The following is a 124,665-nucleotide window of genomic DNA, read 5'->3' on the forward strand; positions in this document are numbered from 1 at the left end:
TAGGCAGCAGGCTCTGAAAGAACAAAGCATTTCTGCAGTTTAGGCAGAACCATTTTGCAATATGTGAGCATTCGAAATGGGCTTGTACTCTGCCAGAACCATTAGCCCTCTGTCAGGCCACAACCAGTTCATTCCCTCTTCCCAGCTCAGAGTTTCTTCCAGTCAGGACTGAAGCACCTCTCAGGCCCAAGAGGAGGAACCTGGTGCTAAAATCATTACTAAACATTTTGTCAGGTGCTGGAGTTGAACATTGAATACGCTCAAGAGGGCTGAATGGCCTCCTCCCCTTCCTGTGTCTCAGACAGGCAATGAGGTAGGCATATCTATGGATCCCATTACTGCACACCAGTGACCAGAATCTATTGGCCCCTGTCCTTTGCACCTCCCTTTCTGCAAACCACACCACTCAGGCAGACAGACAAAGCTTCACGTTTGCCTGTTTCACAAGAAAGGAAACTGCGCATTTACATAGAGCCTTTTCACGAGGTGTTCCAAACTGCTTTCGTATCAATGAATCAGTTATGAAGAGGTGTCGCTGCTGTTATATCAGAAGTGATGTGTGCAGAGCAAGTCCCACATCAAGCCAAGTGATAACAATCATACCGTCCCGTTGACTTGCAATCACGTTTGGTGCTCTCGACATTGTCCAAGACGCAAGGGAAATCTCCCCGCTCCCTGTCAAATTGGAGTCATTGGATATTCAACAACCAAACGGTGCCTCAGATGAACATCTCATGCCAAAGGCACAGAATGTCTGAAAGTGCCCCAGGTCTGCAGTGATTTGAATGCCTCAAAAGCTCTCAGTGGGAATTGAACCAGGCAAACCAGACTTAGAGCCAAGAGTGTCACCTATTCAGCAAGAGCTCACACCAAGTCACTGTGTTTTAAACATTCCATCACAGGATGTGGGTACCACTGGCTGGGCCCACAATTTATTGGCCATCCCTAATTGCCCCTTGAGAGGGTGGGGGTGAGTTGCCTTCCAGAACCACTGCAATCCATGTGTTGTGGATGGCCCACAATGCCCTCAGGGAGGGATTTCCAGGATTTTGATCCAGAGACACTGAAGGAATGGTGATGTATTTCCAAGTCTGGCTTGGAGCAGACCATACAGGGGGTGGTGTTCCCATGTACCTCCTGCCCTTGTCCTTCCAGATGGAAGTGGTTGTGGGTTTGGAAAGTGATGTTGGAGGATCTTTGGTGATTTTCTGCAGTACATTAAGTAGATAGTACACACTGCTGCTACTGAGCTTCAGTGGTGGATGGAGTGGATGTTTGTGGATGTGTTGCCAGTCAAGCGGGCTGCTTTGTCCTGGATGGTGTTGAGCTTCTTAAGTGTTGTTGGAGCTGCCCCCAGCCAGGCAAGTGGGGAATATTCCATCACCCTCCTGACTTTTGCCTTGTAGATGGTGGACAGGCACTAAGGAGTCAGGAGGTGAGTTACTTGCTGCAGTATTCCTCATCTCTGACCTGCTCTTGTAGTCACTGTGTTTATATGGTGAGTCCAGTTGAATTTCTGGTCAATCGTCAACCCCACAATGTTGATTGTGGGGGATTCAGTGATGGTAACACCATTGAATGTCAAGGGGCGGCGATTAGGTTGTCCCTTACTGGACATTGTCATTGCTTGGCATTGCGTGATGCAAATGCTATTTGCAATATGTCAGCCCAGACCTGGATCTTGTTACATTTGAACATGGCCTGGTTCAGTATTTGAGGAGCCAAAATGGTGCTGAACATCGTGCAATCATTGGCAAAAATCCCCACTTCTGACCTTCTGATCGAGGGAAGGTCATTTATATTTGAACCAAGGCCTTAATGAGGTTAGGAGTGGAGTGGCCTTGGTGGAATCCAAACTGGGCATCACTGAGCACTGTTGATGACACCTTTCATTACTTTTCTGATGATCAAGTGTAGACTGATGGGGCAGTCGTTAGCCAGGTTGGATTTGTCCTGTTTTTTATTGTTAAGGACATACCTGGACAACATTCCTGATGAAGGGCTTTTGCCCGAAACGTCGATTTCAAAGCTCCTTGGATGCTGCCTGAACTGCTGTGCTCTTCCAGCACCACTAATGCAAAATTTTCCACCTTGTCAGGTATCAGCCAGTGTTGAACTGTACTGGACCAGAGGGAGTGGCAAGTTCTGGAGCACAGGTCTTCAGTACTATTGCTGGAACGTTGGCAGGGCCCATAGCCTGTGCAGTACCCAGTGCCTCCAACCACTTCTTGATATTATAGGGTGTGAATCAAATTGGCTGGAGGCTGGTATCTGTGATACTGGGGACCACTGCAGGAGGCTGAGATGGATCATCCACTCAGCACTTCTGGCTGAAGATTCCTGCGAACGATTCAGCCTTAACATGTGCACTTCTGTGCTGGGCTATTCCGTTGTTGAGGACGGGGATTTTTGTGAAGTGAGTTGTTTAATTGTCCACCACCAATTCATGAGTGGATGCGGCAGGACTGATCTGATCTGCTAAATGTAGGATAGCTTATCTCTGCCTATCACTTGCTGCATATAGTCATAGAGTCATAGAGATGTACAGCACGGAAACAGACCCTGTGGTCCAACCCATCCATGCCGACCAGATATCCCAACCCAATCTAGTCCCACCTGCCAGCACCAGGCCTATATCCCTCCAAACCCTTCCTATTCATATACCCATCCAAATGCCTCTTAAATGGTGCAATTGTACCAGCCTCCACCACTTCCTCTAGCAGCTCATTCCATACACGTACCACCCTCTGTGTGAAAAAGTTACCCCTGATGTCTCTTTTATATCTTTCCCCTCTCACCCTAAACCTATGCCCTCTAGTTCTGGACTTCCCCACCCCAGAGAAAAGACTTCATCTATTTACCCTATCCATGCCCCTCATAATTTTGTAAATCTCTGTAAGTTCACCCCTCAGCCTCCGACGCTCCAGGGAAAACAGCCCCAGCCTGTTCAGCCTCTCCCCGTGGCTCAAATCCTCCAACCCTAGCAACATCTTTGTAAATCTTTTCTGAACCCTTTCAAATTTCACAACATCTTCCTGATAGGAAGGAGACCAGAATTGCACGCAATATTCCAGCAGTGGCCTAACCCTATGAACAATCCTGTTTAGTAACCTCATCAGCTCATTTTTCGGTCTGTGTAAAAATTAGACTAAAATAGCACACTGTCTCATTGCAGTTTTCATGTTGGGAAAAGGATCGAAGTCTGCTTGCTGTCTAATTTATAGGTTAATATCCCTAAAGGTGCGAGGACCACACTTCCTCATGGGCAACTTGTCTGGGTTTTTACAAGCTCAGTGTGATTTAGCAGTGCTGTGGATGCAGATGAATTGTAAAACCAGTCCATCCTGGTAATATACAACCCCTGCAAAAGAAACTGCAATATGGGGCTGCTCACATCCTCTGCAATTTGAAAGCTCAGGAGCCTCATTCATAATTCACGCCTGCACATTACATGAAATCAATGAGAGGCTGATTTGAAGCAGACCAAAAAAAAAACCTCTGCAGCCGATCTATTTTACAACAGACATCAATAGTGCAAGAAGAAATCTGCCTTGTTGTGCAGGTTTTGCAGAATATTCGATGAGGCTGCAACCTTTCCAAAGTTACCAGTTGCAGAGGGGCTTCAGTCAGTGAAATGCAATGTGTTTAACTGATCTGATTGAAGAGGGTGGGCTTCAATCAGATGGAAGAGGAGTAGGACAGTGGGTGAGGGAGGGGGTGTGGAAGTGTCATAACCTCCCCCCCCCCCCTTTCCATTGAACCAGACCAAGAGCCAACTTTGTTCATCGATGTTTGCCAGAAGCAACATCCATCACGCGCAGAGACCCTCTCTCTGCAAACAAAAGGAATCAGTTCCAGCCTTGTGCCATTTCTGAACTCCCCACCGGCTTGCCCAGGATATTGTGCTTGTTTCCCCTCAGGTCCCTTTTAAATATTTCCCCCGTCACCTTAATGCCCTCTAGTTTTGGACTCCCCGACCCTGGGGAAAAGACCTCAGCTATTCACCCCGAGCATCCTTCAGAGTAACCACAGCCAGCGCAGGAACTGAACCCGCACTGCATCACAAACAGAGCCGCCCACTCACACAGAGCTAACTGCCTTCTGTGCGAGTGCACCCTTATATCAGCCTGCACCAAAACCAAGCTCTGCAGAGCAAGGCAACATCAGAATGTTTACTGAAGGACTCTTGGGAATGGGCATTAAATGCTGGCCCACATCTCTTGAAAGAACAAAAGGGAGGAGCAGGAGGAAGGAGACAGAGAGAGAGAGAGAGCGATAACTCAGTGCTGAAGACAGGTTAGAATGCTGGAAGCAGTTATGACGAGAAGATATAAAAAGTGAAGCTACAGCAGCAATAAAAAACCATCTCACCAGAGACAGAAAGCATTGCTTGTTACAGTTTTTGAAAGAAACTGCAGTGTGGACCATTGCACCCTCCTGGTTATGAAGTCATAAATAGTGTGCTGGAGCAGTTTATTGCAGCTCAGTCTCACCCATTTATCTTTCATTTCATTTCACTGGATTCACTCCAGAAAATGCTCTCAGGGTTTGTGACAAACTGCCTGCCTCCACAATCCAATCCAATCCTGAAACACCCCTTGTGAGTTTGTCACCGAGCAATAGAAATTAATGATTTGGTGACTATCGCTTTATTAATCCAAGGCTTTCTGTTAAATCGTTCTCTCAGTCCATTCTTTCTTCCTGGTGTCTCCCAATTTCCATTTCCATTTTTAAATCCAGAAGACATTTCCTGTCTTCAATGACCATTCAAAGGAAGGCCAGTGTTTGGAGCTGATTCCTAACTGCTCGAGTGAGGGTGACCACACCCATCCCCTGGGACCATTCTGATGAGGCCAGATTCTGTTTCCGTCGTGACTGAACAATGGTATAGACCCACTTGGAAGAGGACATGACTTGCAGGGGAGCTCTCATCTTTGCTTTCAAATCAGTCTCTGATCTCAGGCCTCCCCATCCACACCTGCAAGCCTAACCCTAACCCTGACACGAACCCAAACTTTAATCCTAATCCTAACTCTAACCCTAACAAGAACCCCAATTCTAATCTGAATTTAAAACCTGACCCTAACTCTAACCTTTAACCCTAACATGACCCCTAACTCTAACCCATACTCTAATCCCAACTCCAACCCTAACCCTAACCCTAATTCTAACCTAACCTGCCTTGTGAAAACGTTGCCTTAGCTTTCAGGGGGTGGCTCAGTGGTTAGCACTGCTGCCTCACAGCGCCAGGGACTCGGGTTCAATTCCAGCCTCGGGCGACTGTCTGTGTGGAGTTTGCACATTCTCCACGTGTCTGCGTGGGTTTCCTCACACAGTCCAAAGGTGTGCAGGTTAGGGTGAATTGGCCATGGGAAATTGCCCACAATGATAGGTGCATTAGTAGGGAGTAGGGGAATGGGTCTAGGTGGTTACTCTCTGGAGAGTCAGTGTGGACTTGTTGGGCCAAAGGGCCTGTTTGCACACTGTAACGAATCTAATCTAATCTTTACTGTAACTCTTACCCAAACTGTAATCTGAACTTTTAACCTAGCCCTAACTCTGACCCTTACTTTAACCCCAACCCTAATTCTAACCCTTATTTCAATCCTAACTCTCATGCTAACCCCAACTCTAACCCTAATGTGAACCCTAATTCTCACCCTTACTCTAATCCCAACTCCAACCTGAACCCTAATTCTCACCCTTACTTTAACCCTAACTCCAATCCTAACCTTAACTCGAACCCTTAGTTTAATCCTAACTCTCACCCTAACTCTAACCTCAACCCCTCTGAGATCTCTGTGTTTGTCTCATTCCCACACTGAACACTGTTGGCAGCTGTGCCCTGTGTTAGTTACCTGGGCATAGAGCCCTGGGATTTCCCAAAACAAACCTCTCTACCTTTCTGCCTGGAAAGAGCCAGGGTTAGCTACTCATTTAATTGCAGGATCTGGGTCAATTGCAATCACAGACTAAGTGCATCAGGAGCTAAAAAGGCTCAGGCTCATGACAAAACCACATGGCTAGGAGGGTTTCACAATCCTCACTGAAGTTTTCACAGCCAGTAAAGAATCATGATAGCAATCCCAATGACTACTAATCTTCACCTCCAGCTAACTGCAGCCCTTCATCTTTTGAGTGAAGTCTACCTCTGTCTTCTCACCTTCAAATGAAGGTCCAGTCTGGTCCCCATCTTGGCTCTGTACATGATCAGGTGATCCTCAGGTCAGTCAGGACTGACCCGGTTGGCCTTCCATGATGGTACCCAGAGTCTGGCCTGAATCCTTGTCATTGTTTGTCAGAGGCAGGCCGGAGAAGGATCATCACCAGGTTCATACCTCCTGGTTTTTGTACATTAACAGAGACCCCTTCAAGTGACTGACTTGCACTGAACCTACTTCACTGTTTCTTAACAGAACCAGCCTTTGCTGATTAAAAGTCTCCACAATCCAAGGACTTTAAACTTCACAGGAACTGAATTCGTCCTTTTCATTAGTTCTCAACATGCCATGGCTAATGTGGAATTTCAGCAAATATTCAACTCAGCTCATCCACTGTGATTCTTGCTTCAGTTCCATACTGAATGTACTGTCACTTATATAAATTAAGGATATTACAACTAAGTTCTCACTGTGCCACAACTAAATAATCTCAGAGAATCTCTCTCTTCCCCTTTCCAACAAACTGTACCTTTGACTTTGCTCATCCAGAATTACACCTGTTATGAAGATGTGGCTATACTGTACCTTTAAGAGAGTTAAAAGCTAGCAGAACTGCCTGACAGCACCAAGTGTTCTGTATAAGATAACAATGTAACAATTGGTCCAGCAGCCAGGGTAGCTGGTTGTCTGGAGACAAAAACAAATTTGAATTAGGCCAACCAGTTTAAATTATACCCCCCCCCCCAAAAAAACCCCAAACTTCAATCAAGTTTGAATTGATACATTGACAACATTAAAAGCCAATGACACATTTCGATGCTTTGGAGGTATAAGACCGGGAAAAAGTGAACACTTGGGAGGAGAACTGCCAAAAGACCAACAGGTGTAGGCTGCTAGTCAGAAGTATCTGAGAGGTACCCGTCGAGGGAAGGAGTTTGCACAGAGAACATCAACACAGACCAAGAGAGCAACTCGAGAGAGGAAAATATAAAAAGAAGATTCGACCACTGGCTGGATTTGAAATTTGAATTTTTCAGTAAACCTTAATCAGGGGTTTTATTGGACTCGTATTATCGAAGGGAAAGTAAAGGGTAGCTTAGATGAAAGTGTTGTTTTAGTTGTTAGTTAATCATTCTCTGCTATACTTTAAGAAATAGACTGTTCATTTTTACTTTAACTCGTTCTAGGCCTCTTGGATTTTCACAGATGAAAGCTTTTCTGTGTTGCTGGTTGAAATTAAGCAGGACAATTTACCCCATGTCATAATATACCCACCTGGACAAGAGCCTCTCTTGCAAAGTCAGCAAAAATCTCAATAAACTGCAGCATCTGCACAAGTACACGCTGACATGGAAATAAAAACCATCACTCCTTGCAGTCTGCTATCAATTAACTAAAGACTGTCCAAATCTGGGTGACTTGGCAGTGAGATGGTGCATTAAGGATGTGAATAAGACGGAGTATCCCTTTCAGTGGGAAAGGGATTGGAATTTGGAGCAAATGGGTATGAACGGGAAGAGTGTTAGACTTCTTTACAGTGGTATCGTATTGATGCTACTTTCACATCAATGATAATTGAGTTTGCTGAAAAGTATTGGAAACACAAGGGAGGAACATAATGAAACCTCCCAAATGTAGGATTGGGCAAAAATCCCCATCATCCAAAATACTGAACAAGATCCTGGACCTTTCCAACATCTAAAATACGGGACAAAAGCCTGAGTTCAGGCTGCCAGAAATAGCCACAATGATTTCTGTCTGGGACTATTGTTCAGTCTGGGATTCCAACATACACCTCCACGCTAAAACAACAACCAACCAGACTTAACACTCCAGACTGAAACTAACTTTTACATCTCAGGCTACCCGCCACAGACAGTGTGGGGCCTATACAAGTACTAGACATTCAAGTTCAATTAAAATCCATGCACACATGCTCTCAGCTATCGGGGAAACCAGTTGACTTCAGAGGGAAACACCAGAAACACAATGGACAACACAGATCTGAGAGGAGATAGTGGAGCGCCCAGTCTGTATACCTGCCGGGCCTGATCTCACCAGGAGAGAGAGAGAGAAGCCTTTTGAACGTCAAGCTTCTGCAGAAGCTCCAGCTCCAGCTCCAACAAGCAGTTTCAAAGCGAAGAACCACAGAGGCCAAACAGAGAGGCTGCATCAGGAAGACAAATCTCAGCAAAGGACATCTGAGATGGGGGAAGCCAACCAAGCACGATCCGAACAAGAGCTTCCAGACACGGGTCTGTTCCAAGCCAAGAGAACTGACAGCAAGGGCCTCAGCAAGCAAAAACAACTGTGGTTTCCTCAGTGATGAGCTGGAACTCCCGAGAGTTCAAACCTCTGACCTAGCTAGCAGGGAGAGGAAAGCGGGTGGTGACTATGTATGGGACCCTAAAGTTAGAAAGTCTCTGATTAAAGTCTCTGTGATTAAATACAACGATGAGCAGGTTACGGTGAATTGTCCATGTTAAATTGCCCATAGTGTTCAGAGATGTGTAGGTTAAGTGCATTAGTCAGGGGAATAGAGAATAAGGGAATGGGTCTGCGTGGGTTACTCCTCAGTGGGTCGGTGTGGACTTGTTGGGCCAAATGGCCTGTTTCCACATTGTAGGGATTCTATCATTGAAAACTGCTGTTTAGGTTCTAATTGTGTTTAATCTGTGTCAAATTTACCATGACTGGTGTTCGACTGGGGTGGACAAAGATAAAAATCACACAACCCCAGGTTATAGTCCAACAGGTTTATTTGGAAACACTAGCTTTAAATTTAATAGTATATTTAACTAATATCCCTTTCATAATTGATAGTATTAATTTCACTGTCCTTTTAAACTGCAGCCTTGTTTTGTACTTACCCTTCTATATTTTGAATAAATGCAGGGATTCTTTTGCCCAGAAACACCTGTCTCTTTCCTTCTTCATTCCACGTGCCCGAGGTCGGTCCAGTATCTTGAACTGGCAATCTCAGGGTGGTCTACAAACTGCTTTCATTCCTCTCCAACTTGTTCAATCACCAAGGTACGCTCACAGCTAAACATCTCTCGGCAATTGAACAAGATGGAGAGAAATGAAGACGGTTTTTTGCAGCTTCTGCATTGTTTTGCTGAGGAACAGGTGCTGACCAAATGAGGAAGACAAGGAATCAGGAAATGATTGGCAGGGGATTAAAACCCATTCAGTTCACACTCTGGGAGGAGTGAGTGCCACACCAGTCCCTCTTACTCGAGCTGTTTCGTTCATTTCTCCCAGCAGTGGACACTTCACCCCTGCACTGGTGAGCCCTTTACGGCTGAGTGTGGGAGTCATGCCTCAAGGAGGCTGTGGGTGGGGGAGAGGAATTGCTGATGTTTACAGCTATGACAGGGATCCTGAAGGCCCACCTATAATCAGGAGTGAGAATCTGAGTACAGTGGCGTTGTTCCCCACCCCTCTCCCAGTTCCACGCTGCAAGGTTGTGATGCTTCCACAGTCGACTTTACTGGCTCAAACAGCTGTCCTCCTGGCTGGCTGAGGTCACTCTGCTGCCACCCTCAGTTCCCTAGTGTCCTGGGACTCAGCTATGTCCACCTGGAGAGATGCTCAGTCTGTCATCGCATGGACAGTGCCCCTGACAGTGCAGCACTACCCTGCAACACAGCACTGCGAGTCTCAGGCAGCGGTCTTGGTGTGCCAAGACATGGGAGTGGGGAAGGTGCTTGAACGCATTTCTGATCTCCAGCTGAGAGCTCCCCTCATAGAGAGACGAACAAGCCTGGGACTCCAAGTAGGGCCCTGTCTCCTGGGGACACTTAACACTAATGGGTGGGCCAGAGCATTCAGCTCACTCCATGGCTTACTACAGTGGGTCAGACTGGGCAATTAGACAGGGGGCAAAGAGGGGGTGTGGTCAGGGGAGAGCTGAAGGGCAAGGAGAGGACGTGCAGGGATAGGGAGAGCGTATGGGCATGTGGGAGAAGGAGAGGGTCGTGGGTAGAGTGTGCGGGTTGAGGCAGGGAGAAGGTGGTGACAAGGGTAGGGGTAAGGGGCAGAGCAGGGGTGGGGGTGTAGAGGACAAGGTGAGGTTGATGCCTAAAGGAGAGAATGTGTAGGAGGACGGTGAGGGCCAAACATCAGGGGCTGGTATTCAAAAGCTGATGGGCATTATTGGGAACTTTCGCTTTGTTTCACTGTGCAATTCAGAGACCGTCCCTGAGAATGGTTGCTATGCCCCTAACAAGGGAGGTGGTAGCTACAGTCTGCTCACTCAGGCCAAGGAGCACTCATCATCCGCGGTGCCTTCCATTGTGTAAATGAGCTCAAAGGTCAGGTTTAAAGGCAGAGCAGGTCACTGCACAGGCACATTCTGACCCCTCGGATTAAAGTGTGTCTTTGGAGCTGTGCAATGAACACAGGGTAAACAGAGCACGTCACTGTCCCTTCAGCCCACCCCCATCCCCAACAATTGATGTGGTGATAAAAACATCAGACAGTTTGAGATGAAAGCCATCCCCTCCCAGTCTGAGAGTGATGGCTTTGACATAAGCAGCACATCGCAATATTGTAAGGCCAACAGAGATAAACTCACAGATGTATGTCGCCAATCAATCCCCTCCTGGAAATGAGGCAGCAGCCAGTTATCTGTTCACTTTTGTGTCTGCTTGCTCTCCCCTTCGAGACAGACACTCCCTGCTCAGTACTCAGTCAACTTTAAAACCCTCTTTGACAGTCACCTTGTGCTGTTAATAAAGACGAGTTGCTTTGAGGGCCCTTTTTGACACAAATCACCAGGAAACGCAGGAGCATTGTGTTTTTGCTCTATCATTGAATGTGATAGAGCCTGATCTGATCATCCTTAACTCCACTTGTCTGCCTTTCCCCATAACCCTTGCTTCCATCACTGATTCTATCTCAGCCTTGAAGAGACTGAATGACCCACAGCCCTCTGCACTGAAGAATCCCGGCAGATTCACTCCTCTCTGACAGAAGAAATTCCTCCTCATCCCTGGCTTCAGTGGGTGACCCCTTACTTTTAGATTACACCCTCTGAGCACAGATTCTCCCACAAGGGGAAATATTCTCCCTGCATCTACCCTGTCACAGTAAGGATCTTGCCCATTTCAATAAGGCCTCTCTCATTCCTCTGAACTCCAATCAGTACAAGCCCATCCTACCCAACATGTCCTCATAACACAGCCCCTCCATCCCTGGGATTAGCCTTTGGACTGCGTCCAATGGCCAGTCTATCTTTGCTTCAGTGAGGGGCCCGAAACCTTTCAGAGGATCCCAGCTGGGCTGTAACTAGTGCCTGGACAATCCTCCCTAGTTTTATTCTATGTTGCCTCTGAACTAAAGGCCAACACTGCAGGGGGCAAACGTATGGAAGATGAGGGGATTCTTGGTGCTCCACTTTCCTATCTAACAACTAACCCCTACATTGCAATGGTTCGGGGTGTGTTGTCATTGCCCACACCAGGTGTTTGGCTGGGATGGGTTTCGCCACCTGTGACTCTCCCCCCCCCCCTACCTGGCTTTACTGCTCCAGCCGAACACAAGGCACAATCACCTCATCTCCAAACATTGCTGGCCTTCCTACAGTTCACTGTTGTCCCTAGTGTGTTTCATTCTTGCAACTCAGCAATTGTACACCCATAAATCAACGCTGTGCACTGCGATCAATAACTCCCAACAGGAATCACCATTTCAATCCATTTTATGCTTGACCTGTCAATAAAAGCCTTCTGAATCCGATCAAATGTAAATTGCCTGTCAGGGCTGCAGGCTGTCAGGTTTCATGCCTGGGAGGTGGGGTGGGGGGGGGGGGGGGTTTGGCTGCACAGAGACGATGTTAAAGGAGATACTGGCACCATTTGACAGGTCATGGTCTTCTCATGTACCTGCTGCCCTTTCCCTTCTAAGTGGTAGAGATCACAGATTTGGAAGGTGGGTTGCTACAGTGCATCTTATACGTGGTAGACATCACTGTAACTGGGCCTCGGTGGGTATACGGAGTTGGTTAGATGGTTAGTGTGTTGCTCAAGAGATGGTTGCTTTGTCTTGGATGGTGTCGAGCTTTTTGAGAGTTGTTGGAGTTGCACCACCCAAGCAAGGGGGAGTATCCCGGTATCCCGGCAGGCTTTGGGGAGTCAGGAAGGGAGCTATCATGTATCAGAGAGTTGTCAACTCATAGCTCAGGGAAACAGACCCTTCGGTCCAACCAGAACATGCTGACCATAATCCCAAACTCAACTAGTCGCACTTGGCTGATATCCCTCCAAACAGTGTTTTATTCATGTATTTATCTCAACATCTGTTAAATGTTGTAACTGTACCCATAGCCCTCACTACCTCTGGAAGTTCATTCCAAGCACCAACCATTCTCTGTGGAAAAAAATTGACCATTATGTCCTTTTTAAATCTTTCTCCATTCACCTTAAATATATACCCCTTGTTTTGAACTCTCCTCCTATCTTGGGAAAAGACCTTGGCTGTTCACCCAATCTACACCCCTCATGATTTTATAAACCTCTGTAAGGTCACCCCTCAACCTCCTATTCTCCAGTGAAAAACGTCCCAGGCAATCCAGCCTCCTTATAACTCAAACCTTCCATTCCCAGCAACATCCGAGTAAATCTCTTCGGAACTCTCTCCAGCTTAATAATATCCTTCCTATAACCAGGCTATCAGAACTGGACACAGTATTCCAGAAGAGGCCTCACCAATGTCCTGTACAACTTCAACATGATGTCCCAACTCCTGTACTCAAAGGTCTGAGCAATGAGGGCAGGTGTGCTAAACACCATCTGAACCATCCTGTCTCTGTGTGATGCAAACTTCAAAGAATTCATGAGGGGTATGGATAGGGTAAAGAGCTAAGTTACTTTCTCTCAGTTGAGTGAGTCCAGAACTAGAGGCCATAGGTTTAAGGTGAGTTGGGAAAGATTTAAAAGGGACCTAAGGGGCAACTTTTTCATGCAGAGGGTGGTGCATGTCTGGAATGAGCTGCCAGAGGAAGTGGTGGAGGCTGGTACAATTGCAACATTAAAAAGCCATCTGCATGGGTATATGAATAGGAAGGGTTTGGAGGGATATGGACCAAGTGCTGGCAAATGGGACTAGATTAGGTTGGGATATCTGGTTGGCATGGATAAGTCGGACTGAAGGGTCTGTTTCAGTGCTGTACATCTCTATGACTGTATGACTCTAATTATGTACCTGAACCCTTCTTTCAAGTCACCTCTGGTTGCTTTGCCAATCACCTTCAAACTGTGTCCACTCGAAATAAACCCTTCAGATGTTGGAACCCATTGCCCTTGACCGTGTCTCAGTCTCCAGCTTTCTCAGTTTTTTGAAAGCCTTGATCACATCACCTCTTCCATCTTGTCTGTAAAAGACCAGAGACCCCTCCCCATCACTGTGATCCCTCATCACAGCAATTTTCTTCCAATCAATCCATCTGCATCTTCTTCAATATCTTCCCAACTGTTGAATGTCAGTACTTCAAAATTGGGCACATTCTTGCGACCGGAGACAAGATCCTCTTTTAATTGCTGTGATGATGCTGCACTTTTAACAAAGTTAGGTTCTCCTTGTCTTTTTCAGAGGGGTCATAAAGACACAGGTTCCAAGATGTCTGGGTTTATCTACTTGAAGAAGCTTTTAAGTTTAAAAAAGCCACTTGTACAATGAAAGGGGAGTGGCCAGTTCTCCCAGCTCAGCTTCACTCTGGTTTGGTTTGAGTTTTAGCCGTCTGGCCGTTCAGGACTGCTGGTCAGTTGTGAAGCTGTTGGACCCAAAGAAGCGGGTACAGCCTGGTCCACCCTCTCTCTGACATTCTTCTTGTTAGACCCTGGGTCAGATTTTTTCCTTTATTTTCACAATGGAGTGATAATGGAAATTGTTGCAAGAATTTGGAACAGCATCATTAAGTTGGGATAGTCTGTTGGGTTTTCGGAGAGGTCACGTTATTCTGTATTCTGTTCTCTTTTATTTCTGTTTCATTTCATAGTTTTAAACAAAACAGAATTTATTTACAAATTAAGTGGTTTGATCAACTGCATCTCTCCTGGAATATACACTTTACACCTACTCAAAACAACCAGCAAAGTTAGGGTCTGGGCTACTTTCTTGAAATGTTTTGAGGGGGTCTGGCCTGGTCCATAACAATTGGTCTCCTCTTTAATTTGTGGAATGGGGTCAAGGTCAGTAAATAGGTTGACACAGAATAGCTGTGGTCTTCAAGAAAGGACTTCATACCACACCTTTCACACCTGCCCTTGCTGAAGCCTTCTCACTGTTGTCATGTTGGAAATGTAGCACTCAATCCGAGCACAGCAACCTCCCACAGACAGCCAGGGAATCAGGAGCAGATCTGTTTTAGCCGTGGTGGCTGAAGGCTAAATAGTTTCTGGGCAATCAGAGAGAAATTCCTCCCTGTTGAATACACCGAGACATTTCTGTAATGGTCACTCAAGAGGCAGATGGAGATCTCCTATGAAAGATGAGACCTCAGGCAGTGCAGCACTCCCTCAGCCCTGCCTTGCAGTGTCTCCAAGGATTGTAATGCTCAGCGGAGGGTGGGATTTGAACACAGGAGTTCCTGAGGCAGGCCCAGAGAGTGGACACTGGACAGTCCTGGCTCAGGGATGGGTAGGGTCGGCGCAGCTGAGAGGTCCCCTCAAGCTCCTACATGACATCATGATGGGGGTCAGGCTTCAGGACACCCCTCCCCAGGCTGTGGGATGTGACCTCCAGGTGACTGTTGGGTCTCAGTGTGTGTGCTTTGTCTTGTGAATTGGAAACAGTGAGATGGAGGAGCTGGCCTGGATTGTGTATGTGTGGCGATGAGATGTTGCTGGGGGTCAGCATGCCTCAAAGGGAGGAGAGAGAGGGTGAGAAGTCAGGACCTTCATGGTAACCTCAGTGGGTGCAGGAACCGAACCCACGTTGTTGGCATCACCCTCCATTGCAGGGCCAGCTGTCCATCCAACTGAGCAAAACAAATAAACAAATCATTTCTTCACATAAAAGGCAGTGAGCTTGTGAAATTCTCCAGCACAGCAAAGCTGTGGAAGTCAAGTCAATACGTATGGTTATGGGGAGTAGGAATAGGAGCAGACTCGACAGGCTGATGGCCCTCTTCCATTCTCAGACTCGAGAAAGGAGAGATACTGTACTGGTTTTGAAGGCATCCAGGGGTGCTGAGGGAGACAGAGGAAATGGAGCATTGAGTTGGATGATCAGCTTGGAACTTGGCAAATGATCGAGCAGGCCCAAAGGGCAGGATGGTCTACTCCTGCTCCTACTTTCCAGGGACTCCTCAACTAGGTCACAAAGTGGCATCCTGGACGTGTGGTGGCTCTCATGAAACAAAACAACCCCCTTTAGCAGTCACAATATGGACAAAGCTGAGCCATTGGTGAGACTGAGTCCCCAGACTGAGAGGGCAGTCAGGAGGGCTCGATCCTGGTGCATCCTCAGCTGAGCTGATGGAAATCCCAGTGCACCCTCCAGGCGGTGAGCTCGAAACGCTGATGGCAAACAAACATCTCAACACTCCGTGTTTCTCTTTTGTGTGCGTTGTCAGGGAATTTAGATGAGAACAGACCGGGGAATTAACTGGACAAGGAAATGCAGATCACGTTTCTTGCTGTAATGATGCATCTCTGATACAGATGAATACATGCTCTGCTGTTATTGGGAGCTGGCTTATTGATCACATTGTGCAGGGGGAGGGGAGCAAATCAGTCAGGCTGCTGTTACTGCAAACACAAGCAGCCCCTTCAGTATCGATCGACACAGCCTGGAGAACGGAGGTGATTGTAGAACACTGGGAGGCCTGAGAGGGTTGTGCATGAGAAGCTGGTGGTTCATGCTGTGGACAACATTCAGGGCATTTCAGAGAAGCTCAGGAGTTTCAGGGCATAACCGAGAGGAACAGAGCCTTCAATAGGTTACTAATGTACACAGATGCATCGATAGATTCACACAGTCATATAAAAATAAACCATATACACAAACACATCTACAGATACAGATGTATACACAGACCCATCTATAGATCTTGATATATACACAGACCCACTTACAGATGCAGATGTATACACAGACCCATCTAAAGAGACCTAAGGGGCAACGTTTTCACACAGAGGGTGGTGCGTGTATGGAATGAGCTGTCAGAGGATGTGGTGGAGGTTGGTACAATTGCAACATTTAAAAGGCATCTGAATGGGTATATGAATAGGAAGGATTCAGAGGGATATGGGTCAAGTGCTGGCAAATGGGACTAGATTGGGTTGGGATATCTGGTCAGCATGAACAAGTTGGACCGAAGGGTCTGTTTCTGTGCTGTACATCTCTATGACTGTATGACTCTACAGATCCAGATATGTACACAATCTCATCTACAGATGTAGACACGTACCCAGGATGAGTCACATGCACAAACCCATTTATTAGTCAAGACCAACTCTCCCTGCATCAGTGCTTTCCTTCATCTGCAACCAATCTTTGCCCATTTGATACAGTATGGTTGTTGGAAAGAAACAGGGAGCACTTCAACAAGACCAAATTTTCTCTCTCTCTCTCTCTCTCTCTCACACACACATCTTCCATGAACTGGGGCAGAGGGCTGATTTCACTCAGATGTAGCTGGAATTGGAAGCGTGACTGTTGAAGAGAGCTGGACGTGTTGAGAAGTAAGGTACAGATCACCTCAGCTCGGGAGGCAGGGCGCTGGTTTGGGTGTCTGAGATGGAAGAACTGCCTATTTAATGTGGAGATGCAGGCACATCCTGTAAGATCCCACACTGGGCATTTTACGGTGAACTGTCCCACACCAGGGGATGACTGTCTCGTTGGGATGACAGAGTCATGGACTATAATCAGGTCACAGTAAAGGGACCGAAAGGCATCTTTTCTGCATTGAGGGTTGTGCTGCACTTCCACTGCAACAGGTACAGGCCACTCTGCCTGTCAGGACTCTCCCATCCAATTCAGTTCCATCATTGGCTGAATTGAGTCTCAGCACCCATTTTCCCACCATACACAGGGATCACAGATAGAAGAGACTGGCAACGGTGATATAATCCTAAACAGGAGGGTCATAGAGTTATAGAGATGTACAGCATGGAAACAGACTGTTATGTCCAACCTGTCCATGCCGACCAGATATCCCAACCCAATCTAGTCCCACCTGCCAGCACCCAGCCCATATCCCTCCAAACCCTTCCTTTTCATATACCCATCCAAATGCCTCTTAAATGTTGTCAATGTATCAACCTCCACCATTTCCATACATGTACCATCCTCTGCATGAAAAAGTTGCCCCTTAGATCTGTTTTATATTCCTCTCCTTTCACCCTAAAGCTCTGCCCTCTAGTTCTGGACTTCCCCACCCCAGGGAAAATACTTTGTCTATTTACCCTATCCTGCTCGTCCTGATTTTATAAACCTCTATAAGGTCAATTCTCAGCCTGTTTGCTGAGAATACACTTCAGAAAGACACATTGATGTATGAGACAAGCTTTTAATGCACCAGGTTCGATTGAGAGAAATTAATCTTTATTGCTGACCAAACTCCAGTGTATAGACTCCGCTAAGTGCAATCAAACTTGAAAGAGAGAAGAAATTAAAGGTGTTTAATTTGAAGGGAAGTAGTTACTCTTAAACAGAGTGACTGCAACACCACAAACACACACACTCATTGACCATGATGGACATTGCACTGGTCCATGTTTCACTTACCGACCTGCAAATCTCAAAGCCAGCTTCTCATTACCAGGCAGGAGTCCTGATGAAGGGCTTTTGCCTGAAACATCGATTTTCCTGCTCCTCGGATGCTGCCTGAACTGCTGTGTTTTTCCAGCACCACTCTAATCTAGAACCCAGACAGGAGTCACCCCCATTGCCATCCAGTTGTGGTTATACACAGAGGTGAGTTGACCAATCACCGCCCATGTCCAGGCTGTTGACACAGACTCCAGTGATATGGCTGGTTGTGGCTGACAATGAGAGAGAAGGAGTTGTGTGCTGGTAGGGAGGGGTGTGGAGACCCAGCAGCTCTCCCTGTCAGGTTAACTCTGAACATTTGGCCCACTGTCCCCTGCCCGTCTGCCTCATTAAAACTGAAAACCAAATGACAGGTCAAAAGGGTGGCACTCATTGACAGAAAGGTTACCCTGACCATGTCTCCCAATTCCTTCCAACTGTTGGGACCCAGGACCGCTGACTCCATTTGCCCCTCTCCTTGTGATGGGTCTTGGGTTTTATTCACTCAGGGGACATGGGCATTGCTGGCTAGACCCAGCATTTATTGCCCATTCTTATTTGCCCCTTGGTGAGCTACCTTCTTGAACCGCTACAGTTGTGCGTTGTAGACACATCCACATTGCCATTAGGGAGGGAATTCCAGGAATTTCACCCAGTGACATTAAAGAAACAGCGATATATTCCTAAGTCAGAGTGGTGAGGGGTTCAGAGGGGAACTTGCAGAGGGTGGTGTTCCCATGTATCTGCTGCCCTTGTCCTTCTGTTTGGAAGTGGTCATGGGTTTGGAAGGTGCTGTCTGAGGATCGTTGATGGGTTTCTGTATTGCTTCTTGTAGGTGGGACACATTGCTGCTACTAAACATCAATGGTAAAGGGAGTAGATAACTGTGGATACAGTGTCAATCAAGTGGGGTTACCATTGACCAGAAACTCAACTGCACTCACACACAAATCCAGTCTGGACAATGAATAATGCAAGTGATGCAATCTGGGGACTGGCTGTTGATCCCATTAAACTATGGGACCATCTGAAACCCTGGACCAATCAGCAGAAGACCACGTTCCCAATTCTCCCATGCCCAGCAGGAAATACAATCAATAAAATCTTTCAGCCTACCTTTCCCATCTTCACTGGGAAACCATTCTCATGATTGACTGTGGTTCCCATCTCCAACAAAAATGGTGCTGGGACCCCAGTGATGTCATCAGGCTCACCTTCGCTCACCACCAGGACTAAAAAGGACCCCACCAGTTTGAGGTGGCTGTCTTTTATGCCTGGAGAAAGTGAGGCTGATGCTGGAGATCTGAACTGAAAAAATGTGTTTCTGGAAAAGCGCAGCAGGTCAGGCAGCATCCAAGGAGCAGGAGAATCGACGTTTCGGGCATAAGCCCTTCTTCAGGAATGAGGAGAATGTGCCAAGCAGGCTAAGATAAAAGGTAGGGAGGAGGGACTTGGGGGAGGGGCATTGGAAATGCGATAGGTGGAAGGAAGTTAAGGTGAGGGTGATAGGCTGGAGAGGGAGTGGGGGCAGAGAGGTCGGGAAGAAGATTGCAGGTCAAGAAGGTGGTGCTGAGTCCGAGGGTTGGGACTGAGAAAAGGTGGGGGGAGGGGAAATGAGGAAGTTGGAGAAATCTGCATTCATCCCTTGTGGTTGGAGGGTTCCTAGATGGAAGATGAGGCGCTCTTCCTCCAGGCGTCGTGTTGCCATGGTCTGACGATGGAGGAGGCCAAGGACCTGCATGTCCTTGGTGGAGTGGGAGGGGGAGTTGAAGTGTACAATCACGGGACGGTTGGGTTGGTTGGTGCGGGTGTCCCAGAGGTGTACTCTGAAATGTTCCGCACATAGGCGGCCTGTCTCCCCAGGTGGGAATACGTCATCTGGGTGATTTGAGTTGTGTCAGTCACCATGTCTCCCAACATCAGCTTTGGCACATTCAGAAAAGGGTCACCATCTCTGCTGGCATTGGGTCGGGGACTGCCGAGCTTGCTAACTTCAGCCCACCTAGTTTCATGCTAGCCCTAGCACCTGCTGCTCGTGATGGAAGACACAGCCATTCCCAGCAAATAGAATGCGTCTCAAATATTAATCTTCCATTCTTGATGAAGATGAGCTGCAGGGGAATCCTGGAGTAATCCCGGAGTAACCTCTTCATCAGCCCTCACTTTAAATGGCAGATCAAAAAAATACAGCCTTACGGTGCAGGGAACAGTGGGAGACTTTGAGATCAGAATGAAGTTGGTCAGCTTTGAGATTGACCATAGCCGGTCTGATATCTGTCCCTGGACTCTTCCCCCAAACCAAACTTTCAGCCAACTACCCTTCCTGAAGCCTACAACAATCTGGGCCATCCTTTGGCTGGAGGTGGAGGTTGCTAGGGGTGAGGTCTCCTTCGAATCTGGAGCTGCAACTTTGGGAAGGGCTGTGGCTGGGGACTCAGGGTTACGGGATGGGTACAGTCCTGGCTCTGTGGCTGGGGTCAGAGATGCGTGAGAGCTCAAGGGGTGGTGACAAGTCTTCAGATGGCTCAGCCCGCACTGCAAGTGCTTTGACAAGTGCTGGGTAGGGGGGGAAGAAATGTTGAAAGCGCAGCCTGGAGCTTTCAAATCCTGGGGGGGAAACCGTTAGCAGGGTGATGGGGAGATGGTGGAGCTGTGGCTCTGAGTCGGTTTCCCTTGCAGGGGACTGGTATTGATGTGAGGGGCTGAATGGCCTATTTCAGTGCTGCAGCCGTTCAATGGCTCTCCCTCAATAAATTAGATTAGATTACTTACAGTGCGGAAACAGGCCCTTCGGCCCAACAAGTCCACACCGACCCTCCAAGGAGCAACCCACCCAGACCCATTCCCCAACAATTACCCCTTCACCTAACACTATGGGCAATTTAGCACGGCCAATTCACTCTGACCTGCACATTTTTGGACTGTGGGAGGAAACCGGAGCACCCGGAGGAAACCCACGCAGACACGGGGAGAATGTGCAAACTCCACACAGACAATCACCTGAGGCAGGAATTGAACCTGGGTCTCTGGCGCCGTGAGGCAGCAGTGCTAATCACTGTGCCACTGTGCCGCCCGCAGATCCTGGTGTGGTTCAGTTTGACTTTGCAATTTGAGCCTGGGTGCAGAGGGAGCCCCCTGCTTTGATTTCCAGTTCATCTGAGCCGTGGTTAAATTGATTTGTTCTTCCTGGAACACAGGCTCATCCATCAACAGCCAGCCTTGGTGGCGCGAAGCTCTGCAATATCTTCCTTACATCGGGAAAGACAGCTCCTGTGACTATCGGGAAATCTGTTGACCCGCTCCCCCTTACTCCCCAGTGCCTGTGCCCCTTGCTTCAATAAAAATTGGATCTTTCCCAAAAGCTTCCAGCTGATTGGCAGGAGGAAGCCTCCAGAGGAGGCAGGGTTGCAAAGACAATACAGAGGGAGGAGAGAGAAAGTGGCAACATTTGTTGGAGAGAGAGAAGCAGACATTTGAGTTCTGTTTAGCACTGAAAGATGTTGCAAAACTGTGTCTTGTGCTGTTGGCCGAGTTGGGCGGGGGGGGGGGGGGGTGGGGGGTGCTGAACTCACTGAAAGGATTGGTCTCCCTCTGTTTTTTCTCTCTCTCTGTAACAGCGACCACCAGAGCTGCTAAGTTTCTCCAGCACTTTCTGTTTTTAGTTCAGATCTCCAGCATTCGCAGTGTTTGCCTTTCATCCAGTAAACCTCTTGGACTCTCCCAGTCCAAAAGCTCTCCAGCTTGAACCGGGTGGACGGGAAAAGGCACTGGAGTGAGATGGAATTTTGAGGAGATGTGGGTGTACCTGGCTAGTCCAGTCTGGAGTCCCATGTTGGCTACACTGGGTAAGGGTGGCAGATTTCTTTCCCTGAAGGACATGAGTGACCCAGGTGGGGTTTTCCCAACAATCGACAATGATTTCATGATAGGTAAAAACACTGACTGCAGATGCTGGAAACCAAATTCTGGATTAGTGGTGCTGGAAAAGCGCAGCAGGTCAGGCAGCAAACAAGGAGCTGCTGCCTGAACTTCTGTGCTTTTTCAGCACCACTAATCCAGAAAATTATTTCATGATCCTCAGGGTTTTTTTTGCAAACATCAAATTCAGATTCCACTATCGACCAGGAAGGTTTATAAGCCAGGTCCCCAGGACATGATGTGGGTCTCTGGACTAGTCAGCGAGCCATGAAACCCTATCGCCATCGTCTTTGCTATCCAACAGTGAGAGGGATAAAGAGAGAAGGACAAATACATGTTGGTGTATGGGAAAGGCCATGACATGTAAGAAAATGTGTAAGAAATGGGTTGGAAGAGAGACAGATACAAAGAGAGTGAGAGTCACAGACAGGGGTAAGTCTGGATGATGGGCATGAGGAAGTGAGAGAGATTGCCACACACTGGTTTCGCTACAGACTACAAAACAGCAACAGGTCAGTAATACAGTGATTGTATTCCTTTGTGGAGTTACATTGGGAATGACTTCCCATGTCTATCAATGAAGAGAGGAGGTTGGTGGCCTTCTGCAACACTATCGAGTAGACAGGCCAAATAGGGGCATTTCAACCCAGACAGACAGAGTGCTGAAACAGACCGAGAGTGTACATTCCGAGTACAGACAGAGCTTATCACCATCTGGCACATTCTGATCAGAAAGGGAAACAGTTGATTTATAAGTCCCAATGTGTGTTTGAAGATTTTATTCTAGTCCTGCACTTCATCCTCAGGATAAAATTGTCACTAGTATTTAGCGTCTGAGCCAGATTGCCCTTGAGAAGGTGATGGTGAACTGCTTTCTCAAATCGTTGCAGTTCCTGAGATGTAGCTACACCCACAATGTCCTCAGGGAGGGACCCAGCGACAGTGAAGGAATGGCGGTGTATTTCCAAGTCAGGATGGTGATTGACTCAGAGGGGAACTTGCAGGGGGTGGTGTATCTCAGGCCCTGACCATTTAAATGGCAAAAGTTAATTTATACATAAATATCCCAATGTCAAATTTCACAGCAAAAGACTTTTGGAGAATTCCAAGGGTTTTACTGCAAATCCACAAACATCACCTTCCCTTTCTGGACCCTTTCTACATCCAGAAACCAACAGCCTAGTTGAGAATATTAAGAACATAAGAACTAGGAGCAGGAGTCGGCCACCTGGCCTATCCCGCCTGCTCTGCCATTCAATAAGATCATGGCTGGCCTTTTCATGGACTCAGCTCCACTTACCCACCCGCTCACCATGACCCTTAATTCCATGACTGTTCAAAAATCTGTCTATCTTTACCTTAAAAATATTCAATGGGGTGGCCTCAGCTGCTTCTCTGGTCAGGGAATTCCACAGATTCACAACCCTTTGGATGAAGAAGTTTCGTCTCAACTCAGTCCTAAATCTGCTCCCCCTTAGTTTGAGGCTCTGCCCCTCATTCTAGTTATACCCCCCAGTGGAAACAACCTCCCTCCTTCTATCTCCTCTATTCCCTTTATTATTTTGATATGTTTCTCCAAGATCCCCCCTCATTCCTCTAAATTCCAAAGAGTATTGTCCCAGTCTACTCAGTCTCTCCTCATTAGCCAATCCTCTCAACGCTGGAATCAATCTCGTGAACTTCCTCTGCTCCCCCCTTCCACAGAAGAAACCAACTCTCTTTTGTTGGTCAAATAGAGTCAGCGCCAAATTAACAGAGCACGCAGTTAACATGCACTGCTACACTGTCATTCCCCACTCCTGCCCCAGGCAGTATCACAACAACAATAAAATAAAGTACACGGGAGGAAATATGGTGGAAGACAAAATCAAAATGATGATCATGGAGGAGATAATGCTCCCCCAGCTCCTACGGTACCCACATGTCTCTAAAGGCAGCAAGCTATCCAGTGACCATTGCATGTTCCCTCTCCAAGAATGTGGGAGTAACCACAGGAGGGAGGCAGCTAATCAGAAACTGTGTCACCCACCAGGGCCCACAGACCGGACTTGTTGCCTACCTCTTCCTATGCCGGCTGGCCAAAGATCAGGAGCATGGGGCTGAACTGCGGCCTAGAGGACATCAACAGGACTTTTTAAATGAACAGTCAGGGACTGGAGAAAGTGAGGATTGCAGATGCTGGAGATCATACTGGAGCGTGTGGTGCTGGGAAAGCACAGCAGGTCAGGCAGCGTCCGAGGAGCAGGAGAGTCAACGTTTCAGGCAGAAGCCCTTCACCAGGAATCCTTCATCATTCCTGATGAAGGGCTTATCTCCTGGTCCGCAGGTGCTGCCTGACCTGCTGTGCTTTTCCAGCAGCACAATCAGGTAGTGGAAAACTGCCCCAAGTTTAAAGAACCCAACCCTCCTTTTTTTAATGGACCCACCACCAAATGAACAAGACATCCAATTATCCAGTGACACCGATCGACCCCAACAATAACAAAACCAAACAGTGAAGGAAGTAAGGGAGGAGCTAAGCTGAAGCAGTGATGGAGCTGCAGTATAATGCACTCAGATCCTACAGTGCCCACCTCTCTCTGAAATATTGGACAACACATGCTTCTTCTTAAGGGATATTGAGCTGGGCACAAACGTAGCTGTGGACAGTCAGGAATTACCATCTCGTACAGCAGCTGCAAGCATGACCCGGTGTTTGTAAGGTGCTGCCTGAGGGTTTTTGTTGAATTGCTGCGGTTTCATCTTGTTGATGGTACACACTGCTGCTACTGAGCGTCGGTGGTGGAGGGAGGGGATATTTGTGGATGTGAGCCAATCAAGCAGGGGCTGCACTGCCCAGGATGGTATTGAGCTTCTTGGGTGTTGTTGGAGCTGCCCCCATCCTGGGCAAGTGGGGAGTATTCCATCATAAATCTCAAAGACCTCAAACACATTTATTTCTGTCTGGTGTGGCAGGGGAGCTGTGAATGTAAGAAAGGCTGCTGCTTGCAAAAATGGCTGACAATGATGAGATGGTCTCTAAATATAACTCAAAGCATTCCACTCTTCCTTCAATACCAGGCTCGGGCACATTGCATGCTTGAGTCTCATTGCTGGCAGACAATGATGACACACACTCACTGAGCAGAAATATTCAACATTAATATCAGTGCAGGAAACCATTGCAGTGGGGGAGGGACTCCCTGAGATCCTTGTATCAGTGCAGCCCATTCAACTGACAGTGATGGGAAATGACTGAACAAGGAAACAACATCAAAAAATAAACAGGCAGCCAGGTTCCTGGAGGGAATTTGCAAACCTTCATTTTAACTGTGAGATGTTTCCCTGGAATTCTTACTTTCAGAGATCCTACGAATGTGATCTGTCACTTGAACATTGTAATGAAAAGTGGGAGTGTGCACTTTCACTTACAGTTTCACTCAGAGAGCTGTACTTTGCTTCTCATGATGTATTTATATGGCTGTCAGAGGGATTCTCTCGCTCTGGTTGTTGCAAGCTGGCTATACTAAATACTGGAGAAAACGATTAGTGCAAGCTGGAAAAACAGCAGTCTCTGGGAGTCAACACTGAGTTCAGCGATTTCCTTCCATGTCCATTCCCCAAGCCCACACCCCCAGGCTCTGTCAGGACAAGGGTGTGGGAGGCTCAAATGTCAAGGGGTCAGAAATAGAGAGATCTTGGAGGGTTGGGAAGCTGGAGTCGGGTACAGGGATAAGGGAGGGGTGAGTCATGGAGAGACTGGTTGTCAGGGTGAATTAGTGAGGGAGATGTGTTGCAAATCGATTGCTGTTATTTTAAGGCTCAGCAGCTAATATGTAAGTTTACGAGCTTCAGTAGTTTACTGCTGCAGACTGACTGACCTTCCTCCAGATCAATAAGTCAGTGATTATACTGACTGTCTGCAATCTCAATCCACCAGGGACAGGGTCGGGGGGAGTTAACCTCTGCACACCCAGAGTGGAGAAACCACCACGTTTTGCAGCCTCTGATTGTCGACACAGCATCAGAGTAGGCACAGGGTGCACTGCTCTGTGAAAGAGTTGTGATTAGAAATGTGGGCACTGTCGAAAACAATTCTTCAATGCATCAGTCAAACTACATCCACTCGAGCTAAACCCCAAGGTGTAAGCCCCTTTTGTTTTACTCTCCCGATCAATATTGGGCCAAACCAAAATAATTGGTAGACTGTACTTTGGCTCAGTTCCCACTGTTAACCATTAACTCTCCAATGAGCAGTTGGGATATGGATGGTTTTCAGGAAAATGGGAATTTACTTCCCCCCTCCCCCACCCCCCTTTTAGCTCAAAGACTGCAGGACCTGTCAGTGCTGACCAATGTCCCCTAGAAAAGTGATTTCCCGGCTGTAGTGTCTCAGAAAAAGATACTTGCTGCTCATTTCAGATCATCCAGCCATCCAGACAGATGAAGATAAGTACGTCAAGGTGTACTGAGATCAGGCGCTGGGTTAAAAGCATAGCACTGAACCAACGGGAATGCCGAGGGTTCGGCGGGGTGTGGGGACTGGAAGTGAGAAAGGAAATAGGAAGAAGCGAAGAGGGAATGTGAGAAAAGACTGCAAGACTGCAAGACGAGGTGGTGTTCTCTCAGCATCGAAATGGAAAAAGGGTGTTTGAATGGGAAGATTGCCAACCAAGCAAGGGTGATTGGAGGCTTGAGGCATGGCTGAATGTTAGTGAAAAGGTTGGACCCGTCCTTCCAAAAGAGGGAGATGTCACCCAGAGGAGGAAACTCAGTCACCAGAACTGTTCAAAATTGACAGGACTGAATTCTTGGATGGATTGTTGGTGCTGGAAGTTCCCAGGGCACCAGTAAGATCCAAGGAATGTTGAAGGAAGTGAGCGGGACAATTGCGGGGGCCCTGGCCACAATATTTCAGTCTCCCTTCAGGATTCCGGGTGGGAGAGGTGTCAAAGGACTGGAAAATCACCGCCATTGCCACTTTGTTCAATGAGTTTGTCAGGATAATCCCAGCAATGACATACCACCTCGTTTAACTTCGACAGTGGGGGAAAAGAAAAATCTGGGAGTAATTATTCAAGGTAGAGCCAGTGGTCACATGGAGAAACGGGAGTTGATTAGGAAGAGCCGACATTGATCTCCAAGTGGGACGTGGTGTTGAAGCAACTTGCTGGAGATTTTGAAGAGACCACAGCAAGGCAGGATGAGGGTGATGTGGTGCACATGAATGTCCAGAAAGCATTTGGATTCAGTGCCACATGACAGACTGTGAGAAGAAGATATCATTCACATATAAAACAAAACTGATTGAGAGGAAACACAGTGCAATGGTGAAAGGATATTCTAAGGGCTAGAGGATGGTTTGTATTTGAGATAGAGGTTGGGTGTAGGGGAGAGGGGGACAAAGGAGTTCCCCAGGGGTCAGTCCTAGGACCCTTATTTATCCTGATATATATATATATATATTAATGATCTGAATCTCAGTGCGCTGGGGACAGTGTCAAAATTTGCAGATGACACTGAACTTGGAAGAATTGTAAAGTGTGACCATAGAAAGGGCATGGACCAGTTGGTGGAGAGGGCAGAAATGCAGCAGGTCAGGTTCCACGCAGAGAGGTGTGAGGTGAGTCTCTTTGTAAGAACATGGGCAGATCATTTTAAAGAGGGGCTCCAGTTCTAAAGGGGACACAGGAGCCGATGGGCCTGGGTGGGGATGTGCATGGAACATACTTGAGTGGCAGGGCTGGTGGGGAGAGCAGGGAATACACTGTCCACTTGTTCTCAGCTTCATCCACAGGGGCCCAGAGTCCCAGAGCAGGGAAGTGATGGTGACCATGTACAAGATACCTGTCAGGTCTCAGCTGGAGTACTGGGTACTTTGGGAGTACCGCCATTATCAGGGTTGGGAATATGTTGGAGAGGGGGCGAAAACGACTCACACGGACCGTCTCAGGGATGAGAAACTCCAGCGACGAGGATAGACTGAAGAGGTTGGGAATGTTCTCCCGGGAGAGGGGAAGGCTGAGAGAGAGATCTGGTTGTGGTTTTCACAGTCAGGAGCGGGCTGGACAGAGTAAACAGGGAGAGACCGTTCCCACTTGGGAAAGGAACAAGAACGGGAGGGGAATGGATTTAAAGTGAGGTGGAACCGAAGTGAGGGTGATGGGGGATAGACCCTTTCCCACCCAGTGAGTAGTTCGGGTGTGGAGGGCACTGCCTGGTAATGGGCTGGAGGCAGCTTCAGTGCAGGCATTCAAGAGGGGCACAGGGTGGGTATTTGAGGTAGAGGTGGGCTGCAGGGGATTGGGGGACGAAGCAGGAAAATGACGGTGATGCTCCTTTGAACAGCCAGCACAGAGACGATGGGCTGAGGGCTGTAAAACCTCTGTGTTGCTGTGACCAAGGGAGGCATGGGGATTGGAGGGGGGGGGGGGGGGGGAATGCTGCACACTCTCCTACTCAAAGGCCTCTCCACAGTTGGACAAAGCCGACCTCATGCAGGCCCAGTTGTGGTGTGAGGCATCTCAAACATCAAAAACTGTAAGTACAACAAACTTTTATCTACCCACCTCCATAACCAGCGTTCCTCAAACATTCCAGAAGATTCCCCAGCCTCTGGAACTGCTCGGACACCATTAGCCATGCGGTTGGTGCAGCTGCCACCCCCACACTGATTGATGATGTCACTTCCGCCCCCATCATGGTCACTCCCACAGCCATGTCCACCCCTCACAATTCCTCATGCATCACACATGACATCATGTCCGCCCTTCACATCATCGCTGATGTCACACGCTCAGTGACTTCCGCCATCCCTACTGCCGTGTCTGCCACCACTTCCGCCCCCACCAGCGCCACTCACTTGCATTCTGCTGACACGCCCCCCCACATATCCCACTGTCACCATTCCCGGCCCCCAGAACCCTGAGGGGGACACTACCCCTGCTCATGACTCCACCCCCATTCCCCCCCCCATCACAGCCACTCCAGGTACTGGCTCCGCCCCCACTCCCAGCTCCACACCCACACCAGCTCCCAGCTCCCAGCCCTGCCAAGTTTTCACCATCCCCCCAGACCTCCCCCTCACTGTTGACAAACGATCAGTCCTCAGCAAAGGACTCACCTTCATCCCACTCCGTCCACGCATCAATGAATTTAATACACGCCGTGACATCGAACACTTCTTCCGTCGCCTCCGCCTCCGAGCTTACTTTCACAATCAGGACTCCCGCCGACCTTCCGAGGACCCCTTTTCCCACCTCTAACACACTGCATCCACCTGGACACCCTGCGCTGGCCTATTACCTGCCCTTGATCTCTTCATTTCCTCAACCTGTCTAACCCCCTCCCCCACTCCAACCTCTCACCCTCACAACGCGCAGCCCTCCAATCCCTCTGCTCCAATCCCAACCTCACCATCAAGCCAGCAGATAAAGGGAGCGCAGTGGTTGTCTGGCGCACTGACCTCTACACCGCTGAAGCCCAACGCCAACTCGATGACACCTCTTCCTACTGCCCCCTCGACCATGACCCCACCCCCCATCACCAAACCGTCATCTCCCAGACCATACAGAACCTCATCACCTCAGGAGATCTCCCACCCACAGCTTCCAACCTCATAGTCCGGGAACCCCGCACTGCCCGGTTCTACCTCCTTCCCAAGACCCACAAGCCTGACCACCCTGGCCGACCCATTGTCTCAGCATGCTCCTGCCCCACTGAACTCATCTCTACCTACCTCGACACTGTCCGATCCCCCCTAGTCCAGGAACGCCCCACATACATTCGAGACACCACCCACGCCCTCCACCTCCTTCAAGACTTCCGCTTCCCCGCCCCCAACGCCTCATCTTCACCATGGATATCCAATCCCTCTACACCTCCATCCGCCATGACCAGGACCTCCAAGCCCTCTGTTTTTTCCTCTCCCGACGTCCCCAACAGTACCCTTCCACCGACACTCTCATTCATTTGGCCGAACTGGTCCTCACCCTTAACAATTTCTCCTTTGAATCCTCCCACTTCCTCCAGACCAAAGGGGTAGCCATGGGCACACGTATGGGCCCCAGCTATGCCTGTCTCTTTGTTGGCTACGTAGAGCAGTTGATCTTCCGTAATTACGCCGGCACCACTCCCCACCTCTTCCTCCGCTACATTGATGACTGCATTGGCGCCACCTCGTGCTCCCGCGAGGAGGTTGAGCAATTCATCAACTTCACCAACACATTCCACCCTGACCTTAAATTTACCTGGACCATCTCTGACACCTCCCTCCTCTTCCTGGACCTCTCCATCTGCATTAATGATGACCGACTTGACACTGACATTTTTTACAAACTTACCGACTCCCACAGCTACCTGGATTACATCTCTTCTTACCCTACCTCCTGCAAATGCCATCTTGTATTCCCAAGTCCTCCGCCTCTGCCGTATCTGCTCCCAGGAGGACCAGTTCCACCACAGAACACACCAGATGGCCTCCTTCTTTAGAGACCGCAATTTCCCTTCCCACATGGATAAAGATGCCCTCCAATGCATCTCGTCCACATCCCGCACCTCTGCCCTCAGACCTCACCCCTCCAACCGTAACAAGGACAGAACGCCCCTGGTGCTCACCTTCCACCTACCAACCTTCGCATAAACCAAATCATCCGCCGACATTTCTGCCACCTCCAAAAAGACCCCACCACCAGGGATATATTTCCCTCCCCACCCCTTTCCGCCTTCCGCAAAGACCGTTCCCTCCGTGACTACCTGGTCAGGTCCACGCCCCTAACAACCCACCCTCCCATCCTGGCACCTTCCCCTGCCACCGCAGGAACTGTAAAACCTGCTCCCACACCTCCTCCCTCACCTCTATCCAAGGCCCTAAAGGAGCCTTCCACATCCATCAAAGTTTTACCTGCACATCCACCAATATCGTTCATTGTATCTGTTGCTCCCGATGCAGTCTCCTCTACATTGGGGAGAGTGGGCGCCTCCTAGCAGAGCACTTTAGGGAACATCTCCGGGACACCCGCACCAATCAACCACACCGCCCCATGGCCCAACATTTCAACTCCCCCTCCCACTCTGCCGAGGATATGGAGGTCCTGGGCCTCCTTCACCACCGCTTCCTCACCACCAGACGCCTGGAGGAAGAATGCCTCATCTTCCACCTCGGAACACTTCAACCCCAGGGCATCAATGTGGACTTCAACAGTTTCCTCATTTCCCCTTCCCCCACCTCACCCTAGTTCTAAACTTCCAGCTCAGCACTGTCCCCATGACTTGTCCGGACTTGTCCTATCTGCCTATCTCCTTTTCCACCTATCCACTCCACCCTCTCCTCCCTGACCTATCACCTTCATCCCCTCCCCCACTCACCCATTGTACTCTATGCTACTTTCTCCCCACCCCCACTCTCCTCTAGCTTATCTCTCCACCCTTCAGGCTCACTGCCTTTATTCCTGATGAAGGGCTTTTGCCTGAAACGTCGATTTTACTGCTCCTCGGATGCTGCCTGAACTGCTGTGCTTTTCCAGCACCACTCTAATCCAGAATCTGGTTTCCAGCATCTGCAGCCATTGTTTTTACCTATCTGTCCAGTTTGTCCAGTCACCCCCAGTCTGCTCATGTCTAGTGGGACACAGAGAAATGCTAAATGCCTCAGGGATGAGAGAGTGCTGGGGGACTCACTGTCCCTTGCAGTGGGGGAAAAGCCCACTTATCAGACTTATCAGGCCCAGCTTGTGCCTCAGTGCATGGTCTTCTCTGTGTAACAGCTGGTTTGTTTGGATCGAGTCAAACTCCAATGTTTGTTTCCCTGCTGTGCTGCTGTGCTGATCCCAACTGGATTTATGACTGTGTGTGTTTATATACAGAGTGTTTTTCAGGAATAAAGTATATTGTTGAAATTAAAAACAAGGCAGGGGAACAGCAATGAAATGGTCACAGCAGCAGACCAGAGAACGCAGAATGGAGACGAAGGGGAGAGAGGTCGCTGGTGAGTGAGGGCAGCTGCTGGAGCTCTGTGTAGGAGAGACGGGCTGCATTCAGCAAGCTGCCCTGTGCACAGGCAGTCGGACTGATCAATAAAACATGGGGCGACCAACTCTCAGTCCCAGCTCTGCCCCTGGGTGTGCTTCCACCCCCCATCCCCCTCACCATCCCCCAGCAATCCCTCCCTTTTCTCAGTTCCCAACCGCCTGGGGACAGGAGGGTGCTCTCTCCTGGACTGGGGTGCTCATCCCTTCGCATTGTCCCCAGCCTGACCTGAGGACACCCCCCCACACTTCAGACAGGCGCACAACAATTACCTGCATTGATATAGCGCCCTCGGCAGAATGCAGCATTCCGGCGGCCGTCACTGGGAATTTCCGGTGAACAATCTGACTCTGAGCCAGAGAAAGGGTTGACAATTGAGGACGGTTTTTAAAATATCTTTTAAAAACACATATTTTATTCATACAAGTGTCTTTATAAACGTACAGAGTCAACAGTGCATTTCAGTTCTGTACAGTAGCATAAGAGAACAAACAACATTGGTGTTTGACTGTATCTAATAAAGAGACCAAAGTCTTTAACTTGTACAAGATTATATTGCAGGCAGGTGATTGAAAAGCTCCAGGAGTTAGCTTCCTAGCATAGTCCTGAGGGAGGGTGCGTGTTCCCTGGGCCAGGCAGTTCAGATCGCACCAGATACAGCTACCAAGACAGGTCCAATGTAGAGCAGATAAACATTCCTTTCCCAAACATCAGCCGGACAGCAGGACGGCTGGAGGACCAGAGCTTGGGATACGAGCTGGTGAGGGCTCAGCCACCAATGGGGCAGTATGGAAGTCAGCGAGGGAATCAGAGGAACAGGGAGATCTGGGAAGTGGTGGGGCTGGAGGGGGTTACAGAGATGGAGTTGCAGGGGGTGAACATGGGAATGGTGGGCATGTGGGGTTGCTGGATTATAGTGGACACGGCGTAGGGGTGAAGATGTGGTGAGTTGAGAGGGTGGTTTGTGTGTTGCAGACTTTGAGCTGTGGGTGAGGTGCTCCTAGTGGTGAGGCTTTTGGATCTGTCCACTCTTGTGTGAAGGAAGAGGTGAGTGAGAATTTCTGTTCCATGGGCATGTATGTGTTGCAAAGACCTGAGAGCCTGTGTTAATTCAGCTTGAGGAGCTGGGAAGACAATTATTTTTTTAAAGTGCTGGACAATCTTGATTGATCCTTTCAGCATCAATCGGTCATTAACTTTAATGGAATGATTAGACAGGGAGCAGAGTTCCCAGTCAGCTCCCAGGGTGGAGGAGGGGGAAATGAGGAAAGGAATTGTGTCACAGAGACTGTGCTCAGGACCTGGAGTCAGCACAACCAGTCTGCTCTAGTCAGAGCCTGACAGTATTTGTGACCGAACCAAACTCACAGAGTGGCCCCCGCTCCACCTCGATTGGGGTAAAGAACAGCTAGGAGCAGCAGGAGGCCATTCGGCCCCTTGAGCCTGGTCTGCCATTCAACACGATGGCATCTCGGCCTCACAGCCACTTTCCTGCCTGTTCTCTAACAACATTTCCAACCCAGTGACTCATTAAAAAACCTCAACACAAAACCGAAAGAACTGTAGACGCTGGAAATCAGGAACAAAACAGAAACCACTGGAAAAGCTCAGTAGGCCTGGCAGGATCTGTGGAAAGAAAGCAGTTAATGCTCCGGGAACCTTCCCTCAGGACTTGAGTCTGTCTGTTTCATCTTTAAATTCCTCACTTTGGGGGGGGAGTTAATCCCACAGATCCACAATTGTTTGCCAGAGATCTTTCTGTTTGAAATCTGCTCCCCCTCATGCTGAGACCATAACCTCCCCAGATGAGGAAACATCCACTCCCCTTCAGTGTCTTATTGACCTCAATTAAACCTCCAGCTGTTCTTCAAAACTCCAGCAAGCTTAGGTCTCAACTATTCAATCCCTCTTCCACTCATCCCAGTCCAGCTCTCTCCTCTTACCCCCCTCAAATCTGTCCTCAAGAGGACATGACACTGAGTGGGTGAGGAGCAGAGTGGGGAGTCACACTGGTACTGAGCACTGGGGTCAGTTTCTCCGGGGATACCTTGTGGGACACGGCCTGGCCAACTCTGTTTGAGTCCACCTCCAAACTGAGGTGCAGCACTGACATTCTCCCCTTTCTTGGGCTTCAGCTCTGGCAGAAAGGCTGTGAGGCATGAGGGAGCCTGGGGATTGAGGGCGGCTTGTTGAGGAGGGAGAGACCCTCAGTAGCAGCAGTGCGTACTTTCTACAAGCAATTCACCTGGGCTCCTCAGACAACACCTTCCAAACCCATGACCACTTCCATCTAGAAGGACAAGGGCAGCAGATACATGGGAAGACCACCCCCTGCAAGTTCCCCTCTGAGTCACTCACCATCCTGACTTGGAAATATATCGCCGTTCCTTCACTGTCACTGGGTCAGAATTCTGGAATTCCCTCCCTAGGGGCATACAGCACATAGAGTGCAGCGATTCTAAAAGGCAGCTCACCCCCACCTTTTCAAGGGGCAACTAGGGATGTGCAGTAAAGGTGAGGAGGTTCCGAGGCTGGGCCAAGCTGTTGTTATTGGCTGCTGCACTATTTTTGGGTGTGGATGGAGAAGCTGCAGAGTTTTCAGTGTTCCTGTCTGTCCACAGACTGATAGAGGCCAGAGCAGACATGCTGAGGGTTGGTGTATGAATAAAGAGGCACTGTCTCATTCAGACTGCTGCACTGCGGACAACAGCTGCAGTGAAGGGGAAGACAAGGACAGTTCCATCTCCAGAGACACAGCACAGCACTCTGCTACTGCGTATAACAGGGAAAGCAGGCAGCTCAGAGAACCAGACACAGCCAGTGTGTCTGTGTCAGTGTCTCCCAGCTCTGCACAGGCACAAGCACACACAATTCTCATTCTCAGTGTTAGGCAGCTCAACGCTGGGGAAAGGAACACAATCAATTTTAACCAGACATCAGAGTGTGAATGAACTGGACAGCTGGGTCAGTATTAACCATGCCCTACGGTCAGAGTTAACCAGATACTAGGGCAGTGTAAACCAGTCAGCAGGATCTGTATTAACTAGACCCCAGGGTCAGGATTAACCAGTGCCCAGGGTTAGTATTTACCAGTACAAAGGTCAGTATTAACCAGATTCAGGGACAGTATTACTCTGGGCCCAGGGTCAGCATTACTCAGTGTCCAAGGTCAGTATTAACCGGACTCAGGGTCAGTATTAACCATGCCCAGGGTCAGTATTAACGAGACCCAGGTTCAGTATTAACCAGTACGCTAGACCAGTATTAACCATGCCTAGGGTCAGTATGAACCATGTCCAGGGTCAGCATTAGTCAGTGCCCAAGGCCAGTAATAAGCATGCCCAGGATCAGTACTAACCGTGCCCAGGGAGTGATGGAGAGTGGACGGATGAGGGGTGTCTGGGGTGAATGAGGGTCAGAGGGGGCATTGGTCGAAGCCCAGTCCTGACCTCCCACCCTCAGAGGAAGGGGAATCTGGGCTGCCCTCCATAATACCACCCCCCCATCCCTGAACGCAATGATCATCCAAACGTGCTCCCAGGCTGAGGAAGCAGTCTCAAAGACTACTTGGAATACTTCATGCAAATCTGATCTTCCAAGAGGAAAGATGTTGTGAAACCTGCAAGGGTTCACAATAGATTTACAAGGATTTTGCCAAAGTTGGAGGATTTGAGCTAAAGGGAAAGGCTGAATAGGCTGGTGCTGTATTCCCTGGAGCGTCGGAGGCTGAGGGGTGACCTTACAGTGGTTTATAAAATCATGAGGGGCATGGATAAGGTAAATAGACAAAGTCTTTTCCCTGGGGTGGGGGAGTCCAGAACTAGAGGGCATAGGTTTAGGGTGAGAGGGGAAAGATTTAAAAGGGACCTACACGGCAACTTATTCATGCAGAGGGTGGTACGTGTATGGAATGAGCTGCCAGAGGAAGTGGTGGAGGCTGGTACAATTACAACATTTAAAAGGCATCTGGATGGGTAAATGAATAGGAAGGGTTTAGAGGGATATGGGCCAAGTGCTGTCAAATGGGAGTAGATTAGGTTAGGAAACCTGGTCGGTATGGACCAGTTGAACCGAAGGCCCTGTTTCTGTGCTGTACATCACTATGTCTCCATGTGGTCAGGGGTTTGGAAGGTCCACTCCAATTCTTGCAGCCAGAACAATGCAATTCCAGCCTCAAGAACATTAGAGACCACAGGAGGCCATTCAGCCCCTCCAATCTGTTCCAAGCTCGACCCAGCTGTGACCTGAGCCCAGTTGACCGAAGCCTGGATCCAGACAAAGCCTAATCTACCTTGTCAGTTTTTCTATTGACCACCACTCCCCAGCCCAGACACGGTGAGGTGGGGGCAGGTTTATACATTTACACCAGAGCTGAGGTGAAGACGTGTTTTTCAGCATCGCCCTCATCCTCTATTCTCTCACACCAGAGGAAACTGTCTCTTTGTATCGACCTTAGCAACTCCATTAATCACCTTTAAAGAATTCTCATCTGCATCAGTCATTAATCTTATCCACTTTGCGTCTGTAGATATTGCTGTGCACTCGCTTCCCAGAAAGGGACTTCAGTTTGGCAGTGATCCTGCAGAAACTTTGGGACAGGCATGAATTTGCAGGGGTCCTCTGCTCTTGCAATTCGTCGACAGTTTCTTTTTTTTTAAAAAAAGTATTTCATTGAATTTTACTGAACACCCAGAATTGTGCAGGAGAGGGCTTGCTCACTGAGGCAACACCACCCTCTTGTGGACACAAATTGTCGGTGCGACCTTACACCCTTCTCTTTGCCCAGTTCCTGATGAAGGGGCAGCGCTCTGAAAGCTTGTGATTTCAAATCAACCTGTTGCACTATAACCTGGTGTCGCGTGACTTCTGACCTGATGAGATGGCGACAGCGATCGCTCTGCAGGAGGCTTCACTCGGGGAAGGCAGATGTGGGTCTCACTGTCTCCTCGTCTGTCCTGACTCAATGCCGAGCTCTCTGGCCCCCATGTCTCCGAAGGTCACGGCTTCAGGTCCCCCTCCTGCCCCTGGGTTTGGGCTGAGAAACGGAGGGCAGGGCTCAGGGAGTGCTGCACTGTCAGTGGGGACGGGTGCCCGCTTTCAGAGGAGATGCAGCAATTTGTGCCCCTGCCCTGTCAGGCCAATGTACAAGGTCCTACAATCATCAGTGGACCGAGAGCAGGGCAGTGCTGCCCAGTGGCAGGAGCTCAGTGGCTTGGGTAGCCAGTGTGCGAAAAATAAAATAGAGTTCAATCTTTCATCAAGTCCGAGAGGTCCAGAGCACTGGTCAAAAACATCCACGTCACTATTCCAATTCCATCTCCCAACAGTCTTTGCCTTGCAAGGACACACCTCCTCCATGTCTTTGAGTGGTTGCATCTCTACCATCCTCTGTGCTGCGAGTCCTTCAGCCTGATGAATGGGATACGGACATCATAGTAAAGCAAAGCCTGTCCCTGGGGCTGGCTGCTGTTGTGGAGGAAGGTACAGCCCACTAGATTCAGAAAAGGAGGGAAGGGTCTGCAGTCTTTGCAAAGTAACTGTTTGCTCACATCCTAATCACGGTTAACCCTCTACTGGCTCCCCACCCCGCCCCCCCCCTTCACAGTCAGCCACATTTGGTGTGGGTATGGAGTCACATGTAGGCCAGACCAGGTGAGGATGGCAGATTTCCTTCCCCTCAGGACGTTGGTGAACCCGTGAGCTGGTGTTTACAACAATCAATCAGTGACCAGGGGGGCTAGGAATCCGTTCACAGAACGGAAACACCAACTGACTCTGGTCTCCTCTGCACAGATGATGCCTCACTCAACCCTGTGGCCTTGCCCAGTCGTCTCTCGTTCATTCACATTTCCAACTGGGGCTGGCTGCATCTCCTCTGAAAGCGGGCACCCGTCCCCACTGACAGTGCAGCACTCCCTGAGCCCTGCCCTCCGTTTCTCAGCCCAAACCCAGGGGCAGGAGGGGGACCTGAAGCCGTGACCTTCGGAGACAGGGGGTCAGAGAGCTCGGCATTGAGTCAGGACAGACGAGGAGACAGTGAGACCCACATCTGCCTTCCCCGAGTGAAGCCTCCTGCAGAGCGATCGCTGTCGCCATCTCATCAGGTCAGAAGTCACGCGACACCAGGTTATAGTGCAACAGGTTGATTTGAAATCACAAGCTTTCAGAGCGCTGCCCCTTCATCAGGAACTGGGCAAAGAGAAGGGTGCAAGGTCGCACCGACAATTTGTGTCCACAAGAGGGTGGTGTTGCCTCAGTGAGCGAGCCCTCTCCTGCACAATTCCGGCAGTTCAGCAAAATGGACTGACAATTGGGGAGTACATTTTTGCAGGATTCTGTTTCCATGTTTGTGCTGTTGACTTATTCCTCAATTAAATTCACTAAAACGGACACGCTGGTCATTCTCAATGGGTGGTTGTGGGATCTTACTGTGCACAACTGGCTGCTCTGTTTCTTCAAAACAAGTGTGTCTACCCTTCCTACAGCACCACACTGGCTGCAAAACACCCATGGATTGTCTTGAGGATGTGACTGGAGCTGTAGAAATGTAAGCTCTGTCCTCAGTGACTTGTCCAGGAGCTGCAGGTGGAGATGTTTGGTTGCCGAAAATTTGGAACTTGATGGACCGCTTTCCAAACCCACAGCCATTTCCATCTAGAAGGACAAGGGGCAGCAGATACATGGGAACACCACTCCCTGCAAGTTCCCCTCTGAGCGTCTCACCATCCTGACTTGGAAATATATCCCATTCCTTCACTGTCACTGGGTTAGAATCCTGGAATTCCCTCCCTCAGGGCATTGTGGATCTCCCCACAGCACATGGACTGCAGCGGTTCTAGAAGGCAGCTCACCCCCACCTTCTCAAGGGGCAACTAGGGATGGGTAATAAATACTGACCCAGCCAGCGATGCCTATAGAATGGACTGGACTATACCGGAAAAACAGCTTTCCGCACTGATCCCAAAAATTCCACCTCAGCCAGAATCAAAAAGCCTTCACCCACTGCTCTCTGGATAATACAGTGAACAAACCGAGCTCCCCAGCACAGGGAGCAGTAACTGCTTTGAACTGTTTTGTAAAGCAATCTGCAACAGGCAGGAAATGAGGGTTAATAATCGATTGACATGTTTCCAATAACAGCTGTTGCTGGTCTCCCTTCAACATTAGGAGCATTCTCAGGAGCATCTGTGGCCATATGAGCTGCTAATGACATCCTCATGTTATTGATCAACACACTCAGTCTTCAAATCCTTCCTGATCCAAACCCTCCCAAAACAGCCTGGAGGGTAAAAAAACCCAAATGATTCACCAAAGGGGAGGTACCAATATGCAAACATGCTGACACCCACGCACACTCTGAAATTCATAGAGAGAGACACACACACAGACACAAACTCATACACACACCCAGCATCATACAGAAGAGACTCACACATAATGATGCACACAGACAGACACAATGGGACACAGACAAAAATCCTGCACCTCCCTCCACCCAGAGAAAGATGGCATGTGCAGAGACACAGGACCCTCCATTACAGCTTGAAACCTGTGATTGAAGGGGCTGCTGCTGGTTCAAGAGGGAGTGAGCTGGAGAGAAACTGTTGCAGTCACCCCCATTAACCACACGATAGTGGTAGTTTGCTGTCGAGACTAAGATTGCTAGTTCAGGATACACTGACACTGAGTGATAGATGCTTGGAATGTGTTGCCAACAGAGATGGTAGAGGCAGGCACGGTAGATTCATTTAAGAGGCGTCTGGACAGATGCATGAGTAAGTAGGGAGCAGAGGGACACAGATGCTTAGGAATTGGGCGACAGGTTTAGACAGTGGATTTGGATCAGCTCAGGCTTGGAGGGCTGAAGGGCCTGTTCCTGAGCTGTAAACTTTCTTTGTTCTTTGGCTGGGTCAGTATTTATTACCCATCCCTAGTTGCCCCTTGAGAAGGTGGGGGTGAGCTGCCTTCTAGAACCGCTGCAGTCCATGTGCTGTGGGGAGATCCACAATGCCCTGAGAGAGGGAATTCCAGCATCAGCGTTGGAGGAGTGGCTTACTCAAGATGTTTGAGATCAAAACAAATTGAGAACGTGAAATCTCCAAGGCAGAGGAACCCAGAACCAGACAAGGCTACCAGAGCTTTGATTCCACTTGGGGGATGTTTGGGATTGGGACTGATCCGATTTTGAAAGGGAATGGTTATCAAGAGATGATGAGGCAGAGCTGAGTAGAGCATGGTCTGACGAGATGGTGGAACAGTCTGGGGGTAGGTGCTGAATGGCCTCCTCCTGTAGCAGACTTGCCTCCGGCTCGGAGATACAGCATCACGCCAGAATCGCATTGCCACAGGCCCATATCAATGACCCTCCTTTCTCACTCACTTTCAGTCCAGCTGTTAACAGAGCTTGGCCTGGGAAGGGGAAACATTACCAAAAGAGAAAATGCTGGAAAATCTCAGCAGGTCCGGTAGCATCTGTAAGGAGAGAAAAGAGCTGACGTTTCGAGTCTAACTGACCCTTTGTCAAAGCTGATGATGTATACTGTGTCCCATTCACACAGCCCCTCGTTATGTCAGACAACTTGCGAATGCAGCCAGATCCAAATGAGTCATAATGAGAACTTGCATTTGCCTTCAATGCAGTGTGTCTCATTGTAACGGGTACGGTACGGGTTACATTTGTAAGATAAACCTTGTTTCTGATGTCATCTTCCATCGAGAAGGACAAGGGCAGCAGATACACAGGAACACCATCCCCTTCAAGTTCCTCTGTGAGTCACTCATCATCCTGACTTGGAAATATATCACTGTTTCTTCATTGTCACTGGGTCAGGATCCTGGAATTCCCTCCCTAATTATGGGTGCCATCACCTCACAGGGACTGAGATGGTTCTAGAAGACAGCCCACCGCTACCTTTTCAAGGGGCAGTGAGGGACAGATTATAAATGCCAGTGACCCCCACGTCCCCTGAGTGAATAACAGGGAAAATAAATCACTGGGGTCCTTCACTCTGCAAAGTCCTGACGCCAGTCAATCCTTACTGACCTGCTCAGTCTCCAGTATTAACCCTTCTGGTACAGCAGTGGCTACATTCACCATCAATGTTTCACACATGGAACCACTTTCAGTTTGAACTCTGGGTTGGTCTTGTCTTTGGCAGTGTTGTGTGTCTGCCCCATTGCAGAGACTGGCTCCCACCAGTGTCCTGTGTGTATCCCCTGCGTGTCAGAGACACACAGAGATAAGACATGTCACTAAGGTGCAACTTTAAACTGTCCCTGCAAACAGGAAACAGCTGTTTTGACAGCTCAGTTTCTTCCAGAGCTCTCTGTGCTTCCTGTAACATCCAGGCTGGAGCAGTCAAGCACAGCGAGCATGGATCAGTCACCAGACTCTCACAATCAAACACAGGTCAATCAAACCATTGAGCACTGCTCTTGGAGGGTGGGGTCTTCTGCTTTCATTGGTGAGGGGGAGGGGCTTGGAGGCAGGAAGTGGGGAGTTGGTGGTAACGACCAACTCAAACCCCAGTCGCTTCCTGGCGTCCCCCTGAATGACAGAGCTGACAGGAGAATCTTCCCACACTGCCCCTGGGAAGTGGCGAGTTGAAGACCATGGAAAGGCCCTTTCCCCGACTCTGAGGTTAACCCAGCTGAAGGCTGCCTGTTGCCCCTTGTCCAGGGGAAGAGGTGGGGGAGACCTTCTAAATCATATGGAGCAGCTCCATGCATCAAGCCGCCCAGTGGGATCTTGCTGTGCACACCCTGGTCCTCCACCTCAGCACCCCAAACGCCAAGTGTTGCCCCAGTGTTTGAAGGGACTGGTTGTCGGGTGACAGAGGGGTTTGAGTTGAGGAGAATGTGCGGGCACTTGGCAGGAGGGGGTGAATGGAACCACCGTTTCTGACTGGCGCTGTGCGGATAGAATATGACAGGAGAGCTCAGCTGAAAGAAGGTTACCCACGCCACAAACACTCACAAGGCCAGTGACACCCAGGGCTGATCGACTGTGATAGGAATCACATGAGGAGTGCTGCACTGGTTGGCCCTTAAGCTTGCACCCTGAGCAATGCTCTGCTGTGCTGCCTGTCCCCATTAAGGTGCAAAGTCCCATCACTCTGTTTCTTCACCGATCGGCACTGGCTCCCAATGCTTCCATTGCACTGCTCTCAGCTCTCTCTCGCTTTACAATCGGACCCTTGAATCCTGCCCCTCTTGATGGCTCTGATTTTTAATTATTTCACTCTTCAAACCAGTGCCATCTGCCCTGGAAGATGCCCCCCTCAGTCTCTGCACATCCCACCGCCCAATCCTTCAAGCTGTGCTGTCACCCTGACTGCTTTAGCCCAAGATTTATCCCTGATGTTTCCTTATTTATGGCTCAGTGTCGAATCAGCACAGAGAGATGAGTGGGTCACCAAGATTCAAGAGATCAACATGAGAGACATGGGTTTGAATTCATGGGACCTCAGCACCAGCTCTCTCCTTCCCTTGTATTGGTGCCAATGGGACAGACTCCACCTGAGTCATACTGGGACCAGACTCCTGATGAATTGCATACCTAGGGATGTGGTGAGGGCTTCCAACTAAATAGCACGAGGAGGTCATGGTGAACAGGTCTGTTTGAATTCTTTGAGGAGAGAGGGAGTAAGTTAGACAAAGGAGAGCCAGTGGGTGTGATCTACTTGGATTTCCAGAGGGCCTTTGATAAGATGCTGCACAGGAGGCTGCTGAGTAAGGTAAGAGCCCGTGGTGTTAGGGGCAAGGTACTGGCATGGATAGAGGATCGGCTGACTGGCAGAAGGCAGATAGTGGGGAGAAAGGGGTCTTTCTCAGGAATGGCAGCCGGTGACTAGTGGAGTTCCACAGGGGTTCAGTGTTGGGACCACAGCTATTCACGTTATACATCAACGATCTGGGAAAAGGAGCTGAAAACATTGATGCTGGGTTTGCAGGTGACACAAAGACAGGTAGAGGGACAGGTAGTGTCAAGGAAACAGGGAGGCTGTGGAAGGACTTGGACAGGCTGAGAGAGTGCACAAAGATGTGACAGATGATATACAATGTGGGAAAGTGTGAGGTTATTCAGTTTGGTAGGAAGGATAGAGGCATAGAGTCTTTTCAAACTGGGGAAAGGCTTCAGAAATCTGAAACACAAGGGGATTGAGGATTGCCTTAACATTAACTGACAGGGTCAGTGGGCAGTTGGGAAGGTAAATGCAATGTTAGCATTCATTTCAACTGGGCTGGAATACAAGAGCAGGGATTTACTGCTGGGGCTGTCTAAGGCTCTGGGCAGACCACATTTGGAATATTGAGAGTAGTTTTGGGTCCCTTGTCGAAGGAAGTTGGAGGAGATACAGAGGAGGGTCACAAGAATAATCCCCAGGATAAAGGGCGTGTCATGTGAGGAGAGGGTGAGGACTCTGGGTTTGTAATCGATGGGGTTTAGACAGATGAGGGGGAATGTGATGGAAACTGACACGATACTGAGAGATGTGGATAGGGTGGATATGGAGAAGATGTTTCCACCAGTGGGAGAGACTGGGACCCAATGGCACAGCCTCAGAGTGAAGGGACCACCCTCTAGAACTGAGACAAGGGAAATTTCTTCAGCCAGAGGGTGGGAAATCTGGAGGCCAAGTCACTGAGTGTTTTTAAAACAGAGATAGATAGGTTCCTGATGAGTCAGGGTGTCAAGGGTTATGGGGAGGAGACAGGAGAATGGGGTTCAGAAACATATGGGAGAACAAAACAACAAAGAAAATTACAGCACAGGAACAGGCCCTTCGGCCCTCCAAGCCTGTGCTGATCCATATTCTCTATCTAAATCTGCTGTCTATTTTCTAAGGATCTGTATCCATTTGCTCCCTGCCCATTAATGTATCTGTCTAAATACATCTTAAATGATGCTATTGTTCCTGCCCCGACCACTTCTGCTGGTAGCGCATTCCAGGCACCTACCACCCTCTGCGTGAAGAACTTGTATCTCCCCTAAACTTTTCCCCTCTCACTTTGAACTCATGACCCCGAGTAATCGAGTCCTCCACTCTGGGAAAACGTTTCTTGCTATCCACCCTGTCTTCCCCCTCATGATTTTGTAGGCCTCAATCAGGTCCCCCCTCATCCTCCTTCTTTCCAATGAATATAATCCTAACCTACTTAACCTCTCCTCATAGCTGGCACCCTCCGTATCATCCTGGTGAACCTCTTCTGCACCCTCTCCAAAGCATCCACATCCTTTTGGTAATGTAGCGACCAGAACTGCACTCAGTATTCCAAATGTGGCCGAACCAAGGTCTTATACAGCTGTAACTTGACCTACCAAATCTTGTACTCAATACTCCGTCCGATGAAGGAAAACATGCCGTATACCTTCTGGATCACTCTGCTAACCTGCGTTTCCACCTTCATGGAACAGTGGACCTGAAAACCCAGATCTCTCTCTATATCTGTACATTTTCTGTATAGTTTGGTTTGGAATTACATCTTCCAAAATGCATCACCTCGCATTTGTCTGCATTGAACTGCATCTGCTATTTCTCTGCCCAACTCTCCAATCTAACCATATTCTGCTATATTCTCTGAAAGTCCCCTGCACTATCTGCTACCCCACCAATCTTCGTGTCATCTCCAAGCTTGCTGATGAGGCAACCTTCACCTTCCTCCAAATCATTTATGATTGAATGGTGGAGCAGACTCAATGGCAGAATTGCCTAATTCCCCTCCTCTATCTTATTACACTGACAACAGTGCTCATGTAATGCAATGTGTTATTGGAATGAAATGAGTGTTGGTGTGCAGTTCATATTATGTCCACCAGGTGTCAGCTGGAACCACAATGTGACTGATAAAGAACATTCTCAATTCAAAAAACAGACATGACTGAGCTGCCTAAGAAACTGAAGAGAAATTGAAAGGTGTAAAATATAACTGGAGACTTCAGAAAACATCTCCAGAGCAAGACACAAAGGAAGTGTCACTGATGTAAAGACCGTATCTTTCTGTATTTTGGATTGTGGACTGAAATGAGAAGAGACATTTGTTTGAGACCAACTTACCTGATGTTCATTGTAAGTTTTGCTTTCACAGCTGTTTATTAGATTAGATTCCCTACAGTGTGGAAACAGGCCCTTCGGCCCAACCAGTCCACACCAACCCTCCGAAGAGTAACCCACCCAGACCCATTTCCCTCTGACTAATGCACCTCACTCTATGGGCAATTCAGCATGACCAATTCACCTGACCTGCACATCTTTGGACTGAGGGAGGAAACTCACGCAGACACGGGGAGAATGTGCAAACTCCACACAGACAGCCCCCTGACGCAGGAATCAAACCCGGGTCCCTGGTGCTGTGAGGCAGCAGTGCTAACCACTGAGCTGTCGTGCCGCCCCTATCAGTCAGTGGGATGTCTAGTTATGTCCAGCGGCAAGTGGCTGATTGGTCTGTGAAATGGTTACAGTTATCACTGCCTCCCGCCTACCAACAGCCATCTGATTGGCTCTCAGGGAGCTGCATCGTTGATAGTCACAGAGCTATACAGCACGGAAACAGACCCTTCGGTACAACCCGTCCATGCTGACCAGATATCCTATATTAATGTAGTCCCACTTGCCAGCACTTGGCCCATATCCCTCCAAATCCTTCCTATTCATATACCCATCCAGATGCCTCTTAAATGTTGCAATTGTACCAGCCTCCACCACTTCCTCTGGCAGCTCATTCCATACATGTACCACCCTCTGCGTGAAAAAGTTGCCCCTGAGGTCCCTTTTAAATCTTTCCCCTCTCACCCTAAGCCTATGCCCTCTAGTTCTGGACTCCTCTACACCGGGAAAAGACCTTGCCTATTTACCCTATCCAAGCCTCCCACGGTTTTGTAAACCTCTATAAGGTCACCCCTCACCTTCCCACACTCCAGGGGAAACAGGTTTGCTTCCAATTAAGTAGATGTCACCGTAACTTGAGAATAATTCCTTTTTAATGCTCTCCCACTTCAACAATTAATTTGCCTCATCTCTTTGCTGCTTCACTGCAGTTTTAATGTTACTCAACTGGACAGGAGCTCTCAATCTCCCAGGCTGATGAGATCTTGGTTTTCAGCTCCTCACAAGGGTTCTGAAATCCCACCCTTTCATCCCTGGCCTGATTTCCTGGACCTCTGTCAATTTGCTTGGACCACATCATCCGCTGAGATATCTGCTCATCCCTGCATCTAATTACTTCAGTATCAGTATAAGTGCCTTCATCCACGAGGGCACTTATGCAATGGAAATCCCTCCTCAACCTCCCCACCCCACGACTATGCACTTTGCCCCTGGAAGGTGCTCCTTATAACCCATTCCTTCAGCCCAGCCCTAACTAAGTCACAGTCAAATCTCAGTTTGCTTACGATCTGCTGAAGTGACTCTCTGATGTTAGAGGTGCTATGTGAATACAACTTGATTTTTTAAATTCACCGCTAATACTTCTTCTACAGGGAGGATCAGATAGCACATGGAATGCGTCAAAACATTTGTGCTGAATTGGCTGAACAACAGCAAAGTTGGTTACCGGAAACGAGTGATTAGTTCCAGTGAGATGCTGTAAGTTACAGGTGACAGTGGTTACAATGTGAGGTTTTCAGTTGATGGGATGGCATTGAGTCACTCACCATGAGTCATACCACATGATCACAATGTTCTGCTGAAATTGTTGTTTACCTACGTGAGTAGCTGCTGAACCTCTGTGTCATTGGTATCTGCTTATTGGATAGAAATTTCCAATGGAGCTCAGATTTACTGCCATTTGATGGACTTTGAGCTTGAACATCCTGGTTGATGGGCTTTGGTGTGTGTGTGTGTGTGTGTGTGGAGGGTGGGCAGCTGTCAGCAGATGTGATTGTCAAGCTGATTCAGAGTGCTTCCTTCTCTCCTGGTTATCACTGACAGGCCTGAGACTGTTTCCTGAGTCTTAGCTTGGAATATCCTTGTCGCCAGAGCCTGGTCACAGGATCGATGAGGGGAGCAAGACAGGGGGGTAAGGAAGACAGAAGCTCCATTTGTAATGAAACTAAGAGGATGGGGGGAGGGGCACAGTGTGAGACAGCACACTGGGACTGGGAAAAGAGAGTACAGACACTCCCTCTGCAGCTTTACCCTCCTCCTGCTCCTCTCTCTCTTTCATGGAACTGATAAAGATAACGACTGCACACTGCAGCGCCTTTTCAGGAACCAACTTCACTCTTGTTCAGCCAATTCAGCAATGAAGTTTAATTCCATCACATTCCCAACAAACGGATCTCTTCCCTCCCCTCTCCTCAATCTCTCCAGCTACTCCTGCTTTCCATTGCGTCCCTGTACCCACCTCACTGTGTCTTGGTGTCTGCCCATGTAATTGCCGATTTCAAAATCACGGCTGCTTTGTAAACACTCCTTTTGAGCCGAGCTTTTGTCACTGCAGTGGAATTCCATTCATTTGAGGGAGAAACCCGCAGGTTCTCAGACAGAAACCAGTGAAGGTGTTTGATCTGCTCCTGCAGGTAACCCACTCCCTGTGAAACGAGCTCCACATCCCCCTCGCTCTGTGGGGACAGGAGGTTCCTCTGCTGCATTTCTTTGTGATACTGACGACTGACAGATTCTCATTCTGGCCTTAATCCCGATTGGTGACCATCATCTCCCTGTGTCTCTGACCAAACTCTCCCCTCATCTTCAATACCTCCATCTGGTTCATCATTCAGCATTCTGCTCTTCAGAGAGGCAGAGATGGAGAGCGATAGAGAGAAAGAGTGTGTGTGTGAGAGAGAGAGAGATAGAGAGAGAGAAAGGTGAAGGGAGATACTGAGAGAGAGAGAGAGAGAGAGAGGAAGAATGTGAGAGAGAGATAGAGAGATAAAGGGAGAGGGAAAGGTGGAGATTGATAGTGAGTGTGTGTGTCTGTGAGACACAGAGAGAGAGAGAGAGAGGAAAGCCCCAGGAGTGTGCAGTCTTTGCTGACAGGTATTTAAAGTGACGGATCGCCTCCTATTATGTTTAAAAATCACACAATAGCAGGTTATAGTCAAAACGTGTGATGGAAAAGCACAGCAGATTTATTTAGTACACTAGCTTTCGGAGTGCTGCTCCTTTGTCAGGTAGCTAGTGGGATGGGATTATAGGACACAGAATTTGGAGTAAAAGATCAGAGTATGATACAAGTGATGTGATAGATTAAACAAATCTAGATTGCTGGGAAGTCTTTAATCATTTGGAATGGGTATGCGGGTTTCCATTGATTAAGATGTAAATCCCAGAACTTCTGTCAAGTCACATTCTCGAGATAACTTACGGTTTTATCAGTATGAGAAAAAGGAGACATTTCAGCCCAGACAATGTGTTAAAGGTGTGAGGTTAGAGTCTGTCTGTATCCCAACCTCAGGTCAGACTGTTTCTGTTTCCAAATTCGGAATTTATTATGTTGCAAATCTGTGGAATCCCCTGCCCAGTGAAGTAGTTGAGGCTGCCTCAATGAATGTTTTTCAGGTAAAAATAGATGTTTGAACAGTAAAGGAATTAAGGGTTCTGGTGAATGGGCGGGTAAAAGGAGCTGAATTCACAAAAAGACCAGTCACGATCTTATTGAATGGTGGATTAGGCTCGAGGGGCCAGATGACCTACTCCTGCTCCTAGTTCTTATGTTCTCATGTTGTAAATCAACTTCCACTTTCCACATTTGTCCAAACAAAGGTGGGTAAGGGTCAAGTCATCAAACTCCAGCTGGAGACACTGGGCTGCTCTCCCATTACAGAGACAAAGAGAGACAGACAACTGGGAGGGAAGGGGGGGGAGAGGTGGTTTCACCTGAGGGTCACCAGGTGAGGGGAGAGGCTGAGAAGGGGAGTCCTTCGATGGGGATCTCAGCCTGGGCAGGAATTGAACCCCCAGTGTTGGCATAACGCTGCATTGCAAAGCAGCCGCCCAGCCAGGTGAGCTCAGCTGAGGGAGGTGGTTCTCTGGTCCGGATTAGCACAGCAGGTCAGGCAGCATCTGAGGAGCTGGAAAATCAACGTTTTAGGCGAAAGCCCTTCATCAGGAATGAGGCTGGGAGCCTCGGCGGGTAGGGGGGGGGGGGGGGGGGAGCTGGAGAGATAGATAGGGTGCCATCTGCTGTGTCAGGGCATTGGGACCTTGGAGCGGCCTGACGACAATATCCTGGAGTTGCACATGGCTGGTGTTTGAAAATGGGGTGCCTCGAGAAGGGAGTTTTATTTTGAGTGTTTCTGATATAGTACAGGACCTGGTAATCATGACTGTTACTGCAGCCCTGGGCCATCCAGCTGTGCAGGACATAGGGATGATTTGGACGAGCCGATGTTGGACTGGGGTGGACCAACAGGTAGGACAGTACTGGTAGGAAGCACTCGCTTTCAGAGCGCTCTCCTTCATCAGGTGGTTCTCGCGACATCTGTCATCAGGACCATTGGGAGAAATTGCTGGTGGAAGAAAGGATACAAGGATCACTGCTTTATGGAGTGAGAATCAAACAATTAGCATTGCCTCTTTCTGATGCACCACTGGGGAAGATGGGAAGGTGTGCTTTTACAAGGAAGAACAAGTGTCCAGGATGAGGCTGGGGAAAGGGGACAAAGATCTTTCCAATTTGCCTGGGGTTATTCTGTCTCTGCTCAGGCAAGTGATTGGCACATCAGGGATTGGCAGATCCAAGAGTGAGATTTAATAATGGGACTTAGCTGCAGAGGATCCGGGTTACGTGCCTCTGTCTTTCTCGAAGAAGATCAGGAGTTCCTCTCCATCAGCCTGAGCAGGAAACAGAGTCTGTTCCCGTGGTTAAAGAGACCACCACTCCTCACTGTTAGGGGCTCCACTACTTCCTTCAGCACAGTCTCAGGATCAGCAACACATCCTCAGCTCTCACAGGTTGCACGTTTCCTGTCTGCATTCATTAAAGACAGCATTGCCTCAAAAAGAAACTGCTGTCTCTCAATTAACTTCACCATCAATGTGAAAATTCCTCACAAATGATCAAGTGTCCCCATCTGAGTTACTGTGGTCACAACGTCCTGAGAATCACACACTGGGGTGTAAATACCACAGACTGGATGGAGTTTGAATGGTCTGGAAGAATCAGACCAGAAGACACACTGGAATCTGAGACTGTCAAGGAACATGTTAATGAAGTCCTGATCCCAGACTGAAATCTGGCTTGAAAGGTCATGTGGTTTTGGCTGACGCAAATTCAGGCTTGCATTGCTTTCAACAATAAAGCAGAAGTTAATTATGCAAAAGACCAAGACAGCAAACAGGATAAACTAAAGTCATCACATCTTACACCATTTGAGAGATTTGGAAACATGTGGTGCAATGCAATCCTTTCTCTTCCTCACTCCATCACATTCCAATTCTCAAACACAAGAAGAGCTCCTTTCTCTGTCACATTGGTTCCAACGACCTGTTTCTCTCCAACGTTTACAATCCCTGTAAATTGCAATCCCCAATTACAAACAAATTCCCATTATCACTCCGCACACACTTGCCCTCATGGCGATGAAAAAAATATCACGGCTGCAGAAATACTGACAAGTTAATCGTTGAACACCCTCATAAACATGGAGCAAAACACACATACCACTTATTCAAAACCCAACTCAAACATGAAGGATATTATTATATAAAAGTCACATGCCTGATATTTCATGAAGAAGAAATGAGTTTTTACCTCGTGTCATGTCAAGAACCAAGCCTTGTCTAGCAATGATGACCATGTCAAGTTATATGTATTCAGTATTTATGGAGAATAAACCATGGCAGTTTGAAGTCTGAAGACCAGTCTGTCTTCTTTGGCAGTTACTTTGCCATCTCTTTGACCAGTCTGTCTCTCAGTGTAGCATCAAACCCCTTGAGAAATTACTTCTGTTGTGAAAGTGTAGGTGTGTACTGTACTTTGAAGAGGGAGTGAAACCTGGCACAGACCTTGGAAAGCACAGAGTGTGCTGAACAATTTAAAAATGTAACATTTGGCTGTGAAACAAATAGCTAAAACTGAGATGCTATATCGCACAACAAATTCAAATTTGGTCAATCCATTTACATTATGTCCCAAGATACCAAAATCCAATTGAATATGAATTTTACTGTTTTGACGACATCAAATCAATTAGACAATCCAATGTTTTTGGGTATAAACATTGGGTATTTTGAACAGTTAGCCAGAGCATTAAGAGTACCAACCAACAGACTGCTCACAGAGACACTCTCTGAAAGATACCTTTTCATATGAAGTCTGTGAAGAAAAGACAACCCAGAAAAATCTACAGAGGTAAATACAAAGAGAAGACAGGAAGATACAGAGGAGAATCAACACAACTCAATGGTTTGGAATTTTGAATTTTTTGTAAATTTTAATTGGAGAGTTCTATCGGATCAGTCTATTGTTGTAGAGTGGGTGGGAGGTCGATAAATTAATCAAAGGAGGATCACAGTGCTGAAAGTTATTTTTTTTGGATTTAATGAATAAAATGTTATTTTTTTCTTTCAATAGTGGGATTTGGTAGTTCCTTGTAACTCATGCTTTTACGGATTATGAGGTGAGGTGAGTTTCTCTGTGGGTCTGATTTAAATTAACGCGTTTACCCCATATCATAACACTTCCTCAAGCTGCGAATTGTCACTTTTGAGAAGGAAGGGTCAAACAAGTAGCAATTTAAAATAATGAAGTGTCAGAAAATGGGAGCAACTACAGCCAGCTTCAGGCCTGTCCAACCCCTGGGGGAAATGTTGTAAACTGTGATCCCTCTCACTGCTCCTGTTATCAGGGGATGGGCAGAGGGCTGCTCTCCCACTCATACAGAGATTTCTGTTTAACATGCATACTGTCTGCTCTGAGACTGAATGGGAAGCCTCCCTATCACTGTAAAAACACAGAGCACTGGAGAGAGAAAGTCAACAACATGTGTGGTGAGGGAAATCAGGTTAACATTTCCAGTCTAGTATGACCCATTCTCAGAGGGAGGATCACCTCGGTGCACTCAGTGACTCCAGGCCAGCTGTGTGGTTTCAGAGGGACTTTGTTGGACCATGGAGAATTCTAAGGGGTTAACTGCACCACATCATTGTCATGTTGACCCATCCGTCCCCCCTTCCACAAAGCAGGTCATTGGGTCATCTCTCAGGCTGTGATTCTAACCTGCACAGTCATGGCTGCTGGGCTGTTTTCCTTTGACCTGACCTCCAATCAGCAATGGGCATCTTGGTGTTCTGATAGGTGCTTTGGTGAATTGGTGAATGCGCCCCCCCCCCCACCTCCCCATCCAGTTCTTGCACCACCTGTACACCCTGTGTCAGAGGCAGCTCCAGGTAACTCCCTAACCAAGCCTCCAAGTTGCACCACCCTCGAGGGACAGGAGGATTCGATGGCCCTTGGGTTGTGTCACTGTTTGGGGGAGGGGGGTGCTGATTGTGATCTGGGGGTCAGTTCTGCACATTGCAGGAAGTGCACTGAGCTCCTGTCTCTGCTGGTGCTTTGTGGGCGAGACTGACCATCCTTCTGGATAGTGACTGCTGTCTTCCTCTGACAGCTCACTGCAAGCCCATTCAATTTCAAAAATATACTTCATTCATATCAGGAGATCAGTTCAATTTGCACGCAGTCTTTATACACGTCAAGCAAACCAAACCAAAGGCATTTCTTACTTGTACAAAACTATATTTATACACGTTGGAGAAAGTGGGACGGTGCAATAACTGAACAGACCCCTATTTAATTTCAGCAGAAAGGCCTCAGACAGCGGTCTTCCCCCACTGCACTTAGCTGCCCTGAGCTTTAGTACATTCCTCAGCACGTAGCCCTGGACCTTGGGATGTTTCAGTCTGTAATACTCAGTCAGGGTCATCTCCTGGCTCTGGAAGACCAACAAATCTTGGGCAGACCAAAGAGAGTCTTTCACTGAGTTAACAATCCTGTTCCATAATCATGTTCTCGATGAGTACATTTCTCTCTCTCTCTCAGACAGATGATTCCATCCCCCTGTTCACAGTCACTGCAAATGCAGACATCACTGCTACACCATGTTCCACATCACCTTCTCATTCTCCTGTCTCCTTCTCACACAGCCTCACATTCCAAGAATGAATGCAGACGGACATTCTTTCTCACATTCTTGAATCTCAAGGGTGTGGTGGTGCGTGATCAAAGAATGGCAAACAACAGACTGACACAGTTTAATGGAGAGAGTGAGAGAGAGAGATACATCTGGAAAAAAAACCACTGCGGACATTAACAACATTTAAAAGGTATTTGGATAAATACAGGGATAGGAGTGGATTAGAAGGGTATGGGCCAAGTGCAGGGAAATGGGGTTGGTGTGGATGGACATTTCAGTTGGCATGGACCAGTTTGGGTCAAAGGGCCTATCTCTGTGCTGTAGGACTCTATGACTCCATGACAAGAACATACTCAGAAAGCATTGGCGCTCAAGAGAATGAAGACTCAATGGTGAAAGGTTGAGAGGGAGGGCTGAGAAATTAATAAGATAAATGGGATTGTGATCCCTCTGGAAAGTCTGGCAATACAGCTGAAGTTTTGCACTCATTGGGAGAAGGAATGCCAAATGCCAACATGTTAAACCATCAAACAGCAAACCACCAGGTGCTTGTGGCCTCGGGTTTCTTCCTACCTCACCAGCCCTCAAACAGCAAGCTCCTTAACAGGCACTGTCCTTCCTTCTGCCTGCTCTTGGACTCAGAAGTCACCTCTTCTCCTGGGCCTTGGCTTTCACAAAACTGTGCAAGACATGGCTGAGGTAGTAACCTGGAGGAAGGACCAATTCCAGCCAGCACCCAACAAGCTCAGAGGGACAGAAAGGTATGGGGGGGCAGCAGAGGGGAGAATGAGAGAGAGAGAGAGAAAGAGAGAGAGGGAAAGAGAGAGGGAAAGAGAGAGAGCAAGAGAAAATCCACACGAGGACTTCAGGAGCAGAGTCACACATATGGAGAAAACCAGAAAAGGACAAACATCACTTTGTGCATTAATTTAATCACAAGTCTGTTTGACAGCTTCAGAATAATGAGGGAGTGTTGGAGAGGGTACCCAAACGGGGGAATGCTTGATGAGGGCTAGCACCAGGAAATTGCCCTTCCAGGTGACAAGCAAAGCAGACATGGAGAGGATGTGGGTGATTGAGATTGAGAGGTCATAGTTTTAGGATAAGTGGGTAGCAAATTTTGAACAGATGAGGCTAAATTACTTCTCACAATGGATCATGATTTGGTGCAATTCACCACATCAAAGTGTGGTGGATGCCAGGTCATTGAATAAGTTTAAGGAGGAGATTTTTAATTAATAATAGGTTGAAGGGTTATGGGGAGCGAGTATGGTAAATTTGAATATATTACTACAAAGTAATCCATGTTGTGCAAGTGTAAGGTCTGGGTTGCGTGCTCGAGTCAGCCTTGCGTGACTGCAGCCTGTCAAGTGACAAAAAGGTGAAGAAAGATGACCATGGCACAACGTAAGGGTCTGCACCAATCCAGAAGACAGCTGTGGCAGAGTCTGATTGGTTAAGAGGATATAATGTAGGCTTAGTGCGGTTGGTTATGCTAATGTAATGTGGCCAACAGAGCAGTCAACCCTGAAAAGCCCATTAACGGTGAGAGTACTCTAATGTTTTACTATAGGAAAGATACAGAGGCTTTGGAGAGGGTGCAAATAAGGTTTACCAGGATGCTGCCTGGACTGGAGGGCTTGTCTTATGAAGAAAGGTTGAATAAGCTCAGACTTTTCTCTCTGGAGAGAAGGAGGAAGAGAGGAGACCTGATCGAGGTGTACAAAATAATGAGAGTCAATAGCCAGAGACTTTTCCCAAGGCAGGATTGACTGGTACAAGGAGTCATAGTTTGAAATTATCAGGAGGAAGGTATAAAGGAGACGTCAGAGGTAGGTTTTTTTACGCAGAGAGTTGTGAATGTATGGAATGTGTTGCCAGCTGTGGTGGTGGAAGCAGAGTCTTTGGGGACATTTAAGCGACTGCTGGACATGCACATGGATAGCAGTGAGTTGAGGGGTGCGTAGGTTAAATTCCTATATTTGACATTAGGATTAAACCTCAGCACAACATTGTGGGCCAAAGGGCCTGTTCTGTGCTGTACTTTTCTATGTTCTATGTTTACGTTGTTCTAAAGGTCACGCCCTACCCCTGTTACAACCCAGACCTTACACTTGCACAACATGGATTACTTTGTAGTAATATATTCAAATTTACTATACCCGCTCCCCATAACCCTTCAACCTATTGTTGGTTTGCAAAGAAAGACTTATGATTTTGAGGAATTCTCTGCATCTCCTGGTCATTCCTCAAAGGTGCTATCAACCACAACACGGGCAGGAAAGTGGGGTTGAAGCCGAGATGAGATCAGCCATGATGGTATTGATTGGCGGAGCAGCTTCAAGGGGACGAATGGTCTCCTCCTGCTCTGGATCTTACATTATTTTGAAAACAAAAGGGGAACTTCCACTAATAGGCAATTGATGCCCTGAATTTTGTCTGTGTTTCCAATGAGACAGAGATTGTCACATTTGGAAAGGGAAGTGGCTAGAAAAGGACACAGGCAGATGAAAGCAGCAGCGCTGGTTAATGGTGAAGAGACTCTGGTTTATACAGTGACATGGGTAAGCACAGATTCAGCTCCCCACCACAACTCCCTTGAAGCATCCATTCCCTTGTCTACCCTATGACACAAAAGCTTTCTCAAGCCATTGAAATGATCTATCGCTCGGTAAAAGCGAGAATCCATGATTCAAGAATTAGTCCCAGGAACATCTCAGAAATCACCATACCATCAGGCAGACCTTCTTAAGAAAGGGAATTTGTGTCTGACAAGATGTTTGGAGTCAAGAACAAAGGCAGAAATTGCTGGGAAAACTCAGCAGGTCTGTCAGCATTCTGTGGAGAGAAAGCAGAGTTAACATTTCGGGTCCAGTGACCCTTCCTCACAACACTTTGGAGATCTTTGGGGTTTTTTGAACATAAAATCAGGAGGGTGGATAAAGGGGAATTTCTGGATGTGGTGCATTGTGACTTCTGAAGGATCATGTACCGTATGCAAGATCACGGCCCAACTCCAGAACTCTGAGCATTGAGAGAGACACATTTGGACTGTTGGCCAGTGAACAGGAAAGGGAGAATCAGAGCCAAAGGGGCATTTTCAGGTTGGGAGACTGTAAACAGCAGAGTTTCACAGGGATCAGTGCTCAGACAATGTGTACGAGGGATAAGGATGTGGGGAAAGCCAGTAGTGTAGGCTGTTTCATTCATGCTCCAACACTAGGTGGCAAAGCTAATTGTGAGGCAGTCGCAAAGAGTCTGTGAATGGAAGGGAGTGGGTGAGAATGTGGCACGGGCCATAACATGGGAAAATGTGAGAGTGTCCAAGTTGATGTGATGAACAGAAAAGCGGAATAGTAATGAAAGTGAATGAGGCGACAGAAGAATTTGAAAATCCTTGTGCATGAACCACAAAAAGGTCAGTCTGCAGGGTTAAGGAGAGATTAGGATCGAAACACAACATTGTTAAGGCATGAGGTTATGAATGCAATGAAGGCTTCCAACAACTGTTTGGGTCATTGGTGAGACTGCACGGATCTGATAAAGTGGTCTTTCGACCTCCTTTCTGAAGGATGGATGGATTTGCAGTGGGAGCCTTTCAGGGAAGACTCTCCCAAATGGTTCCTGGAGTGGAGGGATTTGACTTGTGGGGAAATGTTGAGCAGCCTGGGTCACACTCCCTGGGGTTGAGAAGATGCAAGGTGACCTTATTGAAATGATGTTCAGATTCAAAGGTGGGGCTTGGCAGGGTAGACGCTGAGAGACACTTGACCTTTGGGAGGGAATCTGGAACGGGGGAATCATGGTTCAAAGGTAACAGACTGCCCATTGAAGAGAGAAATGAGGAGTAATTCCGTCTCCCATAGGGTCACTGGTCTGCCAGATTCTCTACCCTAGAGGTTGGCTATTGAAGATATTCAAGGCTGAGCCAGCCAGATCTTTGATGAACGAGTATTTTAAGGTGAATGAGGTTTGGTGAAGGGACACAGTCACAATTATGTTGAATGGTGGAGCAGGCATGAGGGGCTGAATAGCCGACTGCTCCTAACCTGCATGACCTTCAGGAGCCAGGCCCAACAGAAATAAGAAGCAAAGTCACCTTGGGTGTAAAGGAGCCATTGTGTCTTGTTATTCCCCAAGGAATTCCCAGTGTTGGGAACGGAAGTGTTGTTGGTGTGATCATTATCCTTGCCTGTCTCTACATTTCTCCTGAGCTGCAGGCACTGTCTACCTTCAATACCACTTTGTCAAAATAAAATTGTCTTCTACTTGTTTTCAGTTTCCTGGTCAAAGGTGAGTGAGGGCAGGCAATGAAGCACTCAGAACCACCAAGAGTTGGGCTCCAATGCTGAGATTAAGGGCTGCTTGTTGGAGATCGGGAAAATCCCCGAACACTTTGTTGTGGGGCAGACATGTCAACTTGTGTAATGTTGTGCTTCTGTCTCTGTATGGTGAAGAGTCCAATCACATAATGACAGTGCCACTTTCTCTAACCATGCTGCTTGCACAGTGAACACCTCTACCATAAAGCTCCTGCTGCTTAAAGCTACATCCTGCTGGTTGTTAACGTGCTGGAATCCTGAAAATCTGGAAATGAGGACCAAGCAATTCCAATTCATGATGAATAATTCCTGAACAGGAATTCAGGAGAAACCTCTTCAGCCAGAGTGTGTGTAGAATCCATAAGCAATGAGAAAGTGGTTATGGTGAACAGTAATTGAAAGTGAGGGACGTGCTGGCGAGCTGAAAGGGTTTGTGGATAGCATTGGTGCCAGCACATGGGCCAAAGAGATGGCAGCTGTATCGTTCACTCAGACCCTCTCAGGGATAGGAATGCACAATCAATGCATCAGCATGGCACAGTCAGGGAAGCCACTGCACCAGCCTCAGTGACTCACTCATTGGCATGGTTACACTACACTGCTGGCCATCTCACAGAATGTGCAAGTGGGACAAAGCACTTCAGCTTTCTCCTCCCTGAGCAACCACTTCCCCACGACTTTCTAGGGAGTTTTATTACAGCTTAAATAAAGAAATACTCTTTTTTCTGGTGAACTGGGGATGAGGACAGCACAGAGGTGGCTGGCACTTTCCTGTTCCTCCCTCCAGTTTATTGTTACAAAAATGCACAAACGTACAGGAAACCGTAAGACAGAGTTTCTTATTTTTATTCAGGAACAAGTGGACTTTTGACAGGTACCTTTAAATACAAGTATTCCCAAGACCAAAGAAACAGCAGAGAATCCTGTGGATAGTTCCAATGATTCACAACAACAATGCCCTCCCGATACTCTGCCACCTTCCCTCCTGGACAGGCAGGCTGATCATTCCTGCCACTTTAGCTCTCTCTTTAATGAGAGCTCCATGGAGTGAACACAGGTCCTGTGCAAACAGATAGTCTGCCTTCCACTTAGCTTTGATATGTTGCAGCGCCTTCTAGCCTGTCCAAGGGGCAGGAGATACAGGATAACCCCTGAGGGCTTCGTGTTGCTCACTTTCCTCCCCGGTATCACTCAGTTCCTTGGTCTTGTTGGAGGCATCAGCACCTAAATACCCAGATAACAAGAATGGTCAATGCACTCTTACCTACATTGATCCTGCTGTCTTTTATCCCTTCAGTGTCGCTCTCTGCCTCATTCTCCCCTTCTTGCCAGTCAGATTTTAGTGACATCCTGGGTCTCATTGCGATAGGGCTTTGTGGAATGTTCCAATGACCCTCTCAGCCGAGAGGCCCAACAGCCTGAGTTTGAACAAGTGGCTCATTTTTGCAAACCACATTGGATGTGCAATATTTGGACCAAGGAGGAACATTTTCAAAACTGCTTTCAATCCTTTGATCACCAATTTCGGTTTGAGATTGATGTCTGAGGGGAGGTGACGGTCTAGTGGCATTTCAGCAGACTGTGACTCAGAGACCCTGGTCACGTACTGGTGATGTGGGTTCAAATCCTGTCGTGGCAGGTGGTTGAATGCAAATCTCAAACTGAGAGTCTAATGATGACCATGAATCCATTGTCAACTGTTGGGAAAATCCCCATTGGGTTCACTAATGACCTTTATGGAAGGATCTGCCATCCTTACCTGGGTCTGGCCTACATGTGACCCACAGAAATATGGCTGACTTTTAACTGTTCTCTGGGCAGTTAGGGATGGGCAATAAATGTTGGCCCTCATCCCGTGAATGAATAAAAAAATATCAACTTTGTGCACATTCTAAAGTCATTCTTCATTGTACAAAGTCCGAAAATCCAGAAATGAATTGGGGCTGATCGTCAATATGGTCTCTTTATCCTCACGTTAGAGGCTTCATTCCCATCAGTCACTCTCCCTTACTCATGCAGCGAAAGATGATGGCTTTTCCCCTGAGAGAGAAGGGGGATTCCTGCAGTGAGGGGTGGATTGGGGATTGTGTGGCAATTTCCTCCTGTTTACAGGGACAGGAGCAATGGTCCAGCCCAGCCTGGTGGGGATTAACATTAACTCATTGCTGGATTACAAACACCAACCTTCACCAAGGCCTGGGAGAGACCAATGCACTGAAGGACTAAGACTTGCAATGACTCTCCTGACCTCAGGTTTCTGGAGCTGCACTTGAACCCACAACCTCCTGGGGAGCAGCCAGCACTGAGGTAGAGTAAGGATTGAGCCAGACAGGCAGTGAGTCTGCTAGCCCTTTGCTGGAAGCTTCTTCCCAGGTCCTGTGATGGAGCGGTGCCCTGGAAACCATGGTCTGACATGGTCCAGCAAGTTAATCAGCTGATCCAAACTGCTACAGAAATGATCCAAACACAGACTGCAGGAGCTGGAAGAGGCCATTTGGCCATTCAAGCCTGCTGTGCTGTTCAATATGATCATGGCTGATCCTCGATCTCAACCCATTCTCAATCCCATGCCCTTCAAACCCTTTGGCCCAATGAACTACATCTAACTCCTTCTTGATAACATTCAATGTTTCAGCCTCAAACTCTTTCAGTGACAGTGAATCCCACAGGCTCCCCACTCTCTGGGTGAAGACATTTCTCCACAGCTCAGTCCTACGCTGTGTCCTCAGACTGTGAGCCCTGGATCTGGACCCCCTGCTCAGCAGGAACATCCATCCCATGTTTACCTTGTTACAGGACATTAGTATTTGATCGGTTGTTTTGTATGAGATTCCACCCCCCCACCTCCATTCTTCTCAACACCAGTGAATATGGTCCTAACTGATCCAGTCTCCCTTCATACATGAGTCCTGCCATCCCAGGACTCAGTCTGGTAAACCTTCACTGCAGTCCTGACATCCCCTGAACATCCTCCCTCAGGTAAGCAGACCAAAACAAGGAGACATGATGTGTAGACTGTACACACACACCAGTTTGGTTTCAGAAAGGTGGTTCATCAAATGCTGGTGTTGCAGGCAATGCCCAAGCCCCCTAAAACAAGAATGTTACACATGACCACGACAGTGTGCCCTGACCTTGGAGCTGGGGGGCTGCGGAGGTTTCATTCCTGGTGGCTTTGGGGGTGCTCTCGCAACATGGGGCTGCAAAGACAAAACAATTAAAAAAAACACAAGTGTTAATGTGGGCTGATTAGGGTCAGAGGGAAAATGCACAGACTCAAGTCCATTCATTTCCTCATGAATGCAAACCTAATAAATTACAGCTTGTGTGGGGATGGATTAGATGGAGGAATCTTTCCTACTTTATAAATCGCCTATTACCAAATGACAGGCTGTGATGAGCAGTCTGGAATCCAGATCCTGGATTAGTGGTGCTGGAAAAGCACAGCAGTTCAGGCAGCATCTGAGGAGCAGTAAAATCGATGTTTCAGGCAAAATACTGTATTCCTGATGAAGGGCTTGGCCTGAAACATCGATTTTCCTGCTCCTCGGATGCGGCCTGAACTGCTGTGCTTTTCCAGCACCACTAATCCAGAATCTGGTGTCCAGCATCCGCAGTCATTGATTTTACCTAATCTGGAATCCAGCCCAACCTTTTATGTCCGTTTGTGTTAGTTCTCTCAGACACTTGGAACCAGTAATTGGAAATGGCCCCCACCTGCTTGAACTGAATTCTCGCTGTTCGCTCAGATCCTTTCACCTCCACCGGTCATCCAAGCAGTCATTTAGAACTGAGGTTTGACCTCTCCCCACCATCACCAGCCACACATGGCCAGGGAAGATTCTGCTCCAATGCCTTATAATTCCTCGCCAGTCCCTATGTAAGAAAGCACCCTATCTTTCTTTCCATCTCTTCATTTGCCAATGACTGCAGCTCTGCCTCTCCCCCACCTTACACCCTATGGGAACAGTTTTGCCTCCCCCTCCCCACCTCCACCATCTGCTCTGTGCAGATTTTGAACACCTTGGTTGAATCTCCTCAGGACTATCTCCTGTCCAAGCAGGCCCCCAGCTCCAATCTCTCCAAATCTTACAACTCGCTGAGTGCAAGTCAAGGCCACAGTGAACATACCTTGTTTGACGATACAAGTGGACGAGGAGGTGGTGCCTATAAGAATAAAGACCAGTGGGTTGAGTGTCTGCGTGATGTGAGGACAGAACTGTGCTAACTGAGCTGTGCTAACGGAGGACTTACCTGTCGAGGGGGGAATGGTGCAGACGGGACTGCGTTGTATGCTGGAGGGGGTGCAGTGACCATTGCTGGGCCCTGAAACACAACACAACAGAACACAACTCAAGAATGAGCAAGGAGTCAGAAACAGGTCTGCAAGGCCCCACTTCCTATCAAATATGGGGGAGGCAATGTTCAGGTGGTATTATCACGCGATTGTTCATCCAGTGATGCAGGTAATGCTAGGTTCAAATCCCTCCATGGCTGAGGATGGAATTTGAATTCAATCAAAATAAAATCTGGAATTAGGAGTTTAATGGTGACCATTGATTGCTGGAAAAACCCATCTGGTTCGTTAATGTCTTTTAGATGTCTGGCTCACATGTGACTCAGATGGTTGACTCTTATGCATTTGGTCTTAGTGATGTCGTCATCCCGTGAATGAATAAACAAAAACTTTCCCCATCCCACTGGACAGACCATTCCCACTTGACTGGCTCATACCATCTGGAAGTCAACGAAAGGGCAATTGCTTTGTGACTGGAAACATGTGAATCAGACTGAGCTAGTATGGAGCTAATGGGACAAATAGCCTCTTTTTTTGACCATCGCTCAGCAACTTTGCAGTCGCTTGTCAGCTCCTGATCAGGTCTAGTCCCACCAATTTCTTTCTTGCTTTGACAAGTAAGGATCTCAGAATGCCCTGAATGATGGGGATTTGAACCCATATTCTCTATGAGGATAAGCACAGCCAGGCAGCAAAACACCGTGAGCAAAATGACTTGCCTGAGGTCTCATCACACGCGGTGTCACCGGGGCACTGTCAGTAAAGGCTGGGTTCGAGAGTCCTGATGTTTGCGTTTGTGGTGTCCTGGAGACAGAATCCAGAGGTTACAAGTGGGAAGCAACAACAGTTCACAGCTCAGAGAGTGCCATCAGCAGGCACACCTGCCAGCTCACAAGGCCAAAAAGTGTCCCCAAAAGGAAGCAACCAAGACAGAGGGAACCTAGCACTCATTGACACTGAAACACAACACTCATCAGAATAAAGTGACCAGAAACACCATCCATGAATAAAATCACAGGGGTGTCCCAGAGAAACAAGCAGAGAATTTTCCCTGTGCAGGGAAGAGACAGTATGTCTATCTGTGTGACTGTGTCTCTGTATGTGTCTGTGTGTATGTGTGTGTATGTAATGATGTGACTCTGTGTGTGTGCCGATGTATCTATGTGAGTGTGTGTGTGTCTGTCTATGTGTGTGTATGTATGTGAGTATCTGTATGTGTGCATGCATGTGTGTGTGTGTTTAAAAATCACAAAACAAATCCATGTTCAGGGAAAAGAACCAGTGAGGTTCTCTCAACCAATGAGGAAGAGTCACAAGGTGATAGAGCGGCACCTGTATCTGGTACAGTCATGCACAGGGCAGTAGGCCAATCCCACACCAGGCCTGGGGAATGGCAATGTGAGATCTGTCTTTGCATGAGTCTCCATATCATTCTCATATTGCTGCTGTATCAGGCACACTTCAAAACTCTGGCCCTGGTGCACTGTATCGTGCTCAGGTGGTTCACAAGTCTCCTTGGGTGTAGCTACACTCCCTGAGAGGTACATGCACACCACACAACAGAACCATCAAGCAAATGGCATCCCTCCCTTCCTCACACTCTCAGCACCAAGTACCATGGGAAGCTTGCTGGTGCCCTGTTTGTCCAGGGTTACACTCAGGTTTTGGACGATAGTTTTGGACTGTGTTTGGCGGACACTGCAGGTTCTGAGTTGGCGCATGTTCTGTGATCCAGGTGCCAGTCCAGTCCAACTGTGGGTGAAACCAATTGAGTGTAGCTTCCTGGGAACCAATGTCACCCTATACCGTTTGACACCTCCCAGTGCAGAGTAAATCCAAGGATATGCTAAGCAAGCTCTGTATGGTCCTGGGGGTAAGCATCAAGGGCAATGGGAACCTCTCTGAAGGGTCATTTTCTTACATTGTGGAGCACAGCAGGCAACTTGCACAAAACAAGACTCCCAGAAGCCCCCCTACCCTCCAATACTGGACAGGGCACCACTACCTTGCCTTTCCTGATCTGAGAGTGAGGCATGTTCCTGTCTATCAGTGAGTTTAGAGCAGGGTCAACTTTGGTTTCCACATCTCATCGGAGAAATGGCATTGTTGGGAATGCAGCACTGATAGTGGAGAGAGTCCCACACACTGTGTCAGGCCAGAGTGAGCTCTGCAGCCTGCTGTGTTGAAAGGATAGCCAAGATACACAGACCTCTGAAGGTGTAGCTGTGGAGATTAGCTGAACCTCGTTTACCTTGCAGTGACTGTGGGTTTCCTTGTATGTTTCCTGTATGCAAACGCAGCAGCTCCGAAACCAATGGTGATCAGTAAGATGATAGCCAGCACAATAATAACGATGGCTGCAAGGTGGAAGATGAGAAACGATTACTCTGATGAGATATACCGGGGAGAGGTTAATCATCATTCCTCATTGTTTATTTTCTCTGATCCTGTCAGGGTGAGTGGGAGGTCACAGCCCTATCAGTGTTCCGCATTCCCAATCCAATTACTCAGGCAGATTGGGAAGCAATGTCAACAGCACTGAAGCAAACTCAGACAGAACAGAAGGAGGAGGCCATTCAGCCCCTCCAGCCTGTCCCACCATTCAATACCGCCCTAGCTGATACCAGCTTCACGTTCCTGCCTGATCTACATACCCCTTCAACCTTTCAACAAATTAAAAATCTGTCTGTCTCCTCCTGAAATTTATTCTGTGTCCCAGAGTCCAAGGCATACTCCAGGGCAAGTGAATTCCACACATTCACAACCGCACATTTGAAGGACGTAATGCCTCCTGTATTGAAATCTTCACCTAAAACTGTGAGAATTCGCCAAATCAAAAACTTTCAGATTTTCCAGACAAGACCTAAGTCTGCATTGTGTGTTCCCCTGGCATCTCCAGCTGCCAATGCTGCAGGCTAAAAGTGAAAGGAAACTCCTTGTCTCACCCGAGCACAGAATACCATGGCTGGGAGCCAGCTGGCTCCTGAAGACAGCAATGACACACAACGGCAGTTTCCTCCGAAGTTCTTCCTTGTGAAGAACAGACAGCCCCCCCCCCCCACCCTCTCAGCTCAGTGTCCAGCATTAGGTGCCTCAGGAGGTCCCACATAACCACTGTCACACTACACCACCCCCCCAACCCATAGCAGGGAGAGAAACCACCAGAGTGGGGGGAGGGGTGTGCCTCGCAAATCCAACGTGATGCAGAGTTGTTGCCTGGTTGCTGGCTGCTTCACAGGGTAAGATGCCAACGCCAAGGTCATACCGTATGTAGGAAGACCACTGTCGGGTGATGAAGGGAAGCCGCCTTTAAGCTGACACTGCAGTAAATGGTTACACACCTGCAGAGTGGAGACAAAGATAGGGTCAGAAGTTGGGCTGGAACATCTGGGGGGCAGGGGAGCTGGGGAGGCCTGTTTGTCTGCGCAACAGAGACATATCTCACACACACACGCACACCAGCACCCAGAGCACCACCGAGCATGCAGCATTAACCCTTTCAGCCCAACTGTTGCACCATGACAAAGTGCAGATGAACTTGTTTCATGGTCCAAGGTGGAACAGAGTGCAGATTCATTGGCCTCTCCAAAAGGCATTCCTGACAGCACCTTCACATCTCAGATGCAGGAACACGAATCCAGCAGATTCCACCCTGAGCTGCAGCACTCAGAGACTTGCTGCCTGACCTGGTATAGTTAGTAAGTTTACAGATGACATCAAAATTGGAGTTGTCGTGGGCAGCGAAGATTACCTCAGATTACAATGGGACTTTGATCAGATGGGCCAATGGACTGAGGAGTAGCAGAGGGAGTTTAATTTAGATAAATGCGAGTGCTGCATTTTAGGAAAGCAAATCTTAGCAGGACTTATACACTTAATGGTAAGGTCCTGGGGAGTGTTGCTGAACAAAGAGACCTTGGAGTGCAGGTTCATAGCTCCTTGAAAGTAGAGTTGCAGCCAGACAGGGTAGTGAAGAAGGTGTTTGGTATACTTGCCTTTAATGGTCAGAGTATTGAGTACAGGAGTTGGGAGGTCATGTTGCAGCTGTACAGGACATTGGTTAGGCCACTGTTGGAATATTGTGTGCAATTCTGGTCTCCTGCTACAGAAAAGATGTTGTGAAACTTGAAAGGGTTCAGAAAAGATTTACAAGGATGTTACCAGGGTTGGAGGATTTGAGCTATAGGGAGTCACAGAGATGTATAGCACGGAAACAGACTCTTTGGTCCAACTCATCGATGCCAACTAGAAATCCTAAACTAATCTAGTCCCATTTGCCAGCACTTGGCCCATATTCCTCCAAACCCTTCCTATTCATATAGCCATCCGGATGCCTTTTAAATGTTGGAATTGTACCAGCCTCCACCACTTCCTCTGGCAGCTCATTCCAAACATGTACCACCCTCTGTGTGAAAAAGTTGCCTCGGAGGTCTCTTTTATATCTTTCCCCTCTTATCCTAAACCTATACCCTCTAGTTCTGGGCTCCCCGATCCCAGGGAAAAGATTTTGTCTGTTTACCCTATCCATGCCCCTCATGATTTTATAAACTTCTATAAGGTCACCCCGCAACCTCCGACACTCCAGGGATAACAGCCCCAGCCTGTTCAGCCTCTCCGTTTTGCTCAAATCCTCCAACCCTGGCAACATCCTTGTAAATCTTTTCTGAACCCTTTCAGGTTTCACAACATCCTTCCGATAGGAGGGAAACCAGAATTGCACGCAATATTCCAACAGTGGCCTAACCAATGTCCTGCTCAGCCTCAACATGACCTCTCAACTCCTGTACTCAATACTCTGACCAAAACAAGACAGTATACCAAACACCATCTTCACTATCCCACCTACCTGTGACTCCACTGTCAAGGTGCTATGAACCTGCACTCCAAGGTCTCTTTGTTCAGCAAACTCTTTTGGACCTTACGTTATCCGCCCCTACGACCAACCCCGCCCCCACTCCCAGCTCCAGCCCCACACCAGGTCCTAGCTCCCAGCCCTGCTGTATTTTCACCATCCCTCCAGGCCTCCCCCTCTCTAAGGATGAACGATCAGTCCTCAGCAGAGGCCTCACCTTCATCCCCCTACGCTCCCGGATCAATGAGTTCGACACGCAGCTAGATATTGAGCATTTCTTCCGCTGCCTTTGCCTCCGCGCCTACCTCTTCAACCAGGACTCTCGCCCACCCTCTGACGACCTCTTCTCCCGCCTCCAACACACCCCATCCACCTGCACACCCCGTCTGGCCTCTTACCCGCCCTCGATCTCTTCATATCCAACTGCCGCCGCGACATTGACCGCCTCAACCTGTCCACCCCTCTCACCCACTCCAACCTCTCACCCTCACAACACGCAGCCCTCCACTCCCTCCACTCCAACCCCAACCTCACCATCAAACCTGCAGACAAGGGAGGTGCGGTGGTAGTTTGGCGCACCAATCTTTACACCGTTGAAGCGAGACGCCAAATCGTGGACACCTCTTCCTACTGCCCCCTTGACCATGACCCCACCTCCCACCACCAAACCATCATCTCCCAGATCATCCATAACCTCATCAGCTCAGGTGATCTCCCATCCACCGCCTCCAACCTCATAGTCCCACAACCCCGCACCACCCATTTCTACCTCCTGACCAAAATCCACAAACCTGACTGCCCCGGCCGACCCATTGTCTCAGCCTGCTCCTGCCCCACCGAACTCATCTCTGCATACCTCAACACTGTCCTGTCCCTTTTTGGCCAAGAACTCCCCAACTATGTTCGGGACACCACCCACGCCCTCCACCTCCTCCATGATTTTTGCTTCCCCGGCCCCCAACACCTTATCTTCACGATGGACATCCAGTCCCTATACACTTCCATCTGCCATCACAAAGGCCTCCAAGCCCTCCGCTTCCTTCTCTCCTGCCAACCCAACCAGTACCCTTCCATTGACACCCTCCTTTGAGCCAAAGTACAAAGGGATCTGGGAGTGCTAGTCGAGGATTCTCTAAAGGTAAACATGCAGGTTGAGTCCGTGATTAAGAAAGCGAATGCAATGTTGTCATTTATCTTAAGAGGGTTGGAATATAAAAGCACCATTGTGCTACTGAGACTTTATAAAGCTCTGGTAAGGCCCCATTTGGAGTACTGTGTCCAGTTTTGGTCCCCACACCTCAGGAAGGACATTCTGGCACTGGAGCATGTCCAGCGGAGATTCACACGGATGATCCCTGGAATGGTAGGTCTAACATACGAGGGACGGCTGAGGATCCTCGGATTGTATTCATTGGAATTTAGAAGATTAAGGGGAGATCTATTAGAAACTTACAAGATAATACATGGCTTGGAAAGGGTGGACGCTAGGAAATTGTTTCCCTTAGGCGAGGAGACTAGGACCCATGGACACAGCCTTAGAGTTAGAGGGGGTAAATTCAGAACAGAAATGCGGAGACATTTCTTCAGCCAGAGAGTGGTGGGCCTGTGGAATTCATTGCTGCAGAGTGCAGTGGAGGCCGGGACGCTAAATGTCTTCAAGGCAGAAATTGATAAATTCTTGATGTCACAAGGAATTAAGGGCTACAGGGAGAATGTGGGTAAGTGGAGTTGAAATGCCCACCAGCCATGATTGAATGGCGAAGTGGACTCGATGGGCCGAATGGCCTTACTTCCACTCCTATGTCTTATGGACTGACTGAACTGGTCCTCACTCTTAACAACTTCTCCTTCCAATCCTCCCACTTCCTCCAAACCAAAGGAGTAGCCATGGGCACGCGCATGGGCCCCAGCTATGCCTGCCTCTTTGTCGGATATGTGGAACAGTCCATCTTCCGCAGCTACACTGGTGACCACCCCCCACCGTTTCCTCCGCTACATCGATTATTGTATTGGCGCTACCTCGTGCTCCCACGAGGAGGTTGAACAGTTCATCCACTTTACTAACACCTTCCACCCCAACCTCAAATTTACCTGGACCGTCTTGGACTCCTCCCTCCCCTTCCTAGACCTCTCCATTTCTATCTCAGACAACCGACTCAACACAGACATTTACTACAAACCAACCAACTCCCACAGCTACCTAGATTACACCTCCTCCCACCCTGCCCCCTGTAAAAACGCCATTCCATATTCCCAATTCCTTCGCCTCTGCCATGTCTGCTCCCAGGAGGACCAATTCCAACACCGAACAACCCAGGTGGCCTCCTTCTTCAAAGACTGCAATTTCCCCTCAGACGTGGTTGACGATGCTCTCCAATGCATCTCCTCCACTTCCCGCTCCTCCGCCCTTGAACCCCGCCCCTCCAATCGCCACCAGGACAGAACCCCACTGGTCCTCACCTACCACCCCACCAACCTCCAGATACATCGAATCATCTTTCGTCATTTCCGTCACCTCCAAACAGACCCCACCACCAGGGATATATTTCCCTCCCCTCCCCTATCAGGGTTCCGGAAAGACCACTCTCTCTGTGACTCCCTCGTCAGGTCCACACCCCCCACCAACCCAACCTCCACTCCCGGCACCTTCCCCTGCAACCGCGAGAAGTGCAAAACTTGCACCCACACCTCCCCCCTCACCTCCCTCCAAGCCCCCAATGGATACTTCCATATCCGTCACAAATTCACCTGCACCTCCACACACATCATTTACTGTATCCGCTGCACCCGGTGTGGCCTCCTCTACATTGGGGAGACAGGCCGCCTACTTGCGTAACGTTTCAGGGAACACCTCTGGGACACCCGCACCAACCAACCCAACCGCCCTGTGGCTGAACACTTTAACTCCCCCTGCCACTCCACCAAGGACATGCAGGTCCTTGGCTTCCACCATCGCCAGACCCTGACCACACGACGCCTGGAGGAAGAGCACCTCATCTTCCGCCTTGGAACCCTCCAACCACACGGGATGAATGTAGATTTCTCCAGCTTCCTCATTTCCCCTCCCCCCACCTTATCTCAGTCCCAACCCCCGGATTCAGCACTGCCCTCTTGACCTGCAATCTTCTTCCCGACCTCCCCACCCCCACCCCCTCTCCGGCCTATCACCTTTACTCTCACCTCCTTCCAACTATCGCATTCCCAATACCCCTCCCCCTTACCCTTCATCTCAGCCCACTTGGCACACCAGCCTCATTCCTGAAGAAGGGCTTATGCCCGAAACGTTGATTCTCCTGCTCCTCGGATGCTGCCTGACCTGCTGTGTTTTTCCAGCACCACATTTTTCAACAGGAAGTGTGTAAGTCCTGTCCTGATCTGCCTGGATATTCTGGGGCTGTTTTCCCTGGAGCTTTGGAGACTGACAGGTGACCTTATAGATGTTTATAAAGTCATGCGGGGAGAGGGTAAATAAACAAGGTCTTTTCCCAGGCTAGGGGAGTCCAGAAATGGAGGACATAGGTTTAGTGTGAGAGGGGAAAGATTTAAAAGGGATCAAAGAGGCAATTTTTCACTCAGGGGGTAGTGTGTATATGGAATGAGCTGCCAGAGGAAGTGGTGGAGGCTGGTTCAATTCCAACATTTAAAAGGCATCTGGATGTGTATATGAATAGGAAGGGTTTAGCGGGATATGGGCCAAATGCTGGCAAATGGGACGAGATTAAGTGAGGATATTTGGTCGGCATGGAGGAGTTGCATCCAAGGGTCAATTTCCATGTCGGAAGACTCTCTGACTCAATGTCTGCACTCTCTGACTGTCACATCCTTAAATCTATTCTTCTCAAGGACTGGTCAAGCCAAACTCAGTCAGCAGGTGGCTGGAGGCAGAGTACCCCGTCCCTGAGCGGGGAGTGGTGGCACAGTCAATTCGAGACTTGGGGAGGGTTTCGCGTGTGTTGGTGGCGGGGGGGGGGGGGACAGCTTCCGTTTCACCACAGATCAGCCTTGGGATTGGCAGAACATCGAAGCAAACGGGCACGTGAGCCAGTTGCCTTACCCCGTCTGCTGGGCACTTCCTGGAACACTCATCGACAAGTGGCACCTTGGTACACCTGGAGTTGACACACATCTGTGGAGAGGGCAGAAAGGCTGAGGATATATTCATTACTGAAGTTCACATGGTCAGAGGAACTCATCACGTGGAGATAGATTTCTGGATGTCAAGCAGGTCAGAGAAGGAGAGGGAGAGAGAGAGAAAAAAACAAACCTCATTCAGACTGGCAAGTCCCATTTGCAAAACTCGAATCACAAAGTGGAAAAAGCAATCACTGATTTGCTTTGAGGTTTATCGGTGAACAGCCACCAACCTGATGTCCCTCAGTGATGTAACTGGATTGGCAACACTTTCCCCGATAGCCTGTCTTGCTGAGAGAGGACAAGGAAGGATGGAGAGATAGCACAGAAGTTCAGGCAGCCCACCACAGTCCAGTGGAGCTGCGGAGGAAGTGACCTCATGGATAGATTTTCAAGAGAGGGGATTTCCATGGCGAGTTCCTGATCACTCTGGCACTCAGAAGCTTCAGGACACTGAGGGGAGATTTCGAAGGGAAGCTGGGCAGAAATTATTGTGGCACAGCCTGCTGGGAGGATCCAGAAAGCTTCACGAGGCTGAACCAGCACCACATGTTGATGGAACAACCAAACAGAGGAGGCTGTCGCTTTGTGGTCACGTCACTGGACTAACTATGCAGAACCCCTTGTGAATGCCCTGAGGAGAGGAGTTCAAAACCCACAACAACAGGTGGTGACTTTCAACTTCAATAAAAAGCTGGAACATGGATTCTGGAAGATGAAACAACGTAATCGCTGTCGATTGTCAGACTAAACAATCCTGTTCACCAATGTCTTTCAGGGAAGGAAATCTGCCCTCCTTACCCAGGCTGGCCTGTGAGTGATTCCAGACCCATGGCAATGTGGTTGATTCTTAAACATTTCGGGATGGGCAATAACTGCTGGCCTACTCAGTGACGCTAACATGCCATGAATGGGTGGCAAGTGGCTCAGTGGTTAGCACTGCTGCTTCACTATGCCAGGGACCTGGGTTCAGTTCCAGCTTCGGGCGACTGTCTGTGTGGAGTTTGCACGTTCTCCCCGTGTCTGTATGGGTTTCCTTCGGGTGCTCCGGTTTCCTCCCACAATCAAAAGATGTGCAGGTCAGGTGGAATGGCCATGGGAAATGCAGGGTAACAGGGAGGGGATGGAGAGGGGGTAGATCTGGGTTGGAGGCTCTTCGGAGGGTAAGTGTGGACTTGATGGACTGAACAGCCTGCTTCCAGACTGTAGGGATTCTATGACTGAACAAATGAATTAAAGTTATGCCAAAAATGTCAACACAATGTCTGTCCCACCAGGAAGAGTTCAGGTGTAGACCAATTAGGACAGATTTGACATATTCCAAGGGCTTTCCCTGTCTTAGTCAATGAGCCCATTCATTCCCATTACCTTGTTATCTCCGCACTTTGTTCCATTTTGCACCAAGCTGACTGGATCCAGTACCACTTGGCAAACCGTGCTTCCGATTCTGATTGAGCCAGTGACATAACTTGGCTGCTTGTTCCCACCAGTGCAGCTCAGTTGTCCACACATGATGTCCCTGTCAATTGAGGTGGGAGAATGGTACAAGTGATGGGAAGTCATGCCACAGACCCCCTCCACACGGCTATTTCACCTCTCTCTCTCTCTCCCTCCCCACTCACATATCCTCCCGCACCTCAAATCAAACAAAATGGCTGTGGTTGGTTCAAATGAGCAGACTGAGAGGTTCCTGTTGAGTGAGGGGATGAAGGGACATGGTTCCATGGCTGGGATATGAAGTCAAGAGGCAGAAACACTCACAGGATGAGAACTGATTGATCTGACAAGTTTGAGAAGCTGACTGGGATCTTTGCGTCCTCCTCTCTCCCTCTTGTGAAATTGTTTCATGTAGGGGGACAGGAGGCAAGGTCGTGTCAATGAGATAACACATCATTGCCTCACTCAATGGGCTCTTCAACACCAGATGCGTCCCTTGCGACTTGAACCTTGATTTGAAATCCCAGCAGAGAGCCCATGAAGGTGCAAAGAAAATACACAGTTCTTTGGGCACCATTTCATCAAGAGCAGGGTGAGTCATCACCAATACTTCCACATCAACCAGCATACAAGATTCAACCTTTTGTTAAAGGATGCAGGGTACACCATCCCTGCAAGGTCCCCTCCGTGCCACTCACCATCCTGACGTGGAACTATATCGCCGCTCCTTCACTGTCACCGGGTTATGATCCTGGAATTCCCTCCCCAAAGGAATTATGGTCAACCTACAGCACATGGACTGTGGTGGTTGAAGAAGACAGCTCACCCCCACCTTCTCAAGGGGCAACTGGGGACTCTCTGTGTAAAAAAGTTGCCCCTCGTGTCTTTTTTAAACCTTTCTCCTCCCACCTTAAACATATCTGACCCTAATATTGAAATACCCCACCGACCCTAGGGAAAAGAGCCTTCTCATTCACCTAATCCATGCCCTTCATGATTTTATAAACCTCTGTAAGGTCACCCCTCAACCTCCTATGGTCCAGGGGAAAAAGTCCCATCTTATCCAGCCTCTCCCTATCTGTCAAACCCTCCATTCCCAGCAACTTCCTGGTAAACCTCTTCTGAACCTCTGATCAAAGTTGTGCTTTTGACATTGACTAAGGGCACACTTGTCATCATCATGCTTGTCCCATTCCCTTCTCAAGGCTACCTTTCAGGATTAGTGCTGAGGCGAGATAGCTTTGTAGACCAGGATTCTGATAAATGGTCAGGCACTGTTTAAACTGACAGACAGCCCACTGCTCTAACAGGGGAGTGAGCAATTGCTGGAGAATCTCGACAGGTCTGGCAATATCGTGGGTGAGAGAGAAAAACAATGTGAACATTTCAAATCCTTTCTGACAGAAGTTAGCTCTGATTTTTTCTCCACAGAGGCTGCCAAACGGTAATGTCTGCTTTTACTTCCAATTTCCAGCATCCACGGTTTGTGGCTTTGTATTAGCTGGAGTGTGGGATTTCATTTATCCAATTGCTTTTTTAATGTTCTGTACTCAAGCTTTCAGGAAGTATAATTTCCCCAAGTGTTCGGGGCCTGGAGACAGTTTTCTGAAGGATTTGCCTGGGCCTGCATAATAACTGCAGATTGTCAACTAAAATTCCAGAGTGTTGGATTATATGATCACAGTCTGCCAAACAGAAGTGCAAAGCTCTTGTCAATAACACACAAAGGAATTTGTCTATCTCATCTTACAAAGCTGGAGGCAATCAACAAGTGTACCTGTTGAGCAACTTCTAAATAGGAACATTTTGTGATTTACTGCAAAGGAACATACTCAGACAAGGGATCAAAACGGTGGGGTTTTAGAAACACGTTCCTGGAGGAGGAGGTGGAACAGTGGAGGCCAGGCTCAGGGAGGGGACAGTATAGAACTCAGGAGTTCATTTGTTTTTGAGAAAGTGATTTTCACTGGCTAAGCCCAAATTTATTACCCGTCCCCAGTTGCCCCTTGAGAAGATGGGGGTGAGCTGCTTTCTTCAACCACCACAATCCATGTGCTGTAGGTTGACCATAATTCCTTTGGGGAGGGAATTCTAGGATTTTGACCCAGCAACGGTGAAGACAGGATGGTGAGTGGTTTGGACCGAACTTGCAAGGGGTGATGTTCCCATGTATCCACTGCCCTTATCCTTCTAGATAGACAAAGTTGAAAATCACACAATACCAGGTTATCGACCAACAGGTTTATTTAGAAGCGCTAGCTTTCAGAGTGTCATACAACTCATGCAATGTATTGAACAAACCTAGATTGCTGTTAAGTCTTTCATCTTTTAGAATGGGTTGAGGGTTTTGATTTATTAATATGCAAATCCCAGAACTTCTTTCAAGTCACATTCACAAGATAACTTAAGGTTTTATAAAAAATGGTGACATTTCAGCACAGGCAATGCATTAAAGGTGTGAGGTTAGACTCTGTCTGTATTCCAATCTTGAGTCAGACTGGTTCATATTCCAAAGTAGGAATTGATAAAATGTCACATGGACTGATTGCCTACAGATTGTGTGCTATTTGAACAAAATAGAATGTAGTTGCAAATGCAAATTCACCCTATGGACACACGCCACATACACACAGACACACACACTAACACACACACACAGACACACACACTAACACACACACACAGACACACATACTAACACACACACAGACACATACACACAAACTAACACACACAGACACACACACACATTAACACACACACAGACTAACACACACACAGACACACACACATATACAGACACACACATGCATACACACACATAGACACACTCACACAGCCACAAACACACACAGACACAGACACACACACTAACACATACACACACAGACACACATACTAACACACACACACACACACACTAACACACACACACAGACACACACACTAACACACACACAGACACATACACACAAACTAACACACACAGACACACACACACATTAACACACACACAGACTAACACACACACAGACACACACACATATACAGACAAACACATGCACACACACACACAGACACACTCACACAGCCACAAACACACACAGACACACACACTAACACACACACACAGACACACACACTAACACACACACACAGACACATACACACAAACTAACACACACAGACACACACACACATTAACACACACACAGACACACACACATATACAGACACACACATGCATACACACACATAGACACACTCACACAGCCACAAACACACACAGACACAGACACACACACTAACACATACACACACAGACACACATACTAACACACACAGACACACACACTAATGCGCACACAAACACAGATACATACACACACAAACACACACAGACTCATACATACACACACACACAGACACACAGACAGACACAAACACTCTCACACACACTAACACACAAACATGCACGCACATATACACACACACAAACACACACTCACACACACAGTCAGACACATACACACACAGATAAACACACTCAAACATACACATGCACATACGCACACACACATGCACACACACAGACACATACACATTCACACACACATGCACACATACACACTCACACACACAGACACATACACACTCATACACACATGCACACACACACTCACACATGCATGCACACACACACACATGCACACACACAGACACACACACAGACACACACACACAATCACACACACACACACACACATACAGACACACACGCATACACACATACACACATACACACACACACCGACAAACACACTCACACACAGACTCACACACACATACAGACACACACACGCATACACACACACATTCTCACACACATATACACACACAGACACATACAAACTCATACACACACACATAGACACACTCACACAGCCACACACACACACAAACACACACAGATACAAACACACAAACACACACTCGCACACTCACACACATAGACACACACACGCACGTACACATATGCACACACACACACACACACAAGTCTACGGGGTGAATTTGCATTTGCAGAATTGTATTTGCAACTACATTCTATTTTGTTCAAAAAGAACACAATCTGTAGACAGCCCTGTGTCCTAGCATCCTGCCCGACTAGCTACCAGATACAGAGGCAGCACCTCACAAGCTAGTCCTTCCAAATAAACCTGTTGGACCATAACCTGGTGTTGTGTGATTTTTAACTTTGTCTATGCCAGTCCAACACTGGCACCTCCTCTTCGAGGGAGAAGTGGTTGTTGGTTTGGAAAGTGCAGTCTAAGGAGCTGCAACGAGCAAAGGGAACAGATTGCGTGGCTGCTGAGTCGGGGTCAAGGAAGTCAAAGATAGGCTGAAAGGCCTGAACTGGTCGGAGTGCTGTGATCTTGGAGGATTGTGGGACTGGACACAGACGCTGGCAGAGTTGAGGAGGGGCTGAGGTACAAAGGGACTTGACTGTGAGGATGTGGACTTTGAGGCTGGACTTGGGGGCAGGGGGTTATGGGTAGGATAACCTGGGAATGAGGGTGATGTTTCTGCTGAGCTGCACAATGCAGATAAACTATACTCCAAAGAAATAGTGAGAAAAGAAATAAATCTGAGGTGGGTACAGTTCAGCAGAGGAGCAGATGAGTCAAAGGCAGGCAACAGCAAGGCAGAGACAGAGGTAAACCAGATCAATTAACCTGCAATTATTCCAATGCAAGAGGACTGACAGGGAAAGCAAATGAATTCAGGGCATTTTTGGGAACATGGGACTGGGATATCATAGCTATTACAGAAATGTGGCTCAGGGAAGGGTAGGACTGGTACCTTAATGTTCCAGGGCATAGGTACTATCAGGAGGATAGAAAGGGGGTGCAAGAAACAGGTTGAGTGGCATTTTTGGTGAGGGATAGCATTTCAGCTGAATATAGGGATGATATTCCTGGCAACACATCCAGCCAAGTTATTTGGGTGGAACTGAGAAATAAGAGAGGGATGATCACCTTTTTGGGATTGTACTCTTGACCCACCCAATAGTCAGTGGGAAATTGAGAAGCAAATTGCAAGGAGATCTCAGTTATCTGTCAGAATAACAGGGTGGTAATGGGAGAGGATTTCAACTTTTCAAATATTGACTGGGACTGCTATGGTGTTCAGGGTTTAGATGGAGAGGAATCTGTTAAGTGTGAACAAGAACATTTTCTTCTGCAGTATGTGGATGTCCTCACGATAGAAGGAACAAACCTTGACTTACTCTTGGGAAATAAGGCAGGTCACTGGGGGAGCACTTTGGGGCCAGTGATCATAATTCCTATTTGTTTTAAAATAGTGATGGAAAAGGACAGACAGGACCTAAAAGTTAACATTCACAACTGGAGGAAGGCCAATTTTGACAGTATTAGGCAGGATCTTTCAAAGTTGAGTGGGAGAGGCTATTTGCAGGTAAAGGGATGGTTGGGAAGTGGGAAGCCTTCAAACATGAGATGCTGAGAGTCCAGAGACAGTATGTTCCTGTTAGAGAGAAACAGTAAGGCTGGTAGATGTAGGGAATGCTGGATGATGAGAGAAATTGAGGCTCCGGTCAAGAAAAAGAAGGAAGCATAGGTCAGGTATAGACAAAATAAAAACTGAAAGAATTGCAGATGCTATAAATCAGAAACAAAAGCAGAAGTTGCTGGAAAAGCTCAGCAGGTCTGGCAACATCTGTGGAGAGAAAGCAGAGTTAACATTTTGGGTTTGGTGACCCTTCCTCAGAAGTGAGAGCAGTTCTGAGGAAGGGTCACCGGACCTGAAATATTAACTCTGATTTCTCTTCACACATGCTGCCAGACTTGCTGAGCTTTTCCAGCAACTTCTGATTTTGTGGCAGGTTTTGACAGCCAGGATCGAGTGAATCCCTTAAATGGCATAAGGTCAGTAGTAATCTGCTCAAGGGGAAATCAGGAGGGTAAAAAAGGAGAAATGAGATAGCTTTGGCAAACAGGGTTAAGGAGAACCCAAAGGGACACTACAAGTACATGAAGGGCACAAGGGTAACCAGGGAGAGAAGAAGAACACCATCTATGTGTGGAACTGCAGGAGATGGGCGAGATACTAAACAAGTTTTTACTGTGGAGAAGGTTTTGGAAGCTAGAGAACTTGGAGAAATAAACTGAAATTTTGAAAAGTGTCCATATTACAGAGGAGGAGATGCTGGACGTCTTAAAGTGCATCAAAGTGGATAGATCCCCGGGGTCAGATCTGGTGTATCCCAGAACGTTTTGGGCAAACTAGGGACATGATTGCTGAGTCCCTTGCTGAGATATTTGGTTCATCGATAGCCATGGGTGAGATGTCTGAAGACTGAAGGTTGGCTAATGTGTTTGCCATTATTGAAGAAAATTGGTAAGGAAAAGCCAGGGAACTGTAGGCCAGCGAGCTTGACACTGGTGGTGAGCAAGTTGTTGGAGGGAATCCTGAGGGACAGGATTTACATGCATTTGGCAAGGCAAGGACTGATTAGGGATACTCACCATGGCTTTGTACGTGGGAAATCATGTCTCACAAACTTAGAGTCATAGAGATGTACAGCATGGAAACAGACCCTTTGGTCCAACCCATCCATGCCAACCAGATATCCCAACCCTTTTGAAGAAGTGACATAGATTGATGAGGGCAGAGCAGTAGACAATGTGACTTCAGTAAGGCGTTCGACAAGGTTCCCGATGGGAGACTGGTTAGCAAGGTTAGATCTCATGGAATACAGAGAGAACTAGCCATTTGGATACAGAACTGGCTTGAAGGTAGAAGACAGAGAGTGGTGGTAGAGGGTTGTTTTTCAGACTGGAGGCCTGTGACCAGTGGTGTGCCACAAGGATTGGTGCTGAGTCTACTGGTTTTTGTCATTTATATAAATGATTTGGATGTGAACATAGGAGGTACAGTTAGCAAGAGAAGGTTAACTCAGAGTACAATGAGATCTTGATCAGATGTGCTGAAGAGTGGCAGATGGAGTTTAATTTAGATAAATGTGAGGCTCTGCATTTTGGAAAGGCAAATCAGGGCAGGACTTGTACACTTAATGGTAAGGTCCTGGGGAGTGTTGCTGAACAAAGGGATCTTGGAGTGCAGGTTCATAGCTCCTTGAAAGTGGAGTTACAGCCAGACAGGGTAGTGAAGAAGGTGTTTGGTATACTTGCCTTTAATGGTCAGTGTATTGAGTACAGGAGTTGGGAGGTCATGTTGTGGCTGTACAGGACACTGGCTAGACCACTTTTGGAATATTGTGTGCCATTCTGGTCTTCCTGCTACAGGAAAGATGTTGTGAAACTTGAGAAGGTTCAGGAAAGGTTGGCAGGGATGTGGTCAGGGTTGGGGGGTTTGAGATATAGGGAGAGGCTGAACAGGGTGGGGCTGTTTTCCCTGGAGCGTCGGAGGCTGAGGGGTGACCTTATAGAGGTTTATAAAATTAGGAGGAGCGAGGATAAGTTGAATAGACAAGATCTTTCTGCCCAGGGCAGGGGATTTCCAAGCTAGAGGGCAAATGTGAAAGGTGAGAGGGGAAAGATTTACAAAGGGACCTGAGATGCATCTTTCTCACGCAAAGGGTATGGAATGAGCTGCCAGAGGAAGTGGTGGAGGCTGGTACAATGACAACATTTAAAAGGCATCTGGGCGGGTACATGAATAGGAAGGGTTTAGAGGGATAGGAGCCAGGTGCTGGCAAATGGGACTAGATTAGGTTAGGATATCTGGTTAGAATGGACAAGTCGGACTGAAGGGTCTGTTTTTGTGCTGTACAGCTCTATGATTCTAAAAGAAAAGGCAAAATCAGCAGGGCATTTTTAAGAGAAAACATGGAATGAAGTTGTCAGGAGTGCACTGGCGGTGACTGGGCGTGTGGGAATCCTGATATTAATGGCAGGGGAACTGAGGCCCATGGATAGCACTGAGCTTACATCCACAAGTGGGCTGCAGACAAGGGGTCCTGCTGTCACCTGGTGAGTTAAACAGGGGGTCATGGGTTCGAATCCCTGGGCAGAAAGTCAAATCCAGAAAAAAAAGAATCTGGTATTAAACATAATCGATAGCTGTAAAAGTCCACCCGGTTCACTCATGTCCACTGATGATAGAAGGTTAGCCTCTGGGCAATAAACGTTGGCCTGGCCAGCAGTTCTCATGCAAATGGTTCATAAAAAGATTGAGCCAGTTATGGTATGGCCTACTTGTTCTGTTTACTTACTCAGAAGCACATCCTTGAAAACCAGACGCTGTCTTCTGACAGTAACCAAACTTGTCGCCCTGCTTATTGACTTCAAAGCAACGCCTCGGCGCTGCCTTGGCACCTATTAAAACAGAAACATTGACGTTCATCAGAATGAGGTGGCTCAACAAAGCCAATAGAAAACTTGATGCAAAGTGACTGCGATGATGAGAAAATATAACAGGACTCTATTACTTGCAGCAAGTCAGAGATGGGAGCCATTTGAGCCTGCAGCAGGAGGCCATTTGGCCCTTCAAGCCTGTCCTGTCCTTCAACATGGCGATGGTTGATGTTTGAACCCAACTCAACCCAACCTGGCCACAGTCTCTTTTATTCCCTGAGCTTTCTGGAACCTTCCACAGCACAGTTTGCACATTCTCCTTGTGTCTGCGTGGGTTTCCTCCGGGTGCTCCGGTTTCCTCCCACAGTCCAAAAATGTGCAGGTTAGATGAATTGGCCATGCTAAATTGCCCGTAGTGTTAGGTGAAGGGATAATTGTAGGGGAATGGGTCTGGGTGGGTTGCTCTTCGGAGGGTCGGTGTGGACTTGTTGGGCCGAAGGGCCTGTTTCCACACTGTAAGGAATCTAATCTAATCTAACCTGAAACACAGCACTGAATGAACCAACGTTGGAACAGTTGCAATGGCAGTTTCTCCACTCAGTCCTAGCTGTGTTCCACAGGTTCCTGCTTATCCTTTTGGGAATCCATCCTCATGAAATCCTTTAGTCTCTAAGAAGCAGGGACCATCTGACCCTGACCTGAGGGTTGTGAAATTCCTGTAATTGCACGATAACCATAAAACTTATGCAAAATGATCACTGAAACGTTCTGTAATTCCTGTCAGTCTTCACTTCCTTCCTTGTTGAGCATTGACTTCCTTCCCCATTTATTACAACTATAAAATAATCAGCACAGTCTCATTATTCTTTTGAAACCATTTTTAGTGAATATGACTTGAATCCTTCTTGTAACACTTGGTTTCCATGGTGGTGCTGTCACCAGAGGAGATGAGTAGAGAATTGTTTCCTGGAATTGTGCTCTCTGAAAGGGGAAGTGCAAGGTGAGTCAGGGGCAAATCCGTCAGAAGGCAATGTTTGCAGAGCTGCAGAGAACAAGTGGGCGTCATTTGGTTTGCTCTCACAAAGTGCTGGCACAGGCAGGATGGACAGAAAGGCCTTTCTCGCTGCTGCATAACTCAAGGCCTACTCATCTCCTGTGAAGGAATTCACAGACAGGTCTGACAGATGGTTGCTCAGAGTCATTGTCTTCATAGTTCTTGGGGAGCGGGCAGAGAAATGGGGCCAAGGCCACAATTGTGCAGAGCTGGGTGGATGGGCAAATGGCTTCCTGCTGCTCATTGTCCTTGTGACCAGCCCACACTCAAACACATATGCATTTGGGATACAAGGGTCAGAGGTCATGGAGGGATTGTCCACAGGTCCCTGAAGGTGGCAGGGACAGGTGGAGAAAGGGGAAGGAGACGTTTGGGATGCTTCCCTTCAGTGGGTTAGCTATTGAGTTCCACAGCAGGGATGGGATGCTGGAACGATAGAAGACACTGGTTCAGCCAGAGCACAGTTCTGGTCACCACATGACGGGAAGGACACCATTGCTATCGAGAGAGTATGGAGGAGAATGTTTCCATGGATTGAAAACTGCAGTGCCCAGGAAAGATCAGATAGGTTGCTCTTGTTGACCTCTCAACACATGAGGCTGAGGTGAGTCTTTACAGAAGTGGATAAAGTAATGAGGGACTTGGACAGGGAAGACCTATCAGCCGACTCGGTCAGGGATTTAAAGCAATTGGTCAAAGGAACAGAGGGGACCATAAGATAGCTGAGCAGAATGAGGCCATTTGGCCCATCGATTCAGCTCCACCATTCTATCTTGGCTGATATGATTCTTGACCCCATTCGACCAAAAGACCATAAGAAATAGCAGCAGAAATTAGGCTATTCGGCCCATTGAGCCTGATCCACCAAACAATTATAGCTAATTTTCTCAACCCCATTCTCCTCCTTTCTCCCCATAACCTTTGGTCCCCTTGATACTCAAGAATCTATCTATCTCAGTTTTAAATTTACTCAATGACCTGGCCCCCACAGCCTTCTGTGGCAATGAATACCATAGATTCCCCACTCTCTGGCTGAAGAAGTTTCTCCTTATCTCTGTTCTGAAAGGTCTTCCCTTTCCTCTAAGACTGTGCCCTCAGGTCCTAGTCTCTCCCACCAATGGAAACACCTTCCCAACATCCACTCTGTCCAGGCCATTCAGTATTCTGTAAGTTTCAATCAGATCTCCCCCTCATCCTTCTAAACACCATTGAGTAGAAACCCAGGGTCCTCAAACATTTCTCATATGTTAAGCCTTTCACTCCTGGGACCATTCTAGTGAAGCTCCTCTGAACAGACTCCAGGGCCTGAGATATGGGGCCGAAAACTGCGCACAATCCTCCAAATGTGGTCTGACCGGAGCCTTATTGAGCCTCAGAAGTACATTCCTTCTTTTATATTCAAGTCCTCTCAAAATAAATGCCAGCATTACATTTGCCTTCCTAACTACTGACTCAACCTGCAAGTTTACCTTGAGAGAATCCTGGGCTAGAACTCCCAAGTCTCTTTGCACCTCAGACTTCTGAATTTTCTTCCCATTTAGAAAATAGTCCATGTCTCTATCCTTCCTAACAAAGTGTATGACCTCACACTTTCCCACGTTTTACTCCATCTGCCACATTTTTGCCCCACTCCTAACCTGTCCAAATCCTTCTGCAGCCTCCCTCCCTCCTCAATGTCACCTGCCCCTCTACCTATCTTTGTATCATCTGCAAACTCAGCCAGATTGCCCTCAGTTCCTTCACATAGATTATTAATTTATAAAGTGAAAAGGTATGGTCCCAATACTGAGCCTTGCGGAACACCACTTGTCACTGACTGCCATCCTGAAAAAGATCCTTGTGTCCCCACTCACTGCTTTCTGAGAGACAGCCAATCTTCTATGCATGCTAGCACCTTGCCTCTGACACCAGGGGCCCTTATCTTACTCAGTAGCCTCCAGTGCAGCATCTTGTCAAAGGCCTTCTTGAAGTCCAGGTAGACAACACCCATTGGCTTTCCTTGGTCTAACTTGCTCGTTACTTCCTCAAAGCATTCTAACAGATTTGTCAGGCATGACCTCCCCTTGATGAAACCATGCTGACTTTGCCGTATCTTACTGGACACTTTCAAGTGCTCAGAAATCTCACCCTTCACAGGGGATTGCAGGATCTTACCCACAACTGAGTTTAGACTAATCAGTCTGTAATATTCAGCCTTTTGCCTTACTCCCTTTTTAAATAGGGATGTCATGTTAGCGATTTTCCAGTCCTCTGAAAGATTCCTGAAAGATCACCACTAATCTCTCCACGATCTCTTCAGCTCTCTCCCTTAGCACTCTGCCCTGTCACTCTTCATCCCCTTATGAGTTAAGAACCTGATGGTCTCGGTCTTAAAGATACTCCATGACTTGGCCTCAACAGCAATGAGTTCCACACATTCACTGTCCACTAGGTGGGTTAGTCTTCCTCACTCTGAGGACATGAGGGAAGATATTTTCACCAAGACGGTGGTGGGTTTCTGGAGTCCAGTTCGCTGATCCAGGTAGAAACTCTCCACTGAGGCACTGGAACCCAGCAAGGCTATGGAGCAAGGGGCTGGTCATGGGTAATGGGAGACGATGGCCGGAATTGCCTCTTCCTGTGCAAGAACCTGTTTCCACTTTGAAGGTTTGAAGGTTTAAACCTACCTGATCCCCAGAAAGAGACGCATTGCTCCTGATGGGTTGGGCACTTGCCAATGTAACAGAAGCTTGTATTTCGCTTACAGGGAGTCCCATTGAGACGGAAAGTATCTTCTGGGCACTGGCCTGATCTGCCGTCACAGGTCTCCTCGAGGTCGCAGTCATCCTTGGCTCTCCGGCACAACAAGCCTGCTGCCATGAACTAACACCCAGGGAGGAAAGGAGACTTGGTCAGCTCTTTGTGATCCACATTTCAGAGGAGACAGTGACTTTGTGGCAGGGAATTGATATCAGAATGTGTGGACTGCTTTCTGAAAGAGGATCTCAGTCTGGCCAACAGGGCAAAACGGACACTGATAGGGAACCCAGCATACAAAGGTAGGAATGGGATTTTGTGCAGATAGATTGACAGATTAGGAAAGAGAGCGCAGTTGGAGGAACATTCGCACAGTGCAGAAGATTTATATCAGGAATGAGGGATATTGAAAAAGAGAGATACTGTAAGGTCAGGAGTGTATTCAACTCAAAAAGGATAGATAGGTACATGCCCAAATGGGGCAGGACAGCTGGAGGGGGCGGAATGGCCACAGACACTGTGTGTTCTGCATTAGTTATCTCTGTTTGAGAAAGGGAGCCGGGGGGAGAGGAAAGGAAGAGGGATGGGATGGGATGGGATTTGTTTGCCATCCTTTGTGAAGTTAATGGATGTACCTTACAATCCTGGCAGCAGGTTCCATCAGCACACTGCACTCCCTCTCGTAGCCTGCAGGTCTGAGCATCGCAGCATGGGTTCAGACACTCCTGAGGATAGCAAAACACCAAGAAAGTCAAACACCATCACCACAGGCTGGCTATAAGACCAGGGAGAAAGACCAACTCTGAGAAACATCTATTCTCCAGTTCCTTCTCAATCCCCAAGAGTCTAACAATCTACACATCTCACACTCATATCCACAAAGTACATTGGGGCAACTCTCTCACTGGCTGCCTAATCCTTGCCCCATTTTACCAGCTGGTGCCAGTCTGACAAATCTCACAGACAACTGCTCACAAACTGGATATTGCTTGGAGATCAACAAAGAAAAAGCAGATCGAGGAGTCAAGAGGGAGTGAAAAAGCAAGAGCATTGACGTCAGTTGCACAGAGTTCACAGGCGATTAAATGTGTCAGACCAAAAAAAAAACTCCCAGATCATTTTAGAAACATAGAAACACAGAAAATAGGAGCAGAATAGGCCATTTGGCCCGTCGAGCCTGCTCTACTATTCAATCTGATCGTGCTTGATCATCCAACTCAGTCCCCTGTTTTCTCCCCGTGCCCTCTGATCTCTTTAGCCCCATGTTCCTTCTTGACCATCTGCAACCTTTTGGCTTCAGCCACCTTCCGTGGGAGAGAATTCCACAGGCTCCCCACTGTCTGGGTGACCGGTCCGAGACGGCCTACCCTGTATCCTTCGACTGTGCCCCCTGGTTCTGGACTCCCCAGCCATGGCGAAGATCCTTCCTGTGGTGACTGTGTCCAGTCCTGATTTCATCAAAGGATTGAAAGGCTTTGAGCGTGATAAATCTGGTGCCTACCTCTGGAATTCCACAGTCACACTCCTCCCCTTTCTCAAGGAAGCGATTCCCGCAGACCGGCCTCGAAACGATCTCGTCCTGGTTGGGTACATCACGGAGACACGATGCTGTGCGGGTCAGCACAAAGTTCTGGAAGTGCTGGTGGCTGCAGCTGCTGAACTCTGTCGGCAAAACCGAGCTGTCAGGAGGAAACGAGGGACTCGGGTTTAATGCACCATCCTCCGGCATTCCCAGCCTGACTGCGAGATTGCCTTACAGCCAACTGACTGTCCCTTGGATGTTGAGTCACTGCTGTGACAGAGTTCAGGAAACAGTGGGCAGGCTGGCCACGAACCACGAACCACACCCCTCCACCCCACAGATTCATTCATCTAACCCCTATCTCTGACCAGACCCTGCCACTTGTGCCTGTCTCAAATGGCCTTCCACCTCCTCTGAAAACTGCAGGCAGGACAGAACTCTGGCGAGCGACAAAGGAATTGGGGGCATTTTGCATTGTCAGGATTTTGAAGCCGGACTAGATCCGGGGATAGCAACTTTCGGAAGGAGAATGGGAAAAGTTCAAAAGGCAGGAGGGTCCACTGATGGACTGGATGGTGAGTCAGACTCACACTCAGTGGCATTTTATTGTCTCTTTAGTCTGGTAGATTCTACAGAGGAATCCCCGAGCAAAGTGACGGTTGTGTTGCAAAGGAAACAAGACCGAGCTGTCTGGGTGTGGTAGAGTTTGAACAATAGATCACCAAACCAGCTCTTGGTAAGGGCAATGTTCATACCCATTGAACCCAATCACTGTGTTCCTTGGCTTTCCTTTCCCAGTTTCTGACAAACAGGGCTTCTCAGTGACAAAGAAATACAAACAAGGAACGAGAGTAGGCCATTCGGCCCTTTGAGCCTGCCCTGTCATTCAATGAAGGTCATGGCTGATCTGATTTAAGCCTCGACTCTCCATTCCTGCATATCCCCAATAATCCTTCATCTAGCTCAGCCTTCAGAATGTTTCATGACCCCACTGCCTTGGTTTTGTTTTTGTAATAATGTCAAAGTAAACATGTCGGTACGGCACGGCAGGTGTCTGCGAGCCTTCATAGCGAGAGGACCCGAGGACAGGAGCAGTGATGCCTTGCTGTCATTGTACAGGGCCTTGGTGAGACCACCCTTAGAGTATTGGGTGCAGTTTTGGTCTCCTTTTCTGAGGATGATATTCTGATGAGGGAGAGAGTGCAAAGAATATTTACCAGACAGATTCCTATGATGGCAGGACTCACATATGTGGATAGATCAGTCAGGGTTTTTTTCACTGGAGTTAAGAAGGATGAGGGGCATTCTCACAGAACATAAACAATTCTAACTGGACTGGACTGGTATAAACACAAGAAGGATGTTCTTGATAAGCGGGAGTCCAGATCCAAGGGTCACAGTCTAAAGAGGTGGGGTAGACCATTTCGGACTGGCACTAGGAGAAATGTCTTCACCCAGAGAGTACGGAACATGTGGAATTCTCTGCCACAGAAAATGGTTGAGACCAAATCATTTTCAAGAAGGAGTTTACATAGTTCCGAGTGCTAAAGGGATTGAAGGATGGGGGGGGGAAATGGGAACAGGGTATGGAGTTGGCCGATCAGCCATTGTCATTCTGAGTGGCAAAGCAGGCTTGAATGGCTAGAAGTTTGCGACCTCAATCGATATTCAGCCCCACAGGGGAGTGAATCAGACTCACCTCAGAACTGGAGACATGATACAAGACCTAGAATCACAGTTGCAATTGTCATCATCATGGTTCATGCCCAGATTGTGGCCCATCTCGTGTGCTATCGTCGATGCCACTCCGTGGACGTTGTTGGTGTGATCCTGTGGGAGGAGGATCACACTTCAGCAATCCCATCACAAACACAACCCAGACAGGTCAGTCACTGTCTGTTGATCGCACTTTCTCACCCTGGCTCCTACTGGGCCTTAGGAAACCCCTGGACATCAGTAAGCCCCCTCACCCCATCTACTGTCCCTTGACACCAGATAATATTGCCCAGCTTCACCCTTGCCCCTGATGAAGGGCTCTAGCCCAAAACGTCAATTTTCCTGCTCCTCGGATGCTGCCTGACCTGCTGTGCTTTTCCAGCACCACACTCTCAACTCGTGCCACTTTCTATTTGCCTCTGGAGCTGATAGCTTCCACATTCTCTTGGGCTGACTTCTGACCTTCCAGCTTTGGGCAACTTCAGATCATCTGGGCATTGAGTTGTCAGGTCTCCTGCTTACCTGTTGCACCGATTCTCACTGGCCTGCATTGGCCCCTGTCCAGCGATGGCTCAGTTTTAAAATCCTCACTCCAGCTTTGAAAGCAATCTACAGCCACGCCTGATCTCGGAAACCTGCTCCTGCCTGACCACCCCTGGAGATGTCCTCACTCCTCTGACTCTGAACTTGCACACTTTCCTCGTCACTCTGTGAGTGGCAGCCATTTCTTCAGCAAGTCTCTCCTCTCGAATTGTTGCCTAAAACCTTTCCCAAAATAGTCTCTGACCTCTCTGATCACACTTTGACCAGTTTTCTGAATAATTCCTCAGGTGGACTGGTTTCAGATTTTGCCTGAAATACACTCACATTGCACTGTTGTGTTATGATACGATGTGCATATACCTTTGTCAGGGCAAATCCTTCACTGTGCTGTCAATCACTAACATGTTGACACGATGTGATGTAACCACTGATGACTATTGTAAACCTACTAGGTTCACCAATGCCCTTCAGGGAAGGAGATCTGCTGTCCTTACCCAGTCTGGGTCTAGTTGTGACTCCAGGCCTTCAACCTTAACTCTTTTGGACAACGAGAGATCGACAACAAATACTGTTCAAGTCAGCAATGCTCTCAACCTGTGCAGAAATATTTTACAAAGTTCTCCAAGCACGACATTACTTTTCCACTCAACCTTGTCAACTATTCAGCGATGCTGCTGGTGACTGGCAGGATATTGGTAACAGTTGCAAACCCAACCTAACACGTCTAGCCAAAACATCAGCATCATTGGAGGAGTCTCGAGGACGGGGTGACTCCATACACAAACATCCTCCGGTCAAACAATTCCTCAAGTATTCTCAGTGACTTTGGATGGTGGTAGCATCATTGGGCCATTCAGCCCTGGCTATACAGCAAGTTTAGTTAAACACGGGGCTCTTTTTAAATTCTTCATTCACAGCATGTGGGACTCACTGCTTGGACCAGCATTTATTGTCCACATTGCTGTGGGTCTGGAGTCACATACAAGCCAGATCCTTATTGTAAGCACCTTAGAGTTGCAGATGGTTTTTCCCCAGACAATTAATAATCATTTCATGGTCATCATTGCTTTCGTAATTCCAAACTTTTATGGAATTCAAATTCCACCACTCCTCCCCTTCTCAGAACCTGGACCTGGGATCTCTGGATTGGAAGTCTATTTAGAATATCACTGACCCAATGCCTCCCTTACCTGGTTGATAGCCCCAGAGCCTTGTGTACACATGGCACTCACTTGGGCCAAGCCGATGGTATCGCCAGTGAAGTCCACATGCCTACAACAGGAAGGACAAAAAGACAATCTGAGTCTTCTCTTCACTGCAACACCAATGGACCTCCTCAGGAATAACCTCTCACAGTCTGGGCTAAGGTGAGATGTCAGCCTCCATAGCCATCTAAGCACTGGCAGCCCAACCCCCAAGCCGAGGTTCCCCTAGTCAGACTCAAATGTCCAAAGGCAATACTTACTGATTGGCGTGAGTTTAAAGGGGTGGAGAGATGGTAGGTATTGTCCATTCCAGTGTCCGTGGTGCCCCCTAACGCAGCTGGCCTCAAATGTACCCACAGACATCATGTTCCCCTCCCTCTTCAAGACCAAGGATGTATCCAGAGCAGACAGGCAGGATATTGGTAACAGTTGCAAACCCAATCTAACATGTCTAGCCAAAACATTAGCATCATTGGAGGAGTCTCGAGGACGGGGTGACTCCATACACAAACATCCTCCTTACAAGTGCTCCAAGTATTTAAGTAAACATCGAAGAACAGAAGACATAGGCCATTCAGCCCATCAAGTCTACACTACCATGAAATGAGATAATGGCTGATCTGATCTGATCATCCTCAACTCCACTTTCCTGCCTTTTGCCCATAACCCTTGATCTTCCTCCTGATTAAAGAAAAATTGAGTGTATACCCATCGATCTTAACAATAGAATGGAAGACCATTATATAGAGCCGTCCGCCATGATTTCCTTTGTGTGCATGCACGGACCACTAAAGGATGAGCAGGACTGTTTTGTTGGACAGCAATGCTATCACCTAACCCTCCACAATCATGTTGCCATGTACAACAACAAAAATAAAACAGGAGCTGGAGGCAGCACCGATACTTACGTGATAAATTGGATGTTGTCATGTCCCTTTCTTGGTAGCAACTTGTTTCTGCGCCACTCCAACATGTTCGTCAGAGTACGACCAGCATCTTTTTCAACAAAGAACTGATCTCCACTGGACCAGATCTCCAGACCAATCAAGGCTACGTGTGTCCTCAGGGGTTGGTAAAGCTGTCGGGGAGTGGAGACAGAGAGAGAGATGATTGGACAAAGGGACTTTGAATGAGGATTGGTGTCTTTGGCCAGGAAGGATGGTGTGGCTAACAGCAGAAATGGTAACAATACTGGTTAAGAGCTACAACCAAGAATGCTGGGAATGTTGATCAAGCTGGTTTGTACTCTGACCTCATTTAAAACTGCAGCCAGGACACGTCGTGAGCTGTCCTGAAGTCTGTGACCTGCAGTTTCATGTCTTGACCAAATAAGGGCGGTATCTGCAACACAGACTGGCACTGCTATTACCATATATGGAGCGTGCAATGTGGCTGTTCATGACTTGGCGTAAACATCTGGGAGCTCTTTACCAGTAAACCCCATTGGCTGGGATCAAACACTGTGACCAGGGGTTCGTTCAGTTCATTGGCTGAGTGCCAGAGAAGATTCTGGAAGGACGAGCATGTTTTGGGACACGAGATAGCAGAAGAAAGGATTTTGCAGGAGTGCCCATTGAGGCCAACATCTAAGAAGCACTTGCACCGAAGTTGTTTCAGAGAGGGCATCAAAACCACGAGGCAAGATCTACACCGAGAGCAAATCTTGGCCAACACCCTCGGAGTAGTATTTGTTTCCAGCCAAACTTCTCCAGTTAAAGATGGAGTTCGGGTTAAAGGTGAATTAAGTTAAAGTCAGGTAAAGTGAAGTGAAATGAAGTGAGTTAAAGTTGAAGGTTAGATGAAGTTAAAAGTGAATGTTGCAGTGAATGCATGTTTTATATTGAGTATTGGTACTTAAAGGGTTAAACAATGGAAGTCGTGAGGGGAATGCCTGCAGTTCAAAATGGCCACCCAGTGAGGGAAATGTCCCCAAGGTGTCCAAGTCACTCCACATGCAAATCTGTTCCTCTTTCTCAGTGACTCCAGGAAATCGCCAAGTGACAGTGACTTTCTGCCCATTCAGCGTGCCACCCTTTCAGCCCCAGTGTCAGTAAGACTTTCATATTGGGCTTCCATCTGGTGGTGGAGGTTGTCCTCCTTGCTACCAAGGATGGCCCCTCGGTCACATGTCAGAGGTGGCACTGCTGAACTCTTCGGCAGGCAGTGGACTTACCAAGATTTAACTTCTCATGGGAACATTTTGATAACAACTGCACCCTCCCCCAAAGCACCAATAATCATCAAAGAAAGCAGAAGGAATGCCTCCACCTATCACCATGAGAGAATTGGGCTCCTTTAAGGGTTAGGGCAAAATGAGGACTGCAGATGTTGGAGATCAGAGCTGAAAGTGTGTTGCTGGAAAAGCGCAGCAGGTCAGGCAGCATCCAAGGAGCAGGAGAATCGACGTTTTGGGCATGAGCCCTTCTTCAGGATGTTCCTGAAGGGCTCATGACCGAAATGTCGATTCTCCTGCTCCTTGGATGCTGCCTGACCTGCTGCGCTTTTCCAGCAACACATTTTCAGCTCATTTAAGGGTTAACCAGAGTAGGCGTGAGTGTGAACACTTTTCACTGGCGTGTGTATTGAAGAGCTGAGTTCTCCTACACTAGGCAGTTGGTTCTACAGGGCAAAAGCAGAAACTGCTCGATGTGCTAAACTGTCAATTTACAATAAAACCAGTGTCCATCTCTGACTTTTTATTCCCTGCTGGATTCCACATATGGCGATCAGTTTATTGAATACGCAGAGCTGAACTTCATCGGGTGAATGGTTGAACTTGAATAGATAAATTCAATAATTTTGGATGTTTGCGCTTTGCATGAATGGCCAAGAAAAAAAAAGATCACATTGAAAACAAAGAAGAAGCAACAGTTTCACCACTGAAATGATCAAGTGCTGCAGGCTATTGAGTCATTGAGTCATAGAGTACAGAAATAGGCACTTCGGTCCAACCAGTCCATGTTAACCTTAATCCCAAACTAACCACGCCCCACCTGCCTGCACTTGGGCCATATCTCCCCAAACCTTTTCGAGTCACGTACCTTTTAAACATGAGAACTGTGCCCACTCCACCAAACACTCTCTGTGTAAACAATTTGCCCCTTGTGTCTTTTTAAAATCTTTCTCCTTTCATCTTAAAAATATGCCTTCTCGTCTTGAAATCTCCCACCCTCAAGACCCCTGTCATTCACCTCATCTGTACCCGTCATGATTTTATAAACCTCTACAAGGTCACCTCCCAACCACCGACACAACAGTGAAAGAAGTCCCAGCCTTTCCAACCTCTCCTCAAAGCTCAAACCCTCCATTCCCAGCAACCCCCTGGTAAATCTCTCCTGAGCCCTCTCCAGCTTAACATTATGAATCCTGTAAAAGGGCGACCACAGCTGACACAGTATTGCAGAAGAGGCCTCACCAACTTCCTGTACAACCTGCAATCAAAGGTCTGTGCAGTGAAGGCAAGCATGCTAAACACCTTGTTAACCAGAGCTTAAAAATGTGTTGCTGGAAAAGCGCAGCAGGTCAGGCATCATCAAAGGAACAGGAGAATTGACGTTTCGGGCGACGTCAATTCTCCTGCTCCTTTGATGCTGCCTGAGCTGCTGCGCTTTTCCAGCGACACATTTTTAAGCTCTGATCTCCAGCATCTGCAGTCCTCACTTCCACCTTGTTAACCACCCTATGGATTTGTGATGCAAACTTCAAACTGTCACTGGGTCAAAATCCTTGAACTCCCTCCCTCAGGGTACTGTGGGTTTGCCAATACCAAATGGATTGCATTGGTTCAAGAAGGCAGCTCACCCCACCTTCTCAAGGGGACAGTAATCAATGTGTCTTACGAGTGCTACCCATACATCTCAAGGTCAGCTATAAAATTTCAAGCAATTGTTTTGGTCAAGAAGCAGTCTTAACTGCAAAAAAATGCAAAGCACCATGACATTTGGTACAGCACTGAAACATCATTTGTCACTCTGCAGAGAGTCTTTACGTAGAAATCTCTACAAAATGACACAATGAACTTTATTGCTCAAGCAGCACTGTCTCAGAGTGATAGCTATAAATCTGATGCTTTTTCCCAGGGAGGATGCTCCCAGTCTTCAAGGTGAAGCAGAGCTTTATAATAAATGGAGGATGGATTAGTCGACGGAAAGGCTCAAATAGAAAGTATTCATACGTTTCTGAGAAAAATGATGAGCTCAATCCTTCAGCATAAATTGAAGAAAGGAGGGGAGAAAAGCAATGAAAAATAAATGCAAAAATTAAGGAAGGCTAAACATCTATTGGAAGGGGAGCAGGAGCTGTCACATCAATCAGGAAGCAGTAGCGGTGTCTCATGTTGTTTCACTGTGACTTACCAGATTAATGTGATTGACTGCCTCAAACACCCTGCTCCTCAGTGCTTCCAAGCTGCCAAAGTGTCGATACTGAAAAACAAATCGACAGTCATGGCCATTAAACACAGAACACATGTCCATCATACCCATCGCTGGACAGGGCAGAGTGTAGGAAACTGAATAGCGAGTGCTCCATATTACTTCCTCAGTCTGGAACTGCTCTGTCAGAGTTAGAACAGCAAAGAACAATACAGCGTAGGAACAGGCCTTTCAACCCTCCAAGCCTGCGTCGACACATTTTGCCTTTCCATACTAGAACTGCCTTCACTTACAGGATCCACATCCATCTATCCCCTTCCGATTCATGTATTCGTCCAGGTGCTCCTCTAGATGCTGCTATTGTGTCTGCTTCCACCATTCCCTCTGGCAGCGCGTTCCAGGATGCAACTCCTTCATGCCGACCAGATATCCTCACTAAATGTAGTCCCATTTGCCAGCATTTGGCCTATATCCCTCTAAACCCTTTCTATTCATCTGCCCATCCAGATGCCTTTTAAATGTTGCAATTGTACCAGCCTCCACCACATCCTCTGGCAGCTCATTCCATACACATACCACCCTCTGAGTGAAAAAGTTGCTCCTTAGGTCCTTTTTATATCTTTCCCCTCTCACCCTAAACCTATACCCTCTAGTTCTCACTACCCTACATCTGGGAAAAGACTTTATTTATTTATTTAAGATGTTTATTTATCCTATCCATGGCCCACATAATTTTATAAACCTCTATAAGGTCACCCCTCAGTCTCCGACACTCCAGGGAAAACAGCCCCAGCCTGTTCAGCCTCTCCCTGTAGCTCAAATCCTCCAACCCTGGCAACAAATCTTTTCTGAACCCTTTCAAGTTTCACAACATCTTTGCTATAGGAAGGAGACCAGAATTGCATGAAATATTCCAACAGTGGCCTAACCAATGTCCTGTACATCTGCAACATGACCTCCCAACTCCTGCACTCAATACTCAATAAAGGAAAGCATACCGAACGCTGCCTTCACTATCCTATCTACCTGCAACTCCACCTTCAAGGAGCCATGAACATGCTCTCCAAGGTCTCTTTGTTCAGCAACATTCTCTAGGACCTTACCATTAAGTGTATAAGTCCTGCTAAGATTTGTTTTCCCAAAATGCAGCACCTCGCATTTATCTGAATTAAACTCCATCTGCCACTTCTCAGCCCATTAGCCCAACTGGTCAAGATCTCGTTGTAATCTGAGGTAACCTTCTTTGCTGTCCACTACACCTCCAATTTTGGTGTCATCTTCAAACTTACTAACTGTACCTCTTATGCTCACATCCAAATCATTTATATAAATGATGAAAAGTAGTGACCCAGCACTGATTCTTGTGGCACTCCAGTCTGAGCATCTCCCCCATCTCCTCGGCTCCACATAAAGGCTGCTTTGCTGATCTTTGAGGGGTTCTATTCTCTCCCTAGTTTCCCTTGTGTCCTTAATGTATTTGTAAAAACCCTTTGGAATCTCATTAACCCTATTTGCCAAAGCTACCTCATGTCCCCTTTTTGCCCTCCTGATTTGGCAGGTGGGACTAGATTGGGTTGGGATATCTGGTCGGCATGGACAGGTTGGACTGAAGTGTCTGTTTCCATGCTGCACATCTCTATGACTCTATTTCCTTTATACCCTTCTAAGAATTCACTCGATCCATCCTGTCTATACCTAATGTATGCTTCCTTCTTTTTCTTAACTGAACCCTCAATTTCTCTAATTATCCAACATTCCCTCCACCTCCCAGCCTTTCCTTTCACCTTAACTGGAATATACTGTCTCTGGCCGCCCTCTGTGTGAAAAATGTGCCGAGCACATCTCTTTTAAACATCTCCCCCACCCCCCCGCACCTTGAACTTGTGTCTTTGAGTAACTGACCCCTCCACGCTGGAAAAAAGCCTCATACATTACACTCTATCCATACCATTCACAACCTTTTAAACTTCGACCAGGTCGCCCCTCAACCTATTACATTCCAGTGAAAACAAACCCAGTCTTTCTAACCTTTCCTCCGAGCTAAGATCCCCCATACCAGGCAACATCCTGTTGATTAAATTGTGGTCCAGTCCGCCTTCTCAGAAAGACACAGAAAAATCCCACCACACTCGAACCCAGAAACCCAGATGAAATGTTCTGGACACATCGGTTCAAATCACACTACGGCACATGGTGCAATTTGAATCCGACAAAATATAAAATCTGGAATTAAAAGCTAACTTGTTGATAACTGTCACTTGTCGGGAAAACCCCACCTGGTATACAAATACCCTTTGGAGGGGGGAAATCTGCAATCCTTACCTTGTCTGGCCTTTAGGTGACTCTCGACCCTCAGCAAGGTACAATAACTGGTGCTTCAATGCCCGCTGGGCAATGAGGGATGAGCAACAAAAGCTAGACCAACCAACAATGCCACCTCCCATGAACAAATAAAACAAAACCCCAATGTGTGCTCACAAAGCTGTTGCTGCCTATAGGAGATTATAGAAAAACAAACTGACTTTTTTGTGAATTGTTCATTCCTGGGATGAGGAGAGCACTCTGAATGCCAGAATTTACAACTTATCCTTCTCGCGTTTCCCAGTCAACCACAGAGACCACACTTAAAGACAGCTTCATTCACACACTGAGCACTTGACAAGTCCTGAGGCCATGGAAGGTGGCCAGGAAACTGGAACACAATTGGAAATTGAATACAAAGACAGGCACTGACAGATCTGCAGCATAAGCATGTTGTTGGACAAGAATCTCATGAAGTGTGAGTGGTGGCACTGTCACCTGGGTAATGATGCATCAGCTGTCTTGTACTCCCATTGACTTGTTGACATTTATAGCAAAGAAGGATGCCATTTGGCCCATACTGCCTGTACTGGTCAACGAAGATCTGGCTACACTAATCCCATTTTCCAGCTCTTGATGCATATATGTGGAGGCTCTGGCAATGGAAGTCAATACCACAATGCTGCTTAAATGTTACGAGGGGTTCTGACTCAGCCAGTTTCAGGCAGTGAGTCCCACCACCCTCCGGGTGAAAAGCTTTCTCCTCAGCTTTCCTTCTTGCCTTCCAGCTCTTAGCTTCAATCTATGCCCCCTGGGTTAGTAACCCCTTTACTCATAGAAAAAGTGCCATACTATGCATTTCACCTGTGCCATTCATAATCTTCTACTCCTTTGTTAGGCCCCCCCTCTCAATCTTCGTCCAAACATCTCTGAGGAGAAAGATGGAATGGTCTGAATGACAGAGGGAAAGATATATTGACTGAGAAGTACATACTGTTGTGTTCAACAAAGAAGCTTTGAAGAAAGTTACTGAATTGTGGTCTCAGTCACTCACAGTGACAGGAAAACTGTGCAGTCCAGAAGCGTTCACCATTTACAAACTGTACAAAGTGGAACTGAACTGAAAATGTGTTGCTGGAAAAGCGCAGCAGGTCAGGCAGCATCGAAGGAACAGGAGAATCGACGTTTCGGGCATAAGCCCTTCTTCAGGAATGAGGAAAGTGTGTCCAGCAGGCTAAGATAAAAGGTAGGGAGGAGGGACTTGGGGGAGGGGCGTTGGAAATGTGATAGGTGGAAGGAAGTCAAGGTGAGGGTGATAGGCCGGAGTGGGGTAGGGGCGGAGAGGTCAGGAAGAAGATTGCAGGTTAGGAAGGCGGTGCTGAGTTCGAGGGATTTGACTGAGACAAGGTGGGGGGAGGGGAAATGAGGAAACTGGAGAAATCTGAGTTCATCCCTTGTGGTTGGAGGGTTCCTAGGCGGAAGATGAGGCGCTCTTCCTCCAACCGTTGTGTTGTTATGGTCTGGCAATGGAGGAGCCCAAGGACCTGTATGTCCTTGGTGGAGTGGGAGGGGGAGTTGAAGTGTTGAGCCATGGGGTGGTTGGGTTGGTTGGTCCGGGTGTCCCAGAGGTGTTCTCTGAAACGTTCCGCAAGTGTGCGGCCTGTCTCCCCAATATAGAGGCCACAACGGGTGCAGCAGATGCAATAGATGATGTGTGTGGAGGTGCAGGTGAATTTGTGGCGGATATGGAAGTATCCCTTGGGGCCTTGGAGGGAAGTAAGGGGGGAGGTGTGGGCGCAAGTTTTGCATTTCTTGCGGTTGCAGGGGAAGGTGCCGGGAGTGGAACTGAACCATGAACCAGTTCAGCTGGGGAAGGGAGCTGCAGCCGACACTTTGAAAGGAATAGAACTGAAGAACAGAGGCTGTGTGAATTATTACATCGAGCCCCACACTCAGAGGACTGGGCTTACTTCTACTCTCTGTATTGTGAAAGGATATAGCCGAGTCCATCATAAAAGCCAACCTGCCATCTCTTGACTGCATCTAAATGGAAAGGCAGCCAACATCATCAAAGTCCCCTCCCAACCTGGGTATAATCTCTTCCAAACCTTCCATCAGGCAAAAGATACAAAAGCTTAAACACACACACCAACAGGTTCAAGAACACCTGCTTCCCTGATGTTTAAGTTAGAGGGCTGAATGGACCTATCAAATGTGACATCGAATGTTGATCTTGTATTTGTACACCTCCTGTGCAGCTGTAACTTAGTATGCCTTGTTCTGTCTAAAACACCCGATGATCTTGTATGTCCTTGTGTATTATGATCTGCCTGCACTGCTCTCAAAACAAAATTTTTCAGGATACTCAGGTACTTTTGACAACAATAAATCAAATACTCTGAAGGAGGTTACATTCACACCAGAAAGAGGAGATGCCCTTTGCAGGTGGGGTAAAGAGTAAAGCGGGACAGTGTTGGGACATCTGGGTCTGCCTGCATGTGAGTGACAGCCAACAGATTTCACCAAACTCTTCACACTCTGCACATCAGAGGGTGTCTCTCAAACCTTTCAGTTCCCTGGGAGCTGCCATCCCCAATGGAGCAACCTCACAGTAAACATAGAGTGGGCCATCCCATGAGAGAGGTGAGGCGGGCGGGCGGGCGGGGGGGGGGGGGTAATGTCACTGGATAAGGAATCCAAAACAGAGCCCTGAAGAAGGGCTCATGCCCGACACGTCGATTCCCCTGCTCCTTGGATGCTGCCTGACCTGCTGCACTTTTCCAGCAATACATTTTCATCAAGGAATCCAAAACCCCAGGCTCTTATTTGTGGGAGGCAGAGGCTTCAAATCCCAGCCCGACAGATGGTGAAATTTGACTACAATAAGAATCTGGAATTATAGCTACTCTAATAGCAACCATGTCTGTTATACAAGGTCATTGGGTTCACACATGTCCTTCCGGGAAGGAAATCTACCCGAATGTGACTCGAGACAGCGTGCAGTTCTGGTCACCACATTATAAGAAGGATGTGGAAGCTTTGGAAAGGGTGCAGAGGAGATTTACTAGGATGTTGCCTGATATGGAAGGAATGTCTTACGAGGAAAGGCTGAGGGCCTTGAGGCTGTTCTCGTTAGAGAGAAGAAGGTTGAGAGGTGACTTAATAGAGACATACAAGATAATCAGAGGGTTAGATAGGGTGGACAGGGAGAGCCTTTTTCTAGGTATGGGAATGGCAAACACAAGGGGACACAACTTTAAAGTGAGGAGAGACAGGTATAAGACAGATGCCAGAGGTAGTTTCTTTACTCAGAGAGTAGTAAGGATATGGAATGCTTTGCCTGCAATGGTAGTAGATTCGCCAAGTTTAAGTGCATTTAAGTCGTCATTGGACAGGCATATGGACATACATGGAATAGTGTAGGTGGGATGGGCTTCAGATTAGTATGACAGGGCAGCGCAACATCGAGGGCCGAAGGGCCTGCACTGCGCTATAATGTTCTATGTTCTATGAGACTCATTCTTAACTTCCCTCTGAATTGGCCAAGAAAATCTGCACAGGTCAAGGGCAATAAATGCTGGTGTTACCTCTGCCCCTCAAGTCCCACGAGTCTATAAAAGAAACTTGACAAGGAGAAGTTGAAGATTGGTGTTTTATTGGCCTCTAAGATTGGAAAAGGGTTGGGTAGAGTAGATTCTGGAAGGAGGTGATGACAGAGGGTCATGGGGGTCACTGCCACAACTCAATCCAATGGGGAACTGAAGAGAACTACTTACCCAGAGAGTGGTGAGAATGTGGAACTTGCTCCCACACTGAGACATTACCACAAGACCTGTGGATACACCAACAGGAAGCTGAACAAACATACAAGGTAGGGGATGGTATACTCTCAGGCTGAAGTGAAACACAGTGGGCAGAAGTGGCTAGTACAAGCATTGATTGGTCAGGCCAAATGGCCTATTTCTGTGCACTACATTCAATATCAATCATCAGGTTGCTGTCACCATTCTCCTCAGATTACAGCTCAGGATTCTTGTCAGGACATGAATAACAATTGGTATGAAGACTCCCACACAGCTCTGCCTAGCTCTACTTGGAACTGACAGGCAGGGATAGCACTGCAAGCAGTAGACAGCAGACACCCAGTCTACAGCATCCCTTAATGCAGGGAAAGAAGGATGCACTCACCTCAGAGTTATCTGCCACCACGTACACTTCAATATATTTCTTCTCTCGAAGAAAATTGTTCCTCTGGAAGGAAAAACAGAGAGAATGAAAGACAGCAGAATCCACTCTCACTACTGTCAGGGAAATACCTGACAACCCGTACCTGGAAGCAAATAAACCAAGGACAGAGTTCAGAACGCAAACTCAAAACATTGCTTGTTTGATGTTGCATATGAGAGACTCGGTGACAGTCTGGAATCTAATCAAGGGGTTTGGGATGGTTCATATGTAAAATAACAGATGCCCAGGAGGGAGTTACAGACTGGAATCATATGAACAGGTTTTTCTAGTTGTGTAATCGGTTGTGGTTGTGGGTAATGACAAGCAGTGGCTGCATTTGACTGATTTAAACACTGAACGGTTGATAGCAAGCTGCCCCATTGTTCCAGTTTGCTGAATCAAGGAATGGTCAGTGCTGTTTGTGAAACAGTGTCAGGCATTGAGCTGTCCCACCTACACAGGTCATCGTCTGAATAAAACATTCATTCATCTCCCACTCTGAGCTCTTACACTGTGCAAAGCCGCACTCAGTCACACTGCAGGAACTCAAATATAAACTCAGCTTTCAGCACAGCACAGAGACAGCAGTGTCCTGTCTGCTTTCAGGTCTATCATCAAATCGAGTTCTCATCTCCATCTTTAGCAGAGCTTACAATATCCTTCCAGCACTGTTTAGAAGAACAGTAGGGTGTCATTGCCAATACTTATCCTTCAACCGATGTCATAATTTAATTATTATCTCATTGATTTTGTGGGAGTTTGCAATTCTTTAATTGCTCATCTGATATGATGACAATAATTGGACTTCAAAAGACCTTTCCTGGCAATGGTCCATCTCGGGTGATATAACATGTTGCAGGTACAATGTGGATAGGTTTTGGGGTGAGAGGAGATGTGTTAGTCTGTGAAGAGTAACTCACTTCCTGACTCCCTAAAGCCTATCCACCATCGACAAGGCATGAGTCGGGGCGTGATAGAATACTCCTCACCTGCCTGGATGTGTACAGCACCAACAACAAGGTTGACACCATTCAGGACAAAGCAGCCCATGTGACTGGCACCACATCCACAAATACCCACTCCCTCCACCACTGATGCTTAATATAGCAGCCAAGTGTGTGATCGATAGAACGCATCACAGACATTCTTCAAGGATCCTCAAGCAGCACCTTCCAAACCCGTGATCACTTCCATCTGGAAGGAGAAGGTTAGCAGATACCAGGAATACCACCCCCTGCAGGTACCTCTCTCAGCCACTCTCCATCCTGACTTGGAAATATGTCACCGTTCCTTCATTGTCACTGGGTCACAATCCTGGAATTCCCTCCCTAAGGGCATTGTGGGTCTATGTACAGGGCATAGACTGCAGCGGTTCAAGAAGGCAGCTCACCCCCACCTTCTCATGAGGGGAACTCGGGGCGGGCAGTAAATGTTGGGCCCAGGCAGAGTTGCTCACGTCACATACAACGGCAAACATTCAAAGGAAGTGTTTCTTTTTCCCCTACTTTCCTTTTGTGTTCACACATTATGTATTTACAGACAAAAAGTCAACTTGATGTGAGTACCTCACGAGGGGAGTTGAAAGTCTCTTCCACTCTTGGCTCTAAGCTGTCCTCTGAAGTGTTGACGACCCCACACGTTTTGAGGGGGAGTCTGAGCTCCTCATACAGGTACAGTGCATGCTCATCCTTGTCTGAACCCTTCAGAGGCTCCAGCACATACCTTTGGCCATTTGTGTGGAGGTAGCCGCTGGGAAAAACAAGAGACCATGGTCAACCAGGATGGCTCCAGTTGGATCCAAAACGCTGAAGTACCAGAAGGAAAATGTGCAAGAAATCAGAAGTGGTCAGTGAGGCTGTGGAGCTCAGTCCTCCCACCCAGCAGACACGAGCTGTACTGGGGTGAGGTCGCTGTTGTTGGCAAGACCACGTGTCAGGCTTATCTTACCTGAAACCCTCACAAGTACTGAAGCTTGCTGAAGATCCTCCTTCTCCCTTGATGTAACCATGGTAATAGCAATGATCCTGGCCATTAGCAGGAGTGAGGGGAATGGGTGAGAAACAAAGAAAAAGGAAATGTGTCAACTGCAACTGGTAACCAGATAGGAGACATTAAAAAGCACAGGCAACTGGGAGGCAAAGATAACCATGTGATCAACACTATCTGTGAGAAATCTCTAGTTCTCAGCCCCAACGTTCTCTGGACAGGGTGGGCCAGAGGCTGTCCACGTGTTACATGCATTCGAATAAAATTAGAACATGGAACGTAGATGCAGCACAGTGCCCCTGACTGTTCCAGAATCAGCCCAGCCCTCAGCCATTCAGTCCAGAATGAGTAGGAAGGCTGGACTGTGAGTCCCACATTCAACTGTCTCCATTACCCCACCCCGGCCCCTGCAAGAAACCCAGGTCCCCTCTGCTTTTTGCCTTTTTATCCCAGTGATCATCCATCTCCTAACCAGCACCCGGTACAGCTGCTGTCTGAATTGGTATTGCTGATGTTGGTGGGAGCTTGCATCTGTAAACTCATTCGTGTACAAGCCCAATGCTACAACTGTTTCTCCGCATTATTAGTGGTAAGGCATGCCAGAAGATTCATAATCGGTTACAACTACGTAGGAGTTGCCATGTTCAAGGGTGCAATGAGCTGTCTGTGGAGTATTTACAAAACACTGCGGGACTTGTTTAACCCGAGTGTGGTTAATGGGAAAGAGATACTGAACTGAAGCAAAAGGCCTGGGAGCAGATTGTTAAACAGCATTGCAAAGGAAGATCCCTGCACACTCAGACATCGGGTGGACTCTTGTGGTAATGTCCTTTGCTCTGACCAAGCAGGCAAAGTTCCAGCCTATTCAGAGGGGTGTAATGACCTATTGGAACAGGTAGATCAGGGAGAATATCCACTCATAAACAGAGATCTTGCTCTGTCATAGAGAGTCACACACCACAGAAACAGACCCTTTTGTTCAACTCGTACAGACATCCCCATCTGACCTCGTCCCATTTGCCAGCACCCGGCCCATATCCCCCCAAACCCTTCCTATTCATATACCCATCCAAATGCCTTTTAAATGCTGTAATTGTACCAACCTCCACCACTTCCTCTGGCAGCTCATTCCGTACACGTACCACCCTCTGTGTGAAAAAGTTGCCCCGTAGGTCTCTTTTATGTCTTTCCCCTCTCATCCTAAATCTATACCCTCTAGTTTTGGACTCCCCCATCCCAGGGAAAAGATTTTGTCTATTTATCCTATCCATGTTCCTCATGATTATATAAACCTCTATAAGGTCACCCTTCAGCCTCCGACGCTTCAGGGAAAACAGCCCCAGCCTATTGAGACTGTCCCTACAGGTCATATCCTCCAACCCTGGCAACATCCTTGTAAACCTTTTCTGAACTATTTCAAGTTCTATAACACCTGCCTATCTCCAAAAAGTGAATACCAAGTTATTTTCTTGTCCTTTGCTTGAATGAAGCAGGTGAACATATTTAAAGGTGACCGAGGGGTTGTATTCAATGTAATCTGGGATCACACTTACTGATCCATTCTGACAAGGGACTACCAAAGCCTTGCACAAACACAAGCTTCCCCATCTGACACACATTTCTCCCAATTCTTTTCCTGCCTTCATGGGATGTGGACATTACTGGCTCAGCCAGCGTCTGTTACCCATCCCGAACTGTCCAGAGGGCATTCAAAAATAAGCCACATTGCTGTGGGTCTGCTGTCACATAAGAGTCACCGTTTCCTTCCTGAAAAGATATGAGTGAGGCGGATGGGTTTTTCCCTGACAGAGAGAGAGAGAGAGAGAGAAAAACCGTAAATATCTGGTACTGATGTGTGCATATGTGAGTGTTTTTGTCTGTGCATTGTGAGACTGTGTATATATGCAGAGCTGGAAATGTGTTGCTGGAAAAGCGCAGCAGTTCAGGCAGCATCCAGGGAACAGGAGAATCGACGTTTCGGGCATAAGCCCTTCTTCAGGAATGAAGAAGGGCTTATGCCCGAAACGTCGATTCTCCTGTTCCCTGGATGCTGCCTGACCTGCTGCGCTTTTCCAGCAACACATTTCCAGCTCTGATCTCCAGCATCTGCAGACCTCACTTTCTCCTGTGTATATATGCATGACTGTATAATATATGCGTGACTGTATATGCATGCATGTGTATCTGTGTTTCTATGTGCAATTTTATGTGTGTGTGGGTCTGTGTATCTCTGCATGTTTTTATGTGGGAGCCAGTGAATGAGCCTGATAGTGTGGGCGGCCTCTCAGTCCTAGGGAGTGTTGCTGAACAAAGAGACCTTGGAGCGCGTGCTCATAGCTCCTTGAAAGTGGAGTCGCAGGTAGATAGGACAGTGAAGAAGGTGTTTGGTATGCTTTCCTTTCTTGGTCAGAGTATTGAGTACAGGAGTTGGGAGGTCATGTTGCGGCTGTACAGGACATTGGTTAGGCCACTATTGGAATATTGTGTGCAATTCTGGTCTCCTTCCTATAGCAAAGATGTTGTGAAACTTGAAAAGGTTCAGAAAAGATCTACAAGGATGTTGCCAGGGTTGGAGGATTTGAGCTATAGGGAGAGGCTGAACAGGCTGGGACTGTTTTCCCTGGAGCGTCGGAGGCTGAGGGGTGACCTTATAGAGGTTTACAAAATTATGAGAGGCACAGATAGGATAAATAGACAAAGTCTTTTCCCTGGGGTCGGGGATTCCAGAATGAGAGGACATAGGTTTAGGATGAGAGGGGAAAAATTTAAAAAGGATGAAAGGGGCAATTTTTTCATGCAGAGGGTGGTGTGTGTATGGAATGAGCTGCCAGAGAAAGTAATGGAGGCTTGTACAATTACAATATTTAAAAGGCATCTTTTAAATTGGAATTGGAAGAGTTCAGAGAGATATGGGCCAAGTGGTGGCAAATGGGACGAGATTAATTGAGGATATCTGGTCAGCATGGAGGAGTTGGACTGAAGGGTCTGTTTGCGTGCCGTACAGCTCTATGACTTGATGACTCAGTCCTGACAGAACATACTGCTTGTGAGCTGACTGCCACGGGGTACAGATTCCTGGCATCTGAATGATCCCATTCCAGATAAGTTCTACCGGCATGTTCGAACAAGTCATGGAGTGGAGCTGTATTCATCCAGCCACAAGCAGAAACTCCCCCAGCTCCCTTCGAGGGAAACCGATACCTCCTCCATTATCATAAGCAGAAGGTAAATACAGCAAAAGACCTTTCTGCAAGTTGTGGGGGATTGGGTCTGGAGCAAGACTCACAGCTGGATGCTGGGAGCTTGCTATAATCACTGAATGTCTCATCTTGACCTCACTGTGTGTGGATCAATTCCACTTGCCTTTCGATCACAGACCGTATCCCACTCAGACCCATATCCCACCGTGCGTATTGATCACGGACCATATCCCACTCAGACCCATACCCCACTGTGCCTATCGATCACAGAGCATATCCCGCTCAGACCCATATCCCACTGTGCCTATTGATCACAGAGAATATCCCACTCACACCCATATACCACCCTGCGTATTGATCACGGACCATATCCCACTCAGACCCATATCCCACTGTGCCTATTGGTCACAGAGCGTATCCTGCTCAGACACATATCCCACTGTGCCTATTGATCACAGAGAATATCCCACTCACACCCATATACCACCGTACGTATTGATCACGGACCATATCCCACTCAGACCAATATCCCACCGTGCCTATCGATCACAGACAGAATCCTACTCAGACCCAAATCCCACAGTGCCTATCGATCACAGAGCATTTCCCACTCAGACCCATATCCCACCGTGCCTATCGATCACAGAGCATATCCCACTCAGACCCATATCCCACTGTGCCTCTTGATCACAGAGCGTATCCAACTTAGACCCATATCCCACTGTGCCTATCAGTCACAGAGCATATCCCGCTCAGACCCATATCGCACTGTGCCTATTGATCACAGAGAATATCACACTCACACCCATATCCCACCGTGCGTATTGATCACGGACCATATCCCACTCAGTCCAATATCCCACCGTGCCTATCGATCACAGACAGAATCCCACTCAGACCCATATCCCACTCAGACCCATATCCCACTGTGCCTATCGATCACAGACCATAAACCACTCAGACCCAAGTCCCACTGTTCCTATTGATCACAGACCATATCCCACTCAGACACATATCCCACTGTGCCTATCGATCACAGACCGTATCCCACTCAGACCCATATCCCATTGTGCCTATCGATCGCAGACAGAATCCCACTCAGACCCATATCCCACTGTGCCTATCGATCACAGACAGAATCCCATTCAGACCCATATCCCACTGTGCCTATCGATCACAGACCGTATCCCACACAGACCCTATCCCACCGTGCCTATCGATCACAGAGCATATCCCGCTCAGACCCATATCCCACCGCGCGTACTGATTACAGACAGTATCCTACTCAGACCCTTATCCCACTGTGCCTATCGATCACAGATCAAATCCTACACAGACCCATACCCCATTGTGCCTATCGATCACAGACCGTATCCCACTCAGACCCATACCCCACCGTGCCTATCGATCACAGACCGTTTCCCACTCAGACCCATATCCCACTGTGCCTATTGATCACAGACCGTATCCCACTCACACCCATATCCCACCGTGCGTATTGATCACGGACCATATCCCACTCAGTCCAATATCCCACCGTGCCTATCGATCACAGACAGAATCCCACTCAGACCCATATCCCACTCAGACCCATATCCCACTGTGCCTATCGATCACAGACCATAAACCACTCAGACCCAAGTCCCACTGTTCCTATTGATCACAGACCATATCCCACTCAGACACATATCCCACTGTGCCTATCGAACACAGACCATATCCCACTCAGACACATATCCCACTGTTCCTATTGATCGCAGACCGTATCCCGCTCAGATCCATATCCCACTATGCCTATCGATTACAGACCGTATCCCACTCAGACCCATATCCCATTGTGCCTACCGATCACAGACCATATCCCACTCAGACCCTTATCCCACTGTTCCTATCGATCACAGACAATATCCCACTCAGACACATATCTCACTGTTCCTATTGATCACAGACCATATCCCACTCAGACCCATATCCCACTGTACCTCTGAACACAGAGCGTATCCCACTTAGACCCATATTCCACTGTGCCTCCGGTCACAGAGCGTATCCCACTCAGACCCATATCCCACTGTGCCTATCGATCACAGACCGTATCCCGCTCAGATCCATATCCCACTATGCCTATCGATTACAGACCGTATCCCACTCAGACCCATATCCCATTGTGCCTACCGATCACAGACCATATCCCACTCAGACCCATATCCCACTGCGCCTATCGATCACAGACAGAATCCCACTCAGACCCATACCCCACTGTGCCTATCGATCACAGACCGTATCCCACTCAGACCCATATCCCACCGTGCCTATCAATCACAGAGCATATCCCGCTCAGACCCATATCCCACCGTGCGTACTGATTACAGATAGTATCCTACTCAGACCCTTATCCCACTGTGCCTATCGATCACAGATCAAATCCTACACAGACCCATACCCCATTGTGCCTATCGATCACAGACCGTATCCCACTCAGACCCATATCCCATTGTGCCTATCGATCGCAGACAGAATCCCACTCAGACCCATATCCCACTGTGCCTATCGATCACAGACAGAATCCCATTCAGACCCATATCCCACTGTGCCTATCGATCACAGACCGTATCCCACACAGACCCTATCCCACCGTGCCTATCGATCACAGAGCATATCCCGCTCAGACCCATATCCCACCGCGCGTACTGATTACAGACAGTATCCTACTCAGACCCTTATCCCACTGTGCCTATCGATCACAGATCAAATCCTACACAGACCCATACCCCATTGTGCCTATCGATCACAGACCGTATCCCACTCAGACCCATACCCCACCGTGCCTATCGATCACAGACCGTTTCCCACTCAGACCCATATCCCACTGTGCCTATTGATCACAGACCGTATCCCACTCACACCCATATCCCACCGTGCGTATTGATCACGGACCATATCCCACTCAGTCCAATATCCCACCGTGCCTATCGATCACAGACAGAATCCCACTCAGACCCATATCCCACTCAGACCCATATCCCACTGTGCCTATCGATCACAGACCATAAACCACTCAGACCCAAGTCCCACTGTTCCTATTGATCACAGACCATATCCCACTCAGACACATATCCCACTGTGCCTATCGAACACAGACCATATCCCACTCAGACACATATCCCACTGTTCCTATTGATCGCAGACCGTATCCCGCTCAGATCCATATCCCACTATGCCTATCGATTACAGACCGTATCCCACTCAGACCCATATCCCATTGTGCCTACCGATCACAGACCATATCCCACTCAGACCCTTATCCCACTGTTCCTATCGATCACAGACAATATCCCACTCAGACACATATCTCACTGTTCCTATTGATCACAGACCATATCCCACTCAGACCCATATCCCACTGTACCTCTGAACACAGAGCGTATCCCACTTAGACCCATATTCCACTGTGCCTCCGGTCACAGAGCGTATCCCACTCAGACCCATATCCCACTGTGCCTATCGATCACAGACCGTATCCCGCTCAGATCCATATCCCACTATGCCTATCGATTACAGACCGTATCCCACTCAGACCCATATCCCATTGTGCCTACCGATCACAGACCATATCCCACTCAGACCCATATCCCACTGCGCCTATCGATCACAGACAGAATCCCACTCAGACCCATACCCCACTGTGCCTATCGATCACAGACCGTATCCCACTCAGACCCATATCCCACCGTGCCTATCAATCACAGAGCATATCCCGCTCAGACCCATATCCCACCGTGCGTACTGATTACAGATAGTATCCTACTCAGACCCTTATCCCACTGTGCCTATCGATCACAGATCAAATCCTACACAGACCCATACCCCATTGTGCCTATCGATCACAGACCGTATCCCACTCAGACCCATATCCCACCGTGCCTATCGATCACAGACCGTTTCCCACTCAGACCCATATCCCACTGTGCCTATTGATCACAGACCGTATCCCACTCACACCCATATCCCACCGTGCGTATTGATCACGGACCATATCCCACTCAGTCCAATATCCCACCGTGCCTATCGATCACAGACAGAATCCCACTCAGACCCATATCCCACTCAGACCCATATCCCACTGTGCCTATCGATCACAGACCATAAACCACTCAGACCCAAGTCCCACTGTTCCTATTGATCACAGACCATATCCCACTCAGACACATATCCCACTGTTCCTATTGATCGCAGAGCGTATCCCGATCAGACACATATCCCACCGTGCCTATCGATCACAGACCGTATCCCACTCAGACCCATATACCACCATGCCTATCGATCACAGACAGAATCCCACTCAGTCCCATATCCCACCATGCCTATCGATCACAGACCGTATCCCACACAGACCCATATCCCACCATTCCTATCGATCACAGACCGTATATCCCACTCAGACCCATATCCCACCGTGCCTATTGATCACAGACCGTTTCCCACTCAGACCCATATCCCACTGTGCCTATCGATCACAGACCGTATCCCACACAGACCCATATCCCACTGTGCCTATCGATCACAGACCGTATCCCACACAGACCCATATCCCACTGTGCCTATCGATCACAGACTGTATCCCACACAGACCTATATCCCACTGTGCCTACCCATCACAGACCATATCCCACTCAGACCAATATCCCACCATGCCTATCGATCACAGACCGTATCCCACACAGACCCATATCCCACCATTCCTATCGATCACAGACCGTATCCCACACAGACCCTATCCCACCGTGCCTATCGATCACAGAGCATATCCCGCTCAGACCCATATCCCACCGCGCGTACTGATTACAGACAGTATCCTACTCAGACCCTTATCCCACTGTGCCTATCGATCACAGATCAAATCCTACACAGACCCATACCCCATTGTGCCTATCGATCACAGACCGTATCCCACTCAGACCCATACCCCACCGTGCCTATCGATCACAGACCGTTTCCCACTCAGACCCATATCCCACTGTGCCTATTGATCACAGACCGTATCCCACTCACACCCATATCCCACCGTGCGTATTGATCACGGACCATATCCCACTCAGTCCAATATCCCACCGTGCCTATCGATCACAGACAGAATCCCACTCAGACCCATATCCCACTCAGACCCATATCCCACTGTGCCTATCGATCACAGACCATAAACCACTCAGACCCAAGTCCCACTGTTCCTATTGATCACAGACCATATCCCACTCAGACACATATCCCACTGTGCCTATCGAACACAGACCATATCCCACTCAGACACATATCCCACTGTTCCTATTGATCGCAGACCGTATCCCGCTCAGATCCATATCCCACTATGCCTATCGATTACAGACCGTATCCCACTCAGACCCATATCCCATTGTGCCTACCGATCACAGACCATATCCCACTCAGACCCTTATCCCACTGTTCCTATCGATCACAGACAATATCCCACTCAGACACATATCTCACTGTTCCTATTGATCACAGACAATATCCCACTCAGACCCATATCCCACTGTACCTCTGAACACAGAGCGTATCCCACTTAGACCCATATTCCACTGTGCCTCCGGTCACAGAGCGTATCCCACTCAGACCCATATCCCACTGTGCCTATCGATCACAGACCGTATCCCGCTCAGATCCATATCCCACTATGCCTATCGATTACAGACCGTATCCCACTCAGACCCATATCCCATTGTGCCTACCGATCACAGACCATATCCCACTCAGACCCATATCCCACTGCGCCTATCGATCACAGACAGAATCCCACTCAGACCCATACCCCACTGTGCCTATCGATCACAGACCGTATCCCACTCAGACCCATATCCCACCGTGCCTATCAATCACAGAGCATATCCCGCTCAGACCCATATCCCACCGTGCGTACTGATTACAGATAGTATCCTACTCAGACCCTTATCCCACTGTGCCTATCGATCACAGATCAAATCCTACACAGACCCATACCCCATTGTGCCTATCGATCACAGACCGTATCCCACTCAGACCCATATCCCATTGTGCCTATCGATCGCAGACAGAATCCCACTCAGACCCATATCCCACTGTGCCTATCGATCACAGACAGAATCCCATTCAGACCCATATCCCACTGTGCCTATCGATCACAGACCGTATCCCACACAGACCCTATCCCACCGTGCCTATCGATCACAGAGCATATCCCGCTCAGACCCATATCCCACCGCGCGTACTGATTACAGACAGTATCCTACTCAGACCCTTATCCCACTGTGCCTATCGATCACAGATCAAATCCTACACAGACCCATACCCCATTGTGCCTATCGATCACAGACCGTATCCCACTCAGACCCATACCCCACCGTGCCTATCGATCACAGACCGTTTCCCACTCAGACCCATATCCCACTGTGCCTATTGATCACAGACCGTATCCCACTCACACCCATATCCCACCGTGCGTATTGATCACGGACCATATCCCACTCAGTCCAATATCCCACCGTGCCTATCGATCACAGACAGAATCCCACTCAGACCCATATCCCACTCAGACCCATATCCCACTGTGCCTATCGATCACAGACCATAAACCACTCAGACCCAAGTCCCACTGTTCCTATTGATCACAGACCATATCCCACTCAGACACATATCCCACTGTGCCTATCGAACACAGACCATATCCCACTCAGACACATATCCCACTGTTCCTATTGATCGCAGACCGTATCCCGCTCAGATCCATATCCCACTATGCCTATCGATTACAGACCGTATCCCACTCAGACCCATATCCCATTGTGCCTACCGATCACAGACCATATCCCACTCAGACCCTTATCCCACTGTTCCTATCGATCACAGACAATATCCCACTCAGACACATATCTCACTGTTCCTATTGATCACAGACCATATCCCACTCAGACCCATATCCCACTGTACCTCTGAACACAGAGCGTATCCCACTTAGACCCATATTCCACTGTGCCTCCGGTCACAGAGCGTATCCCACTCAGACCCATATCCCACTGTGCCTATCGATCACAGACCGTATCCCGCTCAGATCCATATCCCACTATGCCTATCGATTACAGACCGTATCCCACTCAGACCCATATCCCATTGTGCCTACCGATCACAGACCATATCCCACTCAGACCCATATCCCACTGCGCCTATCGATCACAGACAGAATCCCACTCAGACCCATACCCCACTGTGCCTATCGATCACAGACCGTATCCCACTCAGACCCATATCCCACCGTGCCTATCAATCACAGAGCATATCCCGCTCAGACCCATATCCCACCGTGCGTACTGATTACAGATAGTATCCTACTCAGACCCTTATCCCACTGTGCCTATCGATCACAGATCAAATCCTACACAGACCCATACCCCATTGTGCCTATCGATCACAGACCGTATCCCACTCAGACCCATATCCCACCGTGCCTATCGATCACAGACCGTTTCCCACTCAGACCCATATCCCACTGTGCCTATTGATCACAGACCGTATCCCACTCACACCCATATCCCACCGTGCGTATTGATCACGGACCATATCCCACTCAGTCCAATATCCCACCGTGCCTATCGATCACAGACAGAATCCCACTCAGACCCATATCCCACTCAGACCCATATCCCACTGTGCCTATCGATCACAGACCATAAACCACTCAGACCCAAGTCCCACTGTTCCTATTGATCACAGACCATATCCCACTCAGACACATATCCCACTGTTCCTATTGATCGCAGAGCGTATCCCGATCAGACACATATCCCACCGTGCCTATCGATCACAGACCGTATCCCACTCAGACCCATATACCACCATGCCTATCGATCACAGACAGAATCCCACTCAGTCCCATATCCCACCATGCCTATCGATCACAGACCGTATCCCACACAGACCCATATCCCACCATTCCTATCGATCACAGACCGTATATCCCACTCAGACCCATATCCCACCGTGCCTATTGATCACAGACCGTTTCCCACTCAGACCCATATCCCACTGTGCCTATCGATCACAGACCGTATCCCACACAGACCCATATCCCACTGTGCCTATCGATCACAGACCGTATCCCACACAGACCCATATCCCACTGTGCCTATCGATCACAGACTGTATCCCACACAGACCTATATCCCACTGTGCCTACCCATCACAGACCATATCCCACTCAGACCAATATCCCACCATGCCTATCGATCACAGACCGTATCCCACACAGACCCATATCCCACCATTCCTATCGATCACAGACCGTATATCCCACACAGACCCATATCCCACCATTCCTATCGATCACAGACAGTATATCCCACTCAGACCCACATTCCACTGTTCCTATTGATCACAGACCGTATCCCGCTCAGACACATATCCCACTGTGCCTATTGATCACAGAAAATATTCCACTCAGACCCATATCCCACCGTGCCTATCAATCACAGACCGTATCCCGCAGAGACCCATATCACACTGTGCCTATCGATCACAGACCGGATCCCACTCAGACACATAAACACTATGCCTATCGATCACAGACTGTATCCCACACAGACCTATATCCCACTGTGCCTACCCATCACAGACCATATCCCACTCAGACCCATATACCACCATGCCTATCGATCACAGACAGAATCCCACACAGACCCATATCCCACTGTGCCTATCGATCACAGACCATATCCTACTCAAACCCATATCCCACCGTGCCTATTGATCACAGACAGTATCCCACTCAGACCCATATCCCACTGTGCCTATTGATCACAGACCGTATCCCACTCAGACCCATATCCCACTGTGCCTATTGATCACAGTGCATATCCCACTCAGATCCATCTCCACAGAAATGGAGTGAAGAAGTGCTTGTACTGTGCTTGTACGGTTAACTCTGCCTCTGCACAGATGCTGCCTGAGCTGCTGAGTTTCTGATTCTGCATCATACTCACTGGATAGAGAGGATTGCTTGTCACCTCAGTCCCATCTTTCAAGTAGTATGTCTCGGAGTAGTTATTCGCAATGAGCTGCCTGTGAAAGGGAAGGGAGAATGAAAGTGGACACCTTTCATGGCTTTGGAATAATGCAGCAATGCTGCGATATGACGTGCATGTACTTGCTAGCGGACATGTTTAAAACTACTGACTATCACCATCCACATCAACAAGGTGGAAGATTTAACCTCACGATCCATCAGATGAACTGAACACTTACTCATTCTTCTCAAGGTGCACCACTTGCTCCTTGCCGTCCACCGGAACCTCAAACTGAATAACCGATGGATGAAGCCCCTGCCAGAGGAGAGATGGCAAAATTCAACTCAATGTCAACTTTCCCCACCTGCCTATTGTCACTTCTCTTGTTCAAACCTGTCTCTCATCTGCTCATGGTTTCTGATTCTGGACCAGTCGCCTTACAGAGCATTCTTGCCTCCAGTCCCACTTCCTCTGTTGTAATAGAAGCCCAGTCCCAACGCTGTCATTACATCTGGCTCAGTGCTCATAACCAGAACTACCCTGTCTGCTCTTGCAGTTCCCCCTCTGTCACTGTACCCCTGTGTTTCTGTCTCATTGTAAATCCTGCTCACTGTTACTCTGCTGTCAGTTTATCCCAACGTTCTTGTCTAAGGAGAAACCCCTCAGACCGTCCACCTTTCAGACATTCTGTTGGAACCATCAATCCCGTGCCTACCGATGGTACTGATTAAAGTCAGTTTTATACAATAACCCGTGTTGTTGGTGAGAAACGTGCTGTTCCTGGGTGTCACACAGTACCTCACTCGTTCGTCTGTGCTTTGTGTGGAGCCTCCTGGGGATCACCACTTGGTAATTCTGGACGTCAGGTAGTTTGGAAGCCGCTAAAATTGCTGTGAACACACAACCGAACATTGGTCAGACCGTGGGGTGACCCAAAGACACTGACTGAAGTTACAGGCTGATGGTGGGGATGGGTTGAGCCTTCAGTGATTGGGGCTGTTAATCTGGTGTAATCAGGGAGCCCAGGCTGACATGAAAGGTTGAAGGTCAGTGACACTGGGCGCTGCTAAATATCCAACTCATGAAGAGGCAGTGCTATAGTCAAAGGCTGTGTATTTGTAAATACAAGGTGATTGGGGATGGGATACCGGTCTCTGAAGAGCCTTTTCAGGATGTGCCCATGGCACGTGGGTAAAAGGAAACTTTGGTCAAATGAAGAGCAGGTTTGAGCTTGACCTGTGCAGCTTCAGAGCAGAATAGGCAATGAGTGTTGCTCCAGCCAAATGATCACAGCAGAGCCCAGCACAGCACAGCACAGTACAATCCGGCACAGCATAGCACAGTAGAGTCCAGCTTAGCATAGTATAGCACAGCACAGCACAGCAGAGCCCAGCACAGCACAGTACAACCCAGCACAGTGCAGCACAGTAGAGTCCAGCTTAGCATAGTATGGCACAGCACAGCACAGCAGAGCCCAGCACAGCACAGTTCAACTCAGCACAGCACAGCACAGCACAGCAGAGTCCAGCTTAGCATAGTATGGCACAGCACAGCACAGCAGAGGCCAGCACAGCACAGTACAACCCAGCACAGTGCAGCACAGTAGAGTCCAGCTTAGCATAGTATGGCATAGCACAGCACAGCAGAGCCCAGCACAGCAGAGCAGAACCCAGTGCAGCACTGCGCAGCACAGCACAGCACAGTCCAGCCCGGCACAGCACAGCATGGCACATCACAGCACAGCATAGCACAGCAGAACCCAGCACAGCACAGCCCGGCACAGTGCAACACAGCAGAACTCAGCACAGCACAGCGCAGCATGGCACAGCACAGCACAGCAGAACCCAGTGCAGCAAAGCTCAGCCAGTACAGCATGGCATGGCACAGCACAGCGCAGCCCAGCACAGCCCAGCCCAACACAGCACAGCATGGCACAGCAGAGCAGAGCCCAACATAGTACAGCACAGCACAGCACAGCACAGCAGAGCCCAGCACAGCTTGGCACAGCGCAGCAGGGCCCAGCATAGCACAGCAGAACTCAGCACAGCACAGCACAACCCACCACAGCATGGCACAGCAGAGCAGAGGGATCAAGGATAATGGCATGAGTCACCAAGCTGATCCCCATTCCCTCTCCCAAAGTGAGTGCCCAGGTCCCTTTGAACCAGTGAAGGACTCACAAGCAGGAGAGATAGAAGGAGTGAAGTCCATTCGGCCCCTTGAGCATGCTCTCCACCACTCAATAGCCATCACTGCTAATCTTCAACTCCACTTTGCTGCATCGTCCCCAGGTACCATGCATTCCCCCACAGACTGAGGAATTCTCGACCCTGGCCTTTAATCTTTGCAATGTTTGGGGACTCCAGAGCACTGAAGGCCCACAAGCCTGGGGTGAAGACTGTTCTCCTCATTGTAGTTCCAAATGTGGTGGTGGTGGGGGGACGCCCTAGCTGTGAGAGGGCACTCCCACCTTCTCCAGTCCCAGTGACTACCCCACCATGCCACCTCCTGAGCCACCAACCATCCTCCCATTCTCCCAAACTCCAGAGGGAACTGACCCATTTACACAGCCTTTCATCAGAGAACAGCCCCCCTCTTCCCAGGCTCCTAGCCAAATGAACAATATCGGAAAGGGCACACCAAATTCATCACTGATTTTTACAAATACACTCCTCAGAGAATCTGAACAGTCACAAACATCAATTGAATTGAATTTATTTATTGTCACATATTCCAAGACACAGTGAAAAGCTTTGTCTTGTGAACAAACCTCTAATAGTCTGGTGTCACATTACACCACGCACACAAGGTACACCCTGGAGATATGGATTGCCTTTGTCTCCTGTTTGCTGATGATTAACCTAATAAGGATCAGTCCTCAACTCTCTGTCCCCCCTCCCTCTCTCTCCCCGACTTTCCTAACTTCATAAGATATTGGAGCAGAAATAGGCCATTCGGCCCATCGAATTTGATCTGCCATTCTGTCATGGCTGATAGGTTCCTCGCCCACATTTTCCTACCTGCCCTCCATATGCATTCAACCCATTACCCATTAAAAATCTATCTAACTCCTCCTTACATTTCCTCATTGTCCTAGCTTCCACCACACTTCATCGTAGCAAATTTCACAGACTCACACCCTTTGGGAGAAGTAGTTTCTCCTCAACTCTGTGATTAGATGAAATTCCCTACAGTGTGGAAACAGGCCCTTCGGCCCAATAAGTCCACACTGACCCACCCAGACCCATTTCCCTCTGACTAATACACCTAACAATATGGGTAATTTAGCATGGCCAATCCACCCCAACTTGCACACCTTTGGATTGTAGGAGGAAACCAGAGCACCCGGAGGAAACCCACACAGAGACAGGGAGAATGTGTAAACTCTACACAGACAGTTCCCTGAGGCTGGAATTGAACCCAGGTCCCTGGTGCTGTGAGGCAGCAGTGCCAACCACTGAGACACCATGCTGCCCCAAAACTCACTCAAACTAGGTAGGAGTCAAACCTACAATCTTCCAATCCGTAGTCAGATGTCTTATCCATGTGCGCCACAAGCCCACACATTTTAAAATCTATTTATCTCCTACATTTGCTACCGTTATCCTCTCATCCTAGAATGTGCCACAAGTGGAGCATTGTTGAGGAGCAAGATGCTCCACGTATATTTTATCTACACCTTTCTGTTCCCATCGCCCTCATTCCCCCACTCTCTGACCCCAGCCCCCTCAATCCTCCCCTCTCTATCCCCATCCCTCAACGTTTTCAAGGATTTCTCCTGCTAGAAGTCTGGCTCACTTGCTGCCCCTCTGTCACACTGCAATTGAAATCCTAAACGTTCACCGTGCAGGAGTGTTTCTGCTCCATGTTTATTCTGTGTTCACTATCCACATTCCCTGAGTGGGTCGACCCATCTAGCACAGTTCCCACATGAACCCAATCCATCTTCGAGCTGCTAAGCCTTGATCCAACCTCCTATCCACCGTCTCTGTTCACAGGATGGTACTGCTCAGGCACACAGGGCTATGTTCGTATTGTACACAACGACCCAAGGTTAGAAACTCAGCAGCGCACCAGTCAGTGTTGACAGATCTGGATTTGACAGGGGTTTGGCAAAACTCCACAAAGTCAGAAGCTGAAGTCAAGCTGCAACACCACAGGAAATTACTGCTTTGGCCAGAGCTGACAGTGAGCCAGCAATGCTGCTGCAGGTACTATGGTCATCGAAACCAGAGGCTCCCTCCACATCACTCTGACTGACTGACTGTAAGAGTGCTCTCAAAGCTCTGAGGGTGGCAAGCAAGACTGCAAGAGTCCACACTCACAAACTCTGAGATGTGGGGAAGACAGGTTCACGCTTGGCTATGATGCTGGTGCAGCCAAATAGCCCACTGTTCGTCCTCACTACTTCAGCTGGTAGTTACTTGCTCAAAGGACCAGAGGGAGATTCATGTTTCCCACAATCAAGCTTCAGCCCGCTCACCCTAAAAGGTACTCAGCAAATTCACTTCAAATGAGCAGCTGAGTATCACTCAGCCAGGGGTGAAGAAACTTACCAAACTCTGCAGCAACGGAACACAGGAGCAGAAAACGCACCAAACAGCTGGGGTCAACCATGCTTCACCTGTCCGAGGCAACACACAGTACCTCCTGCTGCCTCTGCTGTGTTGTTTTGGCTGGACTATACTCCCTTCCTGTCAGCGCTTCCTCATTCTGCAGACTGGCTGTTTGTTTCAACATGCAAACCCAAAGAGGAGGAGGAGGAGGAGGAGGAGCAGTATCATTGCGCAAGGAGAGAATTTGTGTTTAATTACAGAGCTGGAGTTGAAAGTTACTAACCCTGGCAAATATAAACTTTGCTGGAAATTCAGAAGGCAGAATTCGATGGAGGGGGCACAATCCAATCTGTTTAGCCCTGATTTTCAACAATGACTTTTCAACCTGTCTGTCAAAGTCATCCCAGCAACCCCCTCAGCTGGGTCCCATCTCATAGAGTCAGACCAGGCTAACCAGAATCCCAAACCTAATCTAGCCCAACCTGCCTGCTCCTGGCCCCTATCCCTCCAAACCTGTTATTCACGTACATATCCAAAAGTCTTTTAAACATTGTAATTTCATAGAATCCCCAGAGCATGGAAACAGGCCATTCAGCCCCAAATGGACCAGCATCAACCACTTCCTCAGGAAGCTCATTTCACACATGAACCATCCACAGTTTCAAAATTTTCCCCACATGTCTTTTTAAAACCACACTCCTCTCACCTTAAAAAACTGCATCGCAGTCTTGAAATCCTTCATTCTAGGAAAAAGACAACTACCGTTAACTCAATCTGCACCCCTCATTATTTTATAAACTTCCATTAGTTCGCCTATTGACCTTCTACAATCCAGTGAAAAAGGTCCCAGCCTATCTTCATAACTCAAACCTTCCATACCGGGCAACATGAGAATCATAGAATCCTTGCAGTGCAGAAACAGGCCACTCAGCCCATCAAGTCTGCACTGGTTGTCCAAAAAGCATCCCACCCAGTTCTACCACGACCACCCTGTCCCTGAGAGGTCATCCGATCATCTGCAATTGCCTCAGCAGAAGGCAGGGCACTGTTGATGGGTCATTGAGTCATATAGCACAGAAGCAGACCTTTTGGTCTAACTCATCCATCCTGACCCAGTTTTCCAAACTGAGCTGGGCCCATTTGCCTGCATTTGGTCCATATCCCTCCAAACCTTTCCTACAAGTGTCCCTGCCCAGATGTCTGCATCCACCATTTCCTCTGGCAGCTTGTTCTACCAGAGATACCGTGCCATTTGAACAGGTCTCACTTTTCAAAATCCCTGAGCTGCAGTAACAATGCATAGATAGAGGGACACGGCAGGGCCCGGTGCTTAGTGAGGCCTGGCCTCAAGCAAATATTGCCCATGCACACAACACTGATAAATCCGCCTCATCTATGGAACAAACCCGTTCTACAACATGGCTGTACACTCAATGTGCCCTCCTCCCTGGCCCCAGGTCAATGTGTCAGCTCATGCACTCACACTTTCTGACAATGACCTGAATAGAGAGGGAGTAATATACCAATTCCTGAGACATGTAATGACCTTACTGGCAACATCATAATAGACCAGGAACAGCTTATGAAACATTTTCTGCCACAGTTAATGATCTTGATTTTGCTCTTCAACAGCCTGAGGGGTTTATCATTCATACTTTCCACAATATCATTGATAATTGATGGGCAAATTCAACACAATGTGAGTAATCAGCAAAACGCCAGAACATAATTGCGTTGACAATACAACAAAGATGGTCCCATTATAAACAACTGGAATCATCGAATCCCAAGCAGACTCTTTGGCCCATCAGGTCCACACCGACCCTTGGAAAAGCATCTCACCTAGATCCACTTCCTTATCCCTGTAGCCCTGCATTTCCCATGGTGAACGCACCTAACCTTCATATCCCTGGACACTATGGGCAATTTAGCACAGCCAATCCACCTAACCTGCACATCTTTGGACTGTGGGAGGAAACCAGAGCACCCAGAGAAAACCCACACAGACATGGGGAGAATGTGCAAACTCCACAGAACCTGGGTCTGTGGTGCTGTGACGCAGCAGCACTAAAACTAAACCACTGTGGCACCCTGAAAGTGAGGCTATAACCTTGATGATGTGTGTGAACACACCACACGGTTCATTAACTTTCTCAGTTCCTTTTCCCTGGTAAATATTCAGCTGACAAAGGCAGATACGACTGCTGCTCTGTGTGTCACACAGCTTCGTTGACAAATCTCAATATGGACTCTTCCTCTGAATGGCAATGAATCCCATCGTTGCTGGCAAGACAGTATTTGTTGCCCATCCCTAATTGAACAGAGGGCAATTCAAAGTCAGCCACCTTGCTATGGGTGTGGAGTGACATGGAGGCCAGACTGTTGAAGGATGACAGTTTCCTTCCCTACAGGACCTTAGTGAACCAGATGGGCTTTTCCTGATAATCCACAACAGTTTCACGGTCATCATTAGACTCTTAATTCCAGATTATTTAATTAAATTGAAATTCCACCATCTTCCACGGCGGAATTTGATCTGGAATTCATGGGTACTCAACTTTTAACAAGTTCAAATTCCACCACAATTCGATTTGAACCAGGTCCGCACAGCATGAGCTGGGTCTCCAGGTTTGTAGTCAAAGGACAATACCACTGGGCCATCAGCACCACTGGGCCATCAGCACCACTGGGCCATCAGCACTCTTCCAGTGATATTCAGGACCCCTTGAGTTGATCACCCACACATATCAGCAATGCACCAATATTCTTTCCTAAGCTTTCTAAGTCCTCATCTGCTGCTCAGGCCAGTCCATGAGAGTCAGATAAGAGAAGAAGCCAACAAAAGCAACAGCTCAAATTGCCTCAGTGCCTGGCCTGATACACTCCCATGATTCTTTACTGAGACAGAAACCTTCTGCTGCTGTCCATGTCCTGTGCAAGAAGAGTGAAGAGCTGTGAAGGGCAACTTCCACTATCTTGTTTCTCACTGCCCACAAATGCAAAAAGCTGGTCTTGTGCAGGATGAGTGAACTAGTCAGGAGACTGCAAGGTCAGCCAGTCACGTGTAGCTGATTTTCCTGGCTTTGATCCAGCACCCTGTGCTGAACAGCAGGAAAGAATAGCCACAGGTGGGACCAGAAGTGAACAGGATGTCTGCAGGTACTCACAGCCCGAGATAACACAGACCAGCATCTCAAAGACAATAAGGACGGCAGATGTTGTAAGTCAGAGTCAATAGATGTGAAGCTGGAAAAGCACAGCAGGTCAGACTGCACCCAAGGAGCAGGAAAGTCAACATTTCAGGCCGAGCCCCTATGTCCTGATGAAGGGTTTCAATCCAAAACGTTGATTTTCCAGCTCCTCAGACGCTGCCTGACCTGCTGCTTCTCAACGTGCAGGGAGCAGCAATGGCTTAAAGCACAAGATAAAGCACTGACCACAATACCACGAAATAAAACCAAGCACTGCAGATACTGGAAATCGGAAACAAAAATACAGACTGCCGCAGAAACTCATCAAGCCTGGCAACATCCACAGACAGAAAGTAGACAAAGGGTCACTGGACTTCAAGTGTTAATGCTGTTTTTCTCTCTACAGATACTGCCAGACCTGTTGAGTTTTTCCAGCAATTTTTGGATGACACAACCCTCTTCCCAAGTTCAGCGTTGGGGGCTCAGCAATGAGGACAGACCACGTGGACAAGGCATGTTACGGTAAGACATGGGAACATGCACACGTGAGCCTGTGTGTGTGTATTTGTGTGTGTGAGAGAGAGAGAGGGGTACAGAAACATACAGAGAGGTAGAGATGCAACATGCACGTGTGAGCTTGACTATGCCTGTCACATATTTAGTGAGCTGATGACACCATCAGTCAGAGCTACACAGACAGAGAAAAGTTGGATGACCACTCCGATGATGTTTAAGTCTGGGAAGGCAGTGCAAGAGTCCCCTGTGGCCATTCTCCCCTCAAATAGGAAAACTGTTTTGGATATTGTTGGGGGTCTGGTCTCTCAAGGGAAAGCAGTAGCAGCAGCCAAATTAGTGGCATCCTGAGTGTACAGCACAAAGGATCAAAGTGTAGATGATCTGTAGTGATAGAGGACTCTATAGTCAGGGGCACACATGCATGTTTCGGTGACCGCGGGCAAAACTCCAGAATATGTGTTGCCTCCACGGTGTCAGAGTCAAGGATGTCTCTGAGCATGTACAGGATATTCTGAAAGCGGAGGGTGAGCAGCCAGATGTTGTAGTATATATTGGTACTAACGATACAGGTAGTATCAGAGAGACAAAGTCCTCCAAAGAGAGTTCAGGGAGTCAGGCAGCAAGTTGGAAAGCAGAGCCTCTAGGTTTGTAATCTCTGGATTACTCCCTGTGCCACGTGCCAGTGATGCCAGGAATAGGAAGATAGTATGATTAAATATGTGGCTAAAGAGCTGTGATCAGAGGGAGGGTTTCAGGAATATAGATCACTGGCGTGTCTTTGGGAGCAGGAGGGTCCTATACGAGAAGGAAGAGTTGCACCTAAACTATCCTGCCAGGGAGGTTTGCTAGTGCCACTCAGGAGAGTTTAAACTAGAGTGGAAGGGTGCGGGAACCAGAGCAGGAGGCCAGCAAGTGAACTGACTGAGGAGGAGTCAGACAGTAAGGCCAGTAAGGTTGAGAGAGGAAGAACAGATAGGAAGATGTTAGTGAACATGATCAGAGTGGTGGTCTGAGTTGTATTTGTTTTAATGTGAGGAGTTAGAACAGGTAAGACAGATGAACTTAGGGCTTGGATTAGTACGTATAACCACAATGTTGTAGCTATTACAGAGACTTGGTTAAGAGAGTGACAAGAGTGGCTTCAGGAGTGATAGAGAAGGCTGGAAAAGGGGTGGGTGAGCCCGGACAAACTTGGTTTGTTTTCATTGGACATTGAAGGATGAGGGAGAAGAAAGAGGTTTATAAAATTATGAGTGGCGTGGACAGTCAGAGTCTTTTTCCCAGGTAGAAATGTCAATTAGGAGAAGACATAGCTTTAAGGTAAAAAAGGGGATAAGTTTTGAAAGGAGATGTGAGAGGTATGTTTTTCACACAGAGGGTGGAATGTGTTGCCAGACGATGTGATGGAAGCAGACACACCAGTAACACTAAAGAGGCATGGCTTCAGAAACACCAACAGGCAGAGAATGGAAGGCTACAGTCTATGGAGAGGCAAAAGGGTTTTACATTAGAAAGCCTCGATGTCTTGGTACAGGAGAAATAAGGAGAACATGCATGTGTGAGCCTCTCTGTGTTTGTATAACAGTCTGGAGAAATGTGTGTGCGTAGATGATATAAAGAGAGATAGAGAGCAAGAACAGGCATGTGTGAGCCTGTCTTTCTTTGTATAGCAATGTGGATAGATGAGAGAAATTGTGTGTATGTCTGTCTGTGTGTATGCTGTGTGCATGTGAGAATACTTATCTGTGTGAGTGTGTGTGAGCATGTGATGGTGTGTGGTGTGTGAGATCTGTGTGTCAGAGTGGACATGTAAGTAAATGTGTGAAGTATGTGTGAGGGTGTGTGAGTGTGAGAGACAGAGAGTGTGTGTGTACGTGTGTGAGCACAGCCTGGTACGTGATGCCTATCCACAGGTACATGTACAAGGGGAGAGGCCAACAGGACTGAGCCACAGAGCAATGTTATGACCCTGCTGCAGCTGACTGCCTGAAATGTGACGTTTGACAGTCAAAGTCCTCCATGATTTAATCACTGATAGTCTGACCACATAGCTCAGCTCAGCAGCAGGAAATGTAAACCACCAGAAAAATACAACCAAAGCTTCCTTCTGCTATGACACACTGTGACTGCAGAGTTCCAATTCTCAATCTGCTTTGTCATCTGAGATGAATCATGGGCTTTATATCTTGTA

General features: G+C 48.1%; 1 protein-coding gene across 2 annotated transcripts; it reads right to left on the reverse strand.

Moving 5' to 3' along the window:
• Positions 1–58,075: 58,075 nt before the first annotated feature.
• LOC122543039 (zinc metalloproteinase-disintegrin-like MTP9) lies at positions 58,076–118,924 on the reverse strand. 2 transcript variants are annotated; one of them, XM_043681229.2, is made up of 24 exons: positions 118,768–118,924; positions 115,010–115,101; positions 114,450–114,526; positions 114,188–114,266; positions 101,926–102,002; positions 101,544–101,727; positions 99,940–100,002; positions 93,433–93,501; positions 89,986–90,155; positions 89,063–89,144; positions 87,313–87,443; positions 85,593–85,770; positions 84,727–84,816; positions 84,022–84,217; positions 80,220–80,322; positions 71,894–72,044; positions 70,449–70,520; positions 64,808–64,883; positions 63,794–63,899; positions 62,262–62,346; positions 61,500–61,571; positions 61,377–61,412; positions 60,380–60,445; positions 58,076–58,469 (listed from the first exon to the last, which is right to left on the reverse strand). In XM_043681229.2, the coding sequence occupies exons 1-24, from the start codon at positions 118,826–118,828 to the stop codon at positions 58,437–58,439; spliced, it is 2,349 nt and encodes a 782-aa protein (XP_043537164.2). In that variant the 5' UTR covers positions 118,829–118,924; the 3' UTR covers positions 58,076–58,436. The 2 variants fall into 2 exon arrangements, with proteins under 2 accessions (XP_043537164.2, XP_043537165.2); XM_043681230.2 differs by lacking the exon at positions 61,377–61,412.
• Between the last annotated feature and the right edge of the window lie 5,741 nt (positions 118,925–124,665).

Source organism: Chiloscyllium plagiosum, unplaced genomic scaffold (genome assembly GCF_037043375.1).
Source record: "Chiloscyllium plagiosum isolate Xiang-an unplaced genomic scaffold, Cpla_swu_hap1 HiC_scaffold_48, whole genome shotgun sequence".
Lineage (NCBI taxonomy): Eukaryota > Metazoa > Chordata > Chondrichthyes > Orectolobiformes > Hemiscylliidae > Chiloscyllium > Chiloscyllium plagiosum.

Excerpts from the sequence above, each read along its gene's own strand:
- LOC122543039 (XM_043681229.2), bottom strand. The coding sequence starts at position 118,828 with ATGGTTGACCCCAGCTGTTTGGTGCGTTTTCTGCTCCTGTGTTCCGTT. Across the intron at positions 115,102-118,767 it reads TTCCGTTGCTGCAGAGTTTG|CAATTTTAGCGGCTTCCAAA; the intron begins GTAAGTTTCTTC and ends GTGTGTTCACAG. Across the intron at positions 84,218-84,726 it reads CCTGCTGCCAGGATTGTAAG|TTCATGGCAGCAGGCTTGTT; the intron begins GTACATCCATTA and ends CCTGGGTGTTAG.